Below are 114,206 nucleotides of genomic sequence, written 5' to 3'. Positions count from 1 at the left end.
TGTTCACAGGGATTTGTTGGGGGTTGCGACCCCAAGACTTTGTACTGCTTTTTAATTAATTTCCATATTTCCAAAAAAAAAAAAAAAAAAAAAGCATCTGCATAGGCTTCAAGGCCTAGCACTGGGGCAATGGCAGCATAAGATACCTCTCTTTCAGGTGATTTTCGTTTTATTTTATTTCATAATATAACTTATTTTTTCTTTATTGACCCATAGAGGTGATAAACGAGTCAGGGACCTTTGGGTCGGCTCGTGAAGGCCTGAGCTTACATGCCTAATATTGATTGTTGAAATCAGGTTTGGACTTGTATAAAAGCTCGTTTAGTAAAAAAGCTTCATACTCCAATTCAAAAGCTCGGTCTTAGAGTCTCTCAGGCTCGCCAAATATATTAATTTTTATTTATATTTATATTTTTTATACTATTTGTAAGAGCCCTATCTCTCCTCTCAATCCATTTCACCCCTATTTTATTAGTTAAACAGACTTTTTGAATAATTTTGTTCTATATTATGATGTTTGGATATACATTGAATTTATGAATATTTATGGAATTACTAGTATTGTTGATTGTATATTCTGTTTGAATAAATTTTTGTTGTCTTATTTTTTCTAACAAGCTAAATCAGACTTTTATTTTTTGTAAATAAGGCAGGCCATAGGCCGATAATTATATTCGTAACAGGTAACAGGCTTGGTAAGACCGACATATTTAAACACAAACTTAGTCTTTTAAGATCAAAGTTCGGCTCGGCTCAGCCCGTTAACACCCTTATTGACCCACAATCTATTCTAACTTGATTAAATTGAGTTTTTATTAAGTTGATTCTTTAATATCTTGACATTATAAATAACTATCATTTAACACGTACCAGTAAAAATTAACGGCCTTCCGATGTTTCAAAAAAGAAGAAGAAAAAAACAGCCTTCCGAGTCTATATATCGTCCTCAGAACTCAGAAGGCCTCGCCCTCTTAATCCAATAGTTCGTTTCTCATTTGGTAATTGAAGCCTCACATGTTACTTAATGAGTGATATTATGAGGAAAACTCACTATATAAAATTATCAAAACACAGATTTTGATTTAATTATATTCAAACAAACTTTCTTACTCACTTATTATTAAAATCAATTTTCAAAATGTGGATTACAATACAGTTTTGAAGAATAAAAAGATAAAATAAAATCCAAACCATCCTGTTCATCCCTAATACTTGCTAGCTAGAAATCACTGGGTCCAGGTATATATGTAGTATTTTTTATTTGAACAAGATGTTTGACTGTAAGACTAGTAGTAGAGAAAATATATATATATATATATATATATATATATATATATATATAAACTAAGATATATGTGTCAGGACAGGATGCATCTTTCATAGTAGCATGCAACATAGTAGTGTTTCTGCTGCAGTTTGCTCGGCTATCCAAGTTCTTTCTGACAATTTCATGCTAGTTCTTTGCATACAGGATAAATTGATTGCCCGTGAATTTTTTGTTATCGTCCCTAGTCCGGGACTCTCTGCCTCATCTGCGATTCTTCTTGATAATTTCACATCCTTTTATATCCCTTTTACATTGTAAACAAAGAAACATGTGGGCCACGATATATGTGTCATTGGCATGAAACGTAGAAACACATACCAAAGTCTGATTGTTTGATAAATTTTTTATCCAAATGCTACACTAATAATACTTTTTAACAAACTATTTCGTTACGATTTGTAGCGAATTACATTCGCTAATGATTTTGTAACACATGACACATTTTGTAAGAAAAAAATTAACTGGACGAGGTTCGCTACTAGTGATAGCGAATTTGGTACACAATATGGCCACGTGTCATGAAATTATAGACGAACGTAATTCGCTATCTGTTGAGATATATATTCTCATATTGGTTGTATGTGCAACTAATGTGGAGTTTATAAGGCCTTGGGCTCAAAGGTGGGAGTGCTCAAGGCCTTATAAACTCCACATTAGTTGCACATACAACCAGACTATATATCTCAACACGCCCTTCACACGAGAGTCCATTGGACTTGAAGAGTCGACAATGCAACAGGCCCAGCCTACCTGTGCTAAGAAACGCCACAAGCGAAAGTGGGGGGCGGCGAGGCTCTGATACCATGTAAAGAACCTTGGGATACACCACCCCAAAAGTTAGCTAAAAAATGAGAGACCCCAAAAGCTAGCTCAAAGGGTGAGAGTGCCCAAGGCCTTATAAACTCCACACTAGTTGCACATACAACAAATGTGGGACTATATAACTCAACACGCCCCTTCACACGAGAGTCCATTGGGCTTGAAGAGTGGACAATCAAGCCCAGCCTACCTGTGCTAAGAAACGCCACAAGAGAAAATGGCTACCTGTGCTAAGAAATGCCACAAGAAAAAATGGGGAGCGAGGCTCTGATACCATATAAAGAACCTTGAGATATAGTCGTAGCAAATTAGGTTCGTGTAATGATAAAAAATTATTATTCATATAATATTTGGGTAAAAAATTTGCTAGTGACACTTCTCGAAACGTACTAATGTTTCTGCAGTAATGTGCTCGGGTTACCCATGTTCTTTTCTGACAATTTCATTCCAGTCTTTTGCATGCATGATAAATCCATTGCCCATGATTTTTTTTTCCGTCGTCCCTAGCAACGGTGGATCGAGGGGAGGTAAGTATCCGCGGCTGCTCCTCCTGAAATTTTAATTTTTTAATATTTAATATATGAAATAATTATTTTTAAAATAATAGATTATTAATATTAATAATTAGTCCATTCCTAAAAAAAAATTTAATAATTAATCTCATATTAATTTTAATAATACTTATGATTTTAAAATTTTATTTTTACCTTCTCTTATAAAAAATTATAGGTCCGTCACGGTTTCTTAATAGGGTACTCCTTAGCTCATCTGCGATTATTTTTTATAATTTCACATCCATTTATCCTTTTTATATTTGTACTGCAGTAAGTGTTACAACTTATTTCAAAAGATGTGTCACAATAAAAAATAATAAAAAATAATTAAAATTTATTGAAGAATAAACAAGGTTGTCATTAATTCTCCATAAATTTAAAAAATTTAAAAATCAGTCGTTAAAAACTGAAATCAAATTTGAAAAATTGATTATGCATAAGTGATCTGGATAAAATATAATAGGTTCATTAGAGGACCAAAGACATACAACGAAGTCTAATCTCACGAGGGTCCATAACTAACTAAGCACTATGGCCACCGTCGCGATCCCCCATCGCGCATAAAACTGCCCTTTGGCATAAACTTCAGAGATAAGGAAGCTATCTTAAGAACTGATACGAACCCACATCGCCTTTGTACTAATAAGCAAAGGACATCACTAGTTTGCCGCTACTCTATTAAGATAGTATGACATTAAGAGATAAGGCTATAGCCAAATCTGCAGCCCACCAATCAGAGACCATACCGTCTTCTGAAGGCGACTACAGAACTACTATATAAACAGAGGGTACATGCCCAGGTATAATCGTCTAATTCAGTAAGAATACATATATACACTTGCAACTGATACTAGCTTAAGCATCAGAGTATCATTGCAGGTATTCTATCCAGTCTCAACGATCGTGCCAACAAATGATCAGAATTCATACATCATCGTTAACAACCTCCAGTCCAGGAAGTAGAACATCTTCACCAACCGTGTGTGATTAGGTTCGATATATTTTAGTCAGCCCATATTGTATTTGGTCTGACCATTAAGAAAGAACAAAATTTTAATTTTATTGCATTCTTGATATATTTATTTTAAAATAACTTTCTTAAAGTTAAACAGTACAAATTATTCATATATTTTAAGAATAAAATAAAATGAGTAAAAAAATTATTTACAAATACAAGAAAAGTGTTGTGTTCTATAATGCCCACCGATTTATACAAGATTAATTCGGTTGAGATGAAAATTAAAAAAAAAAAAAAAATACTGATGGAAATCTAATGTTTTGCTCTTTTTATTACTTGGTACAATTTTGCAAGAAGATTGATTGCAGTTGAAAAGCGTATGGAACCATTCTCAGGAAAAAAAAATTAAAATATTATTTTTTTAATTATTAATTACAAATTGATAGCAGTTTAGAAATTATTTTCAAATTTATTGCAGTCATCCACGCCTAAATCAGACGTGACTCCCAAGGCATCTAGTGTTGACACGTGACAAAAAAAAAATCAACTTACGAACTGTAAAACTTTAGAAAGCCATAATTTTTGACTCGGGTATCCGAATAAAGTAATTCTTTTTTTGGTTCCACATAACTTTTCGAGATCTACGCAATGACATTTCATTTGATATATTTTATCTCTCACAAACACAATTCAAATTTGCAATAATTGTATTATATAATGTATTACCAAAAAAAATTTAAAAATTAATATTAATAAGAAAAACAAAATAAAGATTTAATTTGTGATTTAAACTCAAAAAATAATTTGAAAAATCTGTATTAATAAAGAAAATAATTAAATAAATATTATAAACACTTGGTAGAATATTATATAAATTTGTATATATTTTAATAATTAAATAAATAACCTTGTACACTATTTTTTTTCAAACACTTGGTAGAAGCAAAAAAATTAAAATATTTCTTTTTTAATAAATATTTACGAATCATTTGGTGATGGTTATTTGAATTTTGAATTTAATGTTAAAGGAGCTGATTGTATTTTGTATTTAATAGGAAATTTGGTGTCATCTTATTTATAGATGAGCCATTTTGGTGCCATCTTTATAGTATCATTGTTGTAAATTTGAATTGTGTTTGTGAGAGATAAAATATATCAAATGAGATGTCATTGCGTAGATATCAAAAAGTTATGTGAAATCAAAAAAGAATTACCTCATTCGGATACCCGAGTCAAAAGTTATGGCCCTATAAAGTTTTATGGTTAATTTAGGCGTGAATGTCTTGGGATTCACGCCTAATTTGGATATAAATAATTATGCCTAATTTGAGTGTGAATAACTACAATAAAATCGAAAATAATTTCTAAACTACTACTAATTCGTAATTAATTATTAAAAATCTAATATTTTAAATTTTTTACCACAGTTCCCGCGTGGAACCTACAGAAAAGGAAATGGATATGGATGGGTTGTCTTGTCTCCATCTAGTTTTTGTGCACGACTGCGACGCGTGCCCCGAGGCCCGATATGGCAGCTGACCAAAACAGAGAAGCTTTAAAAAAGTTTTGTGGAATTATACCACAAACGCGTTACACTACAGCTACCACAATACCATGGGATGCATTACACATTTACACCTCGTGGAGCAAAATAAATAGTAGCATCGTATTCACCGAAAAGGAAAAAAAAAGTGCATCCTTACTAGCCTTTTGAGTATATTAGGGAAAAAAAATATTTATCCTTTTAAATTAGATAATTTTATGTTATTTTTAATGAAATTATATCATTTTTGTATATTTTAAAATAACAAATATTTATCTAAAAAAAAAAAAAATACTATTCAAAATCAGTCCTGTGCCAAATTGCCAATAACATGATCCAACCGGAATTAATATAATCGGGTGGATCCAAAAGCCATAATTATGAAGCATCTAAATCTCTATATTTTAAGTGGGGGGAAAATGAGAAAAGAATTTAAGAGACAAAAAATCTTATATGAAAAAAATTCTGATGACAAATGACAAAAGCCGTCCTATACGAACTTTATATATGTATTGAGGGGGAGTAGGAGGATATCTGGACTTCGTTTTGGTAATTGATTCTTCTCAGTGTGATAGTTGTAAAGGCAGAGGGGAGGGTAGTGTACCAGCACAAGTATTCGATACTGAAGTCAAGCAAATTATAAACAGAATTAAGTTATATTAAGATCAAAGTTGTGTACCAAATCAACTGAGAGTTGCCTTTATTAGGTTATTATGAGATGTGTATGAGATTCAGAATCCAGTATCAATATATGAGACTTTTGTGATATAGGAGTATTTTCGGCTTAAATGCTTGCAATCCATGAGAATTTGGGTTTGAGTGTTCAATGAGCATATAACGGGTTGTTAGGTGTAAGTCTGAATGATTGTTGAAAATTGGAGGGAAAAACACATGGATAAAAGATTAATATGGAACTGATACTGCATTCGCTTAATTTTGTCAGTGAAGTGTTTTTTGTATGAAGACGACTCAATGAGTAGCGAAATATTATTGATACACCCATCGTATCATTGATTCAGTGCGATGAGACAATTTTTTTATATGTATCTACGAAAAAGAGAAAAAAAAACGGTTAATAAATTTTTTTAATGAAAATCATAAGTACTTCGAGTGTATAAAAAATGCTTGCCAACGGGTCCAATTCCAACAGTGGCGCATAATCAGTAAAGTCCGTACGATGAGCGTGCGGTTTGGACTGCATTAACTTATGGGATGCACATTAATGAGATATTTCTTTAGGGGGTGTTTGGTACAGGAAAAATTTTTATTTGTCCGGGAATCTCGATTTTCAAAAATATAATTTTTGCATTCAGTTTACGATAATATCTGAAAATTTAAAATTTAAAAAAATTCAGTTTCCCGGGAATCCCTCAAAATCGCGTACCAATTATAGTTTTTGCCTCTAAATAGTCAAAAAAGCCCATTTCCACATGGAAGCTTCGGTTATGTTCAAAGTTAGCTCCGTTATGTTCCACTCTGGAAATAATTAGTCAAATTCAGAATCTATCGATCAGCATTAGTAGCCACGGTATTAAAGTTTTCGTCAATTTTTAACTACTCTTGTCTCATTTGGTAACATTTGCCAAGTTACATACACGGTAATAAGGCTCAGTCTATGTTATAAAAAAATAACTTTATAAATTTTTGTTCATCTTTAATATAAAAAGTATATATCTTATAAAAAAAATTCTCTTGTTTATTACAAAATTGATTTTTTAAATTTTTTACCACCTATGATAGTTTTTGAATTATAAGCATGTCTCACATAATGTATACAATATACTTTTCATTAACAAACTCTTCCATGAACTTAAGAAGGGACTATTAACAAGGGAAGGAAGTTTATTTTCTAGAATGCCTACTCTAATGCGCACTATTTATATAAAGGATTATGTTTATCTTATTTTACATGAGATAAATAACTCTCTTATATACATAAAATGAGTTAAGTCTTATCATTTTTTTTCTCTCATCTTATCTGTGAGTCTCACTTATACTTTTATTTTTACAACATATTTTTTTACAACATAAAAAAAAATATCCCTGTATAAAATTCCATATTAAAACAGTTTCTAGAACTCTTTCATGAGATAAGCCAACCATTGGACCTAATTTCTTGCATTCATTTATATACATCGGGAAAGTAGCGCAACTCAGTTATAGTGACATCTATTGTCCAATTCCCCAAATTTATTAATTAAATTCGTTATGAAAGAAAGTACAGTTATTAATATTCTAATAACTTGATTCACTAATTTATTGAAGATAAAAAAAAAAAAGCTACTAGTCAAACTCATAATTTTATAAAGTGAGATCAATTGTTTTGTATCTGCCGTTCTGCCACGTGATGTATCCACCAAGCAGTCATCAGCATCTTTTTCAGCGGACTTTGTCGTTTCTATCCGTCGCAGAACAACAAATTATCCAATCTCCTCTTAGAGGATCTGAGAGGGTAAAATTAAACAATTTTTACCTTTACAATCATCTTTACATTTATTTAGATCCACTTTTAAGGACAAATGTTTACAGCATAGACGTAAAATAAATATACAAATCTCATAGATTAACAGGTGTATTTCATTCACACTATTTTATTCTAAAAAACTCACCCGAAATTTTGTTCTGCCGCGTGATATGGAGCCGCTCACTTTCCTTTCTTTAAACGTAATCTTGAAAAGTACCGGACTATCTGCGTATGCTGGAAATCATTGAATATTAAACAAAGTCAGGAAGACGTTGGGTGTTCTTTATATATGTCCACTAGAAGGTATATAGAACACGCTGGGTGTTCTTTACGTCCTCTAGAAGGTGTATATGTTTACGTCCTCTAGAAGGTGTATATGATAACTTTTTCTCCTACACACTCTTTCATAAATGTGTCACTATTTTCTTTTTTTTTTCTTTTTATTTTTTAAATGGTGGAGCCTACAAATTTATCTCTATACATGAGATAACTTATCTCATTTAACATGAAATTAATAAAACCTATATAATTATAAGAGATATCTGGATATAAGCTTATCTCAATTGGCTATACAAATGTTATTTTCATATATATATGGGAAAAATATTTCTCATGTTCTATAAGATAATTTTATATCTTACACTCACATAAAAGTGTGTAAGACCCATGAGAAAAATAAAGAGAATAAGAAAACATAATCTCACGTATTTTAATGTGTATATAAGAGATAAAATTATCTTTTATAATATGAAAAACACTAAATTATATATATATATGGTAGTTGTAGGTATTTATATTACATTAGTTTGATTAACCCACGGCCAAAGCTATGCATAAAAGTTTTCTAATGTTTCGGCAGTTCCAAAACAAATTATATATCTTCGTGTGAGCAGTCTCTGCCCCTCTGTTTTTTTAACCCAGACAAATGGATAAGCACCCTCCACATAAGGCAAAGATCTCCACAATCACAAGTACAACCTCTGAAGGTTTTCAATCTCATCCCATGACACCATTTTCATCACTTTATGTCATTGCCTTTTGTAATTTGAATTGTTGTTCAGTTGTTTATACCTTTTCGATATCAATCTAAACTGTTGCTTCTTATATGTACTAATTAAGAGGTTGATCGGTGATATGCATATATAAGTTGGGCGCGATATTGTGAATCAAATAGCTGAACGCTTCTCGTGTATATATATTTGTTTAATGATTGTTAACGGGTGCAGAAGTGACCAGTACTGTGTGGCAATTCATAGACATGAGCGAGCAGGAGGAGGATCTCATTCGCAGGATGTACGGGCTAGTCGGGGATAGGTAAGCATACACTGTGCACGATTAGAACCCTTTGCATTTTGCTTCTTTATCAACCAAAAACCCCCATTGCACGTGCTATTTAACAGGGAATATATTCAGTTTTCTGCATATCTGTGCACTTGCGCACCATTTTTCTGGTAATATTAGTTTCTCACGATTGACGGAAAACTCGTGACTTATAAGTTTCGTGGTATTGTACATTCTTTGAATGATTTCATTATGATGAAAATAAGATTGCTTCATTTGCCTCCCCAAATATTTTTCAGATTTTTTTATTCTTTTCCATTGATTTTGGTGGGGGGTCGGGTGAGGCACAATTCAATTCCTCTAGAATAAGTGTCGGTGTTGCAACAAGTTTTAGCGATATAAACCAGCTGGTCTGAACTGAACTATTTGGTAGGAAATTCCTTTTACCTAATTATTAGAAGGGTCTAAGAGCCAAAGGAGGATAAAATGTAAAAAGGTGCCTCGTCAGCCTAACAAAATTCTTTCATTTGAAAATAGATTAGTACCATTTTACTAATTTTTTATTTAAGTGTAAAGTTTTTCATATTGTACGTGTTAGATAAATATAAAACTGTGTGGGATCTAATTTTTTTTTGTCGTTATATAGCTCCACGTTGACTTTACACATTTTTATTTATGTGTAAAAAATAATTTTATTACGAGAAACTGTAAAGCTTTTTTATTTGTTAATTTCAAGATAAAATTGAACCAAGTTGAGTTGACTTTGCTCCTTATTCTTAGTTGGGCAATCATGGCTTCAATAGCGCAGCTACCTGTTTGCTGCGGCTTTATCAATTAAGGAGTCCATCTAGCTATCTGCTCTGGTCTGAGCTTTTTGTGAGCGGCAGCAAGAAACAATTTTGAATTTTGTCCGTACAAAGTTTTGATTGATATTTTATCTTTCATTGACGTTTACATATAATATATATCCATCTACTATTTAATTTCTGCAACTTTTTGAAAATAAAATATGTTCTTTTTTCAACTGTGAGTTGGGCGGTTTGTTAGTTTCAGTCTTGAGCAGCCTTCACCTATACATGCATGTGTTGGTGCAAAATCAACGAAGTAGTAGATAGATATGGAACTTTTTCTTGTACAATTAATTTATATAAAATTAACACTGGAACAGGTGGGATTTGATAGCTGGTCGCATTCCAGGTCGTAAAGCAGAAGAAATAGAGAGATTCTGGATTATGAGACACGGCGATGGTTTTTCTCATGGAAGAAAGGAACGTAATGCCAAAGACTCGTGATTTTCTCGGTTCAATTATCTTTCCTGGGCATTATTTTGGTACATAAAATCTGTTTTGGTTTTTTCATAACTATCTTCCTTTGTATTCCCTCTTGTGGAACACTTTCATTAATTCGGCACAAATGTCTCATTAAAGCTATGGAAAGAGTTTGCATTTTAGTTCATACCAAAAAAAGAAAAAGAAAAGCATTCATTCAAGTGATAAGAAGCATTTTTTTCTCAATAAGACGTTTTGATTTTGAGTTACGGGAATGGAGAAAATATTCCAAAATACTTGAATCGGATTAATTAAATAATAAATAAATTGATGGATATATATATAAAAAAAGGGTTTAAGATATATCATGCTATATGAAATAAATTTTATCTTTTACACACATATAGAAATATATATGTAGGGCTCATGTTTTTTTTTTTTTTGTTGCTCTTTTCTCTTCACATAAGCGTTTAATATATATCATGTTATATTGTTATATAAACGTTTATTATTTTACAAGAGAGAATTTTGTGTAAGTGAAACAATCGAATTTCGATGCATATTTGTTGATTTTTTACATTCTCTCTCTCCACAATACTCTCCTCCTAATTTTATAGAGAAAACAAAATCTAAAAGGCTGGTAAATATATACAAAATTCAAATATTTTATTTAAAATGACATAAAATTGTGTTCTTTAAGATAATAAATATTTTATCCAATAATTATATAACAAGTATATTTCTGTTGTTACTGCAGAAGAAAATTTTTGTAGCACACATAAAAAGTTAGGATACGCATGCAGATCCTGACTTTTATTTTAAATCTCAGGATCTGCACATAAATATAATGGGAAATTATACTCTTATGCTACATAAGACTTCTATCTCATTTTACTCTTACATAAAAAGACGTGCTTCTCTTTTCTTCCTTTTTTCTTTTTTTAAAAATTGATGAACCCCACTTAATTTATCTCACAACATAAAATAGCTTCTCTTATACAACATGAGAGAACTAAAACCCAAATATAATTATTGACGAACGAACCCTAATTATATATATAAAATAAACAAAAACTGTCCGGGACCATGCTCCCCTCCCCTCAGCGCTCTCCAGACAGACCAGACTCCATAACTTTTTCAATTGATACCCATTAGCCGGCAACAGAATAACATAATGTAGAAATGGTGCTCCATATTTACGAAGGCCACCTATCGTCGTGGTAGGATTTACATTCTATCTTTACATGTTTACATAAGTACTTGTAACTAAAAATGAATATATATGTGTATGCGTGTGCGTATATACCTTAAACTTTCTATATTTTGCAATTACTTAGCATCTCCGAACTCTAGCTAGGGGGTGTTTGATTCAAGAGTTTTCAAACTTTTCTCATCTAAGTGCATGTAGTAATCTCCATTCTCCTCATTTGGTTGAAGGATTCTATTATTTTTAGCTATCAAACACACTTTGCTATCTAAGTATAAAAGCGTGTTCAAAATGGACAAATTCACTGTTGAAGAATGCTTCTTCCAAAGTGGTATTTCTGTCAAAATTGGAGAAATAAAAAAAGTGGGTAAAAACAATGACATTAATACCCCTGTGATATATGTGCTAAGGGATTTGTATTTGTCATTTAACATGATAAACAAATTTTTCTACACACAACATTTTGTGGGGCCCACACTTTTTGAAGAAAAAAAGAAAAAAAAGAAATTACGATACGCAAAACGAATCTCTATTACATTACACAATCACTTTTCTTACAACATAACTCTTATAAAATCCATATTCTAATGGTTTAAAATTTTATAAAAAAGGTTACTTCCGTAAATTTCATCTATTTTACCATCAAATTTTTATTTTCAACCAAACATACACTCAGCATATTTAACCCAATTTCTCCACTAATATTTTACGGTACCAAACTACTTTTTTTAAACTTTCATACCAAACTTACTTTTCAACGTTTTTCTTTGAATTTATATTTCTCTAGTAAAAAGAAATATCTCCTGAACCAAAACCCCTGTAACAAACTCTAGCTTCAATAACAAATGATTCTCAAGCATTTATAACTCGCCGTAATTTACTTTGACTAACCCCAATTCCTCGAAACTCTTCATTATATAACGACTGTCGTGGTTTTTGTTGATTAAATAAATATCTCACATGCATTGATAATCACAATTCAAAAATTAAAAAATAAATGAATGTATAAATAAGTATTTAAGAAAGACCAGAAGTCTTCGTGTATTTTTTAAAAGGACATTTACATGAATCTTAAAAGCATGATTAAAAAATATAAAATGACATTTACTACTCTTCATTAATTTCTCAATTACATAAAGAAAAAAATATTGAATATTTAAATTTTGATACGTTATATTCTTTAACTTTTATTTAATAATTTTTAATTTTAGTTTTTTTTTTGTAGATAATTTTAATTTTTTATCGTGTCCCTAAATATATACATTAACAAAAACCCTTTCCCATTAAATTAGCTGGATAGAAAAGTTTAAAGCGCTAATACTTATTACAGGCAAATTCTACGCTGCAAACCTCGCAAAAATCCACCAATCGCTATTCAGTATTCCATCTCTCCCCCTCTCAGTTCTCTCATTCACAGAAATCAATGGCCACACTACCCTGCGAGGATGTGTACATTTTCGAACTATATTTCAAGTTTTAAATCCAAATTATCTTTGTCACCCAAAAAAATAAAATGAGGAAAATGTTAATTTAGGTTATCCCATTAAAAATATTTTTAACATGAGTCGTAATTTATTTATTTATTTTAATTTAGATACATCTATAATTAGACATATATTTTTTACAAATTTAAATTTTATATTTTCTTACAAAACTTTGTTAATATTTTTTTATATATTATTACTTAATTACTACATCATCATGTTTGATGACCAGTTTAATTAATTAATCCAATTAAATTATGACTTAAAAAAATTTGAAAGTCCAATATCAATTTTATTTTTTAAAAAGGAACCTAAAATAACAATATTTTTTGAAGAAAATAAATCTAAATTTCTCTCTCATTTCGTATATAGCTGAATTCTTTCTTTATGGTGAGAATAGATTTTCTTGTGTGGATTATTCATGTAATATAAACGTTTTAATAGCAGCTTACCACAAAAAAGAAGAAGAAGGAAAACTTAACAAAAAAAAACTGTAAATTTTCTCATAATTATTTATACACTTTTTTGAAATTTTTAATTATTTAAACCACTATTTAAAATTTCTTTATCGCTTATCCCCTAACTTGATTTTTCATCCAAAACTAAAGTTAACGGAGTTTATTTTTTAAAAAAATATCAAAACTACCCTCACATCAAGGGTTCCTTTACGTTATTTTTTTCAGTTTTATTTTAAGGGTAGTTAAGGCATTTTTCAAAGAAATTAACTCCATTAACTTTATTTTTGGAAGGAAAATTAAGTTAGAGGGTAAGTGATAAAAAAAATTTAAATAACGGTATAAATGATTCAAAATTTTGGGAGGGAGTAAGTGATTCAAGAGGGAATTTTTGAAGTTTTCCCAAAAAAAAAACATTTTAATGGAGTTAACCACAAAATTTATATATGAGACCCTCTATTATATCTCTTTTCACGTCATCCAATGTGTCAAAATTCTGAAGCAGATTCAACAACAACAGCAGGCTCCTCCATACCCTGTATATGCCCTGACTCCAAGCGTCCCACTCTGGAATCCCAGCGTTCCACTCTTGACTCCATCAAAGTCTGCCACTTGCCTTGGTCTTGTCTAAATCCCCCAAAGTCATGCGCCAAGGTCTCGACGCTCCATGTCAACCTGTGCATGGATGACATGACATGATCAATTCTCCATACAACCTCAGGAGCTAGAGGATCTAGTGGCGACTGGCGAGGAAGATGTGCATATGCACCAACAGCTGGCTCATTCCCGTCAGGAGCATGAACATCAATATCATCGCTTGCAAGTACAACAAGAATATTAAATGCTAACATCAATGTTGACAGATTAAATTACAAATTAAACATAATGCATCATCATCATCACCTGCAAGTGCATCCTTCATCTTAACATCATGGTGGAGGGGGACTTTAGGTGGCCCAGAGGCAACCTTATACACCCACTCACCAGAACGTAACTACTTAATCCCACATTGTTTGAATAGATGCTCCCCAAACCTATGTCAAACTGGGATATAGATGGGTGATATGTTTGGAAACATGGGCGAAGTGGTAATTTTTAATTAATCAAAGGGTAAATAGGTCAAATAGCCCAACTTTTTAGGCTTGGATTAGTGTTTTCGGATAGTTCTTTTTACCTGGACCAATGATTAGCTTTTAGGCCTAGGCCGCTCAATATAATTGGGTTTACTTTATTCATGGTGTTACAATTTATCCCTAACTAGCGATGAATTCATCACTACTTTACATATTTATAGGGGGAAACACTAGTTGCGGGAGAAATTATGTCTCATGAGTTAGAGACAATTTATGTCATCCATTTTTTTTGGGTATCATTTTCTTATGCAATAAGAGATAGTTTTCTCATGATACTGTTTTAGGCCTAGGCCGCTCAATATGGTTGGGTTTACTTTATTCATGGTGTTACAATTTATCCCAAACTAACGATGAATTCATCACTACTTTACATATTTATAGGGGAAAACACTAGTTGCAGGAGAAATTATGTCTCATGAGTTAGAGACAATTTATGTCATCCATTTTTTTGGGTATCATTTTCTTATGCAATAGGAGATAGTTTTCTCATGTTGTGAGACATTGAATTACATGTTATTCTTTTTTTTCATTTTTAACAATTTGTGGACCCCATCACTTATTGTGTTTATGGTATGAGTGATGTTATCCCATGAGACATAAGAAAAGAGAAGCCTCTTTTTTAGAAAAAAGAATAGCTTGGCATGGGATATGATGGTTGTGCAGGAGAAGTTTAACTTCTTTTGTCACAGAAGAAGTTATTATCTCATATTTATAATGAGAAAAGTATTTTTACTTTTATTACAGAAAATTATAATAAAAAATATTTTCATTGATTTTCTTTCTTTTTTTCATTATAATAATAGGGGGAGGTTATATTTATTATTATTTTTATTTTTATTTTTATTTTTGTAAATATTATTATTTTAGTCTTACTACTGGATTAGTTATCATTTGATCAATTTGAAATCAATGACAGTTAATTTTTTTCATCTTTTAACCGTTGATTTTAAATTAATATAGCCGTAATCAATCAGGTAGTAAAAGTAGTAAGACTAAAATAGTAGTAAGTATAACCACCCTCGTAATTAATTGGATTCATTTATTTCTATATAAATGCGATAAAAAATTCTGCATCAAAAATAAAAATATTTTTTCCTTCATAATCTTTAATCTTTTTATTTTTGAAATAAAAAATAAAAAATATCTTAGTTAGTAATAAAGCACATAATAAATTAATCAGAATCTTACATGAAATTACTACAACATTGAATAATTTGTCGTTTAATAAAGGATTTGTTACTTTATTGCCGCGGTTTCATGTACCCCAAGGGAAGACTATCAGGATCGGAAGGGATTTTTGCGTGCTCTCGTAATAATTTTTATTTTTTTATGTAAACTATTTTTCATGTATTACTTTATTTATTTTTTATTAAAATATTTTAATTTAATAACATTTTTAAGGTTATAATTAGTGTAGCACACATTAGATACACAATATAAGACTCTTTTTTTGTGGCAAATAATTTTTTTTTCCAAAATTGGGGTTGTTGACTCGGTCTTTCAACTTGGAACACTAACTAATCATAGTCCACGCGGCAAAAAGATAAAAGGAAAAATGATTTACACAAATTCTGCATAGTCGTGTGTGGTCGTTAAAAGAAAGAGAATGAATAAAAAATGATATATGAATTTTTTGATCAAAAAAAGTATTTGCAACGAACAAAAGAGACAAACAAGTGCATATTGTAGTCCGCCGTCCCAAACTTGCTTAGAAATTAAGATTATTTAAAGAGGTTTATACCTTTCATGCTGATACATTGAAAAAATTTCTACTGTTCTCACATCGATTCTTGTGCCCAACCTTCATTTTTAATTTTAAAAATAAATAGATGAGACCCACAACAATTATTTTTGTCGCAGAAGAAGGTTGTTCTCTTTTGAAAGGAGAAATTGTTTTCCCTTATTTAAAATGGGGTTTAATATATTTTATGCTATAAACAATAAATCATCTCTTACTTATAGAGGTGCACAGCAGGCGGATCGCTCTGTCCCGCAATAAAATCAGTTAGTCTGTCCTTTCTCGCTTTTGAGAGAGGACTAAAAACCTCAGTCTGCAAATTATAATCTGTTTTACATTAAAGAAAAAAAAAACAAAAAAAACTCAGCCCGGTGGGTTGTAAGAAATGGCCCACCCCGCTGGGCTGAGCTCATTTTGCCAGCCCTACCTACACAAAGGTAAAAATATATGAGACTTATCTTTTTTTTTCTCTTCTCTTCACATGACTACGTATGAACCCATCACATTTTTATGTTTGTGTAGGATATAAATTTTCTTGGGATTAATGTTTGAATGTGATTATCAATGGTTGGTATATATTTTTTGGGTTCGCTTTTTCTACAGTCAATATAGATAAATCTACAGTGCGCCCAAAACGACGTCATTTTGAGGCGAAAATCAAGGTATTTTTGTAATAATAATTTATTTCAGGGTTATAATGTTTTTTCATTATAATTTTTTAATTTTTCAATCCAAAACGACGTCGTTCTGGAAGCGAATGTAGATAACTTATCTACATTCACTTTAGAAACATTAAAGCCATATTTTTTAGGGATTAATATTTCTCATATTTTAGAAGATAATTTATCTCTTTCATACACATAAAAGTGTGACTTATGTTTTTTTTTTCTCTTTTGTCCTCACATGGGTCCAATATACTTTTATGTATGTATAAGAGATAAAATTATCTGCTACGACATGTGTTCTGTCTTGAAGACAGAGATGTCCAGCGCAATAGACTAGTATGTTGATCTTGACTCTGGTGCCCTCCCCAAGGTATCTATGAATGAGATACCGTAGAGTCTAGCAGATCATTATGCACAACGAACGAATAACGACTTTGCCAGATGGTGTGTGTGTGCCCACAGTGACATCATAACACTAAGAAAGAGAGAGTGTATCGTACCTTTAGATCTTACCTCTTATTTACAGGATTTACCTGTGGGTAGTAGAATATGGACTTTAGTGCCTCTTATAAGGGCCCAAGCCCATCTGTCATGTTGTCGTATTAGGATTAGTATCCTTGATGGATACATTTCCATAGTTATGCTTGATTTAAATCTTAGATTGTCCCTTGTTGGGCCTATCAATCAATGGTCCTTTATACGAGTCCATAACAACATGAAAAATATTAACCTTATTTTTTAAGGCTTTATCACTTTATATTTGTGCTAAATGGGAAAAATTAAAATGTAGATATGAAAAAAATGGCATGAGATAAAATATAACCATGACTATAAGAATTATAAATATATATATATATATATATATATATATATATATATATATATATATATATATATATATATATATATATATATATATAAAGCAGTATTCTTTGACACCGTGCCAAACTTTAAAATTTGACACAAAATCTTAACTGTTGATTTCTGTCAATCTACGGTTATCATTTATTGGGAACTAATAGTTAATTAATAAGTTTGATTTCAAATAAATGATAACCGTTGATTGATGAAAATCAAAGATTAGGATTTGGTGTTAAATTTTAAAATTATATCCATATATATATATATATATATATATATATATATATATATATATATATATATATGTAAAAAATATTTCTCAAGCTGCTTTAGATAAGTTTATCTTCGGCCATCCCAAAACTACGTCGTTTTGTTTATTTATTTTCTTATTTTAATTGATTCACCTTTGAATGGTTATGATTTCTTTTTTCTCTCTCTTCCTTTATCACCATCGATCAATCTTTGTATGGTTATGATTTAGTAGCCGGAGATAACATTGTCTCAAGCAGCTTGAGAAACGATAAGCCCTATATATAGGAAGGATCCTTTGACACCAGTGTCAAATTTTAAATTTGACACCTTTTCTGATAGCCGTTAGATAAAAAAAAGACCAATGGTGTCACATGCTTGCAAATCAGAGTCGTTGATCTTTTTGTGTCAAATTTGAAATTTGACACTGGTGTTAAAGAATTCTACCTCATATATATATTTATATACATATATACATGTGTATGTGTGTATATATACATATATATATATATATATACACACACATACACATGTATATATATACACACATGTATATATATAGATACACGTACACATGTATATGTATATATACATATATATATATATTTATATATATATAATGTTACAGGTCCAATTTATATGGATATAAAATTAATAATTTTTATGCATATTTTTACCTATTAATTTATGTGAATCTGATCATATAATTAATTAATGAATATATTTTAATAATTTATATATATCATATAAACATAAATTAACAACTACAATTAAATATAAAATTTATTATTCATACCTCCATATAAAATTATCTTTATTTGTGTCACCTACAAACAAATAAAAGTTTGTAGAACATTTTTTTTCTTTTCACGTAACCTCACATGAGGTCCATCTGTGGTAGAGCCACTTTAGAACCAATAAGTGCCTTGACACGATCGGTTTATATATTATTTATAGAATTATGGAAATAACAGCTCCTCCATTGCTTGTACACTGGCTGATTTTTTTTAGGACTTGATGTTTGTTGTAGGTTAAAAAATTTGTGTAGCCTCTGTCACTTGCATTTATATATTTTTATATATTTTGTAAAAAATAATTTTATCCAATGTTATGAAAATCGAACCGGACCGGCCAGGTTGACCCGAAACCCGGTGAATCGGTCATCTGACCGGTCCAGTTATCACATTAGATCGGTTAAGCATCAGACCCGGTATGACCCAGCCGGTTAACCGGTAACCCGGCCCGGGTTTAAAAAAAAAAGTTTTCCAAAAAATATAAAATTAATTAATATATTTGAGTGATCTGTTACTTATTGACTTTCATAAGTTATGTACCTACAATACTAATATTATCTCAGTTATGCGCTATGAAGGAAATTTTGATTTGATAGTCAGAGATGTCGTTTACTGACCTGAAACACCAGTATAACAAGCCTTACGTGTTTGTTTGATCCTTTATTGGACAATAATATATATTTTATTATTTTTTATATTAAAATATTTAGAATTTATATTATTTTTTTAGCTATTTAAGTATATATATAATTTTTTTAATAATAATTATAGATTTATATATAATCGCCGGGTTATGTAATTGAACCAGTAATCCATTGAATGAACTAGTGATTCAGTGACCCGATACCTCAACCGGATCATTGATCGAGTCAGTTTTAATAACATTGATTTTAATTCTTATTTTGTTACAAACATCAAACCCTAAAACTATTCTAATAAAAAAGGAAATGATACATACGAGGAAGCTTGCTCGACAATTCCAACCAGTTTTTGCTGGCATTGGTCATTGGGACACGTGCCATTCCAATCAAGAGTAATAAACTAAGCAAGGGGTATTATCCTGGTCATTAATTACCAGTAACACGTGTGAACTGTCTTAGATATGTTGTCATTAGTCAAAGTTCCCTCCTTTCCCATTACCTTGATATGTCTCAAAGATGGGAATGACGATGCTGATGACATAACGATAACGACATTGGAGAATCACTAATTTCTGCAGAAACCGCATTCAAAACCGTGATTGGAGATTTATGCCTTTTGCTGTTAATTAGGAATGTGCATGTTGATAACCGGTTTTCGTAAAATTCAAACGCAACTGGTTTGAAATGATTTGGTTTTCAAATTGAACTAGTTTTGTTTTTAAACAAACCGGTTTTTATTATCCAAATCGGTTTGAAACCTGTTTCAAAATCGGTTTACGGTTCATAACCGGTTTTGATTTAAAATTGGTTTTAAACCGGTTTTAATTCAAAACCAGTTTTAAATCAAAACCGTTTATGAACCATAAACAGGTTATCAAGTTCAAAACCGGTTTTTTAACAAATTCAAAATCGATTTTTGATTGATTGTGCTATTTTTATAAGTAGTCGTTTGTTTCTCCCTATTATAGGTACTTGACCAACTATTTCTTGCAAAAATCTTCATTGTTTTGGAACATTAAGGACGAAATGATTCTTATAGAAATTGTTTCACGTTATTTTTATGGAAAACATTTCCATAAAAAAAAAATTTGTCAAATTTTTTATGGAATATAAATTTAGTCAAAATATTTCCCTCAAAATATCTCACAAAAAAACATATTCATCAAAATTTTTGACGAAAAATATTTCTATCAAAATTTTCCACGAAACACATTTCCTTCGAAAACTTTTGACGGAAAATAATTTCATCAAAATTCTTTATAGAATTCAAATTCCGTCAAAAGTTTTCGACGAAAACATTTTCGTTAAACTTTTTGACAAAAAAATTTCCGTTAAAATTTTTAACAAAACACATTTCCATCGAAAATTTTCGACGAAAAATATTTCCGTCAAGTTTTTTGATAAAAAAATATTTTCATCAAAAATTTTCAACAAAACACATTTCTATGAAAAATTTTCGTTAACGAACAATATTTCGATAACATTTTTGACAAAAATGTTTTTCGTCAAAATGCTTTATAAAAATATTTTTCGTCAAAAAATTTGAGGGAAATGATTGGAGGGAATTTAGATTCCGTAAAGAACTTTGACAAAAAAATATTTCGTCAGAATTTTTTATAGAAATATTTTTCGTCAAAAAAATTTTCTGAAATATTTTTCGTCAAAATTTTTTACGTAAATATTTTTGGTCAAAATTTTCGCTGTAAATGTGTTTTGTTGAAAATTTTGCTGAAAATATTTTTCGTCAAATTTTTTTACGTAAATATTTTTGGACAAAATTATCGGTGTAAATGCGTTTTGTTGAAAATTTTGCAGGAAATATTTTTCGTCGAAAATTTGGACGGAAATATTTTTTGTAAAAAATTTGACGAAATTATTTTCTGTCAATTTTTTTTATGGAAATGTGTTTCGTCAAAAATTTTTACAGAATTATTTTTCGTTGAAAAGTTTTACATAATTGTTTCTGTTGAAAGTTTCGACGGAATTTAGATGCTATCAAGAATTTTGACTGAAATATTTTGTCCCTAAAAAATTTGTGTCAGTGATTATGACAAAATCTTGTTCCGCCTCTAGTTTCAACGAAAAAAAAGTTCGTCTCTATTTTTTACGTAATATGAGACTTTTCTAATAATGTCACATTTAAAAATGATTTATATTTATGTAATTTTCACATCTTAATGCTAAGGATAAAAGATAATACTTATTTGTTCTTGAATTGTAAAATAGTTTGAGACTGGATAACCAATTATTTTTATGATTTGGTAAATAACCAGTTTATAAAATAAAATGCAATTTCATATGAAACCAATTTTTAAAAATAATCGGTTTTTAAAATGTGGAGCGGTTTGGTTCTTTTGGACATTTTGCTCATCCCTACTGTTAATTCAAATACTTCTAATTCTGGTGTTTACCTTTAAAATAAGAAAAATAATTTTCTCATATTATATATCTATTAAAATTCGAATTAAATTTTTTTTAATTGTGAAATCCACCTCATTATATTTCTATATAAGACAATATTTTTTCATGTAACATAATAAAAATATTTCTCTTAAAATAATTCATTATAAATGGAACATAAAATTTAAAATTCTAAAGTGTCATTGTTATTCACAAGAATCAGATACGAACTTAACATGTTTTCGACATTGAATATATATATATATATGAGTTTTCGTTTGTCCTTTAACATGACATGGTAAAATTTCTTACACACACAATATTTTGTGAGGTCCACATTTTTTAAGCAAAAAAAAAAAATTAAGGCATGAAAAATGAATCTTAGTAACATGACACAATCACTTTTCCTACCATATAACTCTTATAAAACATATATATATATAATTCTACCGTTGATTTCTATAAATTTAATTATTATAATTTATTATATCATTTTTATTAATTAATTATTAATTTCAAATAAATTATAATTGTAATATTGGTAACATCAATATTAAAATTTGGTATCAAACATTTTAATTTAATATTAGTGTCAAATGATCTTATCCTTATATATATATATATATATATATATGTATATATATATATATCTTACATAGTTTAATTTATTTTTGTTAATAGGATGAATTTATCTAAAATTAAGTAACTGAATCATACACTGATGTATCATTAAATAAGTATGTCTTGTAAAGTAATTGTCATTACTTTTAAAAGATTTAAGAACTTCTCTTAAATAAATGGGGACGATGGCAACAACAACCTGTACACGTCAGCAGTATTTTACATTTCTCGCTTTCACTTCTCTAGAAGGAGAATATCTTTAGTACAAGTCTAGAAGACATGGATCATAGCGACTACGCGTAATGAGGATAGAAAATTTCTCAGTCGAACTCTGACCTTCAAATCTTTAATTTAATCATGAAAGTTATAAAATTAACAAGGTCCAATCATTTCTCAAAAGTTTATCTAGCTGAAGTGGACTGGACCTGGTCAGCATTCTATTGCTTACTCACCAAATACCAGTCTTACTTCAAAAAAGTCGCTTTCTCAGTCAAACTTGGACTTATTTCTTCAAAGGATAGCAGAGTTTATATACAAGGCCTTCATTTCATTCATTCAGCAAAAACCCTTCACTCATTGAGCTTTTGTCCCTTCACCTTCATTCCCATTTCCCACATTCTTCTGTCTGTTTCAACTTCTAACCATTCAGTTTTCAGTCCGAACAAAATCATAGACAATATTATACAAAATGGAAAATAACAGGAGTTGGGAACAGAACGCACTCTTCAATGAGCTATTTCAGGGGATGGAGATTGCAAGAAAGTTGAAGGAAGACTTGACTTTACCCTCTTCGGCTGACACTAGGGACTTGCTTGTGCAGAGGATATTATCTTCTTATGACAAGGCTTTACTAATTCTAAGATGGAATGCATCAATTTCCAAGTCACAGACCATGCATCAAGCAACTAAAACTTTGTCACCAGAGTCCCCAGTATCTGCCAAAAGAAGTCCTCCAATGGAGGACATTGATGGGGGCCTAATGGACCATCAGGAGCTTAAACACGATTCAAAGAAAAGGTTAATCTTTTTTACTTGGAAGACTTAGTAGCAGAAATTTATTGCTAGAGAAACATCAACTATATCTACTTATACTAACACTCTTAGCAATTTGTTTTGTGAAAAATGGTTCCAGAAAGACGATGCCCAAATGGAAGGATCAGATTAGAGTGAAGTTCGAGAATGGCTTTGAATGGCCCCACGAAGATGGATTCAACTGGAGAAAATATGGACAGAAAGACATCCTTGGTGCCAAATATCCCAGGTACGAGGATATTTTCCTTTTCCCTATCCCTATGGTGCTTAATAAAATAAACACAACAATTGAGATGAAATTAACAATTGATTGTTACATATGCAGAAGCTATTATAGGTGCACCTTCCGCAACACTAAGGGCTGCTGGGCCACGAAGCAAGTGCAGAGAACAGATGAAGACCCCACTATCTTTGACATCACTTACCGAGGAAGCCACACCTGTTCTCAGGGAACCAATGCGGTTCTGCCACCAAAGTCACCAGACATACAAGAGAAACCGCATGGTCATAAAAACGATGTTTGCCATGCGCAGCCATCACAAGAAAGCCTTACAAAGTTCAGAAACACCTTGACTGTTAATACGGTTAACCTGGGAAATGAAGAAACGGCACAACATTTCACTTCCACTTCGAATTCATTTGGATGCTTGACACAAGATAACCACACCTTATTTCCTTCGGTACTAGAGAATGATCCCTTCTTGAGCAGCCTTTCACAAACACACTTGTCTCCAAACACGCCAGAATCAAATTATTTTCTAACTCCGTCTTTCCTCATAGATGAGTTTGATGGGATCTGTAACAAGCCATGCCCAGATTCTGATATTACTGAGATCGTTACCGCCAACACATCAGCCACCAATTATTCAATTTTCGATTTCAATTTCTCACTCGATGTACCGGAAATTGATCCAGATTTCCCTTTCAATGCCTCGGGATTTTTCTCCTAATTGCACCCGAGAATAAATGGCATATTATATGTCGAAAGTTATGATTAGAACATTTGAAGAAAGGGTTGGTAGCATGTATTATAAATTAGGACAACTTTATATACAGTAGAACAATGAACCACCTATGACAGCACTAATAAATGCCAGTGTAGTTAAATACTTAATATCAGCGTTACATTTTTAGCAGTATTTTCTTTGAGACACATGAATGCTCCAAATTTGCATTTGCGCAAACAACGTACAATCCGCATCGTTGGTGGAATAACAAAAAGCAGAGAGTAATTAAGTGAAGCACATTACAACCACCTGATAAAAAGAGTGAAAAAAAATTAGTAAAGCTTCTAGAACGTCACTGAGGACCAAGTTGCTGTATTTGTAGACTGCAATGCAAGGGACCCGATAAAAAATTTGGACAAGGCAGCTTTAGCGTAAGGTTCATTTCAAACTGACAAGAAGGGGTATTCACTCTTAAATTATTAATAGGTTAAGATTATAATACACTAAATCAAGATTGAATACCTCTTTTTTATTCAATTTAAAAACGAATTCACTTTGAAAGTGAATGTGCTGTGCAGATGCTAAACTAATGTACACCGTCGCATATCCATATTTGTTTTCAACAACCTCTAAGCGCTTGGAAGATTAACCAGACTACCTATAATGCCAAAAAGTCCTAGCTTACTGTGAATGGGGCGTTGAATGTGCCTGTTGCAGAATCGGAGAAGAATCCAGGAAGCTTGAAGGCTGACCGCTGAAGGGTTAGGAAACAAGGTGAGGACCGCGAGGCCCATAATATGGTGCAAATCTTAACTATATGGAGTTCGTAAATCGTAGGGTAGAATTGCTCTCCAGCTATGAGCTGATTGAGCAATGAGATTGTGAGTGACAACTAAAAATTTTCATTCGCACACCTGTGTTGCTAATAATCCACAGCCCTCCAACTTTCCCTTAAAAAATGATACTTTCCCATTCTATTACATTCAATTCCATCCAATGCAATTTGTTCCATTTCATTGTCTCCAAAACCTCCAAACATAGTGAAAGGGTTCTATGTCATCATCTCTTGAATAGCCTTGGGGCAGAAGCGCAAATCAGAAAAGTCGGTGTTAATAATGCCCACAAACCGAAGAGACCTAGCTGAGAATTTCTCGGGGGCAAACTGTCGTGGATTGGACGACAATGCGAAATGTTATCGCCTATTTGTTTTGGCTGCCGGCCGCCGCAAAAGGGCAATGAATAGAAATCATAGCTTCTTTTGATAAAGTAAAGCGCGTTTATTCACTATGACGTCGAGCAAAATCTTAACCAAACATGCCATTAGGAAGCGAAAGTGTGGTTTGTACAAACGGGCAACGACAGGATACTTCAATTAAAGCAAAGGAAAGCCATCTGCATCATAGCTTACATGTAACACGATGATCTTGTCCACCTAAATTACAACAGAATACAAGTCATCCTATTCCATAATTAATACCGGGAAAAAGGGAGGAGAAAACCAGCTTACTATTTGCAACAACTTGAATTAGATTTAGATATCAAATATCACTAAAAAGCAGACAGATTTTTTAACCTTCTCTCCAAAGCCTATATTTAAGAGATTCTTTTTCCGCGAAGAACGGCTGGGTATAACACGAGACAAGTGGCTAACAAGTGGGTTCAAGCGCAGCCTGCTGATGCCAAACACCATTCAGATTAGACTGCCATAGTCGGACCATTCCATCATGACCTGTAGTAGCCAACGTCATTCCACTCATATCCCACTCCATTTGCCACACCTAAACAACATTATCCGGTAAACAACGCCTTGTCATATAATACACCAAAAACCAAGTTCAAACATCCATTCGATGTCAACAAGACAAAATAAAAAATAAACGTGAATATAAAAATAGAGTCAAATCTAAAATCATAATTATACCATGCCTTCATGACCCGACAGTAGAGCAACTCTCTCCACTGGGAGTCTCCTGTTATAATCAGGGTTCAATCCAAGGTGCCATATTCCAAGTCCCTTGTGAGTTGCAACCGCAATGATCTCATACGGTCTGCACGAAAATCATACTAGTCACACATATATAACAGAATGAGTTCTTTCACATTTCTTTGGCAACAAAAGACAACAGTGGTAGACATAACATAACTACAACCTGAGCTAAGTAGCACAAAATTCCTCACATTAGTTGATTTCAGATGAAATCATGGCTGTCACAGTAATCCAGCATTTTGATGCCAGTCGTGATATATGAGGAAGTTCTGGCTATTAAAAGTGATCGACATGTCTCTAAAATTTTGCAGACATTTACCTGCCAATATTTGGTGCCCATGCAACAGCATAAACCTGATCACCCTTGTCCTCAGGTAGTGCCAATTCTGCCACCGGAATCCATCTTTGATGAGCCTGATCAAATTCCCATACCTGGGGAAAAAATCACACGTCAGAGATGAAGAATACCCCCTAAACCCAATAGAAGAAATATGTGGACAACTTTTTTGCTGCGGTTAAAACAGTGAAATATTCCCCATTGTCACAGATTGTAACACTTGCAATGCTACACACAGTTCAGAGAGACAAAGACAATTCTAGAATGCAATATACCTTAGACAAGTTATGATAATGCAGCTGAAATTAAAATGAAATACAGGGAAAAACTATAGACTTGAGTTACCTTACAAGAATTAAGCTCTGCTGTATTTGAATTAAAACCTATAAGGAAGCTGGATTCTTGGCTTCCACCTTTTTGTGGATTCCAAGATATGGATGCAGTGAGGCACAAAGCCTTTCCAAATGCAGACACTGATTCAATAACATTCTGGAATTCAGCCTACAATAAAAGAACAAAATAAAAGAATAATAAATTGGTATTCTTTTCTTGTAGTAAGAATATTTAATATCACATTTCCTGACTCGGAGAGAAGGTATAATTTAAACAATGGGTAAAACAAGCTGGTTTCACCTGAAGCTGCCAGTTTCTCAATTCCAAGCGATCCAAGAGCTCGTAAACTCTCAGATGGCCATCTGAATATGCAGCAACCTTAATGGTCATAAAATAGTAAATAAAAATAAGAGTACGATCATCATTAGTATATTAAATGCATGCATTGTTACATGGTTTCGTGTGAAAAGCATGCACACAGAACACAGTCAAGGCAACAGATGAAAAATGTGAAATTGCATCAGATAAACTGATAACTACGATTGCTAATGGCTATTTGAAATTCAGATTTAAAAATGTAGTTCCAAAGCAAAGGACCCCTTTTTTTTTTAATTATAAGTGTTTAAAAAATTTATAATAATTAGGTTAGTTTTTTTCCAAATAAGAAAAAAACCAATAAAAATGTTTTAGTGCTTTTCACAATAGCTAAACAGAGTAGCTTTTGAAAAAAAAGCTCTAAAAAAATGTTATATCATAAAAGAACTTTTTCAAAGTTGAAGCAAACGATCCTAAATATTAATGAAATCATTAAAAATATATAAAACTAACCATTTTCAAACTAGTCAAAGATATTCCAAATTGAACATCAAGGACTTTGCTTGAACTGCTTCCAAAGCTTTTGCAAATCTTCCACTGAAGAGGCTGTGAATCTACATGAAGACAATAAAACATAAGGTATTCATACATACGAATCTTTCGGGCTTTCAGCATTGACTGAATAAAACTCCTAAGTAAACAACTTAATAAATGAAAAGCTCTGAGCTATTAATCGAAGTGTATGGCAAACAAAATAGAGGATTTAAAAATAAGTAAAGAAAATGTAAAAAAACACACAAAACAATAAACATAGCATGCCATCAATAATAGAATCACACGACCAGGGCTTTTTTTTTCAACATATTATTGGCTAGCATGCAACTCTGTTCCTAAATTCAAGAAATCGAGAGTTTATTAGAAGAAGCACTTCTTCACTTTTAGCAAGAAACCAAATTAATGATACCTTCCGCAACCTCCTCCCACAATGATAAAATTCCATCGGCAGAAATACATGCAACTGCATCCCCATATTCTGGCGGAACCCAAATAATCTTCACGATGTTTCCTTCATGAACCTTCACAGTTTTAGGGGGGAAATACATAGATTGTAGAAATCATCGAGAGAAGGATAACAGCTAAGCATGTTAACAAGAAAAATAACTCTTCAAATAGGTCCGGATCCTTCATAAATATAGCAAACTATACCATATAAAATTTATAATTTCACTATTCATACTGCTAGATGAATCTAGTCCGAACTATATGTTCGCACAAAGCAAGAGGAACTCTATCAAACTACTAAAAAAAAAAAAAAGGAAAAGCAATTTAATATCCAATTCATGTTGGAACATGCCAAACGCATGAATGTGAATCGAGAAAAAAAAATGAAGAGTAATATTTGGGATTAATAGGAAATCAGGAAAAATAACAAAATGGAGAGGTGTAGATGTATGAAACATTGAATGGAGGAAGACGAACCCTAAATTTGAAAGTAGAGTGGATGGAGGAAGAAGAAGGTGGGTCGCGGAAATCGAAGACTGAAAGCGTGCCATCAGCGGAACCAGCAGCGAGTCTCATACCAGAGTAGTTCCAGGATGAGCAAGTTGTGCCATTTTCAAGAGTGCACAACTCCTTCGCCATCTCTCTCTCTCTCTCTCTCTCTCTCTCTAGACTGCACTGCTGTGAAACTCCCCAAAACAGAAAACCCTGATTCCGGGGTTTTAGGTTTCAGAATTTTTTTTTCTTGGTAAGCTAGGTTTTAGATTTAAGTCGTAGGAAAAAAAATAATTTATTGCTTTTTTAATAAAAAATTACGAATAAGTAATCGTTTTGAAATTAATTATGAAAATATAGCAGTTAAACACGTCCCATATGTGGTTGGAGAGAGACACGCCCAATGTTGGGCGTGTTTCACCCGGTGCTGCCACGTGGCACAAAAGTCAACAGTTTAACCGTAAAACTTTGGAAGTCCATAACTTTTGACTCGGGTATCCGGATTAGGTAATTTTTTTTTTGAATGCACATAACTTTTCGAGATCTACGTAATGACACCTCATTTGACATATTTTGTCTCTCACAAAAAAAATTAAATTTACAATAATGATACCATAAGAATGTTTAAACAAAAATTAACAGAAAATCACTGTTATGATTAGAAACATTCATAATAAAGATCCTTATGATTATGGTAAGTTATGATAAGGTTAATTATGTATGTTATTGAGATATATATTAAAATTTTGAATGAAGAATTTTATGAAATTTATAATTAATAAAAGTTAACATCTGTCGGTGACAGAATATCGAATAAATTATATTAAAAAGTTAAGTGAGTGTTTTTCGTTTTATTTTGATTTTTAAGTTTTTGTTCATGATTATAAAAATGTTAGATTATTTTTAGTAATAATTATAAGGTAACAAAGTCATGTCATTTTTAATAATCATGGTATCATTGTTGTAAATTCAAATTTTTTGTGAAAGACAAAATAAGTCAAATTAGGTGTCATTGCGTAGATCTCGAAAAGTTATGTGGAATCAAAAAAAAATTACCTAATTCGGATACCCGAGTCAAAAGTTATGGACTTCTAAAGTTTTACGGTAAAATTATTGACTTTTGTGACACGTGGCAGCACTTGGTGAAACACGCCCAACATTGGACGTGTCTCTCTCCTCGGTCATGCCCAACATTGGGCGTGTCTCTCTCCTCGGTCACGCCCAACATTGGGCGTGTCTCTCTCCAACTTGGTCACGCCCCATGTGGGCGTGAGTCACGCTTAGGTCACACCCAACATTGGGCGTGTCTCTCTCCAACCGGTCACGCCCCATAAAGACGTGTTTGACTGCTATATTTTCGTAATTAATTTCAAAATGACTACTTATTCATACTTTTTTATTAAAAAAATAATAAATTAATTTTTTTGCCTTAAGTTATATACTATAAACCGTGCGCAACAAAGTGTAAAATTTATGTATGTAAACAAATTTCTACGTACAAATTTTAAGTGAAATTATTTTATTTTGGCAAGTAAACTTTAAATTTTTCTCCCCTACACTGAAGGAGCTTACTTGCTTCGAATAGATAATTACTGTTGGTATCAAAAAAAAAAAACAATTATTACCAACTTGTTTAATTTTTTTATTTTATTTTAATCATGTATATTTATTTTTTTAATAGATTAAAATTAATATTTTAAAAATAGAAGGCTAAAACAATATAAATAAAGCACACGTTAGCAAATCTATTTACATTTCACAAAAACAAAAATAAAAAACTTTACACTATCTAATCCTAATTTAAGTACATCGCAAGGGTGTAAAAAAATATTATGATATTCATCTCAATTCTTATTTTTTCACCACGAGACATTAAAACTATTTCCTTTTGACAACAAATTTTAGCGAATCTTGAACATAATACCTTTTATTTGTAATGTACATATACCAACATTTGCTTGTTAGTTCCATATTATTTCTCCCATCAAGTTTTATGTTTATTTTTACAATTGATGTAAAGGAATAGTACCAAAAAATCTCATATGGTTCATTTTTTCTAACACTTATTCTCTTGTTATTTTATTTTAATTATTTACCTCTTCTGTGTAATTGTGTTTTTTACTTGTTCATTTGGGCAAGATGGGCAAATAACTCTAATATTTCACAGCGTTAAAGGTGAAATTGAATGAAAAAAATCATAAAAGAAATAAATGACTGGAAAAATATGAGGCTACATAATTTTGAACCAAATTATAGAATTTTTCCTTAAATTTTTAGAAAATATTCATTTTGATGCTTTCAAAAATATACGAATCATGCATAAAAAAAATACATATCATCAATTTAATTTGGGATAACCTTTTTACACCGGTGTAAGAGCAATAAATCTCACTTTCAATCTTAACTGTTGATTTTGTATATCTAAATGTTATAATTTATTGAGAATTGATAATTAATTAATAACAATAGTTTGATGAACGAAAATAAACGATTAAAATTGAATATAAGATTTACTATTCTTACTTTTACATTGGTATATCCCACACACACAGAGAGGCAGATCTAGGTATCAGAGAAGGGGGGCAAGTGCCCACCCTTAAAATATGATGTAAAAATACAAAAATACCCTGCACTTAAAATTCAAATTTTTTCAATTTAATTTTGGGGTATGATATTGTAACAACCAATTAGGGTTACTTTACTACCAATCAATTTCACTGTTAGATTAATTATATTAATCCAACGGTTATATTTATTTTTATTTTTGTATGATTATGATTCTCCATATTTAATACTTTATATTTATTTTCACCTTTGTATGGATATAATTTTCCATATTTAATGTTTTTACATTAAATATGGAGATCATGGCCATACAAAGATGAAAATAAATATAATCTTTGATCAACATAATCGGTCTAACGGTAAAATTGATTGGTAGTAATATTGGTAGTAACCCTAGTTGGTTGTTACGATATCCTACCCCTTTAATTTCCCTCATTTTATTTTATTTTCCCGTGAGTTTTTTTTCTCCTCCACCTTCATTATCCAAACCTAATAACAGAGAGCTCTATTCCAGACACATTGTTTGCATCTACATACTGAATTATCTCCTCTCAAATCTCAATCTCCGTTATTGGAAGTTGGAACATTTGCTTCTTCCTCAATCATTGATCCAGTTGAGGCGCAATCTGTATAGATCTAGATCTAAACCAGACCCAGCCAGCCGGCAGCTGCTCGCAAGTAGCACTCAAGACTAGACCTAGATCTATATGTACTTGAACTAACCCAGATCTATATGTACTTGAACTTATTGAGTGCCTACCCTTCATTAATTTTCTGGATCCGCCATTGCACACACACACACACATATATATAGGGCTTATTGTTTCTCAAGTTGCTTGAGATAACTTTATCTCCGGCTACTAAATTATAACCGCACAAAGATAGATCGTTGGTGATAAAGGAAAATAGAAAAAAAGGGAATCACAATCATTTAAAGGTAAATCAATTAATATAAGGAAATAAATAAACAAAACGACGTAGTTTTGGGATGACCGGAGATAAATATATCTCAAGCTGCTTGGTCGAGAAATATTTTTCTCATATATATATATGGGAAAAATATTTCTCCGGCAACTTGAGATAAGTTTATCTCCGGCCACCCCAAAACTGCGTCGTTTTGTTTATTTATTTCCTTATATTAATTGATTCACCTTTGAATGGTTTTGATTCCTTTTTCTCTCTCTTCATTTATCACCATTGATCCATATTTGTACGGTTATGATTTAGTAGTCGAAGATAACTTTATCTTCGGCAGCTTGAGAAATGATAAGCCATATATATATCTGTGGAAAAAGTGTGTGTCCTTCTAAAGGACACAAAATTAGATCATTTTAAAAGAGATATAGACACAAAGAGGTATGGGTCCCACTGAAAAAAGACAAAAAAATTAAAGGTGTGAGTCCTACCTCTTTGTGTCTGTCTCTCTATTAAAATAACATAAGTTTGTGTCATTTAAAAGGACATACACTTTTTCATATATATATATATATATATATATATATATATATATATATGTTTTAATATTTTTACAGTGAATATAGATAAGTTATCTACATTCACTCTCTAAGGATGCGCATGACAACCTTCGCGGAATCAATTCTTTTTTAATTTCTGTTCCCGGGAACAGAAATGGATAGGAAACTCGTTTGGTAAAACCGGTTTATTTTTTTTCCCGGGATGAACCAGTTTAATTTTTGTGCTGGGAACAGAAAAAAGAATAAAAAAATTTCTATTTTTTTGTTCTCGGGCTCAAAATGAGAAACACTTATCTCTCTCAATCACTCTCCACCTCTACTATCATCATCACCACCACCACCATCTCGACATTACTGTCGCCACCATCGTCGCCGCCGCCATCGTACCACTAGTGACGCTGTCACCACCCCTCACCACCACGATGTCACCACCACCATTACCACCACCTCCACCCATCGCTACCACCATGCCACCGCCACCACCACTACCACCATCACCGCTATTAACCTCCACCACCATCATCGCAACCATTACCGTCACCGCCACCATCGCCATCACACGCCAGTGCCACCACTCCAATCGCCATCACTACCACCACTACCATCACCACCACTGTCACCAACCACCACTACCATTGCCGCAACCACTATCGTCTTCACCACTGTCGTCGCCGCCTCCACCAACCACCACCACCATCGTCACAGCCATTACTGTCATCACCACCATCATCGCCACCATTACACCAACACCACCACTACCATCACCAAGCCATCGCCACCACCACCGCCGCCGCCGCAGCCACTGCCACCACCACCATGATGCCTTCACAACCACCACCACCATGTCACTACTACCATTGTTGCCGCCACCAACCACCATATCCACCACCATTGTCGCTGCCACTGCCGTCACCTCCACCACCACCATCCCCACCACTACCACCGTCGTTGTCACCATTATCACTGCCATCGTCGCAGCCACTGCCGTCACAACCACCACCACTATCTTCACCATGTCACTGCCACCACCACTACCGTACCGTCACTGCCACCACCACAACCACACAATATGGAAAGGAAAGAGTTGATCCGAAATTTTTTTATATTTAATAGGAATTATTTTTTATTATATTATTTGTTGTGTTATCAAACACAATTCTCATTTTCGGAATAAATATGGAACATGTTATCAAACACATTTTTTTCTCAGAAACTGTTCCAAGGCACAGAAATAGAAAATAATTGAGTCTTTTCAGAAACAGTGCTCGGGAATAGAATGGTTGTCATGCACACCCTAAACGACGTCGTTTTGAATAAAAAATTAAAAATTATAATAAGAAAGACTATTATAACCCTGAAATAAATTATAATTGCAAAAATACCTTGGGTGGTGTTTGGTTGGGGGTATTTTAAAAGATGCCTATGCAATTGAAAGTGGCAAAGTTAAACACCAATCTTTGGTAGAAGGTTTCTTTCAATTTCCCCATCTATTAGATTTGCATAGCTTTCAACATTTTGTAGTAGAAAGCAAGGGAAATTCACTGTTAGGAAAGACAAATTGCATGTGGTATTTTAAACATAGCCAGAGAAATGGAGGATAGGGCAAATGGCATCAGACCATGATACCCTCGAGTAAATAGAAACTGCATATGATTATGGTCAGCAAATGATTATGGCCAGCAAATACAGAAACTGCAAAAACTTCTGTAAAAAGTAAACAAGAAACAATAAACATTCTATAAAAATTAATAAGGCCCCAAGTACATATGACTATGGCCAACAAATACAAATAAGTTTGAAACTTGAAAATTCACCCAGAAACAATAACAATTACAAAATTCATTCACCAAATGAGGTTCTGCAAATCAACATGGAAATTGGAAACCCTAACTTACAGCAATGATTACAGGCCTCAGAAATTAGTAGGAGTCGACGACAACTTGATTCACAAATCTTCAAATTTCAGAGTTGAAAAATCCAAGAAAATCGAATTCCTGGAAAGCACTTATCTTCCGAGCGGTGGTGGAAACTCACGAGAACAGTGAGGTTCGAGAATGTAACGAGCACGTTTTGCAGGTGATTAGGGTTTCTCCACCACCGAGAGTTGCAGAGACAGAAGGAGAAAGAGAGGAAGGAGAGCGTGAGTGCGTGTCACAAATAATGAGAGTTCCAGCATCCTCAAACTAGATCGAACGGCTAGTTTTGGTTTACACCAAACACGTTTCACTTTTATTATGGGGTTATATTTGTAATTATATCCCTTTTACCCATCAATATTTTATCCTCAACCAAACATTGATTTTTAAAATTTTTATCAATTTGCCTGGTAATATTTGACCCAACCAAACAACTTTTTTTTAACTTTCCTATCAAACTCACTTTCCAACCATTTCCCTAGTATTCAAAATATTTCTCCTCAACCAAACGCCCCCTTTGATTTTCGCCCAAAAACGATGTCGTTTTGGGCTCATTGTAGATAACTTATCTACATTGACTGTAGAAAAAGCGAACCCATATATATATATGAGAAAAATATTTCTCAAGCTGCTTGAGATATATTTATTTCCTCTCACCCCAAAACTACGTCGTTTTGTTTATTTATTTTCTTATATTAATTGTTTGAATAATTATGATTCTTTTTTTTTCTGTTCCTTTATCACCATTGATCTATCTTCGTACGGTTATGATTTAGTAATTGGAGATAAAATTATCTCAAGTAGCTTGAGAAACAATAAGTCATATATATATATATATAGGGTAAAGGATTTCTCCAGTCATCGGAGATAAAGTTATCTCTAATGAGCTCAAAAAGACGTCATTTTGGGACAGAAATCAAGGTATTTTTATAGTTATAATATATTGCAGGGTTATATCAGTCAGTCTTTATCATTATAATTTTTTAATCTTATAATCTCAAAACGACGTTGTTTTGAGCTCACTGGAGATAACTTTATCTCCGGTGACTAGAGAAATATTTTTCCCATATATATATATATATATATATATTTATATATATATTTCATTTTTTCTAAAGTTACTTTAGATAACTTTGTTTAATATTCACTGAAATGACATCATTTTGGGGCAAAAATCATGGTGTGTTTGCAATTTTAATTTATTTTAGGGTTATAATAATCTTTATCATTCTAATTTTTTAATTTTTCAACCCAAGACAACATCGTTTTGATGAACATTAGCCAAAATTATTTAGAATAATATTAGATACTTTTTTCGCGTACATGTCTTATTTAAACCATTCAATTCAAATTGTTCACGATGTTTGTTGGAGTTTATTTTTATTTATGTTTTATTGTCATGGATGACAAAGGAAAATACTTGTTTTCTTCAAAAAAATTAACATAAAAAATATAATTAAATCAGAATCGGTTATATTTATCACCAATTTAAATTAATTTTTATTATTAACCAATTAAAATTAGATCAACACCTGTAATCTTTCACTCATTTCCTCTTTTAATTTAATGATAATTCATAATAGAAATAGTAGTAAAATGAGATAAGAACAAACGGGTAATAGTATAGCTGACCTCATTCACGGGACTACCATCATTTGAGTGGGAAAAAAAAAAGGAAATTAGATCTCATAAACATGTAATCTTATATTCAATTTCAAAATTTATGTAAATGGAAAATTTTTTATGGCCCACATGCGCTCGAAGCCGTTCAAAGTTCGCAACAGAGGAGAGGCAGGCATTGCCACTGAATTAATAAACGAACCTACAGTCGGTTATGATTATGCCCCACCGAAGTACTTCACGGACCTACCCTTTTATTTCATAAAATGAACATGTAGTATTATTTGCTTTCTGTGTCCAATCTTCCTATTTAATGTGAACCCCATCAGAAAAAGGTCCCATTCCAATCTTCGTATTTAACGTGATGCCCATTAGTAAAGGCCCCATTCCTTCACATCTTCGTATTTAATGTGAACCCCACCAGTAAAGGCGCCATGCCTGTACCAAGATACATATCTAATTTTGATATGTTTTTAAAAATTATATGAGATATTTGAAAAGTGGGAAACTATTTTTTTACTCCTATATAAAATTTAGGAGCCTTATTTTTTATCTCAATTGTTCATTTTCGTCTATCCAATGATTGTCAGTTATTTAAAATTAATAATTAATTAATTTGTATAACTCAATAAACTATAATAATTAAATGAATGATCAACGGTTAAGATATAAATTAAGTAAGATTTTTAAATTTTATACTGAAGTGAAAAATTCCTCCAAAATTGTTAACTTTATATATATAACTTTTTTTTTTTGGAGTTACCCAACCCTAATTATCTCTTTGAGACGAGTTGACTCCCTCCGGTATCTCCACGAGCTTCGACTCTTTGAGCCGGCTATGGGACTAATCCGGAGTGCGGGGGAATAGTGATGGCTAAAGGTTCAGCCCCCTCCCCAAGAATACATTCAGCGGGAATCGAACACATATCCAATCCCACTAACTCAGCGCCAAGTTACCAACTGAGCTGCACCCATTGGGTATATATATTACTCTCTTTATCGGTGCCTTAAAGTTTATTTTTATGTGTAATTTTGTTTACATTATTATTTAATCTTATGTTAATACATTATCCAATAAGTTTAATTATAATACATTATTATTTAATTTAGAAGGAAAAAGGATTAAATTTAATTTTTTTTCTTAATTGTTGTATTTAATTATCTATTTAAATATTATATTTTCTCTCCCCTTACATTTTGAATTAAAATATTATAAAATTTTCAAAATAAATAATATTTTATATATTTTTTTCAAAATGGGAAAATGTATAGCCCATGCTATTTTTGTTGAGTCTTGCATTGGAAATGCGAGCATCCCAATACATAAGAGAGGGGAAAAAAGGGTGATCTACGAGTTTGTTGTATTTGTTTGGTATCGAACTTCCCAATGCATAAAATTTTCAAAAGGATCGAACTTCCACAATCAATGTTACATCGAAACTGTCAAAAATTAGATTGGTATAGATAATGTTTTAACCCTTCTTGACTCATGACTCATGAGACTCTAATTCGTTGTATTTGATCTACGACTTTGTTCATTGGTCAGCGATGGATCCACCATGATCGTGGGAAGGAAAGGACTTAACATTCAACCTCGATGTGAATCCATCTAATTAAAGTAAACGCAGACATCTCCGAATCGATGCCAAACCTAGATTGATACAATCTACAACTATATATAGTATTTGTTCAAAATGTTCTTTCGATTCCTTCTCATTTTAGTAACATCACAAAATGTCCATAAAGTTTCCTTTGTCTGAAATATAATCCTCTTTAGATTAAATTTTTTGACAGTTTGTTATTAGAACTTTAAAAATAAAATTTATTTGCAAAATTAAAAAAAAAAAAAAACATTACTGCACATGGGCGAGTTGAAAAGTCAAGCTAACCTTACATTATTTTTATTAATGGCACATAAGGTTGCAGATTCCTAAGCGATCAATGATTCAAAGTTGAAACATTAAACAAAAAAAAATAAAATTGCATCAGAACTATGTACTTAAAACTAAAATCTTACACACGCTAATTTACATAGTCTAATTGATACGTTACGACTCTAACAAAGTTAATTTACAATAATAAATTAATTAACATCTAGAAAACTAGAGCCATTTCTCCTAAGTGCACGAAATACCGATTGCGGTGGCGGTGAACCGCTCCGAAGCTGACCTTCTGACCAAGGAAGAGATTTCCGGCGAAAGTGCACCGATCTCAAATTCTGGAACCTCGGGGATGGTGGAGAGAACCGGTCCAGACTTATCATAAAGCACGTAGAAACGCTCTTTGGAGTTTTTGTCTGGCACTTTGGAAACTTGTAGTAGTGCTGTGTTGTTGTTGGTGCTAGAGATTGTGGATTTATTGCTGGAAGACTTGAAAAATGAGCGAAGGAATTTCTGAAGGGAGCGTGAGATCTTGAAGGGCTTTTTGGATATGATAGATGAAGTTGGTGGTTGTTGCTCTGGCAACGGCTGAAGTGGGAATCGACGTTCAGGTAAATGAGACATTGAAAGGGTTCTGGGACAATTAGCTATAGCTGAGTCAAGTTGGCGTTTGAAGGAGTTGAGCTCGAATGAGTCATAGAGTGTGCTGCCACAATCCCACAATTTACTATTGTCCAAAACACATGATGATGATGACTTTGCCTTTGAAATTTGGTTTTGGTTTTGGTTTTCTTCTAGGATCAGTTTCTCCATATTATGGCTTGTTTCTTGTGTTTGAGCTATTATACACCACAAAAAATTGGCATCCTAGGATACTGTCTTTTTTTTTTTTTTTTTTGTATAAATGAAAACTAAATAGGAGAAGATTCGAGTGTGTGTGAGAGAGAGAGAGAGAAAAGAGAGGGTGAGGTTTGATCGCTTTTCTAATGGTTGGTGAAGGATCAAACGCGTTAGTTGTGACTTGAAACCAGAAAGGTTACTTACTATCCTTATAAGCTTTCCACGTCCAGCATATACGCACCATTAAATCCGTGGGAAAATTTTCCTGTTTTCCATGCGCTGTTCATATTTCTGATGGTTACTAGGTAATTAAATATTGGTCAAATAGAGATATTTAAGTTACAGATAAGCTTTGATTCTTTAAAATTTAAAGTATTCTTTCAATAGCATAATTAAGTACGGTGCGAATTGATTTAATAATTAAAAATTAATATATTAATAAATGAGAACAGGTGGGAACGGGGTACGTGTAATAATAAAAAGGAACCCTTTGATCGTGGGTATTATGTAATATAATATATAATAGATGCGCGTTTGTTAGCACGATTTTCATGATTCATTTAAGATATTAATTAAATAAGAAATATGTTGGTTATGGGTTGTTCAAAAATATTAACTACTGTGAGATCCATACTTGGTTTTAGTTGGACCAGCATATTATTATTTTTTATGTTTGTAGACAGAAGGGAAAAAAAATTAAAAATTATTTGTTTAAATGTAGGCTATGAAGACAAATTTGCAAGATCTCTAACCTCAACTGTTGAAGTTTCATTGGTGGAATGATTTACGTGCCAAAAAAAAAAAAAAACATTGATTGAGTGTATTATTGGAAGAACCCGAAAGTATGCGTTTTGAAGATTCGTACTCCCTATAATTAATTAAACTAGAAACATCAAAAAATATTCTCCATTGTGTTCGACTAAAGTTGAGAAAGTTCATGTTATTCGAAACAAATAAAAACAAGCAAAGGAATTGCTTAGTCCTATTATGCATAGGGGAAATGAACTCTTTCCCCCTAATTAAGAACTTTATACTCAGGAAAAAAACAGAAGTCATAAAAAAGCTAAAAACTTACTTTTTTCAAAAGTTAAAATTTTAACTTTTAAAAAAAGCAGAAGTCAAAAGTCAAATATTTTTTTTAAAAATCAAATATTTTTTTAAAAATCTAAATAGCTGTAACTTTTATAGAAAGTACTTTTAAAACAAAGAAGTGATAAAAAGGACTTTATTAAAAAGTCTATACAAACGCAGCCTTAATCGACTGATTCTATTAATAGTAATTATTGAATTGGTGAAAGTATTGACTTACGAGTATATTCTCAATGTTGAGATAGTAGATACTCCTTTATTTAAAAAGGAAAAAAATTATTTTTATAGGTTTAATATTTCTGTTTTCACTGCAATTTTTTTTTTGTCACACTCACATAAAAGTGAATAAGTCTTATTAATCTTTTCTCTCTCTTCTCTTTATAACGAGACTCACTTATTTAAATGTGAGTGTGACATAAGTTTTTTTATTCTGCAAAAAAAGAATAAACATTTTCACACTTTTATATGATATAACTGAAAAAATAATACAATAAATGTTAGTTGAATTATTGTTTTTTTATTGGAAAAAATGTTTCTGCAGTTAATGCAGATAAGTTATCTGTATTTAACCCCCAAGGGTAGCTCAGTTGGCAGCTGAGCTCCAAAGGGATTGCTTGGTGCAGGGATCAAACCCTGCCTCAAGCAGTTTCTTGGAAAATCTTTGGGGGCCAGAGGATAAGCCAAAAAATCTTCGGTTGGGGGATTAGTCTCGTCCTTTCTCCGGTTGCGAAGCTTAGTGCACCACTGTTACAATGAAGGGCTAGCCCAAACGGGCCGTACCCCGAGGACATGGTGCCCGGAGAAGGTTGAATGGGGATACCTCCTGGCAATGTACCAAAAAAAAAAAAGTTATCTGTATTTATTCCCAAAACGACATCGTTTTGGTATTGAAATATTAAAAAATTATAAATATAAAAAATATTATAACCCTGAAATAAATTAAAATTTCAAAAACACCATGATATCCACCCAAAATGACGTCGTATTGGGCTTACTGCAGATAACTTATCTGCAGTAACGGTAGAAAAAACGAACCTTTTTTATTTTAATTTTAACAAATAATATACTTTTGTAATTTATATTAGGCCATTTTTTTTTGGTAGGGATATTAGGCCTTTAATTTAGCTCAAAAAATATTTTTGATTATTGAAAATAAATAAAATAAAATAAAATTCAGACCGGTTTCTATCAATTTTCAACTATTTAATATATTCTTTTATCATCTTATCTTTGTAGTATTTCATTTATATTTTGGTCGAACCAAGAAGTCGGATCCGATTATTATATCAATCACGAGTAGAATCTGGATTTTTATTTTTGAGTAAAATATTTTTTTGGGTCCTCAACAAATATTATGGTGCCTAATTTAATCTCTTAGAAAAAAAAGTCAATTCGTAATCCATCTAAAATTCAAAATACACTCATATTACTACCTTTTGATGGATTAACACGAGTCTTCTTTGAATTTTAAAGGGATTATGATTTCATCTAACTGGATCTATTTTGAATTTTAGAGAAATCATAAATTTAATTTTTTTCTAAGGGATTAAAATGAATTCTATAATTTTTATTGAGGACCCAAAATATACTTTCTTTTTTATTTTATTTTTTCAGTTTTGCTTATCATCATTTATCCCTTGGCCCAGGTTGATCGTGTATGAGTTTAGCAGCCCAAATATTTAGAATATCAGTGGGCCTGAGATTGTATGAAATCACCGAATGCGTTTTGCAGCACTATATCGTCCAAACGAACACTAGCTGTATAAGGGCCTTGGTCATATACAAAAATAAATGGCTGTGACCAGAACCAAATATAGAAGGGCTCCAACAACGGCATTCATTTTGTTTGTTTATGTGTTGTGTGTCTCACAGTTTTGTGTATTGTTTGATGATTTTTTTATTTTATTTTATTTTAACTAAGGTTTGAAGTACAATGAGATGTGATGTCTCCCATTCATAACTTTGCCCTATTGTAGTAGTAATTTGAATTTATTTTTTCTTTCCTCATATCATTGGTGATTAAAAAAAAGGAAAAAAGTGATCCCCTTGAAGTAAATTGAATATTTAATATTTTTTCATCATTTAGTTAATAAAATTGATAATAAATTAAAATTAAACTGACGTGAAATAAAAGAAACTTGATAATAATCATAACTAAAGAAATTATATTAGAAAATCTAACAGGCATTAATTCATTCTACTTTACAAGGAATGACCATTCCCCCCAACTAAGAAGGAATGACCATATATTTTCGTCTTTCACTAATCAAGACTTTGAATGTTACATGATTTTTGCATACCAATGAATCAAAGAAAAAAAAGGAAACAAAACAATAGCAAAGACTGCTCATTCTTATGGAGTATAGACAAGAATGGACTTCCCACTTACATGTACTAAATAGTAAATACAAGTTCTATGAGCTTAGTATTACGCTAGGACAGTGCTTTTATCTCTGTGCAGAAGTATTTTTAGTGCTATAGTGACCATACTATTAAAATTATTTTAATATTATAACTATACATTTTCCGAAATACATAATTATAATAGTACCATCATACGGTTGCACTGAAAATGCTGTCTCCGTGTGCATTCTTCCATTTTCTTAATTAAAATAGCCTCCATGAAGAACCATGTTAAGGAAACTATTTCTCGCTCTCATATGAATTATGTATCCATTTGCTCAATCAACAACGTTATTGTCAAAGAGCTTAAATCGGCTGGCATCAAGAACCAATTTCCTTATGGAAGAGAATGCGCCCATTATTCCAACACCCGAGAAGACCACCATAATTGAGATGTTAATCCAATAAGTGAAGGATGATTTTTGAGGCTTGAATGTCATGTTGTATAGAAGCATAGGCAGAATGAAATCCAGAGGGATGAAACCAATAGCACCAACCACACCGTTGATGTCTCCAAAAAATGGCAGCATAGCTGCCACAGTCCCACATAATATCATGTAAATTGTTCTAAGAATTATGCGAGGAATAAGATTTCTTTTGGAAAACATCCCCTGATCCACGTCAGCTGATTTCTTCTCCATTATCTCATAAGCCACTTGAGAATAAACCTGTTATACGTTGAGATAAACATTATAACTCCAACGCCAATTAATGGCAAAACTTAGTATTGTTTGATAACCCTTTCCACTAAAAGAGAACTTTGTGAGGTTAATTACCAGGCCAATGGCAAAGAGCTGAAGAAGAACAAAGATGACTCCAAGGCCAAGGACCCAAGTTGGAGCCAAAGAAGGTCCATCATCGGGCATCAGACTCTTTAAAATGTTAGAATTAGACTTGTTTCCAAACGTCCAATATCCAGAAACTGCAGCTGAGTAGAAAGTCACGCCAATTACACCATAGCACATACAAAGGCCTTTTACCATCTTCCCAGTGGCAGGGGGCGCTAGAGTTGCCTATATTCAAAATGACATGTTCAGAGTAAGGTCCAAAATCATTTTTAAAATAAGGGTAGTTTTATTAAATATCTTGAAGCCTCTATTCTCTCTTGAAGCTAAATTTTCCACCTAATTTGGAAGAATTTTATATGCCTCTTCGGCAAAGCAAGCCATACTACAATGATTTTTTTTTCTAATGAAAGATACCGGAATAAATTATTTCAACTTGGGAAAAAGAACTGTACGTACTTGTATCTCAGGTAATATGCCATTCCCAAATATTGCTGCAAGTATGGAGAGGGAAGTGAATGCGCTGAAAGCCCTTGCAGACTTCTTAGGTTCTAAGGAATAGTCCCTTGGAGGGGCGTTTTTCGATGTACCTACAAAATGGTTAAAAATTGATTAAATAATTGAAACATTTCAATGAACCCAAATGTTGAAGGTACCCAATTATGTCTCGAACTATTTGAAAATATAATTATTAACTTTGTTAAGAAACTGAAAAATAAAAACACACACATAGCACAATAATTTTTGAGGTTCACAAGTGAAGTAGATCCTTACTAAAAAAACTCCTCCTTTCTTGATACTCTAAGAGGGGAGGGTAGAAACTTTTTTGTTTACAAACTCTTACAAACTACACTATCTTTTCTCGGGAGAACACTAGGTCACACTATCTTCTTCCAGGAGAAGATAGTGTTCTCCCAAGAGAACTTAGTGTATTTGTAAAAAAAGTTTGTAAACGGATCTTTTCCTTTAAGAGGGGTTCCATTTATCTTTAAATAAAATTTGATACAAAAGAGTTTAATAACAAAAAAATCTAAGTTATGATAAGGATAATTCTTATCTTTCTCAATCCTAACTAAATTGGATGGGATAGATTATTTTATCTACTCTTATTTTGCCTACCTTTGCCTATACCTTTCAATATCGTTAGATTACAATTTCATCTAATGGTGGAGATTTGCAGAATAAAATAAACTCTTTTACCCCTTTCTTTTTCACAGTGTCTTTCACTCTTTTTCTCTCCTCCCCTTTCTCTTTCTTTAATGGTGCTTCAGCATCAAAAAAAAGTGCAAGCTTTTTTCTCAATTCACCCATCCCAGCCATTGTTATGAGCATTTACTTAAAAAATTGAAATGGGGTGTCAAGAAGAAATAAATTCAGATGTTCTTTGGTATGGAACCAGGTAGGCCTGTTGTTGGGCGTAACATAGAGAGAACATAGATCATTTTCCCACTTCAAAGTGATAAACAAAATAAGAAGAATGAGATAAGTTGATTCGTTTCAAATTTCAACAACAAAGTAGAAACGTTACGGTCATCGTGGATTAATTCAAATAAAGGGTTATTCGTGGTTTTCATTTTTTTGTAATTTTATGGTTTCTGTCGTGTTCAATTATATCAGATTCAAGAAATTTTGAAAATTATATTCATCCAGCAGAACTATTATGCCATTAATCATTGCATGGATTTAGATTCAAATATAAATTCAGGTTATAAATTACACAAATCAATAGAGAGAAGGGGAGGAGAGAGAAAGAGTGTGGGAGATAGTGAGGAGAAAGAAAGGGAAAAAGAATTTATTTTATTATGCAAATCTCTACCGTTGGATGAGATTGTAATCTAACGGTGTTGAGAGAGGTAGGCAAAGGTATGCAAAATAAGAATACGCAGAATAACCTATCCCAAATTGGATTTAGGATAAGATATCACATCTTTATTTGTTATCTTATCATATCTCTGTTTATTATCCTCCAATCTTCCAACAAACTTTATGTGGGAAAATATAAACTTTACTGACTTATTGAAGCAACTTATAAATAGTTCATGGGATAAAAGGATCTTCGATCAAGAACTAGAATAGAAAGAGAATTCATGAACCTATGGCAAGATATCAAGGTATTCCTGGTTAGTGGTGACAACTTATGTAACAGCTGTAATTTTGAATTATCGTATTCACAATATAGCACAACAAAAATAAAGAGAACCAATATTAAACCTCTGATTGTTTGCAATATAAATGTAATTAATGGGTACTGAGTTATTAATACCTGCATGAATGCAGGCACCAACCACAAGAGCGGTGTAACCCAGGCTGAGGAACAGAGAACACAAGTTGATGTGTCTCAAAGAATGGAAACTGGGAAGCTGAGATAGAACTATCATTATCACTGTCACCATTGCAATAAAGTCGTACAATTTCAGGGATCCGTGTGGTGAAATACTGGAGTACAGGATCTTTCACAATACAAAGGAAAAGCAAAAAAGTTAATTGACAAAATTAAAAATTGAAATACTATCACGAAAATCATTTGCTTACCACATGAATCAAAATCATTAAATTGATTATTATTTCTGCATAAGAATATAAATATCAGATTTAATAAGCTAATTAGCTTAGAATTGATGCTAGTAAGATATCTTTTGCTTAATATTTCATCCAGGACGGCCAGACATTAGTGCTTCAGAATTTTACACAGCAACTTGATTTGTCCTTCGCATATAGATCTTGACTTACGATCTTTATAAGCAGATAATAGATCAGCAATAAATAAAAGATAATTATTTTTTTCAGAATAGCTAATGTGGTGTAAAAGCTTAAAATTATAATGTAAAATTATCTTTAGTTCGGGTAATTAATATCCTGCTATGGTAAGAGATTGTGTATGTGTACAGTCTACAGATGATTCAAATAAATTACATGGGGGAAGTTTCCAAAGCTCAGTCTTTATAACTGTTGTTTTAGCACAAGGTACAGATACTAATAGAGTCCATTTTATTCAATAACTTAACTATTAGGAAGACATCGCAAAGATCCAGAATACTTCGTTGCTTCCAAAGGATCTAAATTAATTTTGCTAATAAATAATAAGAATGCCTGTACCAAAAAAATAAAATAAAAAAATCCAACTCCATTCATGGGTCAAAAACGAAATTGATAGTATAAACATAATAAAGTATATATATTAGAATTTAACATTGATTCATCCTTTGTTCTACTACCATGAATATATATATATATTTGTACATGAGAAATAATTTTCTTATATTGTAAGAAAATAATTATTTTATGTAGTAGAAACAAAATTACAAGTGAGACCCACAAATAAGAGGAGAAAAAAATAGAGGTGGGACCACCTCTCTTTTGTGTGTGTAAAAAATTTATTTTTCTTATACAACATAAAGAGAAATATAACTTTATATATATATATATATATATAATAGCAAATAAGGTTTTTTATTTTTAATAAAATCTTTAAATTGATTTTCGAATAATAGATTCAATAAAGGAGTTAATGTTTCTTCGCAAATTAAAGATAACTTTATATCCTGAAAAGTAGGTGGTATCCTGCGAGGAGAAGAGAGTTAAAAGAGAAAAGAATGAGTTACACGTACACCTACTTTTATTACATATGTAACGTAGATAATTTTGAAGAAGAAATATTAAATACTGATATTAAAAACAAATCAATAGAAATACATGTAAGCCTACATTATAAGAAATTTTACAAGTTGTTTTCGTTTCTGTCATTAATGTGAAGTATATATATATATATATATATATATATATATATATATATATATATATATATATTTAGGGATTTAATTTTTTCATTTTACATGAGAAAATTTTCTCATGTTACACTCACAATACATGAGTGGGGTCCACAAAAAGGTGGGAAGACAAAAAAGTTAAGATGGGACCCACTCATATATTGTGAGTGTAGCATGAGAAAATCTTCTCATGTAAAATGAGAAAACTATTTCCCATATATTTTAGGGTTTACTAATAATTATTGGCTCAAATATAAGTAATTGACTTTCCTTAATTAGAGGTTTGGAATTCGAGCCCGTAAATAAAAAAAGTCTAACAATTAGGGGTTAAATGGGTTGGGCTAGACTAGGCTTTGACTTAAATAAGTCAGGCTTGTGTCAAAAGCATTGGGTATGACCTGGCCTATTAGCCTGTGTAGGCCCCAAATTACAAGTCTGACCTGACCTATATTTAACAAATAAAAGCCTTGGCCTAGGCCTGTTAGTCTATTTAAGACTATTAAACATTCAACAATTAAAAGAATAACTAAAATAATATTATTTTATTATTCAAAATTATTAAAATAATAATTTTATTTATTATATTTTAAATAAGAGTAAATATCCTTTTTGGTCCTCAGCAAATTTCACGATGCCCGCTTTAGTCCCTAACAAATAAAAAGGCTATTCGTGGTTCCTAAGAAATTTAAAAGGGTTCGCTTTTTCTGCGGTTACTGCAAAAAACTTATCTGCAGTAAGTTAATACGACGTCGTTTTGGGACGGAAATCATGATATTTTTGTAATTTTAATTTATTTCAGGGTTATAATAGTCTTTATATTTATAATTTTTTAAGATTTCAATACCAAAACGACGTCGTTTTGGGAATAAATGCATATAAGTTATCTGCATTAACTGCAGAAACATTTTTCCCAATTTAAAATGGACCCATCTAGTTGAAATTGTGGTCCCTCACAAATTCAAAAAAGACCCACATTAGTCCCTCAGAAGGATTAAAATGGGTCCATTTTGATTTTCTTAAGGATTACGAATAGCCTTTTTATTTGCTAGGGACTAAAGCAAGTATCGTAAGATTTGCTGAGGATCGAAAAAAGTATTTACTCTTTAAATAAGTAATATGATATAGGCCGGTCTATAGGCTTATAGGCCAGACATGTACAAAAAAGCCTCAAGCCTATTTTCTAAATAGGTATTTTTAAAAGCCCTGTTCTATTTTACTATTTATAATAGGTTGGCCTAATGCACGAACTTGATTAGTCAAGTAATTGTTCACTAATTGATGAACAGATGAATATAAAAAAAAATATTATTTTAGGGTTTTATTAACATTGGTTAGAAAATTAAAAATATAAACTATTGATTAGAAAAATATTTTATATCCTTAAAACATAATTTTGTTAAGATTTTATTTTTAAATAATTAAAATAATTCAATAAAAACTAAAAAAACATTATTTTCATTCAATAAATTTTATTTTTATTGTTTTTTTTTATAGGTATCCCTAGATATGTAGTAGCATTAGTTAGTTTGTTGTTTTTCTTTCCCTAACATATAAAAAAATAAAAATGGAAGGAAAATAGAAGGACAATGAGACTGGTAGATAATGGATAACAAACAATAAATACGTAAGAGCTGTTAAAAGTGTGAAATGAGAATGCGAAGCAAACCTCAATGCATTGGCCCGCAAGTAAGATTGCTCCTACGCCAACCCCACAGTTGATTGCCGTTTGTATAAAGATTACAAAATAGAACATCCATCCAGATCCTGCCATAAACAAACCAATGTCTCAACTCTGAACTCTCAACATACAAATTTAAATTAATTTAAGCTTAAACAAGAGCTAGCTCTAGTATTTGGTTGGTTGAAGGTTTTTGAGTAGAATGATAGGGAAATGTGATACATAGGAAAATAGTTGGAAAGTGAGATAGGTAGGAAAATATAAAAAAAAATTGTTTGGTTAGAAAAAATTTTACTGGAGAAATTAGGTAACTTTTAAGAAATCTATGTTTGGTTGTAGGTAAAATATAGATGAGAAAATTAAGTAATTTTACAAAAATAACCCTATTTGTAATTTTTGAGAGACACTGCATGCCACATGAAAAGGGCTAGTTAATTTCTTAGAACAAATAGAGAAACGAATAATTAGCTCTTTCTCTCAGCATTATCATGATGCTTGGGTCTAAACTGTGTTCTAACTTCTCATCGAATGCCCTAGAATATGAGTGGTGCTAAACTTCTAGGCTGTAAATAATTGAATCTGCCCCTAAGCCCCCAAAAGAACACAGAAATGCACACCAAAGTGAGAAGAAAAGGATGAAACAGCATCATTACCAATAGAAGAAAAGAACGATGCTTGCCAAATGTGGAGGGTATTGTGGTCTCATATGTTGTGGGTCTTTTATGGTTTAGCTGGGTTTCATTAAAAAACCACCTTCGAAAATGGATTCTAAACAGTGCAGAAGCATAGGAAAATGGCACAAAAATGAGAATGATAGACATTGAACTTGCCTGGGTGTTCACTCAATTCACTGTCAACCAAACATATGCTTTGAGGAATGCCAACTTCATTTGCACGGGGTTATTTCAAAATCCACCCAAACAAACACCACCTTAATTAGTAACGAGGGCCAGACATTTTGTCTCAGCAAAAAAAAAATAACAAAGGACGTGACCTCAGAGAGTACAATGATTCAGATTGGGTCACCACTCACCACCACATTTGGTTTATGGTTAAAAAGTTTGGGAAAGTTAGAAACAACAGGGGAAGTTATCATTGAGAGTTGTCAGTTATTTGAATTACACTATTGCGATGCGTGTTGCCGTGTTTAACGGAAAAAGTGATAATAACAAAGTTGTTATAGTACATACAATCTGTACGAAAATTCGGGATTTAATTATTTAAAAAATGAAGAGAGAGAGAGAGTAATTAGTTAATATTCACCCAAAACATCGGCGGCGAGTTCCCGGAAACGGATGTGACGGCGACCGGCTTTTTCGCAGTGATCAAGCACTTTGGACATGAGATAATAGGCGTAGAAGGTGACCACTCCCATAAGCGTCAGGCAAAAGAGCCCCAATCCCCACCCCAACCCTCTGAATGCATACGGCAGCGTCAGTATGGTTGGACCCACGATCGCCGTCGTTAAATGGAAACCCGCGTGCCACCATTGGCCTATTCCATAAAATAAAATACATATATAATAAGCCATAATCATAAGCCCACAATGTTTGAAGAATGAGTTCGTTAGTGATCATTTAGTTGCCTTTTGACTGGAGAACGAAAGTGGCTCCGGCGTCGTCATCACGGCGGTTCTCCGGGAAGGGCTCCCCTTTGGGGGGATTTGCCATGGATAGCGTGGTCTCGTCGAAATGCAAGGAATACACGAAAAAAGGAATATATACGCACGCAACGCAAGTGAAATTTTTTTTAGGTTGTGTAAGTAACCAACTATTCGTGCGCCCTTTAAATGCGGAAATAAAAATGATGTGAACTATGACACTAGGATGGGAGGAAATACCGAAGCGAAGGTGTAGTTCTGTACAAGAGTATTAACACTGTACCGGGGCTTATTTATATTCTGATGTTGCCAGTTTAACAATGTGATGTGGGTCTAGCGAAACGGAACAGTAACCATTGTGTCACGTTTGGCAAAAAAAAAAGTTACCAGACTGTCACGTCAACAGTAAATTTTGTCAAAATATCACGCGGCATATTTCGCTACACTGTGTAGCAAAATATGTTTGCATGTAATTCGCTACACAGTGTAGCGAAATATGCCACGTCAGAAGCAAAAAGTGTCATGTGTCAAAATTGCCGAAATTCGCTACCCTATGTAGCGAATTTCAACAATTTTGAGAATGGCACTTTTTGCTTGTGAGGTTTCTGACGTGGCATATTTCGCTACACTGTGTAGCGAATTACTTGCAACATATTTCGCTACACAGTGTAGCGAAATATACCGCGTGTTATTTTGACAAAATTTACTGTTGGCGTGGCAGTCTGGTAAATTTTTTTTACAAACGTGACAAAATGGTCACTCTCCCTAGCGAAACGTGGTTGAATGAAGGATATTACCAACTTGCCACGTCCACTTGGAACCAGTTGTTCCCTTGTTTTTTTTTTTTTTTTTTTTTTAACAAAATAATAGATCCAACAAACATATATATATCATGCGCGTGTAGCCAGATTACAAGACTTCTTTCCTTTTCAAACACGTTCTTTTTTCATAAGCATTTTTGCTGTTCCTTGCAAAGGAGATGGAGGGAGATGAGATAGACAGATATCTTATCCCAATGTTCTCTCAACAAAGCACGCCATTGCCGATGATTAAAAAATGTCTCTGATTTATACGTCTCATTCTGCAGGTGAATTACGATTACGCCGAGACAGCAAGCAATTGCTATATTTCTATGGGGGCCCACTGAAGCTTCGAAGGCCCAAAAAGCCACGAATTAGGCAAGTAGAGGATTGTCCCATCTCTTTTCTCTTGCAAATCTGAAAAAGCGATTAGGGTAATTCCGTGTTCTCCTTAATCTCAAACAAACCAGTGAGAAACTTACGCAGGAACAATTGAGATTAAACAAAACTAGCTGTAATGATTAGTCATTTCTCCTTAATTTCTTTTCTTTTTATTTTTTATTTTTGGTAAAATGAGACTAATTCTCAGGGTGAGTAGTGATTGGATGAAATTCTTCTAATAACTGTAATTTTATGGGAGTATTGGATTAAGATTTTAAAATATTTTTTTGAGATAAAAAATCTTATAGATTTTAAAAGACTGTTTACTATTTAGAATTAGAGGGATTTTAAAAAAAAAAAAAATTTTTTTTTTAAATCAAGATTTCATAAGATTGAATTTTAAAGGAATTTAATAGAATTTATAAGATTTGAAAAGATAATATAGATTTATAAGATTTTAAAAAATCATATGAATTTTTAACAAATATTCAAAATTACAATAGTCAATAAAAAATAACAAAGAAATGCAATGATATTAATAAAAAAAGTAAAATCTTATATAATTTTCTCAATCAATAAAATATAATTAATTTTTAATAAACATTCAAAATTTCTAAGCAACAACTCTCTAAATATCTAAAGTTATACTAACCTCCACGCATTGGAATTTTCTCATTCCTGCTTTAGGGTTTGAACAATGGGTTGAAAATTATCTTCTTCATTTGGTATCAGAGCTATACATATATGATTACAAAACCCAATTTTTTTATTTATTAAAACAATTCTAAATTTGCATATAGAACCTAAAGTTCATGATAAAAAAAATTTGCAATTGATCTTGGAAACCTTGGTATTTTTGTTCTACGTGATGAGAGTTTTCTAACCATATATCATATGCATATTTTCATTGAGTATTCTAATAAGATTTCGAATCTGAATTTTTGGATTTTATTTCATGAAAGTTCAGAGTATTTCTTAAATTATTTTCAATCGATACATTGAAAACCTTAAATTGTTTTGGGGATTTTGAAAAACAAGTTTTTAGTTATCTATTGATACAAAAATTATTTGAAATCATTTCTCATACCGAAGGAATTTCGTTCATAAATGTATTGCTACGAAATATAGGATTCTTATTATGAAAGTTTCAATCTTTCTTTAAATTGATATTGTTTCATTAATGTAAAATGAAAATTGGTTTGAGAGTTTTAATTCCTTATTTTTTTCACTATTTTATGTTACTTTTAATACAAAAATCACTCATTTTTGTGCCAAAAAAAATTGCGACTCATAGCATGAAAAATTATTTTTTAAACTTTCAAAAACTCCCAAAAATTGCTAAAAAATCTGCTATGAATTATATTATAATCTTGTTGGTTTGTTATTTTTGAGTTATTTTGTGATAAAAATCGCTAAAAAATCACCTATTTTTTAGCTTTAACAAAGCTCCCATAGAACTCGGTTTTGAACAGGTCAACCCGCCAAAAGAAAGATAAGACACTACAATAAAGAAATCTCAAGAAATCCTAGGGGTTAGGGTGAGATTGTGGGAGATGCATCCTATTTATATTTTTTACTAAAAAGTCTTATGAAATCCACATCAATAGAAAATCCATTAAAATCGTCAGATTTTTGAATACGACAAGATTATTTTTCCTTTGTTTAAAATCCTGATTGAATACCAACAGATTTGGTCGGACTCTAAAATAATCTTTTAAAATCTTAATCGAATATCACGTGATTTTTTTTCAATTCTTTAAAATCTTAATTGAATACCAATGGATTTTTTTTATCCAAAAATAATTTGTTAAAATTCCAATCCAATACAACCCCTTGAGATTCAAGCCTCGGACTGACCCTGACATATTTAATGTTTGTTTGAGATTACAGTCCTATTTTAATACGACTAACTCCTTTTAGGGAACAATGACCATTGTGCCACTGTTCCCATTGTTATTTACCTAAATGCCACGCAAAGAAACAATTTTACCAAATTGCCACGCGGGCAAGTTCGCCTGGAGCCGTAGCGACCTCGTGATGCTGAGCTATCAGCTTCCTGGTGGTGTCAGAGGTCGCGACTGACGCAGGCGACCTCTGTTGCAATTAATGCCTGACCAGCCAGGCCACGTGGCGAGCATGCAAGCGAGGTCGCTGCCCACGCAGGCGACCTGTGCCCAACGGTTACTTTCCCCCTATATAAACCCCCCCTTCCCCCCTTCCCATCCGCGTCCCCCCTCCCCCTTTTCTCTCTCTCTCTCTCTCGCTTAATTTTCTTGCTCTCTCATTTGGTCTTTTTGTCTTCATTTGAGGTTAGTGATGTATAATTTGATTAATTTTTATTCTTTTTTATTGTTATTTAGTTATTGTTTAATATATTATATGTAACATAAAATATTAGGTTAGATGACATTTTAATTGTTTTATTATTTTAATTAGTTTAATATTAGTAGTTTAGTAATTACATTTTAATGTTAGTAGTTAAATAACATATTGTTTAATTAATGTATGTAATAAATTTTTTTATATGCGTTATTCATTTATAGGTTTTAGAAGAAGATAATTTTTATGATTAATGTTATGACACATTAGGTTAGATGACATATTATTTATTTTATTATTTGAATTATTCTAATATTAATAGTTTAGTAATTGCATGTTAATTTAAGTAGTTAAATATTTTATAGTTTAATTAATCTATTTAATAAATTATTTTATATGCGTTATTTATTAATAGAATTTAGTCAGGATATATTTTTCTATGTTAATGTGTCTATTTATGTAGTTAATAAGTTGTTAATTATGCAATAAATAATAATATTGAATTAAATAAAATCATTTATTTGTAGGATTGAAAAAAAGTTGTGTTAACTTTGAACATTGACTTATATAATATGTATGTTAATGTTATTAGGTGTAGTACTTTTTAATAATGTATAATTTAATAATATTAATTGTTTGATATTATTTATAGGCTTGGCATCTAGGTTAGAAAAGAATTATTTTAATTTTGTTAGATTTTGTATTTACTAAAATTTAGATTATGCAATAATTAAAATATTTGAATTAAATAAAATTATTTTGTTATAGGGTTGACAAATAAATGTGACAAAGTTCTTTTACCACAATGTTTGTGTTTATTTATTTATTTTTTAGTAATTAGTATTTATTTTTAGTATTTATTTATTAGTAATTAATTATGGAGTATAGAATAATTAATTGAACTTGAAAATTAATATATTTATTAATAATTTTTGTATTTATTATTTGTAAATAGATTCATGGAGCAACAGAACCCGCAACAGGACCCGCACCAGACCTTCATTGACCCTGGTCCATTGGTGTCGTCTCTCCTGACGTTGCAGGAGAAACAAATTTCGACGTACGTATGGAACAGATCTGGTGACGCAAATCCAGATGATTGTGTCCTGAACGTCAGACACGCCGCTTCATGGGATCATCTAAATATACCCGAGGAGATCCATCCTTACCTGCAGCAGGCAGGGTTTTATCACATTGCGCGTATGCACAACCATGAGGTTGGTGATACATAGAGTAGATAAATAAAAAAATTACATGTTGTATAGTTAATCAAAGGTGATAAAATGTAAAATAATTTTTTATTGTCAGATTGATCACCATCTCATTTCGGCCCTTGTGGAGAGATGGCGTCTTGAGACGCGCACATTCCATATGTCCATGGGTGAGGTGACGATTACTCTGGAGGATGTCCACCATCTGCTTGTACTGCCTACAGATGGAGAGGTTGTATCTGGCCGCGTTGGAGGTCATCCCTTCTCCCAGATGATGAGAGATTTTTTGGGCGTTCAGCCGCGTCGGGAGCGCGACTTATATAAGAACCAAATTTTGCTTACATTTCTGAGGGAACAGTATCTACATTGGGATGAATGGTCTGGCAATGAAGTTGACCGTATGCGATACACACGTGCATTGATTTTGCGCATTATAGGTGGTTGCCTCTTCGTTGAGACTGCATCTAGCTTCGTCCATGCGCAGTATCTCCTATTTTTGGATGATTTTCAGAGGACTAGGACGTATTCTTGGGGTTCCGCTGTCCTGGCTACTTTGTACAGGGAGTTGTGCAAGGTTACTGACCCAGGACGATCGGATATGGGTGGCTGTACTCTATTACTACAATTGTGGGCATGGACACGTTTCCCTACTATCTCCCCAGGAATCCCAGAGATCACTGATCCAGATGCTATTTTCGGAGCAAGGTATGTCTGGCTTTTTTGTTTGTCTTCATTTTTACTGTCTGTTACGTTAATTAGTAATTTTTATTGTGTTATTGTTTTGCAGGTTTAATGAATATGTGTCCATACGACGTCGTTACTCCCACATCAGACGATATCGTCATCACATTGACTTTATGCATATCCGCAGGATACAGTGGAGGCCATACGACGGATTCGATGGGCATCCGCCCTCGTCCGAGGAGTCACGCAGATGGTTAGCTGTATGCCCACTCATACACTATCAGATAGTTGTCTACCAGCAGCCGGAAAGAGTGCTGAGGCAATTTCATTATAGGCAGCCGATACCGAGCGATCCATTCATGAGTTCAGAGCTACTGACCATCACCCTGACTGGTAAAGGTGATGTTGACTGGAGGGACCGACATGGACTTTATATAGCGCAGTGGCATTCCAGGGATGCCCTCGTTGTGCAAGGTCTACAGCCCTTGCAGGGAGAAGGTCATCTGTCTCTCAACAGCACGTACATGCAGTGGTATTTTCAGCATACGCGTAGATGGATGATGCAGAGATCGACCATTCGTTCTCATGTGGTATGTTAATTTTAGCCCTTGTCATTAATATTGTTACAACTAATTTTTTTTGTTAATTACATCATACATTTAACATTATATTCGCTTCACAGAGTGATCGCATGGAGACTGTTCTGCATATGGCATCAGACGAGGCACAAGGAGCATTCACATATCGCCAGATATACAATGAGACCCTTCAGATGATGTCTGCATTCGAGGAGTTTGGCAGACTGACAGAGCCTGGAGAGGCTGCACCTCCGCCGGCAGTGGTTCAGACAGTGGAACCGCCTCGTCACCCGCGTGTTAGCCAGCGTGCACGCCACGAGGGATTGCCACTACATCATCAGGCTCCCGCTATGGCTGATAGGCCTGTGCTTGTGCAGTCTCTTCCTCCCATCTAGCCGGTCAGTTTTATGCCCCAGCTTACCCCCAGGCGGTCTGTCGCAGCCTTACTGGTGGCCTCCCCCAGGCGGGCCGTCTCAGCCTAGCGGGACATCGACTCACTTCGGGTACCCATGGTTTTCAGCACCGACGAAGTCGTACCCTGGATATCAGCCACACTTCACTCAGCCATTCCCAGATCAGCAGTTCCCAGGTCAGACCAGCGGTCCATCTTATTCTCATGCTGAGCCTTCTATGCACGAGCACAGCCAGTTTCCAGGACAGTCCAGTGGTCCGTCTCAGCCCGGTCTGGAAGAGTTCACAGAGGATTACATACCCACATTCGATTCCCCTGCCGTCATGGCCACACCGGAGGCATTTTCGGCCGACTTCTTTCAGTCACTCTCATCTGGTCCTACAGGTTTGCTTGCGCAGGAGGACATTGCGGGTACTTTCGACGATATTGATGCAGACGCAGGAGCAGAAGCAGCCGTTGCACCCGGAGGAGACAATGAAGACGTGGTCAGGCGTAATCCAGATAGACAGGCCAGGGAGCGCTGTTTCTTGTCACCATATGAGCATAACCAGGCACGTTGTGCCAAGTATCGTGGACGGCCGCAACAGCAGTGATTTGTTGTTTTATCATAGGACTTTTTATTTTATCAGAGCATTCATATGTATTTAAATGATCTGTTTTGGACTCCATCCTTGGATTTCCATTTATTGATGTTTGCTGACTATTATGTTATTCATACTTCATGTGGTGTTATGATCATATTAATTAACATATTACATTCACTAAAGTTCACGACTAACGACAACCCAGAATCAAATAAAAACAGGCATAATTAAAAACGAAACAAAAAAACGTGTGACAACACACAGGCAGGAGAGGGTAACCAACGTTTCGACAAGTTTGTTTCACGCAACATTTAATTGCCTTGCAGGCGAGATGGACAACGACGTCTGTCATGGCCAACAACCCTACAATAACCACATCTTACCTGCTGGCTCACACCCTCGCGCTGATCCATTTCGTTACGGATTCGGGTACTTCGCGGCCTGCCTTTTTTACGTCTAAGTGACACATCCGGGAGAATGGTTGGGGCTTGGCTGGGTGGGATAAAGTCTTCATTACCAATTGGATACCATTGCCCGGAATATACCTGGCATTGATATGATGCACTATATGCAGGATCAATGTATTGTAAGGGGTCATGATTTACTGATTTGCACGCAGCAATCACATGACTACATGGGTACCTAAAAGCAGTAAACTCACCACATTGACAGGCCCGATCCTGCAATGAAACCCACCATTTCTTTCCGCCTCTATGAGTTCTTTGATTGTAAGACTCTTGAACTCCAAATCGTGTTTTTTGTATGTCATACGACGTAACAAAGTGTGTTGCAGCATTTTGTTGTTTTTTAACGTATTCAACCCAGAACACTTCGGCGAAACGATTACCTTTGTTCATCTCTTCCCGAGCCTCCTGCCCGTTGGCCAAAAAATATTTGTTCAGCCTAGCGTACGTGATGCGCACCAAAGACGTGATTGGTAAGTTTCTGGCACCTTTAAGAACCTTGTTAACAACTCCGACAAGTTTGTAGTCATGTGGCCAAATCGCCTTCCTTCGGCATCGTATGATATACTCCATTTTTCCTTCGGAATTCGATCAATCCATGCTGCTATCTGTGGGCTTGATTCTTTAAATTTTTCCAAACCAGCGTCAAAATCCAATCGCGATGTAGTGTAGCCTGTATATGACAACACATAATTGTTAATAACTAATAACATCAGCGTCGTACGATCATTGTAACTAGATAAAAAAATTCTAGTGACATCCATACCTAACTTCTTTAACTGCTTCTTCAACATGATGTTTTTGAACTTATGATTGAAATTGCTTGCCAGATGTCTCACGCAAAAAACATGGTACGCTCTGGGTGGTTGCCACCCTAACGCAACATTATTGACGGCTGCCAATATACCTGCATGTCGATCAGAAATAAGGCATATTCCATCTTTCTGAGTCACATGGATCCGTAACATGGCAAAAAACCAGGACCAATTGTCAATATTCTCACAACTAACAACAGCAAACGCTACAGGCAGGACATAATTGTTACCGTCAACAGCTGTAGCGATCATTAGCGTTCCGCGGTATTTTCTATACAAATGTGTCCCATCGATTTGGAGCATAGGCTTGCAATAATTAAAGGCATCACAACACTGTTTGAATGTCCAAAAAACCCTTTTAAACACCTTGTGCGAACCATCGAGCCGACCATCAATCCTATGTTCATTCACATCCAGTTTATAGGCAGACCCAGGAGAAAACAATAACATATAATCCAACCATCTTGGCAGAAACGCGTACGACTCATCCCAATCCCCAAATACCCTCACAATTGCCTTCTGTTTGATTTCCAGGCTTTTCTGTATGATATATGAAATCCTAGATTTGATGCATCCTCTCCTGTATTAACCCAATTTTAACACTAGGCTCTTCACGTATCATTTCTGCGGTTTGACAAACAACAACGTATTAGCGTTACACTCACGATATTAATTTAAACATTTACCAGATGGTTGACTTAGTGATGATCAATTCACAAATGAAACTAGAGTTAAGTTGTTTGTGATCCTGTGAAAGTGTTTGAGATACACATGTATGGATGTTGTTCCACACGCCTATTATCCATTCATGACCGCCTTTTTTCAGATATGCTCGCATCCTCCACGGACAACCATCATTGTGATTTTGACAAATCATTATCAGCCTTTGCGTATCACTTTTTAGTACGACAGTTGTGCGATTTTTTGCCATACAATACTGTTTGATGGCCATTTGTACATCCTGCTTGCTTTCAAATTGCTGGTCCCATTTGCCAATTTGGTACTTGTGCCCCTTGCATGTCATCACACTCTTGATCGGGGTGTGCCCAGTTAATGTTCGTGTAATGTGGTATTTCCGACCAAAATGGAACATTATCCACTGCTTTTTAACACACAATGTCGTTAAGTACATAAAAATATAATTAAACTGAAACAGTAAACTATCTTAAAACTCAAATGGTAAACTACCTAACCTGCAGCAGGTGGTGGGTCATGCGCACCAACAATACCCGGTGATGGAATCGGTTCAACCAAAGCAGTGGACGTTTCCAACTCGAAATCACCATCAACGTCTGTATCCGACGAGTCACTTTCAGGGACTAGACCTTCATCAACCTCCTCCTCGGAACTATCAGTACGCCCCGATGGATCATCTACTTCATTGGCATGAATCACGTCTAAAGGTTGTGTTATTGGGGGTGATGATGGTGGGGGTGACACATTTATATCTTCCGCATCTACTTCCGGCTCTTTGTTAATGTGTATGGAGTGACTGGTAGGGATGAAACATTGAGTGCTTGCCTCTCCACCGTTGTTTAGTTCCGCATATAACTCGATGTATGAGGACTCTCCATGCTGTCGAAATGCATCAACTACTAGTGACACATCTTCATCCTCAACCACCTCCACAGCAACCCATTGCACGGGGTTACCAGAAGCACATCTAACAATCAGTCGAGACAAGGATTGACCTCGTTGTAATCTCAACTTCTTGTATATTATTTTCTTGAGCTCATTATATTTGCAACGCGGACTCATGCGGAAGATCTTTGTATCTCCTTCAAACACTTGACCGTTCGGTCCAAAATATCTTCTCCCATTGTAACATAGAAGGCATATTACATCATTGTTATTCTCACTCATTATGTACTGAAATAGAATTCACACACAGAAATGGAAATTTCCTTTTAAGAAAACGAACGAGAATGAATGACTGACTTTGTCGAGGAAGGGGGTTTAAATAACACTGAGTTCGCTTTATGGCCCAGCGACCTGTAACTGTCGGCATGTAGTTCGCTGACCAAGGCAGCGGACTTCTAGGGAACTGCCACGTGGCACCTAGGTCGCCTTGGTCCCCAGCGAACTTGGTTGGGGTCAGACACGTGCCATCTAGGTCACTTGCATAGGCAGCGAACTCAAAATACGTTGCAGGCTTTATTGCACCCAAGTTCGCTACTGACACAAGCGAACTTGAGCACCACCAGCTTACTGACACATCATCATGCCTGGTTCGCTACTACTCCCAGCGAACTAGCCCGCGTGACAGTTTGGGAAAAAAGTTCAGGTGCGTGGCATTTAGGTAAATAACAGTGGGAACAGTGGCACAATGGTCACTGTTCCCTCCTTTTAGACTGTATCAAAAAAAAAACTTCTTTTTGATAAGTTGGTGTCCAAGTCCAAGTTATTGCTATATTTCTATGGGCCTCCACTGTAGCTTCGAAGGCCCAAAAAACCACGAATTAGCCAAGAGGATTGTCCCGTCTATTTTTCTCTTGCAAATCTGAAAAAGCGAGTAGGGTAATTTCGTTTTCTCCTTAATCTCAAACCAACCAGCGAGAAACTTATGTAGGAACAATTGAGATTGAACAAAACTAGCTGTAATGATTAGTCTTTCTCCTTAATCTCTTTTCTCTTTATTTTTTTCGTAAGAAGAGACTAATTCTTAGGGTGAGTAGTGATTGGACGAAATTCTTCTGATAACGGTAATTTTTAAGATTTTTTATTTGTGTTCTATTCTATGTCATGTTTCCATATATATCTTACAATTCATTTTGTTTGTTCCATCTTACATATTCCTTATTTCCTTTAATGAGAAAAGAAGTAAAGAAAGAAATTTATCCTCTTTCTTTTTTTAACTTTTCATAAAATACGGGTAACTATAAATTTTTTATCTGGACATTTCTTTGTATTTAAATTAAATTATTATAAATTATAACATAAAATAAATAAGTTAATGGTAATTATTTAAAAATATATATGATCCTTCTCACTGATACATGATACATATCAGAGATAGTGTAACAAATATTTTTCTTTTAAATGCAAGTCAGCGATTTTTTTAAAAAGGGTAATTTGACTAATTTCTGGCTTCTTTTTTCTTTTTCTTTTTCTTTTAATTATGTTCGTTACGAAGAGGAAGGAGGGGAACCTCAATTGATAGAATCACGGGAAGCAAGATATTTCCTAAAAAAATGTCATTTTCGAATAATGTTCATGGGCATAACGAAAGAGTCAGGCCAGCTTTCCGTTATTTTTATTATTGATGATGTCAGATAATCGTCAAAGTTGCAGATTGCGGATCAATGACTTATCGTTATATCAAACTAAAAATTGAAATTGCATTATGAATCACGCGTACTTAATATGTATATGTTAAGTACATAAATAAGTACTCAGGTGGCAACAAATTGCTCCGAAGCAGCAGGAGCAAAATAATCTTATTGCATGTGTCTCAAATGTGCGTTGGCCCTTTATTTGTGATAAAGCTTCGGAAACTAAGGACATTTAAAAGCCTATGTCAAATATATTGATCGTCAGTCAATTACTTTGGAGACGAGCTAGTGATTATAAGATGCTTTTTTTGTTTTTTGTCTTTTTTAATACAATGGGAGAACTGAGGTTTAAACTCATAACTTATAAGATACTTTTATATCACGAGAGTTGGAGGATTTTAGTCTTGAGATCCATCTCTAATTTTAATAAACTTTCCAAATAACGGTTGTCTGTTGAATTTTATCCCCACCACGCATTATTCTGTTGTATTTAAAATAATTAATTAATTTCTTTGATAACTGACCCGAAATTAAAGTCCGAGTTGAGCATAGAATATATAACTACAAGTTCCTTTGCATATATATTTTTTAGGCCCTATTTGGTTCAGGAGATCCTACAATTTAGCTAGGCAAATGAACTTGTCAATCCTCAAAGACTTCGTTTGGTAGACAGATTTCGCAAGGATGCCCATCTATCCCATTTGCATGGAATTTTTCCATTTGGTCCAGAAAGCAGGGCATTCGCACTGTTGAGAAAGCAATCTTGGCCGAAATTACCCTCGTGATATCCTCTTCTATTCTTTTTGCTGCAACTGCATCTTAATTTGCTCGCTCTCATAAACTCAAGAGGTAGAACAATCAAGAAAAAAAAAAAGAAAAAAAGAACTTGATCGTATCCTCACTGCCACCATTCTGTTTCACGCACAAGAGAGCGACTTCTTCCAAAACGACACGGCCGAGAAGGAGATTGTGTCGTTGGTGCGCGCTACCAAGGCGAAGAAGGAATCCAGAGCCGCCGAGGAGAGGGCGGCCGCCGATAAAAAAAATCAAAGGAAGCGGAGATGGCGGCGATTGCGGCGATGAAAGAGAAGGAATTGGAAGCAAAGGAGCGGAAGTACAAGGAGTCTGGTTCAAGTGGCTCAATAGCTAAGAGAATTAAAAAAAAAAAAACAATTTTTACTTCAATTTTGGATTGATACTATAATCGTATCTAACCGTTGATTTCTGTCAATCAACGGTTAAGATTTTTGCAAATTAAATTTATTAATTAATTATTAATTCACAATAAATGACAACCGTTGATTGGCGAAAATCAAGGGTTAAGATATGATTGTAAGAGTTTGTAAACTATTTGGGTTGTAAATATAACCCCTCCCTTTTTAAACAAGGTTAAGGTATTTTTATGATATTATATTTTAAATTTTTTAGAAACCATTTTTTGATTTATAAAAGTAATAAAACTATTTTTTAACATTTAATTTTTTTTTTATAAACTAATTTAATTATAAATAATTTTTTTTAAATATGTTTGTAACATCCTCTTTAAATAACGTAGCAATTAATAGGTGGAAGTTTTATGTAAAATTTTAAAAAAAAATTATGATGTGTTCGAATCTCCCCCGTACCACTTTTGAAGGAGTTTAAAGCTTTAATCCTGAACTCTCTCCTAATCGGATTAGTAGCGAAACAATGAACCGATTGAAATATTTCAAAAAAAAATAAAAATCATGAGAATGCAATAAAATCTTAAATACAATATCCTTTATAAAATCATATTTGAAATACATAAGGCGGAAGAACAGCTTGAGAAGAAGAGAAAGAAAAAAAAGACAAAGAACAGAAGAAATATGTGTACGAAAGCCAATTACCAAACAAAAAAATATAGTAACACATCAGCAAACTTTCTAAAGAATGTAATAATTTTCGGCCAGGATTTTATATATACGTAGCAAAATAAGAAAAATGTTCATTTAAATAAGGAAAAATAGAAATAAATATGATGGCTAATCAACCCTTTGATTAGGGTCTCATCACTTCCCAATAATATTATTGGATAATTTTCTTTTTTTTTATCCAATCAATCCAATTGATTGGTTTCCCTAATTTTAGCCAATCAATTTAATTAAGACAAATCTCACTCGACCCATGACACATATAGTTTAAATTTTTTTTAAACTTTATTTAAGACAAAAAGTTTACAAGTTTGAAAACAATCTAAATCATTACAAATGACAAAACTTTCCACACATTGAAATATAATATAGTATAAACGAAGTGAACGTAGATAAGTTATTTATATTCGCTCCCAAAATGACGTCATTTTGGGTTGAAAATTAAAAATTATAATAAAAAATATTATTATAACCCTGAAATAAATTATAATTAGAAAAATAACATAATTTCAGCTTCAAAACGATGTCGTTTTGGGCCTCACTGTAGATAAATTATCTACATTGACACAGAAGAGAACCCATAAATGAAAACTTAAAATATAAAATAAAAAAATACTGGATGCATGGGTTCGGGAAAGATAGGTTCCACTGGAGGACATGGACATTTTAAATTAGTGGTTACCCTCTTAAACGCGCCAGGCGCCATGGCACAAGCAAATAGTGGGTTGTTCTTTGCTTGACGACTCTGCCAACTAAAACAAAAAATAAAGAATAAAGAATAAACAAAAATAAAAGGGCTCGGAATTACAGAAATACCAAGCCAGAAGTCACAGATCACACGTTATGATGGAGACGCGCGCATATAATAAACGCTTTTCAAAAGTAAAATCCGGGAACAAGGTTATTTTCGTTTCTATTCTGTTATACCGTTTACTTTCCTTTCATTGCCTTTTCTTTCTAATGCAAATTCTCTTTCTCCGCTAGCGTTAATCCTCCATCATACGCACTCGATAGAATTCGTTTCTTACAGCCATTTCTGGGGTTCCGGCATCAATGGCGTCCGAAGATGCTGCCGGAAAGACCAGTCATGAGGCTGCTGTTTCCACGACCGTCAATATCGCCGGCGAAGCAAAGCTTGCCGTTGAAGGTGTGAAACCTCCTACTCACGCGCTTATCAGCATCTGCAAGTCTCTCGTCGCCGGTGGAATCGCTGGTGGAGTGTAAGTTTCACTTCTTTCATTTTCTTTTCTTGATTCTTTCTTTTGGTGGACGTTGCACGCACTTTTTGCTAGTGTTGCTTTTCTCCATTCATTTTTTCTCGATATTGTTCATTTTTTCCCTTCTTCTTTTGGTCTTGGAAGTTATTTTTGGTTCTGCTTTCGGTCCTTCGTTTTCGTTTGTTGTTTTCTTCAATCCAACGATAGCTTCTTTGTGATGCTTTGATTATTGAAGCATTTGCATGTTCGAGATCATGAAATCGTTATGCTGTGATCATTTACTAGGTGTAGGCCGGTCTTCTATTTAAATCTGATCGATTTTTCTCTCAGGATTGTTTTTAGTTCTTACCGGTCTCACCCTTATCTCCTATCTCTATGCAATGTAAAGAAATCTTGCAGAGCTATTGTTGGAATTAGTGTTATTAAACTCGCCGTTAATATCGAAATATTGGCCCTACTTGATATTGACAAATGTAATAAGCATAATATAAGTATTATATGTTTTAAGGGTTCATTCTTTTTTCCGGCGGTTACTCCAGATAAGTTATCTGCAGTAAGTTCAATACGATGTTGTTTTGGGATGGAAATCATAATATTTTTGTAATTTTAATTTATTTTAAAGTTATAATAATCTTTATATTTATAATTTTTTAAAATTTCAATAACAAAACGACATTATTTTAAAAATAAATACAAATAACTTACATGCTTTTTCATGTTTTAACGGTTAATGTTATATGCATTCTTTATTCGTCGTTTATGTCAGGATACGCGTCCCAATCAACCTAGGGAACAGTGCCCGTTTAATTTAATACCGGTTCAAATCAGTTTAAAATTGGTTTAAACTAGTCCAACCATCTATTCCAATCCGGTTTTATGATAAAATATTCAATTGCATTGTTTATGTCCTTTTATTTTTCCATCTTTAGCCAGTAAAAATAAAATGAGTAAATACCCTTTTTAGTCCCTGACAATATCTACGAAGTCCTTTTCAGTCCCTGGCAATAAAAAAGGACCAAATTGGTCCCTGAGAGTACAAGAAAAGGACCACTCTACATATTTGGGAGTTGACATAAGGACTAACATGACCCTTTTTTTGTAATTTTAGGGACCAATTTGGTCCTTTTTTATTGCCAGGGACTAAAAAAGACTTCGTAGATATTGACAGGGACTAAAAATGGTGTTTACTCAAATAAAATTTCGTTAGTAACTCCAAAGTAGAAATACCCTGTTGACTACTTGATACTTGATAGTATGTTAAGAGCATGGGATTATGCAGTGAGCACAACTCAAAGTCACTTTCATATCCCGTAGATAAATGATAATTACACATTATAATTTATACCACTCTTATATAACTTTTTTTAAATAAAAAATAAAATACACACTTCATCGCACTCTTTTATATATTTTTTATTCCAAACAAATAAATTGTAAAAGTGGTATAATTTTTTTTATGGGTAAAATACACCCCCTTTTTTAAGGGTAAAATATGTTAAGCTTCAGTCTATTTTGATGTAAATAAGTTTTTAAAGAGTGGTGGACAACTATAAACAAGTCTCCTAAAGTATGTTTTTTTACCCCTCTTAATGTCAACCACAACTAATTTTGAACATCCTAGTATCAACTTTAAAACTTTAGAAGCTGAGACGAAGTTTAAAATATAATGCTTTGGGACTTCATCCAAAATCTTTTGAAGAATGTTAATTTGTTCAAAAAAAATTGCGTAAATATAATTTTTTATCCAGTAAATACAATTTCCTTTGACATTTACTGAATTACTGCATCAGTTGATCATTGGGATGAGAGTCAACTGCTGTGTGGGGATATCTATTTGTGGACATGTGAATATGTTCGTTAAAAATACTACTAAAATTATTAGTATTTGTCAGTGAAATTGCGAAACAAGCCAAGTCCCTGTAGGCTATAGTTTTTTCTTGGCATTGATGAGGCAGATTTCACCTTATAATGTGCATGTATGAAATGGGTTTTTATCTTTGCATTTTGATAAAGCCAAGCCTTATATATCTACTTTCTTTTATAGGTCACGAACAGCTGTGGCTCCTCTGGAAAGATTAAAGATTCTGCTGCAGGTAACTCCTACTAAGTTTATTACTACTACTATTATCTTTTTGCTGTTAACCATTCTCCTCCACTACTTCTCCATCCCCACCGTCCTTACCAAAAGATTTTTATAGTATTTACATAGGAATGGAACAAGCAGCATTTTGTCCAATGTTATGATGTTTATTGCTGTCATTAAATGTATGTTTAGATGTATAGTCTCATGATGCAACCTTTTTTTTCTTTTTTTCAAATTCTTGATTATCAACTCTGTTTTCCTAAAGCAGAGGATCAGGTGTGTGGATGGCTGGGTGTATGAATGTAGATAAACATACGTTCGAGGGGGAGATTATGTTGATTTTATGCTTTGCTGTTCAGTGAATTAAACGAATTGCTTTTGGAAAATGCAGGTTCAAAATCGTCACGATATAAAATACAACGGAACAATTCAAGGGTTAAAATATATATGGAGAACTGAAGGTTTAAGAGGAATGTTTAAAGGAAACGGAACTAATTGTGCTCGTATTGTCCCAAATTCAGCAGTGAAGTTCTTTAGCTATGAGGAAGCATCTAAGTATGCTTCTGCACATTTATTTTCTGATATTTATTTCATTTGTCTGTTGTAAATTTGTCAATTCAATACAAGGCTCCCTCTAATTATTAGTTAATACTAATGCAGGGGTATTTTATGGCTCTACCAGCAGCAACCTGGAAATGGTACAACCAAAACAACTCTCCCTTAAATCACTCTTTTATGCATCAGAACATTGTTAGACTTAGAAGGTCCGATACAGCATAAAAAGAGGACTTAGATGTTCCGTCTATCTTTATAGTAGTGTAGAGATCACGTTATGGCAAAATTACATGGGGAACACACTAGAAAATTTTGTTAATGGAAGAGTTTTGTGCATGAGAACAATTTTATTCATCATGACGCGGTGATCTGATCATTTCATGTTGCTGATTTAAATGTTAATATTTAAAAAGGACATTTGAATCTTCCCAATGAATTACTTATCTGAATACAGTTTTCTATCCATATTAGAATTATTAGCAGTTGCTTATCAGTCTGCTTTTTTATTTTTTTCAAGTAATTATTTATATTAAAAGTGGGTGTTTTGATAAATAAAGTAGAAATTTTTGAATTGAGAAAAAATTGTGAAAAAGGATAAATAAAGAGATAGCTGAGAAGAAAAGAAAGGTAGATGTTTCGGCCAACTGTCTCTTGTAATGGCATGTCAGTTTTTATCTTTTTATTGTAAATTATCCTTTCCTATAATGGCATTTTGGAAAAGAAGAAGAAGGAATTGTGACCAAAGGAATCCTTTACTGGTAGTATAAATAAACAGTGTATATTCTTAATCATGTGTGTGTTTGTTGATGTAAATTGTTTGTCCAGTACATGTAATTCGTAATAAATGTGCTTTCCTACCCTTCCAAGGCTTTGTCATTGTCATTCAATGGTGCTTATGTGGTTGATGATGTTCATTCCCCAACCCCACTTTTTTTTTTTTTTTGCAGAAGAAGCTCAGCTTACTCCTCTTCTGCGTCTTGGAGCTGGTGCATGTGCGGGAATCATTGCCATGTCTGCAACTTATCCTATGGACCTGGTACGAGGACGGCTAACTGTCCAGGTATTGCTAAAGAAAGTTCTTTTGGAATTTTGGTTTATTTGGATTTGCTTCTAGAAGTGTTGTTTGTGGAAGATGAGGATTCCTCATTAAATCGTTTGCTTTGTTGGCCATAAGTTTAATTCATTTGCAAAAATTCTGTAGACAGAAGGATCTCCTTCCCAGTACAGAGGAATTTTTCATGCTCTTTCAACAGTCTTCCGGGAAGAAGGCCCGCGAGCTTTGTATAAAGGATGGCTGCCTTCAGTCATAGGAGTTGTAAGCAAACAACTTTGATTCTTGAAATAGATATATTTGTGTTAACCTCTGATTCTAGGGGTCTACAGATTATTCATGTCATGTTATCTGTTTTTAAGGATTTCCGATTTTATCTTTGCATGAAAATACTATTTTATCTGCAGATACCGTATGTGGGTCTTAATTTTTCTGTGTATGAATCTCTCAAAGACTGGTTGATTCGATCTAAACCATTTGGAATAGCTCAAGATTCTGAGCTAAGTGTGACCACAAGGCTTGCATGTGGGGCTGCTGCTGGAACTGTTGGCCAGACAGTGGCATACCCTCTTGATGTCATTCGCCGAAGAATGCAGATGGTGGGTTGGAAAGATGCTGCTTCAGTTGTTGCTGGTGAAGGGAAGAGCAAAGCTGAGTATACTGGCATGGTTGATGCATTCAGGAAAACTGTGCAGCATGAGGGATTGGGTGCATTATACAAGGGCTTAGTGCCCAATTCGGTTAAGGTCAGTCGATCTGTTTGGCCATTTGCATAACTTCCTTGTCATGTTACAATGCTCTATGATCAAGTTCATTTATCTACATACCCTTTCCAACTGGTATGAATTTGGAATTCTGGATCCACAATCCCATGTAAACTGCGGGTAACAAAAACTTGGGTACATTTTTTGCATCAATTTCCCGGGTTTGATTGACAATAGTTCTTAGTCTCAGAAGAGAAAGCTTAATTAATAGCATCAAATACGTAATGAGTGAGCTTATGCAACAGAGAAGCATTTTGATTGCAATCCCACTCTATTCGTTTCAGGTGGTCCCTTCTATAGCTATTGCTTTCGTGACATACGAGATGGTTAAGGACATTCTTGGAGTTGAAGTGAGAATATCTGACTGAAGAATTAGCAATTCGTTAGGCATTTGTCGGCATTTGCCAGAAGTGATAGTAGTAGACAGTAATTAGTTACTTCATTTTCAGTAAATGAAATTTGAAGATTTAATTGTAGAAAACCAGTTGTATGTCCTATCCATATGTCATCTCTTCTCTACATATTTTTTTCATTCAGTAGCAATAAAGAGTTGTGGCAGGGCTATATGACTCATACAAAAGTAACGGCTTTTAAGTTTGAGAAATTATTCTCTCATTAAATAAGAAAGAATTACCAAACATGACTTGTTTTTTTTATTTTTTATTTTTTTAACACATGGTGGGACCATCATGTGTTGGGTTTATGGTGAGAATGTCTTCTACTAGAGATAAGATACTCCCTTTTAATGGCAAAAAAATTTAAATATTATTTTTTAATAAATAATAATGGAAACACAGTCAATTTTAAATGTAAATACGAATCTATATCACTTAAACAAGTTCCACAGAGGGCATGATCGATTGGAGAGAGACACGTCCCACAAATGGCGTGTTGTATGAGAGAAACACGCCCTACAAAGGGCGTGACTTGCGAGGAGAGAGACACGCCCCACAGAAGGCATGTTTTATGAGAGAGACACTCCCCACACGGGGTGTGACCCAAGAAATCTATATATACCCCCTCTTTCACTTTTTCATTTAACACCTCTCTAAAATTGGCCTCTGACTTTTCTCTAGATTTCGTCTTCAACTTTTAGCGCAACGAAGCTCAGTCAGTCAAGTAAGTCCCAATATCTGCTTACTATTTTTTAATTACAATATTAGATATATTATATTAGTGACGTAGGAAATTATTAGTGACGTAGAAAATAGTTAGTGGCTTAGAAAATGGTCAGTGACTTAGGAAATGGTTAGTGATTTAAAAATTTGTTAGTGACGTAAGGTATGATTAGTGACTTAACATAATTATATGGAATTGTAATATATGAACATATACTTTTAAATAAAAAAATATATTTTAATTTAATTTTTTTAAAATATTGGTCTAGGCAATGTTAATTTTATTTAATATAATTTTTTAACATCATTGACATTGCTTTCTGCTTCGTATACCATGCCTTTCTATATGAAACTTTGAATCCATAAGAATGAGTGATCCTCTTCTGAACCAGTGCAATTAAGACTGATGGTTCCTTTTTTATCATTTCTAACAATCAAATTGTAATGTACACATTAACACAAAGAAATATATATGAACCAAATTTTTTATAATCATAAAATTATGAAATAACGTACCTACCATGAGTAATGCAATAATATCAGAATCAAGCTGTCTGTGATCCTGAGAAATATGTTCATTCAAGCAATTGTGATCTCTACCCAATTTCATAACCTTCCAATTTTCACCATAAGTTGGTTTTATTACCCTAATCCTCCATGGGCAACCCTGCTCATGCGTGCAACATTTCATGTTTAACTTTGTAGGCATGCTCTCAACCACAATTGCTTCTTGATGCTCCCTCATCATGAGGTTGCGCTTGATTGCCATCTGAGCCTCTTTTCTGAATGTAAATTCCTAGTTAACAAACAACTTTCCCCTTAATTGCCATAGACCTTGGATTGAACCCGAACCCTCGGTATATGATTCTTGTTCACTCAGATGATCCCAATCAATATATGTGTAATGTGGAATTTCATCCCAAAAAGGGGTAACAACATCATCACCTGTGTGTACTAATTAATAATAGTAACAAGTAGAACAAATTACATCAACAAAACCATATATGCATATATGAGGTTTTTCCTAATATACCTTCAGGATGTTGTTGTATTTGACTCGAGCCCATGTCATGATGTTCTACGAATCAAGGCTCCCCTAGATCATGACATGGCTGGATTTGAGTAGTGGACCTGTCACATTCCTCATCATTGTCCAAAGCACTAGCATCCTCCGCAAGAAGATGATCTTCCATTGTGATATTTTCCTCATCGTCATCGTTATAGTCGTCATCCATAACCCAGGTAGGATCATTTTCATCTTCCTCAGACATGTTAACAACTGGAACAACAGATGTTGATCCATTACGTGGAGAATTACAAGCAACTGACCTCATGGGCAAAACAACATCCTCCGCTCTAGCAATATCCACGTACAACTCTAAGAAATATTTTCTGGACTGGTTGAAGAATTCTCCCATTACCATTTCTACGACTTCATCATCCACCACTTGCAAACTAATGTATTTTTCAGATTGTCATAATCTTGTCGTGACCAGAGTGATCTATTGGTTATCTTCTAGACCTAATTTTTGGCGAATTTTCTGATGCAGTTCGGCAAATGTTAAATTTCGCTTAATACGTGATGGCCTTTTCTCGCCTTCAAAAACTACACCGAGACAACCTTCCATTTTTCTACCATTATAATATAGAACAACACGAATAAAATCAAAATTTGAACTCATTCTTAAATATATTAATGAAAAACACAAAACATAATATGAATAAACAAGTGAAAAATGTACGTAAGAGTATTGTTTAATGATAGAGACGAGTTGTGAAAAATGTGGAGAGGAGAGGGTTTAAATAGGGAAGAATTGGGCTACTCAGGCCCTGATTGAGCAGGTTTGTCTGGCAGATCATACCCCGTGTGGGGAGTGTCTCTATCATAAAACACGCCCTCTGCGGGGCGTGTCTCTCACCAACCGTTCACGTCCTCTGTGGAGCGTGTTTGAGTACTATAGATTCATATTTACATTTAAAACAACTGAGTTTCCTTAATTATATATTAAAAAACAATATTTAAATATTTTTGCCGTTAAGTTTAGTTTATATTTTGTCGGGCACTACCACATGTAATTCTCCGGTGCTTCAATTCGGATCGATTTGGTGTTCCAAATATTTGTACTCATTTTTCTTTGTAGTTTTCGTCTATTGGGCTTATAATCCACAAAATCCCCAATTATTAAAAAAAGAAATCCTCAAAATCCTGAATCCTGTGGCTAAATATTAGTTAATCGGGGATCCTATATCAACAGTCTACGTCTCAGCATTTTGTTTCAAGTTTATCGTTCATCTCAAAAATAAAATCTAAGTTACTAACCCGTTACAAGTTTCAGCTCTAAATACTCGGTGTAAGGGGGCATAATGCATTTGTTTTGTATTTTGTTTAATTGTTTTCAAAATTAATTCCATAAAACATGACTCTAAAACAGTTTTTTTTTTTTTGGGGGGGGGGGGGGGGGGGATTGTTTGGGTCTCTTTTTTTTTTGGCCTTCATCATGAAGCTGTGGTAATCACGAAATTTCCATTACTAAGGGATTATTTTGTGCTTTTTTAACAGAAATAATTAACAATTTTTATGTTGTTCTTATTTTTAAAGCACTTGTTTGTTCTATTGTTTTAATAAATTAGTGCAGGTTCTCTAGCACTTTTTTTGTAAATAAATCTCTCCTTGGTGCACCCAAAGATGGCGTTGAAACTTGAAATCTCAGTGTTTAAAAAGTCTTTCAAACAACTGGTTTTTTTTAAAGTAAATAAATAAAAATGTACAGTTAATTTAATTTAAAATATATCATAATATTTAATACATTAAATGATTTAAAACTAATTTCATACATGGTGTTCCCGATATGCAATATGTTGTTAATCAACACACATTTTGGGGCAAAAAAAAATAAAATTAAAACTAAATAAAACTTAAATCATGACACACTTTATTTAAAGAAAGGGGAAAAAAAGAAATTGGATTTATGTGGCTCTCTGGTCTCTGCGAGTCTTGGATAAAATGTCCTTGAGATAGTCATAACGACTATGATGATAATCGATCCACAAACACAGCTGTCTAATGGCTTCTCTCTTTTCCTCCCCCAAATACAACATTCCTTCATCTTTCTCTTTCATCAGTTTTTCCAGTTCTCCAACTGTCTTCTCAAGTTGAACTACAGTTGTTGTCAGATTCTTCTTCCCTAATTCTTCCTTCCTTGCTGTTACCTCTAGCTTCTCAACCATCTGCCTCAAAGCCAATTCCTTTTCATTTTTATCCTTCAACTGCTCCACCAAATGGTTTCTCTCCTTCTTTAACTGCTCCTTTTCCTTATTCATCTCCCTGACACATTTCTTTGCAATCTGAAGCTCATGTGAGATGTCTGAGATATTGTTCTCGTAATTTGCATACTCATCAGAAAATTTCCAGAAAATAGTTTCCATGCCCGTCATCACACTATTCACACTCTCTTCAATATTAGTGATAATTTTCTGATAAGCTTCATCTTTAGCTGCTACTGTTGCTGACAAAGTAGCAATCCTGTCTTCAAGTGATGTCTGATCTTTCTGGAACTGCTCTTCCGTTTTTCTAAAGCTCTCTTCTTGCTCGCTTAGCAACTGTTCTGTTACACGGAGCTTCTGGTTTGACAGACGATGCTTAACTTCAAGCATGCGGAGATTCTCAAGCAAAGTACCCATTTCATCTCCTTTCTCTTCGAGGTCTCTTTTCAGGTCTTGTGCTGTTTGTTCCAAATCAGCTACCATTTGGTCTTTCGAGTCAATGTCTTTATGAAACTCTTCTTCCATTTGTTCCATCTTCTTCTCTGTAACTTCTAGTTTCACCTTGCATTCCTTAAACCAATTATCAGTTTTTGTATATTCTTCATTTAATTTCTGACATGCATCTTCTCGTTCTTCCAACGTTCTCCGGTGATCCATCGATTTGCTTGCTAACTCATTCTTTTCATTCTCTACCATTACAAGGCTTTCTGCATGTTCTTCCTTAATTCTTAAACAGAGGAGTGCTAATTCTTCTTTCTCTTTCTGCAATGAAAGCAAGTCTTTTTGCAGATTGTCAACTTGGGCTGTGAACGCCATTGTTCGAGCTGAAGCATTGTGCTCTTCTTCATGAAGTTTGTCCTGTAAAGCAGATAACTCGACCTCTTTCTCTGCTAATGTTTTCTCCAGCACAATAATTTTGCCCTGCAATTCCAAAATTTCTTCTCTCAGCTCACTTTTCTCGTTGTCTTTAGCTCTCATTTGCTCCTCAACTTTGCTCTTGTGGCTTTGTAAAGAATCCACCTCAAACTTCAGCCATTCATACTGTTGTGCCAATTCATGTTTCTCATTCTGCAGGGAAAGCAAATCATGTTGAAGATTGTTAATCTGCTCGGTGAAGGCCATTATTTGGGCTGAACCCAACTCCTCTACTTCTTTAAGTTTATCCTGGAGAGCAGAGAACTTGAACTCTCTCTCTACTGATCTTTTCTCCAATTCAGCTATTTCCTCGTGTAGCTCCAATTTCTCCTCCCCCAGCTGACTGATCTTATTGCTGTTATCCCTTATTTGCTTTTCATCTTCACTCTTCTGGTTCTTGATGATGTTCATCTCTAGTTCCAGATTCCTTATCTGCATGATTGAATTTTCCATGTCCTCCATAAGCCTCTTTTGTTCCGTGGTTTTTCTGTCAACCTCCTCTTTCAGAGTCTGTATTTGAATCACATATTCTGAATTTTCTTGGACTTTTTCCTCAAGTTGAATTTCCAATTCAGATTTGTGGTGTTGTAGGGACTCCACTTCCTGCTGCAATACATTGATCTTATCTGTAATGCTTTTGACTCGAGTTGATGCTTCGTTACTTGTAAAAAGCATCTGCTTTTCAATTTCATTTTTCTGAGCATGTAGTGCACCCATATCAGTCAGCAGATTGTTTATCTGAGATGTCAAATCTGCTATTTTAGACGATGACTCAATCTCATTGTTTTCAAGTTTCTTCATGAGAGCAGATAGTTCCTGTTCTCTTTCATTGAACTTCACTTCAAGTTCTGATATTTGGTTTTGAAGCCCTGAATTGTGCTCTCCTAGTTCCCTGGCTTCGGTTGTGCTACACTTAATTTTCTCTTCCATGTCTCTTTTCTGGGATTGCAGTGATTCCAATTCCAGCTCCAGGTCTGTGACTTGGGCCTCTAGTGCCTTGATTTGATTTGAGGATTCATTTTCATACCCTTCATGCATCCGAGTGAGGGTTGAAACTTCCCTTTCTCTCTCATCCAGTTTCTCCTTTAGCTGAGTTGATTCAGTTATAAGTTCTTCTATTCTGTCGTGAGCCAGCAGAATCTCATTTGAAACCTGTGAAAGTCTCAACTTTAAAGATTCATTTTCTTCCTCAGCAACCTTCAGATTGTGCCTTATATTTGTCGTATGCTGTTCTGCATGTTCCAACCTCTGCTTGAGAATGGAAAGTTCCCCTGTAACAACTTGTAATTCTTTTCCGAGGGCTAATTTCTCATCTTTCAGTTGATCAGCCATGGTTTTCAGGCTATCTGTAATCTTTCGCTCCTCCTCAATCCGTAGGAAAGCTGTTTCTTTCTCTGAGGTCAAATTATCTTTTTCTCTCTTCAAGTTCTCCAACCTTTGATTCAGTTCAGCTTCCATCTTGACAGCAGTGTCCAGTTGCTTCTTTAGTTCATCGTTCTCAACCAAAAGTTTTGATCTTTGAATACCTAATGCTTCAGCATCGGTCTTCAAAATCATTTTTATTTTGTCTGCTGATTGTATCATGCTCAATGCTGCAAGATATTTTGAATTTAGATCATCTTTCTCTTCACATGTAATTGTCAACTTTCGATTCAATTCAGTAACTTCTATTTGCGCCATTTCAAGTTCTTGCTTTATGCCATCAATTACCATTTGAAATTCATTTTCCAGTCGTCCATTTTTGCTGTCTTTGTCCCTTGAAGAGTAATCTGAATCTGAGTCTGAGTCTGAGCAGGATGAAGAACTTCTTTTTTCTCGCTTGCCATTAATATTTTTCCTCAATTCACCCGTTAGATGATCATATTTTGCATGGAGTGTTTGGTATTGATTGTGGAAATCCTCGATCAATTTAAGAAGTGATTCCTTCTTAGAAAGTTCTAGTGAGGTGCCATCTTCTTCAAGATTTCCATCTTTAACAAGTTTGAACATCCTTTTCACTTTGTCTTGAATTTCTGTAGGAAAGGAAGAGAAGAAAATCACTTGTTACATCATCATCACAAAGTGATACACAAATAATTAACAAATTAGTCATCATTATATTTCATGATATCTTATTTCAGTTGTCATGGCGGCGGCTCGGTGTGATCTTGTTTTAAAAATGTACCTGTTTTAGCTCCTTGCAGCTGCTCTTCTTTTTCAGGGTCTATGTGGCTTCCAAATAGAGATTTTATAGACTCCCTCAACCGATGTTTCACCATCTTCGATGCAATCTTCAACTTCTTTTTCAGCAGTTGCCCGTCAAGATAATCTGTTCTCCATTTTGATCCCAGGAAGTCAGGAGCTCAAATTTTTAAGACCATTCTTTGATAATTGAACACTGTGAAGCTCAAGAATTTCTACACCTTTAATTTTATATATGTTTTTTTTTTTGCAATTATATCCTAGATACTTCATTAATGAGAATAACTTGAATCTCGATATTTTTTATGTAATCTAATTTTTTTCAATAGCTATCAAACTCTAGAAATACACGGCAGTACAACATTTCAATCAGCTAGAGATTAATGATAAGTTTATATTGTAGAATAAATAATATTTTAAATTTGAAGTTATGGATCACAAAAAAAACCTTTTTTACTGTGAAGAACAATAGACAAGACGGATAACAAGCACTAAACTTCTAATAATAATAATCTTAATCAGTATTTCGACCACATCAACGTGTCGAATTCGATTACTTACCTGAGATATGCTTTTACTTTCACTTGTACTCTTTCCTCGTAAGCTTGTTGTCCATTTCCAAAAGCAACACAGCATGAGCCTATAGAGAAATTAAAACCAGTGAGCTTCAGCCTATATTCGTGGTGATAATCAAAATGACCAAATCCATTGAATGAAAACTACCTTAAGCGGAAACAGATGATGGATCGAACTTTGAGATAATCGAAAAGAGGGGACGAGAATTTCTTAACATATAGTAAAAACGCTCTGCTAGGGTTTTCCTTTTCATGGAGGAAAATATAGCTACTGAAGGCCAAACTTCAAAAGAAGAAGAAGATCTATTACGTAGGAGTAATAAGAGAAATAAAGATGGAGATATGGTGTTTACTGAATCACAGTCTAGGGTTCCTAGACATGAATCTTGGATGGTTGACGACGGTAATAAAAAGATGACTTGGCGAGAGATGCTCATGCAACACAATGGTGAAACAGATGATTGGGAAGGAATGGATTGGAATTTGGAAGAAAATGTTGATCAAAGTGCACCTGCGGAGGAAGAGGATGTGAATTATGGTGGGATTAAAATGTGGACAGAGGAAGATGGTAGAACTCATTTTGGTTGTACTAGAAAAGCAAGAACAAGAATGCTGAAGGTTTGGGAAAAAGCTCTCATTGTAAAACTACTTGGAAGGAATACAGGAGTGGCTTTCATGAAAAAGAAGATTGAAATACTATGGGCTAGAGCTGGAAAGATTAACGTTACAGATGTAGGTAATGGATTCTATGTGGTGCAATTTAGCAACAAAGATGATCTTCTTTTTGCTCTAAATGGTGGTCCTTGGATTATTTTAGGCCATTATTTATCACTCCGACGTTGGGAGCCAGCTTTTAGACCAAATGCTGCAAGTGTGATGAAGATTGCAGCTTGGGTGCGATTACCGGGTATCCCACTGGAGTATTATAATGAAGCCTTTTTCCGCCGTATTGGTAACTGGCTAGGTAAAATGTTGAAGATCGATAAGACAACTAATGAGCATGTAAGAGGACAGTTTGCTCGAATTTGCGTGGAACTGGATCTTGCTCAGCCTTTGAAGGGTGAATATGTGTTGGACGGAGCAACTAAACAGATAGAATATGAAGGTTTAGGCCTTATTTGTTTCCATTGTGGGCGCTATGGACATAGTAAAGATTGTTGTCCTGAGATACCAGTTGAAGGAAAGGATAATCAGCAAAAGCAAGACGGGAAAAAAGATGAGGCTGAGTTTCAGAAAAATGGATTAGGTCCTTGGATGGTGGTGCAACGTCAACGTCGATCAAAAATTCAAACTCCAATGGCGGACAACAGGAAGCAGGAACCGGTTCGAAGGGAATCAAGGCGTAATCAAGGGAGTAATCAAGGGAGTAATCAAGGGAATAATCAAGGGAGTAATCAAGGGAGTAATCAAGGGAATAATCAATGGAGTAATCAAGGGAGTAATCAACCGCAATCAAATCAGCCGGTTATGATTGATAATCAATCAAATTCCCGTTACGCTGCTTTAATGGGCTCTAATGAAGATGATATTACTCATGATATCCCAGCGACTAATCCGGATGCTGTTATAAATGACGTCAATATGGTGGGCCCTCCTGTTAATATTGATATTAGTACATCTCAAGGGTCCAAACACAGAAACCCTAGAAGCCATCCTAATGTTGAATTACAGGAACACCCCAACCGATTTACGTTAAGTGGGATTACGACAGGTCATGAAAAAGAAAATCAAATAAATGGGAAGATAGTTGACAGAGGTACCTCAAACAATAATACAACGAACTTGAGGAGGCAAGTTGCGATTCATAATAGTAAGGACATTGGAGGTAAAAGCGGTGGAGATTCCATGGTGGCTAGGAGTACTGTTGCTGATTATAACAAAGATTGTTATCAAATGGAGGTGGATAAGGATGGTCAAAATATCAACGGCTTAGATCATGGCTTGTCCCAACCAAAAGCGCCTGATCCAAGTAGAGATAAAGGAAAGCATATCCCAATAAACCATAAGCTCAATATTGAGGTGGAGATGATTTCAGAATCTGAAACTCAGTGCAATGACAATGGGATGGCAGTGGACCCACAATCCTGCCAAATTACCATTGATTAATGTCTTTAGTTACATGGAATTGCCGCGGGGCGGCTAAAAAGTGCTTCAAATCAACGTTTCAAATGATGGTTCGAAGGCATAAGATTGAGGTGGCAGCTATTCTTGAACCTCGAGTAAGTGGTTCAAAAGCAAAACAGATAATAAAAAAGCTGGGTTTTAATAATTCAATAGTGGAGGATGCTCATGGATTTACGGGAGGTCTTTGGTTACTATGGAATAATGATAGGTGTCAGGTTCAAGCATTAAAACAGACCCATCAATTTATTCATGTTCGTGTTACATTGGCAGATCATCAAGCTTTTCTTTATACTGTTATCTATGCAAGTCCTAGAGAAGAAATTCGGAAGAGACTTTGGGATGATTTACTTCAGTTATCAGAAGATATTTCGGTTCCTTGGTTAATTGCAGGTGATTTTAATGAAATTGCCTTTCCAAGTGAGAAACGTGGTGGTGCTCCAGTTGATACTAGCAGATGTAATAAATTTGCTTCTCTTCTAACTGATATAAAGATGATTGATCTTGAAGGAATAGGTTCTAAATTTACATGGCGAGGACCAAGATTTCTTCATTTAGATAGAGTCTTTAAACGTTTAGATCGAGCTTGTAGCAATGCTGAATGGAGGTTGATGTTTCATTAAAACAGACCCATCAATTTATTCATGTTCGTGTTACATTGGCAGATCATCAAGCTTTTCTTTATACTGTTATCTATGCAAGTCCTAGAGAAGAAATTCGGAAGAGACTTTGGGATGATTTACTTCAGTTATCAGAAGATATTTCGGTTCCTTGGTTAATTGCAGGTGATTTTAATGAAATTGCATTTCCAAGTGAGAAACGTGGTGGTGCTCCAGTTGATACTAGCAGATGTAATAAATTTGCTTCTCTTCTAACTGATATAAAGATGATTGATCTTGAAGGAATAGGTTCTAAATTTACATGGCGAGGACCAAGATTTCTTCATTTAGATAGAGTCTTTAAACGTTTAGATCGAGCTTGTAGCAATGCTGAATGGAGGTTGATGTTTCATGAAGGCCAGGTTCGAGTGCTTCCTCGTATTAACAGTGACCATAATCCTATCCTTATTACCTTAGAGCCAAGCAAAGTTGATGGGGTGGAACGCCCTTTCCGTTTTCATTCTTTTTGGTTGGATCATCAATTTTTTAACAATTTCATCAAGGAAAACTGGCGTCAGGATCAAAGAACAGTTGATAGTCTTCGTGATTTCACTCCTCTTATTAAGCAGTGGAATAAAGATGTGTTTGGTAATATCCATCATAAGAAGAACAGATTGATTGGTAGGCTTGAAGGTATCCAGAGGGCAATTTCTGAGCAGAATAAAAGCCATTTGGAAAAGATTGAAGGCAAGATAAGGGGTGAACTTGAACAAGTTTTAGAACAGGAGGAACTTTTGTGGTTTGAAAAGTCTCGTGCTACTTGGATAGCTCAAGGAGATAGGAATACAAAGTACTATCATACGAAAACAATTGTTAGACGTAGAAGGAGCAAGATCTTAGAGTTGAAAGATGATGCTGGAAACTTGATTAGAGAAGATCACAACATTGCACGGGTAATAAATGCTTACTTCTCTAAACTATTTTCTGAAGAAAACCATGATCGTCCTTGGGTCCAGACTCTTTGGCCAAAGGTGGACGATGAGACTGCTGTTAACTTAGGTGCTCCAATTTCAAAAGATGAAGTCAGACGAGCTTTCTTTTCTATGAAAGATTCGAAAGCTCCAGGGGAGGATGGCTATACCGCGGCATTCTACAAAAAGAACTGGGAATTTATTGGTGAACAGATTTGGAGAGATATCAAGTATTATGCAGAAAACCCTTCCAGCATTGAGGAAGTCAACGGTACTCTGATCACTTTGATCCCCAAAGTTCCTAAGCCAATGTATGTTTCTCAATTCAGGCCTATTTCTTTGTGTAATGTCATTTATAAGGGTATGAGCAAGATCATTGTGGATAGGCTTAAGCTTACAATGGAGAATTTAGTTTCTCCTTACCAAGCTAGCTTCGTGCCAAATCGTCAGCTTCAGGATAATATTATAGTAGCAAAGGAGTTGGTTCATTCTATGGGGAGAGTAAAAGGAAAGAAAGGTACAATGGGAATCAAACTGGACCTTGAAAAAGCTTATGATAAACTCAGTTGGAGTTTTATCTATAAAGTGCTTATTGAAGTTCAGTTTCCTGATTGGATGATTGGTGTTATAATGGCTTCTATAACTTCTAATCGTTCGAGGGTCTTGATAAATGGTGTGGCTTCGGATTGCATAGTTCCTCAGAGAGGAATTCGTCAAGGGGATCCAATATCTCCTTATATTTTTGTGTTGTGTGTTGAGAAGCTTTCCCACTTGATCGCTGAAAAAGTGACTATGGGTTCGTGGAAGCCTATTAGAGTCTGCAGAAGAGGGCCGAGTGTATCTCACCTTTTATTTGCAGATGATATCATTCTCTTTGCGGAAGCAGATATGGAGCAAGTTAAGGTGATTATGGATTGTATTAATCTCTTTTGTGAGATGTCGGGGCAAAGTGTTAGTGCAAATAAATCTTTGATTTATTTTTCCCCGAATACTGATACTCAAGTTGCTACAAGGATTGTCAACAGAATGGGCTTTAAGCGCACTTCTAGTATTGGCAGATATTTAGGCTCTATTGTTAAACAAGGGAGATATATTAAAGCAGACTATGGAGCTATCAAGGATAGGATACGTTCAAAACTGGATGGTTGGAAAAGCCATTGCCTTTCTTTTGCTGGTCGAGTTACTTTGGTGAAATCGGTCATTGCTGCAATCCCTTCTTTCCATATGCAGAATGGTCTTTTACCAGTAACGTTTTGTGATGAAATTGAGCAGATACAAAGGGCTTTCATTTGGGGAGATCAGGATAGCAGAAGGCGGGCTCATTTAGTAGCTTGGGATCAAATGTATAAACCCAAAGATAGAGGTGGTTTGGGAATAATTAACCTTCGACTCCAAAATGAAGCTTATATTCATAAACTGGCGTGGAAGGTGTTAACTAAGAAAGATGATTTATGGGTTAAGATTTTAGTAGCCAAGTATGGTAGAGGTCAAGACTTAAGGAGAGGTATAAAGGCAAAATCATATGACTCTAAACTTTGGCGTGATCTTGCTAAATGTTGGAGTAATTTCCTTGCTGGTCTTAGATGGGAAATAGCAGATGGTTCTGAAGTAAAGCTTTGGACTGATAACTGGTTGGGATGGGAGGAAAATTTGCAGCAGTTGTCGAGCAATCAGGTGCCGTGGGAGGAGAGTCAGAAATCAATTGCAGATTACATGGTGGATGATGGTTTCCGTCTTGAAGTTGTTCATCAATTTCTGGAGTCAGATTTGGCTGATGCAGTAACAAATCATCTCAGGCTTATTCCAAGGAATGGGGAGGATAGATTAGTTTGGATCAATAATCATCACTCAACTTCTTTGGTTAAGGTCGCTTACTGTAATCTTATGAACTTCCCAGCAGATGTTCACACTAGCTTATGGAAAAAAGTTTGGTCGTGGAATGGACCAGAACGAGTGAAAGTGTTTATGTGGATGACTTTGCTTGCTAAACTTTCAGTGCGCAGCAGAACCAGAAAGTGGAGCGGAGGTTCAAATGTCTGTCCCAGTTGTCCAAATCATGAGGAAACTATTATTCATGTTCTTCGTGATTGTAGACATGCTAGGAAAATTTGGCAATCTTGGTTTACAGGTTCGATACCCAATTCCTTTATGAATTCGAATTTGCAGGATTGGTTGACTTTAAATATCGATAACATGTGGTCCTCCAATAAAGTGAAGGACTGGAGGGATATTTTCTTTACTACTTGTTGGTTTTTGTGGAAGTGGAGAAATTTGGAGATCCATGAAGATCATTTCTGTCATGATGAGCAATCACAGGCTTCAATTTGGATGTTTGTCCAACAGATTCTGCAAGCCCGAATTTATCAGCGCAGTGGTGATTCCAACGATAGCGTTTGGACAGCCCCCAAGCAAGGGTGGGTTAAGTTGAATTGTGATGGAGCTTCTTCTAGTGGCATGAAAAAAGCTAGTTGTGGTGGTATATTAAGAGATCACAATGGATCCTTTTTGGGAAGCTTCTATTGTAATTTAGGTTCCTGCAATCCTCTTGATGCAGAATTATGGGGATTACTGAAAGGTTTGGAACTGCTTTGGGGAACAGGATTAAAAAGAATAGAGCTAGAATGTGATTCTAGCCAAGCCATCCAGATGTTAAAGGAGCAGCATGAAGATCCTAGGGACTCTCAAGTCACTAGCAGATTGAGATTATGGTTAAAAGCAGATTGGACTATTCATCTTGTTCATACCAAAAGAGAAAACAACAAATGTGCTCATTGGTTAGCTAAAGCTGGGCAGACTAATAATCTCCATTTCAAGATTTTTAAAGATCCTCCTCCTCAGTTGATGGAACTTATAGTTGCTGATGCTAGAAATATGTCTAGCTTGTTAGTTTCTGATTTGTAATTTCTTTCTGTTTCTGGGGCTTAGCCCCTCTTTATTTAAAAAAAAAAAAAAAAAAGAGACGCCAGCATTTTGTAGCTTACAACTTCAAATTTTCATGAATGGAATCTTTGGATTGTTTATTCACAAGTTTGCCCCTCGTTCCTGTATTTATCACTATAATGCCACGTTGACTTAGCCACTAGCCTATCGGACCTATCCAACGTTCCAACGACAAAATGGGACGTGTCTAGGTTGACTGTCCAATTAATAAAATCTGCAATTTTTTTTCCAAGAGAAACCTCTTTATCAACACGAAGTCACACGCGGAAGGTTCGCAAGGTGTACCAATCATCATTTATTCATACTTTTTTTTTTTTTAAGTACCAACATTGATTTATACTTACATGACACATAACTATGTTATGAAATTTTAAGATAAAATAAAAACTGAGGGATATTTTATCCTGTTTATTTTAGACTAAATTATATCATATAAAAATATTATTATAGTTTATTCCAAAAAGAAAATAAAATATTATTATAGTATATAATTAAGGGGAAGGTTATATTTACAAATTTGTCGTTTACAAACTACACTATATCTGACCGATAATACAGTCTTGAATGAAGTATTATCGGTTAGACATAGTGTAATTTGCAAAAATTTGTAAAAAAAATTTGTAAACGGATTCTTCCCTTATAATTAATATGAATTTACGCATACCAAAAAAAAAATATATGAATTTACAAATCATATGCTTTCATGAATTCATAAAGATTTTTTTGTAAAAAAATTATAGAATAAAGCCCTTTTTGAGTCCCTAACAAAAAATACGATCCCCACTTTCATCCCTTACAAAAAATACCCATATTAATCTTTTTTAGGGACTAAATTGGGCCTTCATTAAATTTCTGAGGGACCACCACATCTTCAAAAATTTGAATTGTAGATGGACCAACACTTAACTTTTTTTTTTTGTAAGGGACGAAAATATGAACTGTATTTTTTTGTTATCGACCCAAAAAGAACTTTATTCAAAATTATATAGTATTGAAGTAAATTGAGCTAGTTTCAAAAAAGATAATTAAATTGAGATGAAATAATTAGAAATGTGACAATCGAATTGGATTTTTAAAATAAATATTTTAATCTAGAGATTTTATTTTCTCATGTTGTTGGAGATAGCTATCTCCTACTATAAATACATGATGTGATGGAACCCACCACTTATTAAAAATAATGGTGGCACAATTTTTTATGTGAGAACAACATGAAATGGTTATCTTATATAAAATGAGATAATAATTTCCCTTTAATCTAATTAGTTTCAAACTAAGACAAGTTATTATAACTATTGATTGACACGTGTTCGAACTTGAATGTTATGAATTTCAACTAACAACTCATAATTTAGGGAAAAATGTTTGTTCTTTTAAATAATTTAAGTCCGTTAATTCTGAGTTCTGTCCTATTAAATTACGAGGAATGTTATATTTACAAATTTCGTGTTTACAAACTCTTACAATACACTATGTCTGACCGGTAATACACTTTTGAGTGAAGTATTATCGGTTAGATATAATGTAATTTGCAAAAATTTGTAAAAAAAGTTTGTAAACGGATCATTACCCTTAAATTATATATTTAAAGGAAATATGTTTCGTATATTGTATAAATAAAATAAATTATCTCATACAATATAAAAATAAATAAATAAGATTCACTTTTTTTCTTATTCTCTCTTCTCCTTAATAGATTTCATTCACTTTTTTGTATGTTACATGAGATAAATTATCACATGTACCATGAAATAGATATTTCCCTACATTTAAATTATAATATTTATGGAAAATAAGTCTCTCATTTTACATAAGAGAGTTATATTATGTTATACTCACAAATATCTCCAATAAATCTAGTATGACTTTACATCATTTAAAATAATACACATTTTTTGCCTTAATAATATCTGCAATTTTTTTTTCAAGAGAAATCTCTGTATGACTGTATCAATACCAAGTCGCACACGGAAGGCTCGCAAGTCGCAAGTAGGGGTGTTAACGGGTCGAGCCGAGCCGAGCTTTGGTCTTAAAAGGCTAAGCTTGTGTTTAAATGTGTCAGTCTGACCAAGCATATTACCTATTATAAATATAATTATCGGCATGTGGCCTGACTTATATACAAAAAAAAGCCTTGTTTAGCCTGTTTAAAAAAAATAAAACAACAAAAATTTATCCAAACAGAATATACAATACGACACTAGTAATTCCATAAATATTAATAAATTCAATTTATATCCAAATAACATAATATAGAACAAAATCGTTCAAAAAGTCTGTTTAACCAATAAAATGAGGCGAAATGGATTGAGGAGGAAGAGAGGGCTATTACAAGTAGTATAAAAAATATAAAATAATATATTAGGCCAGCCTGAGAGGCTTTAATGCCGAGCTTTTGAGTTTGAGTTGGCCTTTTTACTAAACAAGATTTTGAGTTTGAGCTGGCCTAAGCTCATGCCTTCATGAGCCGAGCTAAAGGCCCTGGTTTGTTTAGCGCCCCTACCCACAAGGTGTACCAATCATCAACTTTATTTTTTTGTACACATACAAGGGGCAAGGCCCCAATACCAACACCATTGATTAGGGTTGGCAAAAACGAGGCAACCATCGGGTTGGCTCGTAACCCGCCAAAAAAGAGTCGGGTTGGGTTGGCCAAAACGAGCTGCCAACCCGGCTCGTTTCAACTCGTGAAAAAATAAGCCAACTCGCGGGTCAAACGAGCCAGCTCGCGGGTTGAGTTTTTTTTTTATATACAAATACAAAATATAATATACAAAAACTTAAGTCCTTAATCTTCTCACATCCCTGCCATTTTTATATTGTTAGCTGGCTCTGTTTGGTTCAAATATCTTACTCACTTGGTAGCAAGTGATTCTGATTGTTTCTTGATATTGATGCAAATTTATTGTGAAGAAAATTCAAAACTAAAATATTTTGCTTTTATTTCTCATTCTGTAACCTTTTGTTTAAGCTAATGGAAGCCACACTGGTGCATTAATTCTACATGGTTATTTAAATAGGCTGAAAATGAGCCAACCTACGAGCAATTTCGAGCCAACCCGTGAGCCAACTCGCGAGCTATTTTTTCAAACCAACCCATGAGCCATATTTTTGAGCCAACCCGCGAGCCAACCCTAACCCGACTTGGGTCGGGTTGGGTTGAGTTTTCTGACTCGTTTTTTTTTTCGAGCCAACCCTAATCCATCTCTTTTTTTCGGGTTGAATGTGGGTCGGCCCGTTTTGCCAACCTACCATTGATTCATACTTATGTGATACATAATTATGTTATAGAATTTTAAAATAAAATAAAAACTGAGGGATATTTTTATTTTTATTTTTGGAGGTTAACACTGAGGGATATTTTATCCTTTTTATTTTAGACTAAATTATATCATATAAAAATATTATTATAGTATATAATTAATATGAATCTACAAATCATATGCTTTTATGAATTCGTAAAGATTTTTTATAAAAAAATTATATAGTATTGAAGTAAATTGAGCTAGTTTCAAAAAAAGATAAGTAACTTGAGATGAAGTAATTAGAAATGTGACAATATATATCGATCTGGGTTTTTTAAAAATATTTTAATCTAATTAATTTCAAACTAAGACAAGTTACCATAACTATTGATTGACACGCGTCGGAACTTGAATGTTACGAATTTTTTTTTTTTTTTTTTGGTATGCTGAATGTTACGAATTTCAACTAACAAGTAATAATTTAAGCCCGTTAATTCTGTGTTCTGACCTGTTAAATAATATATTTAAGAAAAATATGCTTCTTATATTGTGAAATAAAGTAAATTATCTTATATAATATACAAAAAAAATGGGTATGATTTTTTTTCTTCTTCTTATTAAATTTCACCCAATTTTTTATATGTTACATCAGAAATTTGTCTCATGTAATATCAAAAATATATTTCTCTACATTTAAATTGAAAAGACTATAAAAAATAGTAAGGTTTATTACCTAACGATATGGTGCAAATAAATAGATGATTATATAATAAAAACGAATTTTTGCAGTGACAATAGATAAAAAACAAACACATTATTTTTGACAATTTATCTTTGTGTTCAAATTAATTAATAAGTTTGTTTACAAAAAAAAAATTAATTAATAAGTTGTTCTTTGGAGCACAACCACGGCCAATTGAGTTGAACAAGCGTCATTTCCATAAATTCAATCCCCATTAATAGTTCAAAATTTACATTATAATAATTACTCGTTAGGGCATTGGCATTTAGCCCGATTATGTTACATTGAATTTGGGTGTAAATTCGATAATAAATAAAACTGTTAACAATACTCAAGGCATTGTACCAAATTGGACTTTTATAGTTTATTAATATTTAATAGGATTAATAAAAAATTTCACTTGATTTATTCAACTAATATAACTTTGTCACTAACTGTTGAGATATATAGTCTCACATTGGTTGTATGTGCAATTAATGTGGAGTTTATTAAGGCCTTGGACACTCTCACTTTTTGAACTAGCTTTTGGGGTGGTGTATCCCAAGATTCTTTACATGGTATCAGAGCTTAAGTGACTATAAGGTCACAAGTTCGATGCTCACCACTCCCACTTTAAAGTAGAATTAAAATAAAAGCACAAAAAGATAAACCAAAAATTGAGTCTGTGCAATATCCACGCTTCTAGCCCATCTTGTGTGAGGGGGCGTGTTGAGATATATAGTGCCACATTGGTGGTATGTACAACTAATGTGAAGTTTATTAAAACCTTGGGCACTCCCACCCTTTGAACCGATTTTTAAGGTGATGTATCACAAGGTTCTTTACACTAACTAAGATAAACAAATATCCTCGTGTATATTATATTTTCGGCATACGTTATCTGGATGTTTAAAAATAAATAAAGCCTTGTTCAAAATATCTGATATATTCGTTCCTAGTTCACACTTTGTGGCTTAATATTCCTCCGTGTTTTTAAATACATAGCTTACATTATGAATGTACTTATATCCTTTAAAAAAAAATTGAGGACTTAAATGAAAATATAAATATAAATTTGAATTCAAATGAAAGAAAATTTTTTCCATTTAAAAAAAAAAGTAGCTCAGTTATTTGATCACGATCTTCAGGGAATCTCCTCTTGTAGGGATATAGACCCTGGATAGTTATTTTTTGTTTCTGGTTGTTTGTTTGTTTTTGTTTGGGGCTTCCCCCCTTAATGTTATCAAAAAAAAAAAAAAAAAGTACGGGCTCAGGTACTCTTGCTTAGAGGTAGGAGTGAAAGTCGGCTAGGCTGGACCAAGCCTTGTCCCGAAAAGTCCAAGCTTACGTCAAAAAATTTCAATTTGGCCTGGCTCAAGCCTATTACGAGTCTAACTATTAGTCTGACTTGACCCGTTTATAAAAAAATAAATGGCCTGGTCCAGCCCATTAACCTGTTAATTTTTAACTTCCAACCAGAACCATGAATCAACTTTACGGAATACTCAAATTCTGTTGCTAAACTAAAAATCATAATTTTAACGTCCAAACAGAATCATGAATCACAACAAAACTCATACAATCTACATTTAAGTCACTTTCAAAAGCAAAAATGCTCAAACTAAATAACATATATTTCATCACATCTAAACAAACAAATCCATACTATGTAAATTAAAATACAAACATCAATCCAACAAACAACATCATGATGTTTGTAGTAAGTATAACCTCTCCTAAAATCCTTTTAATATATTCATATACATAATTTAACATGATGAGATGTTCGTTCCTCCTATATAAGAAATAAAATTATATTTCTATTAAAATATAATTGAATATAATTAAGTTATAAATAATTACAATTGATTAAATTTATATCTTTTGTTTTTTCTTCAAGGCATTCTTATTTTTTTTATTTCATTTAAAATAAATTGTACAATATAGGCCGGCCTGAAAGCTTATAGGCCAGGCCTTGTGAAAGTGGGCCTACGACCTTTTTACTAAAAAAGCTTTTTCAAAGCCCAAGTTCGGCCTATTTTACGAAATATACTAGATCAGGTCTGACTTGACATAGGCCGAGCCGTAGGCCCCTGTGGGCCGGCCCGGCCCAGTTTCACCCCTACTTAGAGGTGTTAGCTATCTCGATTAGATTGGTTTTGAAGCAAAAATATCGGATCAAATCCATTTGGTTTGGATTTTTTTTTTTAAAATATGATTCAATCCAATCCAATTTTATTCGGTTTGAATTGGATCAGTTTTCGTTTTTTGGAAAAGTCTAAAATTTCAATAATAAAAATCACTAGTTATATCAAAATAAAATCATTCAAAATTACAAACCACTAGAAAACTAAGTTTTAATTTCCAAAAAAAAAAAAAAAACTAAGTTTTCAAACTAAAACAAATCTTAAAACTCATGAAGAGTTAAAATATATTAATAGACAATAAAAAACTAAAACAAGATAGTTTGCTATCAATAACATCCAAGATTCCAAATCTACAAAATAAAAAAATTCACTTCACCATCTTTCAAAAACAATAAATATATAATACATTGGATCGATTTGGATTGGATTGATTTTCACCGACCAAACAAAAAATCGATCCAATCTAATTAAAATAGGGTAATACTTCTCTTATGTTGCATAAGAGAAGTATAAGAGAAGTATTATCTCATGCTCAAACAATAGTTAGGAGAGAGAAAAAAGTTGAAGGTGAGAGAAAAAAAATCTTGTGAAATCCATTTGAAAAATGTGAGTGTAGGAAATAATAATTTTTTTATGTAACATAAGAAAAGTAATTTCCATTAAAATATGCAAGTTTTTTTTTTTAGTTTTAAATTTTTCAATTTTCGATTATCAATTTTTCAATTCAGTCACTGTGGTTTGAATCGGTTTGGATAGGTTAATGGTCTTAAGAAAAATTTCCCTTATTACATTTTCTGAACCAATAAATTGGATTTAAATCAATGGTTTAAACATCATGAAATTAAACTAAAATTTGAATTGTGCTACACAAAATTTTAATATCATCACCTCATAAAATTTTAAGCTCCCACTCTCAATTTAGCAAAAAAGAAAACTGCATAATAGAACTAGAATGCCAGAAGTGCCGAGAAGAATGACAACTCTTCGTTACCGTAAAAGGTACTTGTTTGTGTACATCCTTGTTCGCTGTAGGTATAGTATGGTCACTGTCTGATGACGACGTACCTTGTAATTAAGAGTACATTTGGTAGATAATTTTTTTTTTATTAAGAAAAAATAATTTTTGAGAATATATGGAATTTTTTTTTCTGAGTATGTTACTAAAAGGTGTTTGACAGTCAAAATTTTTTTACTCAGAATATTGGATTAATTTGTGTGTTAATTTTTTCACCACAAGGAAAAAAAATAATTTTATCCCTTCAATAATAATCTTTCTCAACTATTTTATATAGAAAAAACAAACGACGAGAAAAAAAAAATTTCCAACCATATTTTTACTTCATCTTCTACCAAGAGTAGATAACTAATTTTTCACACTCCATTTTTTCTATGAAATTTTGTTTTTTCACCTTCTAGCATTATTGATGTTTGCACAAAGAAAAACACAAATTTTTAACGAAATCTCTCTTATCTCTTTGGCGTGAAAATACAGTGAGAGTTTATACCCAAGGGAAAAAGAAAAGTATTTTTCTTCTCTATTTTAATAAAAAAATTCGTAGCAGAACAGATTGGCAGACTCATTTCGTGTTACTGAGCCTGGTCTTAGAGATGAAACCCTCTAGATAGATACAACGACCACGATGAAACTCAATCAGAAAACAAAGCTGTCTTATTGCTTCCCTCTTCTTTTCCGCAAGGCCAACCAATTCCTCATCCTTCTCCTTGAGATTCTTTTCCAATTTCCTCACTTTCCTTTCAAGCTTGCTCACTTCTTTTATTAGGTTCAGTTTCTCCCCTCCTTCCTTGCTCAAAATGGCTTCTATTTTCCACACCTTCTCTCTCAACAACAATTCTTGCTCTTCTTTCTCACCCACTAATGCTGTAAGGCTATCCACCTTGTCTTTCAGTTCTTTCATCTCTCCATTTCTTTTCTTTACCCAATCCTTCGCAAACTGAACCTCACCCAACATTTTAGAGACAAGGCCTATGACATACTCTCTATGTTCCTCAACCTTCTTCTCAGCAACCAAATCTAACTCATTTAAATAAACCTCTATTTGCAAGGGTGTCCCTTTCAGTTGTTCAAGTGTCCTTACTTGATCTTCATAACTAGCAATTTTCTCTCCAAGCATTTTGTTTTCTTGTTCGTACCTTTGCTTTGCCATTTTGTAACTAACTTTGTTTTCATTGTCCAGCTGTTCTGCTACATGGATCCTCTGGTGCAACATGCGGATATTGTCTTCCATTTCCTTCCGGAACATTCCTGCCAATTCTTCCATTTTCTTTTCCGCTGATTGTTGATTCAACTTGAACTTCTTTGACCAAACTTTGGCTTGTTTATTCTCTTCACGTGTTTGATCAATGGTTTCTGATAGCTTCTTTATCGTTTTCTCCTGATCCGCAACCTGGGTTTCTAACTTGACCTTATAATTTTCCATCTTGGCTAGGCTTTCTGAATTTTCCTTATGCCTTCGTTCATTGAGTAACTCCAACTTGCTTTTCTGTTCCTTCAAAGTGTCTAACTCCTTTCTCAGATGTTCAACTTCAGCTGTTAAAGTCATAGCATGTTCAGAAGCTTCATTTTTACACTTCTCGTGTTCCCTCAAAAGAGCACAAAGCTCTTCCTCTCTCTCTGTCATTGCTCTTTCTAGTTCATGATTTCTATCCTGCAGGGCCTTTCCTTCATCTGCTAATCGATTAAACTCAGAACTTGTATCTCTTAACTGCTCTTCCAAATCGTTTTGTTTGCTGCATCGAGATTCCACTTCCAGTTCCAGGTCCTTTAAACTCGAAAGAAAACACTCTCTCTCTTTTAGCAGATTCTGTTCAACTGAACTCGTTTCAGCTAAACTCTCCTGCAAGTTTTCTATCCGAACCTTTTCCCTTTCGCTTCTCAACAGAGCTTCTAATTCTTTGTTCTTGTTGCACACGGAATCTAAGTCTTGTTGCATGACATTAAGCTGGTCTGTGAAGTCATTCTTTTGGCTTAATGCTTCATTTCTATTGCGTCTTATCTTTTCTTCCATTTTTCCTTTTTGGGTCCGCAAAGATTTGGCCTCCTGTTCGAGCCTGTTTATTCGTGCCATCAATTCTGCAATTTTGGAAGTTGCCTGATACTCGTTGTTTTTGAGTTTTGCATGTAAGATAGACACTGCTCCTTTGCTCTCTTTCAACAACAGTTCAAGCTCCAAGACTCGGGCTTGCAGCTCAGTATTATTTGCACTTAACTGTTTAACTTGATGTGCTTGGCTTTTAACTTGATGTGCTTGGCTTTCAACTTGAAGTTCAAGATTCCTCTTCTGCTGGTTCAAGCTCTTAAGTTTTTTCGTTTGAGTGTTTAATTGCTCCTCAAACTCCTTTGCCTCGGTTGGTGCAAAAGTCTTGAGAACATGATGTGTATTGGCATTAACCTCCGTGTTAGCATCTACTTCCTCTGAGGAAAAGTACTCCGATTCTGAGCTGGAGGAAGACACTGAAGGCACACTGTCTGCTCTGCGTGGAACTACTTTCACATACTCTCCGGTGAGACGACCATGCAGTGCATACAGTGACTGGTACTGATTGTAGAAGTCCTCAATTAGTCCCACAAGTTCTATATCTTTCCTGAAGTTCCCGTCTTTTTTGCTTTGGTCTTCGTTCTTAATAAGCTTCAGGATTCTTGTGAGGTTGTTGTCAATGTCTGTGAAGAATGAGAAATCGTGATATATTCAAAAGATAAGTTAGAAGATGACATTGCAAAGTGCAAAGAGTAGGCAAACACTACGGAGGGTTAAACGTTTTGTTTAGTAACTCTTGCAAACTACGTTATATAATCTCCGAAGTATACTAGATTACACTATCTATTTTGCAAAAATTCTTAAAATTTTTTTTATAAACAGATGTTTTCCTATTTTTTATTGCTATTATTAAACTTGATGTTAGCAAAATGTCTCTTTGCTTAACCGGGGATGGAACCAAGTTTTTAAGCAATTAGTCCTTGAAGGCTAATCTACTTCTCATGTTTGATGTAAAAACAATATTCTCATGTTACCTTATAAGAGAAATACTTAATTATAATATTAATTTTTTTTTCTCTTAAAAAATTGTGCTGTGGTGTAAAGAGAGGAAAAAAATAATTTTAATTTTATAATTATGTACTCTACAAAATATATAGTTATAATGGGTGATAGGAGAAGATTTTTTTGTAGCAGCATTATAAAATTATACTTGAAAAAGGGTATTCTAATATATTATTGAATTGTAAATAATCTGTACAAAGGGTTCTCTATTTATAGAGAATATTTGACCTACTTTTAACCTAATGGGCTTTGGCCCAATACAACAAAGGGCTTGGCCCAATACAACAATAAATGACTAAATAAAAACTAAATAATAACTAAATCAATATTATTTACAACACTCCCCCTCAAGCTGAGGAATAAATATTTATCATTCCCAGCTTGCTAGTAAGTTCTTGAAATCTGTCTGAAGGAAGCCCCTTTGTTAATAGATCAGTCAATTGACGCCCAGTGGGAATGTATGGAGTGGTAATCAACCCGCTATCAAGTTTCTCTTTGATGAAATGGCGGTCAACCTCAATATGTTTAGTCCGATCATGTTGAACTGGATTATGAGCTATACAAATAGCGGACTTATTATCACATAACAGCTTCATAGGTCCCTCACATTTTATTTTGAGATCATCAAGAACAATTTTCAGCCACAGTAACTCACAAATGCCTTGAGCCATAGCTCGAAATTCAGCTTCTGCACTTGATCTGGCAACCACATCTTGTTTCTTACTTCTCCATGTCACCAAGTTACCGCAAAGAAACATGCAATAACCAGTGGTAGAACGACGGTCAGTCACGGATCCAGCATAATCAGCATCTGTGTAGACTTCTAAAGATAGATTGCCATCACGTCGGAATAACAATCCTTTACCAGGAGTACCTTTAAGATACTGAAGAATTCTCTCTACTGCCTGCATGTGTTTTTCTTTTGGATCGTGCATAAACTGACTGACAACACTAACAGCATAAGCTAGGTCTGGTCTAGTATGGGCCAGATATATCAATTTCCCAACTAGCCGTTGATATTGTCCTTTATCAACTGGAGGACTCTCTTCTTCATAGCCCATCTTGTGATTCTGCTCAATAGGAGTATTAGAGGGTTTACACCCGAGCTTTCCTGCTTCTTTGAGAAGATCAAGAACATATTTCCTCTGGCTGATAAAAATTCCTTTGCTTGAATGAGCTACTTCTATCCCTAAGAAATATCTCAGTTTCCCAAGGTCTTTGATTTCAAACTCAGAGGCAAGCCGTGTTTGCAGAATCTGTCTCTCCACAAAATCATCACCTGTGATAATAATATCATCAACATATACAAGGAGCACAGTAAGCTTCCCATTTTGGGAGTGCTTAAAGAAAAGAGTGTGATCTCCTTGGCTCTGTCTGTATCCTAAGGTCATCATAACCTTAGTAAATCTTCCAAACCAAGCACGAGGTGACTGCTTCAATCCATACAAGGCCTTTTTTAATCTACAAACTTTATTTTCCCCCTTCACAGAATCAAAACCAGGCGGGATTTCCATGTAGACTTCTTCTTCTAACTCACCATTGAGGAAAGCATTTTTCACATCAAATTGATTTATATCCCAATTGTAATGGGCAGCAAGGGATAACAAGATTCTCACTGTATTCATCTTTGCAACTGGAGCAAAGGTTTCTTCATAATCAATGCCATAGGTTTGAGTGTAACCTTTGGCCACTAATCGAGCCTTATATCTCTCAAGAGTGCCATCAGAATTATATTTCAGGGTATAAACCCATCTGCACCCTACTGCTTTCTTTCCGTTGGGTCTATCAATAACCTCCTATGTTTTATTTTTCTCCAAAGCATTCATCTCCTCTTGCATGGCTTGAGCCCAATTCCTATCTTTCAAGGCTTCATGTACTGATTTTGGGATTGCAATAGAATCTAGTGCTGAAACAAAGCTTTTGTGCTGCACAGAAAGATTAGCAGAGGAAACAAAGTGGGAGATAGGGTATTGAGTACAAGAGGGACAGGAGGAACAAGTTTTCTTGTGACAAGATCTTTTTCCTTTTCTAAGAGCAATAGGTAAGTCATCAGAAGTAGAAGCAATGGGTAAGTCATTAGAGATATCAGAAGAAATAGACAAATCATGAGAGGAAATAATATTTGAATCAGAAACAGGGGATTCAGAAGAAATAGGAGATTCAGGACTTACCAGTGGTTCAGACGATTGAGGTTGCTGGTGAGACAGTATGGGTTGTATCTCAGGTGTATTTGAAGGTTCTGACACACCAGGAGCAGACACACTAGGAAGAGAGAAGATTGATCCAGACTCAAAGAAGGAAGGGGACGAGTCTTCTGAAGAACTATTCTCCCCCTGACGATGAGGACCCAGGAAATAAGATTCAGATTCTTGAAAGGTGACATCCATAGAAACAAAAAATTTCCGACTTGGTGGATGATAACACTTGTACCCTTTTTTATAAGGGTTATAACCAAGGAAGACACACTTAAGAGCCCTAGGATCCAACTTACTCCGATGTTGTTTATGAACATGGACAAAGGCAACACATCCAAACACTCTTGGTGGAAGGTTCTGCAATATGGGAACAGAAGGAAAGAAGGAAGTCATGGAATGAATAGGACTGATATTGTTAAGGACCCGTGAAGGTAAACGGTTGATCAAAAAAGTTGCAGCTAATACTGCTTCTCCCCAATAAGAACTAGGAACAGATGTCTGAAAAAGTAGTGCTCTAGCAACTTCAAGAAGGTGACGATTTTTCCTTTCAGCAACCCCGTTTTGTTGAGGGGTATCAACACATGTGAGATCATGAATCATACCTCTGTCTGAAATGAATTGTGACAGGCGTTGATTGACGTACTCAGTACCATTATCAGATCTGAGTCTTTTAATACCCTTACCAAACTGAGTCTCAACCATGTGATGAAACCGAATAAATATCTCTGGTACTTCAGACTTGTCTTTCATCAAGTATATCCATGTTATCCGAGTACAATCGTCAATAAAATAAACAAACCACCTAGCACCTGAAACACTGTGCACTTTAGAAGGGCCCCAAACATCAGAATGGATAAGAGAAAAAGGTTCTCTGCTTTTAATAGTGCTAGAAGGAAATGACACTCGATGGTGTTTTGCAAATTCACAAACATCACAATGAAAGGTCTCAACCGACTTATTGAGAAACAGAGAGGGGAACATAGACTTCAAAAGACTAAATGGTGGATGCCCGAGACGCTTGTGATGGAGCCAAATCATAGACTCTGCAGTAGAAGGATGACGTGTCATTAATAACTGATTTTTGCTAGCATGGTCTGGAAGGAGATGATACAACCCATCCTGTTCATTAGCAACTCCAATTGTCTTCTTCGTGGTAAGATCCTGAATAAGACAATGAGAAGGGAAAAATGTGATAGAACAATTCAAATCAGTTGTAAGTTTTTGAGTGGAGATAAGATTAGTAGAAAGCTGAGGAACATAAAGAACATTTTTAAGAAACAAGGAAGGTTGAATTTGAATGTTACCAGAACCAATAACTGATTTATGGGATCCATCAGCTACGGATATAGTATGACTACCAACAGTAGGATGATAAGAACAAAATAACTCAGTACGACAAGCCATATGATCAGTTGCACCAGAATCCAAAATCCATGAGGTTTTAAAATCAGTGCAAGAAGCAAGAAGAGATATAGAACGTGTGCTCTTACCAGATAAGATCGAAGAACTATCATGCTCAGCCATTCTTTAACAAAAAAAGTTAACAACCAGCGATAAAATCAACCAAACAGAATATCAAATGACCTCTGATCAGAAAAATAATTATAGATCCAGACAGAAGACAAGAAGACGAGAAGAATGGTGGTGGTCCGGTCCAAAAACACGGCCGCACGCGCCTCCACGCGCCGGAGAAAGGAGCTGCGCGTGGGATTCACTCGCCGGGAAAGGGGCGGCGCGTGAGAGCGCGTGGATGGGCTTCGCCGGCTGAGATTTTTATGGTGTGGTCGTCCGGTGAGCGCACACCTGTCTGTGGGTGGTCGCGGTTGAAAAGTCGCCGGAAAGTGGTCAAAACGGTGAAGACAGATCTGATTGGAGGCGATCGGAGGTGTTTCGGTCGTTTGTGGCGGAGGAACACTGCGTAGAATGATAGATCGGAGGAAAAATAAGGTCAACAATGGTCCCCTTGGTCCAAAAAGTCCCCGGAAAAATTTTCCTGTGGCGGCTAATGGCGGCAAGAGGCAAAGAAATTAGGGTTTTGTTAAAAAAGAAGATAATATGTGCGGAAGCAAAGCCCTCAGATCGAGAGCTCTGATACCAACTTGAAAAAGGGTATTCTAACATATTATTGAATTGTAAATAATCTGTACAAAGGGTTCTCTATTTATAGAGAATATTTGACCTACTTTTAACCTAATGGGCTTTGGCCCAATACAACAAAGGGCTTGGTCCAATACAACAATAAATGACTAAATAAAAACTAAATAATAACTAAATCAATATTATTTACAACAATTATTCTTCAATAATAAATGGGTCTCTTCTTCCACTTATTCGAAGATTCGTGTGTAAAATTAACAATTATGAATGTGCACTAGAGAGAACCTGCACCTGATTTGGTTCTTTTGAGTTCTTCAGATTTTTCAGGATCAATTCGATTCCCATAGGACTTGGATAATCCCCCTAAGCGGTGCTTGATCATCCTCTTACTCTGGGGCATTCGCAAAGATTGAATCTTCGCGAATGAATAGGAATCCTGAAATTGAGAAGTGAAGACAGACAAGACAAATTAAAAGGCGCTTTTGAAATATTGATGTATGCCTATGGCATTGTAAATGCACTGGTACAAATTGATTAGAATGCGGTATCATCCAGTCTCACATGCACTTAATCCACAGACTCAATGCAAATAAATGTAATAACACGATAACAGTTGTATCACCTGATAATAAGTTTTAGTAATTTAAAAACAGAGGTATGGGTTTGAAAACAAGAACATATATAGTAGCTAACTAGCTATTCATTAGTAGGAAATAGATCACGGTCAACGGAAAATTAGCAACAGCAATCAATGATTGCAATCATTAAAGGGGAAATTTAGTACACCCCCACCCAAAAAAAATAAAATTAAATAAATAAAAGGAATTTAAGGGCGAGCATAGGATAAAATAGTCTATCATAATCTTATCTTATTGTTTTTAATTTATCATGTTGACAACCTAATAATGAGCAACAACAATTAATATATTAGGATATTCAAATGTGATGAGTCTCACATTAGTTGGTAATGAGTTAAAGTGAAGTTTATATAAGTGTGAGGATCCATGAACTCAATACATTAAGATTTTGAATTGAGACATAATATCAGACACATTTACTGTAATCACTAGTTCATGATTGTTTGTCAAAATGCTTATAAAAAATAAGGAGGAAAAAAACCTTTTTTTTAACAATTAAAAACAATATCTCAATCACTAGATAGTAGATGGTATCACTGACCAAAGAAAAGAGAAGTAACGAATTTTGATGTACAAATAACAATACCGCAACGCAGAGCCTTTGGAATTTTGAAATAAATATTTGGTGTTACTGTTGCACCAAAGATTCAATACATTCCATTAATAGAAATATTTTTTTTTTCTCCTATGATGTGCAATGGTCCCATTAATGAGATACACTAAATCTTGGTGCATCAATAATATCAAAGATTTGTTCAGAATTTTGCGGGTAAGAGTAAAATGAAAAATGTTCCGGCTGGCCCATTTTATAGTCCCAGCAAATTGGATCCAATATTAATAACACACAGTTGAAACTTTTTAGGAAGCACCCCATCATAAGAGGCTGATTATCGGGATTTCCTTATCCCTCCATTGTTATATTGATAGTTGATGGCACATGGCTTATCTTAGAAACTAGGCTTAACTGGGTGGTACGACTTTTATGATTCTCTCTCCCACGCTTGAGAGGGACCTTTTCTTCTCCCATTGAAGTGGTATCCTCTCTTTTATTTATCTTCTTGAGTTGTTACTCTCCCAAAATATGGAACCACATCAGCCATTTACACACACCTCCATTGCAATATATCTGCTAGTATATGAAAAACTCATATTGAGTCTTCGTACCTGCCATTGCTACTAAAAATATCCACAAATTAACATACTTCAGCCTTTGACAGATATATCTTTGTCTCTATCAAACAGGCATTAAGAGTTCAGAAATATTACTCTAAACATAGGAAAAAAGACAACAAAAACCTTGGTTTTACCAACTTTTATGACTTTTACAAATCAAATTATAATATTTCTTCTTATACTACTAAAGTTTTGCCCAAATAAATAATGATTTACTTTTTTATTTTTAAATTTATTTATTCATGTCGTTGTCAATAAATTTACGTATAACTTCATAGTTCTATACATTTAATTTTTTTAATTGCACTTAATGGCTTGATTAGGGTTATATAAAAAATAATAGCAAAATTCTGGTATCCCAATTGGCTCTGGTTCTTCATAAGATGTTCTAAGGAGGATGAGTATGTAAACTCATACCAAGACAACAAATTTTCTAAATTAATCATGTTATTTGAATTTTAATTATATTAACAACCAATAAGTATTTTAGTGTATTCTGATTGTAATTATAATATGTTAAATAAAAAATAAAAGTGCTCCAGGGTTAAACCTATTAATCATTATATTACAATATAAGAAATTAATTAATAATGAACATAGTACCTAAAACTAAATGAGTACTCAAAGTTACTTAAATTCCAAACTCAATTATCTAATATTAGGATGGTAACAAACATTACTATGGTGACCTGGTCCATCGGAAATTCAAACCAGACGAATTCAGGGGAGAGATGCGGTTAAGGTTTAGATTTAGGCATGCCAACTTCCCACTTGCAATAGCAATCGCAAAAAAGCACTTCCTGTTTCTACCTTCCACAACCGAATTCAAATAGCTTCTTATCTTATGTTTTCCTGTTTTACTCAACAAACATTAACAATCAGCATTCAAACTGAGAAAGAGCCTTACATTTCCTTCAATATGTAGATATTTATCATTATATTGTATGTGATAGGTTATTCTACTTACTATTTTTTTTTTGCCTACATCTGCCTAACATCCTTCAACACCGTTAGATCAGAATCTCAAGAAGATAGGAAAAAATAAATGTTAGTTAAGATTCTAATCTAACGGTGTTGGAGGATCCGATTTTATCTCACCCTTCAATTCGAATTAGCAAAAGCAATGTCTCCTTGCATAATATGGATTCCGAACATTCATGATCTGGATATGAATGAGTCGAATTACTAAAAAAAATAAAATAAGTAGAATAACTTATCTCATATTGTATTAATATAAAAGAGCACCAAACTGTACAGCACAGTTCATAACAATCAGTTATAATATACTAATTATGTATGAGAAAAAGATTAAAATCTATGAGCAAAAGAAACGAGGTTTTCCTGCCGCCGAAACAGCTAAGAGCTTAGCTTTCGTGATCAATTTTAATATAGATTTGCTTTACAAAAAATTTTCTTTATTTATTTTTTGCAATTTCTGTAGTTACTATTTTTCACACATTTTTATTTAGTTGCCTTTTAAAACAAAAAAACTATGTTGTGAGCTGAAAAGTATGTTTAGTTTATGAGAAATACTACTTTCATCTTACATAAAATAATTATATTATGTTTCTTTATTTCGAAAATTTTATTCCCTTTTCTTTTTTTCCTTAATGGTAAAGCATACTTGACTTCTGCACAAGAGAACTATCATTATGTAAAATGAGAATAATGTTTTTACTCATGTAAATTAAGAGTAGTATTTCTTTTAGTTTATACCTAAAAAATTATAAAATAAATCATTTGTTTTAATATGGAATAAATCATCTCTAAAATTTTGAAAATCTCAGCTGACTTGAATGAGATTCAATTCACTTTCAAGGCTGAATTTCTGGATTTACAACGGAAATATTAGATAAATTGAGAAAGCATGGTAAAGGCTTAACGAACTTGATAAGGGGTATGATATATTCAACATCCAAATCAAGACCAGAGAAAAACAAAATCTTACCCAGAGAGAGAGAGAGGGGGGGATGAAGCAAGAACATCGACAGAACATCACAATCGAATCTAGAAGATACGGGCACAGATTCTATGAACATGGAGACAAATAACACAAACAGAACCCCTAAAACCTAAAATTTCACCCTGGTTGCACAAATTAAATCCCAATGTACCAAAAAGGACAATCCAGGGACCCAAGTTTATGATTCTATTTATGATACAGGCACAATCCTGGGACCATGGTAAGAAAACGAAATCATAATAAAAATTCAATTATTTCATACATTCGTTAATTTTTATAATCCTATACATTCTGCATTAGGATCTCTGTTCAGCATCTTATGTTCCCTCAGACTTTTGTTACATTGACTATTCCGGATTCTAATTACAAACAGTTTCATCTTCTGAGAAAAAAATATGCGCAGGAAATGAGAAGATATATTTTCTTCAGCGAATGTAAATGAAGCAAATCATATAAAGTCATTTATTTATATATTTTTTTGCCTGATAAACATACAAAACGAAAGCAGTTACAGTACCTGGGAATGAAAATTGATTTCCACCAACCTGGATTAAGAAACATTGAATAGAAAATGGGAAAAAAATAGAAGGCCAAATAGAGAATTATGAAACAAAGAAAATCAGTAATTTTGGGATAAAATAAAAAATATCCAAAAATAAATAATAATAATAATAATAATATAATAATTATTATTATTATTTGTTTGATCTGAAAGGATCATGATTAATATAGGATTTGTATGCTCGAAATCTATGAAAAAGAAGTCACAAAAAGTGATAGATTATTGTACATTCTAAAAGGGATGATCGTTAAGAAAATATGGATTAGAACATGTGAACTTAAGAAGCTTAACATTTTATTTATAAAAATGATTATCTGAAAACGTACGTGAGAGTTTAAATGAAAGTCAGATAATATAATAGATGATATCGCTTAATATTTGAATTAAGATCACTTTATTTGGTTACCTTTTAGAAACTGTGGAGCCCGTGAGATAGATTCAAAACACTATTACTATAATTTATTTATTTTTTTTTATTTTTTGGTGAGGACTATTACAATTATTATTTTGGCATTTCTTCTTGTAAGAGTGACCTTGTAGTGTTAAAATTATAATTAATGTTATATAAAAAATATTATAATCGATAGCTGAAAAATACAATCACTTCAGGTAGAAATAAATTGTGTTCAAGATAAATTTTACCAACATGCATGGTTAAATATATTTGGTAAAATCAATATCAAGAATTGGCACACTTGGAGGGTGCTTCAAGGATTGAATCTTAATTCGATTTTTAAAAAAATTCTTTAGAACTAGAGGCAAAAAAAATTATCCTCTACGTTTCAGTAATAAATCAATCTCATTTTACCTCCAATTTAATACACCATATTCAAATGATCAGCTAATTCTAAAATCATACTCCAAAGATAAAGTAGTTGAGTGAAAATATCATCTAAAATTACCGAAACATATATTTTGGAAATTTGTGTGCTTGAGCGTGATTTATTATTTATTTTTTTAAAAAAAAATTAGACTTAGTCTTGTTTATTTTTTGTAGAAGCATAAAAGTCTTAACTTAAGAGTTTATTAAAATTTATGTTATACGTAAGATTTTAAAAATTTATAAAGTTTATTATGTTATGTAACTTTAACAAAATTGTATTTTATATAGACTGAATATATTATATTAATATATAATTAATGAAATATTTAAGTATTATAAATTCTTAATTATATATTTAAATATAAATAAATAAACAAACATAATAGGTTAAATAAATATTTTTAAAAAATCAAGGTATCAATTTACCTAATTAAATAAAAAATTTATAAGCTTAAATTTCACTGACTTATTAAATATAATACTCCAAAATAGATCGAAATTAGTTTGGCAGCAATCCCTCATAAATCATATAATCCGTTATCAACGCGACCAAAAAAATAAAATAAAAAAAATAACAAATTGTAAACGACGGCGTCTAAAAATTATGAATTCAAATGTTTTCGCTATAATTCAACTGATAATAGCCGAAGTATGCAGAGGTTCTATGTTTTATTCGTATTATTGCAAATTATTGAGTATTAATAATATTATAACAACTTTTTTTATTGTTGATTACCGTTTCTCCCCTTCTACCTGGATGTTTGGATCTTCAATATAACAAAATATAAAAATCCTAAAATTAAGTGTATTGAAATTCTAAAATACTCGGAGTATAATATTCTAAATGGCAAGGATTTAATGTAAAATTTATTAAATAATATTTTAAATTTAATCTAACAATGTATATGAGTTATACCCAACTTGTTTTATTAACTGAAGTATAATACTCTCAAATACATAAAACCTTATCAAGTGTAGCCATCTAACTCAGTGTGCTATCTCCATTCTTGACCCAATTTATCGTGACTAATGGTCTCTGATGTCCATATGTATGAATACTTAATAAGTACTGAACATAATATCAGTGTGATATGAGAGTGGACATTATGTACTATTTCACAAAGCATTCAATTTGATAAAATGCAATGTTAAATAAAAATCATATATAGGCCGCATTAGATTCAGTTGAATAATTTCACGAGGTGACTAATTTTTTGTTCTTTCTGTTGTTTGGTAGTCCGTTGTTTAATATATGCATATGCACCAAACAGAACAATACAAAATTCGCTTCAATACCTTTTCTATTTTTGGTAAGGCGCTTCAATACCTTTAATGTTGTACTGAATAGACATTGTGTATTATTTCATAAAATATCCAATTTGATAAAATGTAATATAAAAAAAAAAATCATACATATCCTAGATTTCTTGGAGATTTTGTGCTGTCCCTCATCATGTTTTTTATCTAGTTCCTCAATCCTTTTACAAATCTATGCACGCACTTTTTTTTTTGGTTGTGCGTTCATTTTAAGCTAATCAAACGGAACATAGCCTTAATAACTCGTGAAAGAATGTCGCCATTTACAAGGTTACAACAATGTTAGAAAAGCAGATGTTCCTCAAATGTAGTTCTCTATTGCAATTTTTAAAAGGCCAAAATCGACTTAGCTGCTGAAGCTACTGTTTTTACCAGTCAAACAATAATCTGTCAATCATCACCTGAAGATGTTTTTTGCTTCTTCCACTTGTAAGCAGCTTCCAAGATCTTGAGATTGGTTGTCTGAGTTTCCTCGGGGAATAAAAAGTCGACAAACTCTTCAATTCTGCCAAATGAAATTCATATGAATAAAGTAGGAAAAACAACAGCTTGCAAAAATAGAATGGGGAAAAAATAGTCGATAATTTCAACTAACGGCCTTGTCAACATGCACAATGCAAAAGCTCAAGTGGGCCTTATAAAATGTAGACACGAGGGAAATAAATCCACAGAATCGCTGTGAACATGTTGCATACATAACCATATCAACTAGCCCTTGCGAACTACTCAAAAGATAAACAATGAGTTAGCTACATACCTAGTAGAACCATCTTCAGTGCTAACGTGCCTTCTCTTCTTGAGCTTCTTGGGCAGCTTAGACTGGACTAAGCTAACATCACCCAGCTCCCCAGAAGAAGCCTCCAGGTTGAGCCATTTCTCCAATAGCATTGCCCTTTCCTCTTTCAAATCTGGAGCTGATGATCTGAAGTAGTTAAGAGCTTCCTCATACACCCCTGGTGCAGGTACAAAATGAAATAAATATTAAGTGAATCAAAAAATTATTCCACTTCAACTCAAACTGAAAACATTGATGACAGACAATCACAAAATAACAACATATGAACATAAGATCACATACTTCTAGCACGCTGAATGCATTGCTTCTTTTGCTCATTTTCTGTTAAGCCTAAACCTTCCTCATCCACAGCTGTTGCCTCAAATTCCGCATAGCTTAGCCACACCTTCAAGTGCTTTGTTCGATCAAGAAGCCTTTCATAAAGTGCTCTTGCTCTGTCAAATTCACCCTCAGCAGTCTCAAAGTCGATGTATGCCTGTTTTGTATTCAAAAATTTACAGTTAGGTTATGACCAATATATAGTTATCCTGGACAATCATATGCAGTGATAGAAATCAAGAACCACCGCAAACTGAGAGAAAGTGAAAGAGAAGCTAAGAGAGAGAAACAGAGTGTTTTCTATTCTGTAATTGCAACTGAAAACTGAATGAACCTAAGAAGTTCAGGCTAGGTTTACAACTAGAAATCTCACTCAGATTCCTAACTGAATCCTAACCATTCTTCTAACTCCTTGCAAGCAAGGCTGACGGCTGATCATAACTATATAATAGTTCATTACAAATACTACTACACTGCTAAGCTGAGCTGAGTATTACTCTAACAAGGAAGAGAAGGAATGATAAAAGAAAACAGAGTCATGAAAGACAGGCCGTGTCACACCAGGGAAGAACTAAAATAGATGTTGGAGAACTATATTGGACGTTTTCGTGGGGGCAATTGGCTGCTTTCAAACAAGAAACGACAAAAAATAATAATTTTCTTTCATTAAACAATGCTATAAGCATACTACAGAGTGATCATTATTCCTTGAACAATACAGAAAAGCAAACATATGGCCCAGTCCTTGAAATTTGTGACACCTTTTTATAACAAAAGTTTGAAATGTGCAGATCAACAAAATAGAGCACTCTTTAGAGCTCATGTGTAGTGTTCTACATCGTCAATAATTCATATGCTTTTTTGAAAGGTTGATTAATAATAATATATCTAAAGTTCTAGTTGCTAACTATATATATAGTTCCAAAATATACAATATAAAAAATATCCCTTCCCCCCTTATCACCTAAAATATCTACTTACAATACTTTATTTGACAGTAATATTTTGCTCAACTTTTTCCCATGTTAATGCATCATACAAATATAAGACATAAAAAATAAAAATAACGTGCATATGCATAGTGAAAGATGATGTTCATTGTGTTTTGAGCTCAAATTCTAACTGAACCTGAAATACATGAGAATGTTAATGTTAAAATACAATATGAGATTGAATGCTATAATCATTTGTAAAGTCAAAGCTTATATCTTTTTTCTTATCACCAACTCATACATTTATTCTATAGTTACAGGATAAGACTCCCCTAAAGTAACCCTCCTGTCTCTAAAGTGAGCAAGCAAAGAAGTATTCACAATTGAATTAATTTAAAGTGCATTGTGATCTTAACCCATTAAAATATTAAGGTGGATACACCATTGCTCACTTCGTAAGAGCTTCTTCCATGATTAAAAGACTTTGTTTGACAATCTTTTCTTTATCCCATGATTTCAATAGCATTGAAATACCAATAAACAAAGTAGAAGGAACAATTATTATATATAATATACAACTCCTCATTATTGTTATACTAAAAATTATATTCTTAATTTCCTAGCATATCACTTGATCCACAGTAACCATCTCAGAAGCACAGTATTTAGTGACATGTCAATGATGAAACAGCCTGTCCCATTCACTATTTTTAGGATTAAAAATTATTTAGAATTAATATACTAAGGTTACAGCATGATGCTACAGTTTGCTAACTTAAATTGTGCTCTGATATAGAAGTAAAAAGCTGCCAAACCTATTTCCATAATTTCCCTATCCATCTCCAACCCCAAAATTCAAGTAAATTCCTAAGCTTCATCAAGAATGAATCACACAGTTAAAAGCGAGTATGCCAGGCATTGACTCACAAAAAATAAATTTTATGTGTACCTTCCACAGCAGCTCAGGCATGTCCAATGCTGGTTGGGCGATTGCAAGCTCAAAAATTGCTCGAGCTCGATCAGTCTCAGATAAAGATCTCTCCAATTCTGCATACTTGCTCCAAGCATAGCAATTTTCAGGCGACCACTCCAGATACTTTTCATACAGTTTTCTACATCGATCTATATTTCCAAGCTGCAATTCTATCTCTATATACTTCTTAAAAATCTGTTGTCCAAAGAGTAAATCAGTGTGAGAAGTTAGTTACCCATGCTGCAAAGAAAATAAGTTATTAAGCTTGCATCTGCATAAATATTACCTTATCTTTAGGAGCCTTTCCAATGGCATTTCCTAATATTTGACGAGCACCCTTAAGATTCAGCTGACGTATTTCAAACTGGGCCGCCAGAAGCCATATCTTCGCAAAAGAGAACTTATGGTGAGGTATCAGGTTGAGACACTCCCTGCAGATATTGAAATCACAGAGAACAGCAGCAGTGTCAATACTTGATAGGATAAATCTACTTACGCTAATACTGGAATGAAAATTTGAATAAAAAATGTTTTTGGGGTGATTCAGTAAGGATAGTTTCTTTAAAAGAGAAATTCCATAGAAAACTAAATTGTGTGCAGTGGGTGCGTGTCCACACAAAGGAAACAAATTCAAAACATATTTCTTGTTCCTTTTGGCTTCAGCAGTTAGTAAGGGCTTCTGTTCTAGTTTTTTTGGTGGTGAAAAACAGGAGAGGGGGGGTGGGGTATGAAATTCATTCATTTTTTTTAGCATTCACATTTAAACAAGTTGTTCAAATTAGGTCACACCATATACTAGACATAAATACAGACATGGTGACACCAATTAATCAATCCGTTATGGCCCCCTGCATTCATCTATCCAACTTTCTGGAATTTGGAAGCATATAAGATATTCTAAAAGTGTGCACATTATGCAGATGTACATAACAAAGTAAGTCTAAAACTTCAAAACCTATAGTTAATAACTTTAACTTGAAGGGAGAAAAGAATTGATGGAATAAGTTCCCATAGTAAAGTTTTAATACAGAATCAAAATTAGAAAACCCACAAATAAAATAAAATAAAAAATCAGATTAGATACTTTTGGGCCTATACGGCTAATAAGATTTTTCAAATCAATACTCAGCAGCTGCACCACATTGGACCATTAGATACAATTAAGAAATAATTGCAAGGAGAAATTCTAATTGTTACACTTAGATGTCAGAACACTAAGTCCGTAAAATTTTATTTACCAAGCTCCCCATCCATAAAGTCACTATCAAGCTCCGCGCCCAATATTGATAAACATGATAGTGACGTTTAGGGCAAGTCCAATATGATTATCCAAACTTCAAGTTAACAGAAGGCCGCATACCTGTATACATCTCTTGTCCGCCCCATATCTCCAGCATCAAGCTCTTCGTAGAGTGCGTAATTAATCCTAAGTTACAAATAAAGGAATTATATATATTAGGAGAAAACGTAAAAACAGTGAATAAACAACAAAACGGGATTCAAATCAGACATACCACAAATAGATATAGCGCTGCCAGTAGCGTTTCTCCTCAGCTGGAGGAACATTGGCTATAGCTCTCTCATAAATCTCCCTGATTCTTTCTTTGCTCCCCACACTTTCTTCCAATCTAATATAGTCAAACCAAGAATCATAATTTAACGGATTTTTTCTCACTTCATCCTCATACTGAAACCTTCTCTTCCCAACAATAGCATCCTCGATCCCTTCCCTGTCCCCATACTGCTTTTCAAAGGCTACAAACTTGCGATACAAATCTTCTGCCCTTCCCTTGGGAATATGATCAAGTGCAAATTTATATATAAATCTTGCACGAACTGTCTCCTTACATCTTTCCTCAAACTCAGCAAACGCAACAAACAGTTGCTCTGCTTCCTCATCATCCGCGAGCTTCTCCACAGCTCTCTCGTAAACATTTCTTGCCTTCGCAACCTCCCCATTCTTCATCTCAAACTTCGCATAGCGAATCCATGCCCCAACCCTCGGGTGACACTGAACAAAACGCTCGAATATCCCTCGAGCTCGCTCAATTTCATTGTACCTTATCTCGAACTTGATGAAAGATAGCCATCCCTGCTGGTCAGGCATCCATTTCATCCACCGCTCAAACACCTGCCTCGCTCCGGCGACATTGCCAAGCATCTCCTCCATGTGAATATACTTATACCATAACTGATCAACCCTCGGCAAAAGAGTCACCGCGCGATCCCAAACATTCCGAGCATGGTTTATAAATTTGTTCTTCATCTCCACCTCAGCATACTTGAGCCACAGGGTGTGATTCTTGTAATCAACTTCCAATGCTCTTTCCCAAACGGAGCGAGCGCGTTTGAAGTCTTTCTGTGACTCTTCCCACTGGGCGTACTTGATCCACACGCCAATGTTCCATCGAACTCGCCTAATCAAGTCCTCAAACTCTTTGCGCTTCCGCAAGCGGTACTCACCAAGCTCCGTCACATCGGTTATCTTCTGCTTCGGTGGACGGATCTCCGCCTCTTGACGCTCCCGAGCCTCCCGAAGAATCTGCTCCGCTGTGATTTGTACCGGTGCAGGAGTTTTATTTTTCACTCTAGTTGGACGCGGAAGCTTAACTTCCGTGTCCTTCCGAGTCAGGTAACCCAGGCTCGGGTCCGCCTCTTTCGACGAAGACATGGTTGCACTCGAACGATTAATCTTTAGTAGCAGCAATCAGGTAATATAGGCGATGACAAGGTAATGGAACCCTAACCCTAGTATTTTTGGGATCGATGAGGAGAGAGAAAGAAAAGCCGGGGACGGATGAGAGAGAAGATGGAAAAAGGAGCTATGTTTTTTGTGTTGTTGCGGTTCGGGATCTGCTAAAGAATTTCCTGTATGTATAATATTGCAGTCTTCAACTCAGTGAATGACGATAATGTCAACAATTCCTTAGAAATTGAAGAGGCAACCACAACGAGACACGATACTCCGTCGCGGCGGCGATGGTGTGCACACGGTGGTGCAGCGGTGTCGGTGTGGGTGCGACCTAAATCCTAATTTGGGGAAAACAGAGAACTGAATATCTTAGTGTTAGGGTTTGGTGTTAAATAGAAACACGGTCAGAGTCACGTGCATCAGATATCTCTTTCTAGAATATTTAGATATGGGTTTAAATATATTTGGATATATCCATGGGGTTATTAATAATTTTTTAATCCGAATGAAATCTTTTTATATTTTTTTAAATATATATTCATATTTTATATCTTTTTATTATATATTCATATTTTACGGTTCAAAACATAAGAGAGCGTGTTATCATGTGAGAAGAAAATTCTTTTGACACCTTGAGCTCTGGCTTATAATTTGATTTAGAAGGGTTTGAGTTTCAACCATAATTGGTTGGAGAAATAGACTTGCAAACTAAATCCATATCTTTTTGAAAAGGTTGAATTCATCATGATGAGAAAGCACGGAGTTTAAACCACAATTTGGCATTTTCATATGTAGAAAAGGCCTGTTATACTTAAATATCCCTAATATCAATATGAAATGCGCATTGAATATGAAAAAGATTAAGACATCGGAATTGGAATTACAGGTACTAAGTTGCTTCTAAGCTCAAGAGTGTGCCCAGTCCATTTTAGGTTTTTTTTTTTTCATTTATAAGGACTAGCAATTTTAGGATTGTAGAATGAAATGATTGTTTGTCAAAAGATAAAGCAGCCTCACTCCCATGATATGAAAGTACATAGTTTTAGTTTCTCTTTTTTTCTTTCTCCCCGGGTGCTCTTCGCCTCCGAAGGTTGTATATATTACCGTAGCATCATCACTATATATATATATATATATATATATATATATATATATATAGGGGCAGAATATTCTTACACCGGTGTAAGAGTTAGAAGTCTCACACTCAATCTTGACCATTGATCCACTTGTATCTAATGGCTCACATTACTAAAAAAAATTAGAGCCCTAAGATATAAATGAGATCAATGGACAAGATTGAGAGTGTAACTTACACTGGTGTAAAATGATCTTCACCCATATATATATATATATATATATATATATATATATATATATATATATATATATATATATACGAGAAATGATTAGTTTATAAATTTTTTGTTTACAAATTACACTAAGTATAATTTGTAAACGGATCATTTTCCTATATATATATATGGGGTAGGATATTTTTACATCGGTGTAAGAGTTATAAGTCTTACACTCAATATTGATCATTGATCTATTTGTATTTAATGGCTCGCATTACTAAAAAATTAGAGTTCTTAGATATAGGCGGGATCAACGGTCAAGATTAAAAGTGTAACGTACATTGGTGTACAATGATTATGACCATATATATATATATATATATATATATATATATATATATATATATAGGATCCTTTGACACCGGTGTTAAATTTTAATTTTGACACCTTATCTGAGAGCCGTTAGATCAAAAAAGATCAATAGTGTCACATGCTTGCAAATCAGAGTCGTTGATCTTTTTTGATCTAACGACTCTCAGATGAGGTGTCAAAATTAAAATTTGACACCAGTGTCAAAAGATTCTACCTCATATATATATATATATATATATATATATATATATATATATATATATATATATATATATAGGGTCAGGATCATTTTACACTAGTGTAAGATACACTCTTAATTTTGTCCGTTAATCCCACTTATATCTAAGGGCTCAAATTTTTTAGTAATGTGAGCCATTGGATACAAGTAGATCAATGGTCAAGATTGAGTGTAAGACTTCTAACTCTTACACTGGTGTAAGAATATCCTGTCCCATATATATATATACATATGGTTAATCTTGTCTATTAATCCCACTTATATCTAAATGTTCAAATTTTTTAGTAATGTGAGCTATTGGATACAAGTGAATCAATGGTCAAGATTAAGTGTAAGACTTCTAACTCTTACACTGGTGTAAAAATATCCTGTCCCTATATATATATATATATATAAGTAGGTAGAATCATTTGACACACCTCATCTGAAAGTTATTAGATCAAAAAATATCAACGACTCTGATTCGTAAGCATGTGATACCATTGATCTTTTTTGATCTAACGGCTCTCAGATGAGATGTCAAATTTCAAATTTGATACTGGTGTCAAAGGATCTACCTCTCTCTATATATATATATATATATATATATATATATATATATATATATATATGTTAGAGTATAATATAAACCATTAAAAAAGTTCTCACCCAACAACTTAAATTTTTGGGTTGAATTATTTTTCATATGATATCAAAGTCTCGTGTCCCAAGTTTGATCCTTGTCGTCCCTCTTTTTTTTTGTGAAATTTCTTAATACAGATAGACTAGGCTTGATGCATCATTCACCTTTTAAACCGAATGTGCTCTCTTATGATGGGGTGTGTTAAAATGTAATATTTGTGTTGAATTGATTCTTTATATAATATATAATTATATTGATATCCAGCATATTAAATAAAAACAAATCACTCAATATCTATCATATTTTTTATGTTTTCGCTTTTTCTGCAGTAAGCCCAATACGACGTTGTTTTGGGACGAAAATTATAGTATTTTTGTAATTTTAATTTATTTCAGGGTTATAATAGTCTTTATGTTTATAATTTTTTAAGATTTCAATACCAAAACGATGTCGGTTTGGGAATATTTGGAAATAAATGCAAATAACTTATCTGCAGTAACTGCAGAAACATTTTTCTCATTTTTTATTCCTTAAAAATGTCTTCAGTACTTACATAAAAAATTCAAAATTCGAATTTATCATAAAGAAAATATTTTTTTATGTTAAAGAAGATAAGTTATCTTTCTTACACTAATAAAAAGAGAGGAGGGATATTCTTACTACTAAAATTTTCTACTACAAACTCACTACCTATCTAATCATTATTGGATCAATATTTTCTCTTTTTTCAAAATCTTT

At 33.7% G+C, this 114,206-nt stretch overlaps 9 protein-coding genes across 11 annotated transcripts; 3 read left to right on the top strand and 6 right to left on the bottom strand.

Moving 5' to 3' along the window:
- The first annotated feature begins 8,485 nt into the window (after positions 1-8,485).
- On the top strand, positions 8,486-10,400 carry LOC133316429 (MYB-like transcription factor ETC3). Its single transcript, XM_061518175.1, has 3 exons — positions 8,486-8,651; positions 8,892-8,979; positions 10,115-10,400. The coding sequence occupies exons 1-3, from the start codon at positions 8,591-8,593 to the stop codon at positions 10,236-10,238; spliced, it is 273 nt and encodes a 90-aa protein (XP_061374159.1). The 5' UTR covers positions 8,486-8,590; the 3' UTR covers positions 10,239-10,400.
- A 12,647-nt stretch (positions 10,401-23,047) lies between these two features.
- On the top strand, positions 23,048-24,583 carry LOC133316430 (probable WRKY transcription factor 53). Of its 2 annotated transcripts, XM_061518178.1 has the most exons (3): positions 23,048-23,479; positions 23,595-23,723; positions 23,820-24,583. In XM_061518178.1, the coding sequence occupies exons 1-3, from the start codon at positions 23,151-23,153 to the stop codon at positions 24,442-24,444; spliced, it is 1,083 nt and encodes a 360-aa protein (XP_061374162.1). In that variant the 5' UTR covers positions 23,048-23,150; the 3' UTR covers positions 24,445-24,583. The 2 variants fall into 2 exon arrangements, with proteins under 2 accessions (XP_061374162.1, XP_061374161.1); XM_061518177.1 differs by having other exon boundaries at positions 23,595-24,583.
- A 1,179-nt stretch (positions 24,584-25,762) lies between these two features.
- LOC133316406 (protein SEH1) lies at positions 25,763-29,129 on the bottom strand. The gene is made up of 8 exons (XM_061518151.1): positions 28,893-29,129; positions 28,378-28,489; positions 27,927-28,027; positions 27,399-27,476; positions 27,111-27,266; positions 26,748-26,860; positions 26,363-26,489; positions 25,763-26,219 (listed from the first exon to the last, which is right to left on the bottom strand). Exons 1-8 carry the CDS (start codon positions 29,052-29,054, stop codon positions 26,088-26,090), a joined length of 981 nt encoding a protein of 326 aa, XP_061374135.1. The 5' UTR covers positions 29,055-29,129; the 3' UTR covers positions 25,763-26,087.
- A 9,266-nt stretch (positions 29,130-38,395) lies between these two features.
- LOC133316431 (uncharacterized) lies at positions 38,396-39,367 on the bottom strand. Its single transcript, XM_061518179.1, has one exon. The coding sequence runs from the start codon at positions 39,174-39,176 to the stop codon at positions 38,601-38,603; it is 576 nt and encodes a 191-aa protein (XP_061374163.1). The 5' UTR covers positions 39,177-39,367; the 3' UTR covers positions 38,396-38,600.
- Positions 39,368-42,970: 3,603 nt separating this feature from the next.
- Positions 42,971-50,595, bottom strand: LOC133316434 (probable GABA transporter 2). Its single transcript, XM_061518182.1, has 7 exons — positions 50,511-50,595; positions 50,189-50,419; positions 48,914-49,011; positions 45,744-45,930; positions 43,940-44,070; positions 43,472-43,708; positions 42,971-43,363 (listed from the first exon to the last, which is right to left on the bottom strand). The coding sequence occupies exons 1-7, from the start codon at positions 50,593-50,595 to the stop codon at positions 42,974-42,976; spliced, it is 1,359 nt and encodes a 452-aa protein (XP_061374166.1). The 3' UTR covers positions 42,971-42,973.
- Positions 50,596-64,916: 14,321 nt separating this feature from the next.
- Positions 64,917-70,105, top strand: LOC133316428 (mitochondrial adenine nucleotide transporter ADNT1-like). The gene is made up of 8 exons (XM_061518174.1): positions 64,917-65,157; positions 67,199-67,247; positions 67,629-67,792; positions 67,898-67,935; positions 68,740-68,852; positions 68,994-69,107; positions 69,251-69,589; positions 69,892-70,105. The coding sequence occupies exons 1-8, from the start codon at positions 64,991-64,993 to the stop codon at positions 69,973-69,975; spliced, it is 1,068 nt and encodes a 355-aa protein (XP_061374158.1). The 5' UTR covers positions 64,917-64,990; the 3' UTR covers positions 69,976-70,105.
- Positions 70,106-73,692: 3,587 nt separating this feature from the next.
- Positions 73,693-77,435, bottom strand: LOC133316409 (COP1-interactive protein 1-like). Its single transcript, XM_061518155.1, has one exon. The coding sequence runs from the start codon at positions 76,891-76,893 to the stop codon at positions 73,693-73,695; it is 3,201 nt and encodes a 1,066-aa protein (XP_061374139.1). The 5' UTR covers positions 76,894-77,435.
- Positions 77,436-91,981: 14,546 nt separating this feature from the next.
- On the bottom strand, positions 91,982-99,154 carry LOC133316396 (COP1-interactive protein 1-like). Its single transcript, XM_061518137.1, has 2 exons — positions 99,040-99,154; positions 91,982-94,083 (listed from the first exon to the last, which is right to left on the bottom strand). The coding sequence occupies exons 1-2, from the start codon at positions 99,152-99,154 to the stop codon at positions 91,982-91,984; spliced, it is 2,217 nt and encodes a 738-aa protein (XP_061374121.1).
- A 6,118-nt stretch (positions 99,155-105,272) lies between these two features.
- LOC133316399 (uncharacterized) lies at positions 105,273-111,283 on the bottom strand. Of its 2 annotated transcripts, XM_061518142.1 has the most exons (8): positions 110,630-111,283; positions 109,764-110,530; positions 109,610-109,675; positions 108,536-108,680; positions 108,226-108,444; positions 106,309-106,501; positions 105,988-106,183; positions 105,273-105,735 (listed from the first exon to the last, which is right to left on the bottom strand). In XM_061518142.1, the coding sequence occupies exons 1-8, from the start codon at positions 110,918-110,920 to the stop codon at positions 105,621-105,623; spliced, it is 1,992 nt and encodes a 663-aa protein (XP_061374126.1). In that variant the 5' UTR covers positions 110,921-111,283; the 3' UTR covers positions 105,273-105,620. The 2 variants fall into 2 exon arrangements, with proteins under 2 accessions (XP_061374126.1, XP_061374125.1); XM_061518141.1 differs by having other exon boundaries at positions 105,274-105,735; positions 109,764-111,283.
- Positions 111,284-114,206: the final 2,923 nt, after the last annotated feature.

Source organism: Gastrolobium bilobum, unplaced genomic scaffold (assembly GCF_033153095.1).
Source record: "Gastrolobium bilobum isolate Gb01-03AN ecotype WA unplaced genomic scaffold, APGP_CSIRO_Gbil_v1 utg19495, whole genome shotgun sequence".
NCBI classification, from domain to species: Eukaryota; Viridiplantae; Streptophyta; class Magnoliopsida; order Fabales; family Fabaceae; genus Gastrolobium; species Gastrolobium bilobum.
This window is presented reverse-complemented; position numbering and strand designations above follow the sequence as displayed.

Bases quoted from the DNA above. Each gene is read 5' to 3' on its own strand.
- LOC133316406 (XM_061518151.1), bottom strand. From the start codon at position 29,054: ATGGCGAAGGAGTTGTGCACTCTTGAAAATGGCACAACTTGCTCATCC. The intron at 26,490-26,747 runs GTAAATGTCTGC...ATTTTCGTGCAG, and splicing joins TGGGCACCAAATATTGGCAG to ACCGTATGAGATCATTGCGG. The intron at 26,220-26,362 runs GTATAATTATGA...AATGTTGTTTAG, and splicing joins TGTCGGGTCATGAAGGCATG to GTGTGGCAAATGGAGTGGGA.
- LOC133316428 (XM_061518174.1), top strand. From the start codon at position 64,991: ATGGCGTCCGAAGATGCTGCCGGAAAGACCAGTCATGAGGCTGCTGTT. The intron at 65,158-67,198 runs GTAAGTTTCACT...TTTCTTTTATAG, and splicing joins GGTGGAATCGCTGGTGGAGT to GTCACGAACAGCTGTGGCTC. The intron at 69,108-69,250 runs GTAAGCAAACAA...TTTTATCTGCAG, and splicing joins TGCCTTCAGTCATAGGAGTT to ATACCGTATGTGGGTCTTAA.
- LOC133316409 (XM_061518155.1), bottom strand. From the start codon at position 76,893: ATGTTCAAACTTGTTAAAGATGGAAATCTTGAAGAAGATGGCACCTCA.
- LOC133316399 (XM_061518141.1), bottom strand. From the start codon at position 110,920: ATGTCTTCGTCGAAAGAGGCGGACCCGAGCCTGGGTTACCTGACTCGG. The intron at 108,445-108,535 runs GTAATATTTATG...TTTGGACAACAG, and splicing joins GAAAGGCTCCTAAAGATAAG to ATTTTTAAGAAGTATATAGA. The intron at 106,502-108,225 runs GTACACATAAAA...AATACAAAACAG, and splicing joins TGCCTGAGCTGCTGTGGAAG to GCATACATCGACTTTGAGAC.
- LOC133316396 (XM_061518137.1), bottom strand. From the start codon at position 99,154: ATGCCCCAGAGTAAGAGGATGATCAAGCACCGCTTAGGGGGATTATCC. The intron at 94,084-99,039 runs GTTCTCTCTAGT...CATTCTTCACAG, and splicing joins AAGAACCAAATCAGGTGCAG to ACATTGACAACAACCTCACA.
- LOC133316429 (XM_061518175.1), top strand. From the start codon at position 8,591: ATGGATAAGCACCCTCCACATAAGGCAAAGATCTCCACAATCACAAGT. The intron at 8,652-8,891 runs GTTTTCAATCTC...TAACGGGTGCAG, and splicing joins CACAAGTACAACCTCTGAAG to AAGTGACCAGTACTGTGTGG. The intron at 8,980-10,114 runs GTAAGCATACAC...ACACTGGAACAG, and splicing joins TACGGGCTAGTCGGGGATAG to GTGGGATTTGATAGCTGGTC.
- LOC133316431 (XM_061518179.1), bottom strand. From the start codon at position 39,176: ATGGAGAAACTGATCCTAGAAGAAAACCAAAACCAAAACCAAATTTCA.
- LOC133316434 (XM_061518182.1), bottom strand. From the start codon at position 50,595: ATGGCAAATCCCCCCAAAGGGGAGCCCTTCCCGGAGAACCGCCGTGAT. The intron at 49,012-50,188 runs GTGAATATTAAC...TGTTTATGGCAG, and splicing joins ACTCGCCGCCGATGTTTTGG to GATCTGGATGGATGTTCTAT. The intron at 45,931-48,913 runs GTTTGCTTCGCA...GTATTGTGAAAG, and splicing joins TTGCGGGCCAATGCATTGAG to ATCCTGTACTCCAGTATTTC.
- LOC133316430 (XM_061518177.1), top strand. From the start codon at position 23,151: ATGGAAAATAACAGGAGTTGGGAACAGAACGCACTCTTCAATGAGCTA. The intron at 23,480-23,594 runs GTTAATCTTTTT...AAATGGTTCCAG, and splicing joins AAACACGATTCAAAGAAAAG to AAAGACGATGCCCAAATGGA.